This window comes from Primulina eburnea, chromosome 11 (genome assembly GCF_022965805.1).
Source record: "Primulina eburnea isolate SZY01 chromosome 11, ASM2296580v1, whole genome shotgun sequence".
Classification (NCBI taxonomy): domain Eukaryota; kingdom Viridiplantae; phylum Streptophyta; class Magnoliopsida; order Lamiales; family Gesneriaceae; genus Primulina; species Primulina eburnea.
This window is the reverse complement of record NC_133111.1, coordinates 1949861-2086933: the sequence shown is the minus strand read 5'-3', so window position 1 is coordinate 2086933 and position 137073 is coordinate 1949861. Positions and strand designations below refer to the sequence as shown.

Sequence of the window (137073 nt, the reverse complement as noted above, 5' to 3'; positions counted from 1 at the left end):
AGGTATGATGGAATAAACGGTGTGGAGAGGTCATTTTCGGAGTCTTGGGAGGAGTTGCATCAGAGAGGGAATGGGGAGGCCATGGGTGGATTCAACAGAAAGGCGTTCAGGAGCAATAGCAGTGTGAGCTGGAGAAACTCCAATCACTTTGGCGGATCATTTGGGAGCTTGAGAAAACCAAATCTTGAAATAAATGGAAGTGGGAATAAGAGGAGAGACGAGTTCGTACTGGAAAAGAATAGGAGTGCAAGATATTCTCCTAAGCATATTGATAATGGACCATTAAGGTTATACTTGACGCCCATGAGAAGTGGGCGAAGAGGTATAATCAAGCCTACTAACTCGCACTCGATCACAAGAAGCGTGCTTCGTTTGTACTGATTCAAGGTCTTCCCAGTTTAGTTCTTTTGATTTAGTGCTATATATCTTTGCTGCATTTGTTGTGTGACTACATGTACCAACTGGATTCTTGTTGTCCGAAGAGCATTGTCATCAGGATGGTATATTATAAGTATTTTAATAATAAGAAAAACCCACGTTTCTCTGTTTCTGAGTGATAGAATTCTTATTCTTTAATGCCTGCATATTATCTTCATGATTTATCCGTTACCATTCTGCCACTAGATGAAACTGATAAATATTCAATGTCCAGAAGCTCTCTCACGCTTTCTTGGATCTTGTCTTGCATGTTCTTTCCACTTGTAAACTGTTTCTAATTTAGTCACAGTTCTCTACTATCCCAGCTCTCTGACTTGTTAAAAAGGCAAAATTCATAGGATACGAACTAACACCATCATCACAGTGAGTACCACATCAGATCCAGTTCGAGCTCAAATTCTTTTAAACATGATACCCAGTATGGACACAACCTATAAGTTCAAAATTCTGAAGCCAGTAAATTTGAGTTTTTTAAACACAATTCACTCTATTCTTGTGAGTTCGACTTTTTTACTTGTATGTTAACAGTCTTTCCGAAAGTGATGATTGTTTATTTGTCAGCAATGATTGCTTGTATTGTTGTTAGTCTCTGTCAATGAAACAAAGCTAAGTGGATCATCCACCAATAAAGAGGAACTGGAGGACAATAATTTGGTCTTTGAAAAATACTGTAAATGGGCAGAGTTGTCTGTCACACTTTGATAACATGACTTGGCTCAAAGAGAATGTCCCCCTAACAGGTTGAGGTTTTGTTAGTGCGTACTTTCTGCGATACTCGAGCTTGATAAAGGTGCCACTTGAGAGCTTGAACTGAAACTCAAATAACAGCTCAAGTAGCTCGATTTGGCCCAAAACCAGGAATTGAGCTCTAATCTATCTTCGCTATCCTCGACTTTGGTTGCACCCATGGCTAAAGTCAGTTTGTTCATTTTAATGTTACATGAATATTACCTCAGTCACGCTAGATCAACAATGTAAAAACAATAGTAGACCACTATGTGCAAGAAGACTGGGTGTAAGATTAAATGTGGTAATTCAATAATGTAGAAGAGGAGAGTTTGCATTCTTAGAATGTGAATACAGAGAGAGAAAAGGAACCTGAGATATTTGACTAGGAAAAGTAAAATGAAGAAATTAAAGCTTGATAAAGTTATTTTCTTTGTCCATCAGTATATGGAGATTCCTGGATTAGTGCTTTAAGATGGAGTTTTATATTCCTGGTTATGAGATAGTACGTGTAAAAGCTCCAAAGTCGATGAAATAATTAGATTATAAGTCAAAAGGTAGCAAGAAAAACATCCCAACGTGCTTAAAAAGGGAAGAAGACAGGCTCGCTATCCAACGACATGCCAAGCAACATCAGTTCTCTAGATAACATTTGTCATTGTATGGTTGAGTATCTCTAGTCGAACTTAATCGACAACAGTTAGCAATATTGCATGCAAAATCTTTTCTATATAGGAAGAAATTCTCTAAGCAAAATCCATTCTCTAATGCTGAAAAGCTTTATCCCGAATAGCGGAAAGTCAGGATATCTTTGCAACAAAGGGTTACGATCCTCTTGTTATAAAGAACCAGCTCTATCTTATTTTAGTAATATGCCAGGCCGGAGTATTTTCTTTGACTTTTATAATTAGTAACTCCCAAGACCTACTATGTTGGTCGCTTGCTCGGCGATATGTGATGTCAGGATAGCCATGAGGAGGGGACCTTAAAACAGCTAGAGCCTAGAAGATAACTGGCATAGCTGACCAAAAACACGAGGATCGTTTACTTTAAAAAAAATAAGCAATGCGAAAACTATATTTCCATTCTGCACTTGACAATAAGTGCAATTATTGTTCACAATAATCAAACAATCTCCACAATTATTAATGTGATAGCAGCCGGAAATCCTTTGCATGGCTCGTATTATACCATTTATATGAATTATCTCTGCTGCTGTTTTTGCTTATAGATATACCTGCGTCATGTTAAATCAGGAGTCCAACCATTCGGCGGTATCTTGGGCTTCTATGTGCTTTTCTAAAGATGAAGGCAGTCTTCGTGATTCGAGGAGCTGGAATAAATCCCTACTCTCAAAAGTCCTATGACATTTTCAATCAGACAGACAATCATTATGGCGTCGGTGACTACACCATATTTACCCCTCTAGGGTGGATTTATGGACATGGAAAGTCAGGCGTTCGGACTCCTCTCTCATCAAGCGGGTTCTTTATATAAGAGATGAGCTTCTTGCCTCTGCAGACTCTCCCTCAGCTGCGAGGCTGGACTCCTGGTTTGGTCATAGCACCTTGGGTGCTAACAGAGTTTATCACTACTTTCGGCCTTGCAGACAAATGGTCTCCTGAGCATCAGTTGTTTGGGGTTCTTACATTTTGCCAAAGCATGCCTTTACACTTTGGCTTGGAGCTCAGAGGTGACTCCTACCCGGGATAGACTTCCTTTTGTCCTGGATAAGGGATGCTGCCTTTGCAGTTCGGAATAGACCGACTTCGAAAATCTCTAAAGCAAGAACATTGGCTTTCTCGGCTACCAATTATCATAATTGGACTGCTTGAAATATGAAGATGTTTGAAGGACTGGATGCAGATTTAGATAGGACTTTCTTTAAAGTTAAAGTGCATGTTTATCATTGTATTTACAACTTATATCCCCTAAATCTGTTAAGATGGTGATATGATTGTGGCCTAGTGAACTCTGCTCTTATTAGACTTTATCTGTATTTGGTCTGGGAATGCCCAGTATATTTGTTCTTGTATTGGTTGAGTAATATATTTATTTATGTACCAATAAAAAAGGAGATATACATCATAAGGATTAATAATCATAAGATATATTTGTTATTTATAGCCATACATGTTTTATTATCTCTCTGCACTGCTACAAAACTCAAAAGAGTCGCTTTTGTTAAAGAACGTTCCATATTAAATTAAAAGATAGAAGACTTTAGATTATTGATCCACGTATAGAATCCATGCAAGTTAATTTTCTTTTTTAAAACTATTTTTCTTTTGATGAAGATAAATGAATGTTCTGCTAGTCTACTTTGTCAAACTCATCAGGTACTAATAACTTATTACAGTAAACAAAATATCTTGTACTTACCATATTCCGACGGACGTGTACCTGCAGCGAGAGCTCGTAATATCCCCCTACCAGGAATTTCACAAGTTTCCCTTGAGTTCAACTTTCTCGAGCTCGAGAACCTGTTTGTTAAAATAACAGAAGGAAACGAGTTGTATTACATGTTTGTAGCGAATGGAGGTCGTATTTTAAATAAATGTGGTGAAAATGTTAGAAATTTAAATGCCTGTTAGATCAAAAAGGTGACAACTCTGATCTACATAAGTACATAACCTTCAGGAATCCATAGTAATAAGGAATTTTTTGTTGCAATTCTGGTAAGTGAAGCATCATAGGTAAGTCTTGAAAATAGTTCTTCAATAATAATTTATGCGTAGATAGTGTATTTGAAGTTGTCGTAGAATAATACCAAGTGGAGACGCCGATTACATGTTAGGAAAGAAAATAAGCGGACAACAATGATGCTACGAACATAAAATCGGAATAAAAACAATATTTCTGAATATAAGATCCGAATGGATTTGTTCGTCTCCTCCGGCAAGGTTTCCGGAGATTTCTTGAAACCGGAAAGTGGTCGTCCTGCTCCATTATCGCTTACAATTTTCTTGCAACTTTCTTGTAAGTGTACCAGTTTGCAATCAACAGGTAAACAAAGAAATTGATGGAGCTGAGAATGGCTAGGAGCCAGTAAAAGTAGTCGAGACGACCTCTATTCAAGTTATCAGGAATCCAGCCAAGCCTGCCATTGCTAGCCGTCAATTTTGTCACGATTATTACCAGCAACGTGCTTAGATAATTGCCCAATGCATTAGTTGTGAGTGATAGCGCGGAGCACAAGCTTCTCATGGCATCAGGCGCTTGGTCGTAAAAGAACTCGAGTTGTCCGATAAATGTGAAAACTTCTGCGCATCCAACAAGAAAGTACTGTGGGACTTGCCAAAAGATCGACATGGGAATGGTCTTGAGATCATAGTAATTGTTTCTTCTAACATAATCAAGCCGAGCAACCTCGAGTGCACCGGCAACAATCATAGCAAAAATCGAGATGACTAGCCCGATTCCCATTCTTTGGAGCTGTGTGAATCCCCTCTCATTTCCAGTGAATTTTCTTGCCTTTGGAATGATTACCAAGTCATACACAAGTGTCCAGAATATTACACTTAATGTATCAAAAAGCGACAGGGAAGCTGATGGAATCTTGAAGTTTGGTCCGATGCTTTGATCCATGGTGTTACCTTGTAGAACAAACATTGTGCTCATTTGACTGTAGACGGTAGAGAAAACGATTCCAGAAGCCCAAATTGGGAGTAGGCGGATTACAGATTTAAACTCTTCGACCTGAGTCACCGTACAGAGTTTCCATGGTTGCCCTTCCCCTTTCGAATCATCGGTTTCAGTCTCCACTGCTGCCTTATCAAAGAACCTAGTTTCAACATGCTACAATTAGTGCTACCATATTCAACGTGTTGCTAATGTACTAATATCAGAGGGTTCGGAATATTACCTGAACTTCTCGGTGTGCTCAAGTTTGCGGCTGCCCTGAATTTTAGATTCCATATCGACTGTCTCATAAAGAAGAGACCTGTCCAAGGGAACTTTTACGTGGGCTTTTCTCAAGGATGCAACCAAAACCTGAGCAATTCTTGTTAGGGGACTCCCTCCTGGTACTTGTATCCGATACAAATGGCTTCCAAAGAAAAAAAATGCAACTGCAATGGCCATAGAAACTGCTGGAATCCCGAACCCCCAACTCCAGCCCACGTTCATTTGTATCCAAACCAAGACGGATGCAGCTATAAGAGCACCAACGTTAATCGACATGTAAAACCAATTAAAGAAAGAACTCTTCTTCTTCTTTTCGTTTTCATCACTTTCATCAAATTGATCGGCACCAAAGGAGGAGACGCAGGGTTTGATTCCACCTGTTCCAAGAGCAATCAAGTATAGAGCCACAAAGAAGATGGCGGTTTGTGACGACGTAGGATGGCAAGCATTCTCATCACATTCTGGCTTTAGCCCATGAACCGAAGCAGATATCGTCAAAAGTGTCATTCCCTGTGACCAGAAAAAATCATAACCCATTGAATCTACATCAAATTTGTCCCTAGCAGTATCATGCTACTTTAGTAAAATTAAACCAGAACGAGTAGTTTACTATGATATAGAAAATATTAAAGGCACAATCACACAAATAACATACAAGAACGTAGATTGTAGAGAAAGTCGCAATGGTCCAATATCTTCCCAGGTATGAATCAGCCAAGAAAGCACCAATAAGTGGAGTTATGTAGCAGGTTCCTGACCAATTTGTGACAGTGTTCGATGCAGTTGCGTTCCCTTGGTTAAGACGTAGCTCTAGATAGTTTACCAAATTAGTGCCCATTCCATAGTATGCCAATCTCTCGCAACACTCAGTTACTGTGGGAAATATAAATTCACCAATTATCATGCAACAAAAAAATGCTGAAACTTTAAAGCACACGTAGAACAGAGACAAAAATCTCACAGAGGATGAAGCGGCATGCTTTCCAGTTTCCAGTTTTCTCCTTATTAGCTGGTCTTTTGTGGATATCCAAAGTCCCGTCATTTGTATGCATATACTCTTCTCCCATGGCTGCAATCTTTAACTCTTCCCCCCGTAATCCTGGTAATTAATTACATCATATAGAGTCGTTAAAATCAACCACCAAACCAATATAGAGCAGAATTCATCCACATAAGAAAGCAAGAAATTTAGTTAGTAACTATGTTCATATAGAACATCATTCAGTCTAGCAAGAGGATTCTAAAGGGAGCAACATAACACAAGTCTTAATCATAAATCATAATCTGAATTATAAACTAATTGTAAATTGATGCTTCTTAATTCATGGAAAATCTATGATTATATCCCCAGGACTATTTCAACGAAAAAAAGGCTTTTGAAAAGATTATAGAAATTGTTGTATTCTTTACAGGTAGGATCCACACGATCTGAAAGTAGGGCACCACAAAAAAGCTAAATAATGATATTAAATTATGTAGTACGAGAATGTTTGAGACAAAAGTTAAACCCAAAGCTCTTGATATGGCCTAGATCCATTAAAATATTCATGGAATCTCATAATTAATCACCCATTTATGAAGAAAGCAAAATCGGAAGAGAGAGAAACCAATTATAACAAGCTTTCTTGACAATAGAATCTGAAATTCCCAAAATCTAGTACTCGGAGCTTTTCACGGATTCAAACAAAAAAGTTTAAAAAAAACCTAAGATTATCAAAACCAGAAAGAACCCACAAAGATTCAGAAACAAACTTGAATCCTGATATCCCAAGAAGCGTATAAAAGCGTCGCATGCAGAAGACGACAAGCCAACGAAAAAAATCCCAGCTTTTACAAGAAAGTAACAAAACCAGGATTTATGCCTGTTGCATCTTGGTTATTATCAAGATTTGATCAAAACAGACGAACAACAAAGATCAAATCTTTAAGAAAATTTAAATGGGGGGGAGATAAGAGATTGCATGCGAGGAAAAGCAGCATAGATTGGGAACTGTGCTCGGTAATCGTATCATTATCATACAGTATTAATTGATATAGAACGTTGTATCGATATGAGCAATTCTTGCCATTCATCGAAGCCCTAGATATGCGGAGATAATATTTTTGGTGGCTAATAGTGGTCAAATAAACATAAAAATTCAAATGGTTTTATTATTCAATTTTGTAAGATGAATATGTTATTCGATTTTACAGATGAAAAATTATTACTTTTTATACCTAACATATTACTTTTTACTATATTTATAGACTAGATCGACTCGTTTCACGGACATAAATCCGTGAGACGTCTCACATTTGATATGCCTTTTTAATGAATCATTAATTTATTTCGATTATTTAGCAAAATGTGATAAATATGAAGTTTTCAAATTAATTCATATGCATATTTTGGTAAATATAAAGTTTTTAAATTAATTCATATGACGTCTTATGAGAACATGCATGGGGTTCAACCAATTTGAAATTTTAAATCATCTCCTTGATTAATTTTTTTTTAAAAAAAATCTCATCACCCTTAGACCTCACGAATTTTCATGGAATAAAAGACAAAGGACATTCCTTAAAAAAAAAAAGAAAAATGTCAAAAATAATAATAGAACATGACATGATTTTATGTACTAAAATCAGAATAATTTTTCTGAAATTAATAAGAAAAATATTTATCCTTCTTGTACGAAATAAATAATTTATCTATTCTGATTTTATTAAAATTGATGATATGATAGTAATACATTTAAAAAGACATCCAAATTTTTCGTCCCACTGTTTACATTAATATGATACTAATTATTACACTTTTGTTTTGTTTTTTTGTTTTTTGTTTTTTTTAAATTCAACACACATATTTATTTTGGCAAAAATTGTGTGTTAATATTCTGAGACGATACTATTGGGTCACCCTGAAAAAATATTACTTTTTATGCTAAGAGTATACTTTTATTGTGATATGGTAGGGTTACCTCTCACGGATTTCCTGAGACGGTCTCAATGAGACCACTCATATTTATTTCAACAATTCAAATATCACTTAGTCCCTTCATAATTTGTCAAATTTTACTTTAGGTCAATCGATAACGATAAAAAGACTATACACACACATCGCGTGTGCAGAATAACTAGTGTCCAATAAATTTGTTGCTAAAAATAATTAATGAAAATTTTAGTCTTTCAAAATTTTATTGTTTGAGTATTTGTGTTTAAAATATATATTTTTGAATTTTCACCACATCCATGTCTATTTTTGCATATAAATTGTTCAAACGTAACTAATATCTTATCACAATTGGACAAAATTGAAGATCATTTGTACGTCACAACTTTGATTTTTGCCTAAAAAAGAAAGTATTCAGCTCTACACAATATAAATTTATCACGGGTGAAACTATTATACCCGTAACAACACACATGCATGTTACGTATGCAATTGCCAACTGAATGTCTTAAATTTGAATTTAAGGTTGTATTTAACTATATGGATTTGAAATTCGTGGATTTCGATTATAATTTTATTGTTAACAACGAAACAATAGATCAAATGTTAAATTCATATCATATTTATTCACGGTAAATTATAAAATGTAGGATAGAATTTCAAACGAAATCTTTATTGAGTGAACTTGAAATTCATTATCATCAACACGAAATATTTTATATAATCACGTAAGAGGTGAATTTGAAGTTTATGATCTTATTTTTTTAATCTCATTTATTTGAACAACAAAAATATATTTGAAATCGATCGATCCAAAAACAATTTAATAATTTAAAGTATGTACTAATAAGTAATAAGCAATATAATATATATTGTTTCAGAGAATAATATATCTTTCCCTTTTATCAGACAACGAAGAGCTCTTCTTCAAGATTGCAGGCCACAAAATGACTGTAGTAGAAGTCGATGCCACTAACGTGAAACCCTTCAAAACAGACAATCTTGATCGCACCAGGTCAGACAGCCAATGTGCTCGTGACATGCAGCTGATCAAGGTGTACGTCGGAAAGTACTTGGTGGCGGCGACAACGTTATGGTCGCGCTGGACAACATGGCGGCCACCACACTATGCATTACTCCGGCACCCAGGCCATTTCTCCGACCACGTTTGCAACCCCGCCCGCCAGAAATGCTACACCTGTTGCTAACAGTTTCACGAACTCATTAAGGAGTCTCAATTCCATCAAATATCAGGCGAATGTCCTACAAAAATTCGACCATTCTCACTACAACCCCGCCCGCAAGAAATGCTATACCGGCACCCCACCTTCCAATCTAGGGACTACGAGTGGGACAATGGTTTATAGGGATTATTTCATCCTACCCCTGCAGGCACTGCCTTCAGGGGTACATCCAAGGGTCAGAATTTTTTCTGGCCCAATTTTATTTTTTTTTAATTTTTTTTTCCCCATGAGGTGGAATTTCAACCACTCATATGGGGTGTGGGCACTGCCCACACACCCATAATCGAACTGACCGGTTTATAGGGTTTCTTACAATGACACAGTTCATGTTGTGCTACAGGATACTGGAATTATTGCGCCGGAAAACCATCCTGTTCATCTGCACGGATTCAAGTTCTTTGCAGTGGGAAAAGTGTTAGGGAATTATAATCCAAATACAGATCCTAAGAACTTCAATCTTGTTGATCCTTTCGAAAGGATTAACACAATCGGTGTGCCAACTTGTGGATGGGTATAGCTTTCATATTCCGATCAGATAATCCAGGTAAAAATATATCGATCCATCTGGGACTCAGCATAAGCCAATGTAATGTATTTTGGAAGAAAAATCTAACAATCGTAGCGCGTAAAATTTTCAGGAGTTTGGTTCATGCATTGCCATTTGGAAGAGCACACAACATGGGGGCTGAAAATGGCGGCGTTGGTGGACAATGGAAATGGTCCAAATGAATCCCTATCCCACCTCCTAAAGATCTGCCAAAATGTTGAATCTAAATGCAGAATTTGTGTGAATTTCAACTTTTCGTTCGAGTGTGATTTTCATTTCAAGAAATACAGTGTATACAGGCCAAATTAAATAGTTTGAAGTAAACCAAGAATATAGGAGTTGGCGTACGTGAGTTGTGAGAGCTAAGGAAGCTATATTATATATTTCTTGAGTGAATTGAAGTTAAGTTTTCTCAAGTGGAAATCAATAACTACACATTAATAATATACGTGTTGAATTTTTGTCTAGCATTTTATACATGCAACATCATCTGTGTTATAGAAATCAAGCGTAATTTCGATATGTTTCATATTTTTTCAACTCTCGAGGAAAGTTTGGCATGATCCTATTTACACTCAACAAAATTTTTTTATTGTCAAGATTAATATTTGCACATATTTTTTTGGGGTGACATATATGATATATACATATATATTATGGGGGTGTTTGGTTGGGTAGATTAAATAAGGATAGATTAATAGTCAAATATTTATCGTTAAAATTTTAAGATGTTTTAATAATCATTTTGACCCGGTTTAAGATCCAATTTTATTAATCAAATAGTTATCAATAAAATTAGATCTTAAATCGGGTCAAAATGATTATTAAAACAACTTAAAATTTTAACGATAAATATTTGACTATTAATCTATCCTTATTTAATCCACTCAACAATGCCAAAACGGACTAGCGAGATGACTCGTCTTTCTTATGCATATATAATACATAAAAGCTTCCAAATCGACGGAAAAAAAAACAAAAAAAAAATTGAAAGAGAGCTAACTACTAGATATACATTTACAGCTGGAAAGTGTAAAATGGTCGTATAAGATTTTCTATATTTGTTATGCAATCATAAATCCCACGCCACTTGTTACGTTTAGATTAAAAAGTAATCGTATGTCTATTGTGATACGGTCTCAAGGATCTTTATCTGTAAGACGGGTCAATCCTACCGATATTTACAATAAAAAGTAATACTCGTAGCATAAAAAATAATCTTTTTTCATGGATGACCCAAATAAGAGATATGTCTCATAAAATACGATCCTGTGAGATCGTCTCACCCAAGTTTTTATCAAAAAGTAAATAAATTGTTTTTCCTAATACGTCTAAATATCTCATACAAGCTATTATAAGACCAATGATGTATTGATGAATGATGTGTATGCATAAGATGTTACGTGTGTAAATTGTAATTACTAATTAGTTAATAATATTAAGTCATGGAATAGTAGAATATAACAAGTAGGAATAAATCAACTTTGGAATTAAATGAGAAAATTGATTTAAAACTTAGGTCATGGTATCCTAGTGCTTTAAAACTTAATATATATATATATATATATATATATATATATATATATATATATATATATATATATATATATATATATATATATATATATATATGATATTAGAATTTTTTATTAACAATTGTGCATAGAAATTCAAGAAACACAGAGTCACAGAGAACCTTGAACGAAGACTAATTAACAATTTTTTTTTTTTCTTTTTTAGGTGATAAGCACATTGCGAAATCACTAATAATTGAAAACCATTTATTTAATTTGTTAATTGTAGTAATATAAGGGAAGTAACAATTGATATTTATATTTAAATTTCAGATTTATCAATTTAACATTTTTAAACGTATAAATCTTGATGTTTTTAATTTTTTCTGTACAAGACAAACCCCGGTTAAATCAAACTCGTGACATTGTCTATGATATCAATTGTATGACCAAGTATTTGTTGTTTTACAAAAAAAATTTATAGTCGTGATAATAATACAACTTTAATATTTTAAATCGTATAACGGTTCAAATGTCAAGTTTTGATTGCTCGCTTAACATTGCTAATTATCGTACTTAACATTTTTGTTAATAATTTAAGCTTGGGAATGAATACATATATAATTTATATTGATAGAAGCTAACTAAACTCGGTGATTATTTAATATTAATTTAAAAATGAACTCGGTTACGAGAAATGTATCCATCCACAAGTTTCACAGTCGAGACAAGGAAAGTATGGCACAATTTTAATGCACATTGATGAAGACCCGTTAAATAACCCGACCCGTTAAATATAATTTTTAAAATAAATCTATGCTTTCTAAGAAATTATAATTAAATTTTGGCAAACATTTGTGTAAGACGGTCTCACGGGTCGTACTTTGTGAAACAGATCTTTTATTTAGGTCATCTATGAAAAAATTATTACTTTTTATGCTAAGAACATTACTTTTTATTGTGAATATCGATATGGTTGACCCGTCTCACAAATAAAGATTCGTAAGACCGTCTCCAGAGCACACTTAAATTTTATTATTATTATTATTATTATTATTATTATTATTTGAGAGAATTCAAGAAAGTCAAAATAGACGACAACCATTAGTTTACCATGCGAAGCGTGGTGACGTGGTGATTCTTTGGACCAATGATAAGGAAATACCCCATCTCTTTATTGCATTCGGACAAATCTGCCAAATGCTCCGACTTGGAATTTCAATTAATCAAATTAAGATTATTATTATTTTTATATAACTTTTATCATAATTTATACTTTATATTTTCATGGTCTAAATAAGAACGTACACAATATGCAAATACAACAAGCATCTTGGAATAAAAATGACAGATTGTCCCCCATTTTCTTTATTAGGTTTCCTCAATTGGTGATTGGTATGAATTTTCCTCGTTATATATATATATATATATTGAAAAACATTATGCAGTTCTTGATTGACAAAAAAAATGTTTTTGTACTCTGTAAGCACATATGAGTTTTTTTAGATAAAGTTCGATACAAAACATAGAATATCTTTAAAGTTATATTCGAATACGATATTTATTTTGTATTTTCAAAGCTAAATATATAGAAATGCCATGTGTGTGTTTTCATTTTTTTGGAAGAAAGATGTTTTTTTGAATTAGATTATTTAATTCTTATCAAAAATTATATTTTACATTTTTTAAAATATAATGTTTCTGATCATCATAGTATAATGCAGTAATGTTTATATAGGGAAAAGAAAATAGAATTCTTAAATAGCGAACAGCCAGTTCAGATATTCACGACCAAGAAGGCGTTTACTACCCAATCATTGATAAACACCTTTCATATATTAGTCAGTCTTCATCTCCTCGTTTTTTACCACACATTTTGCTTGGTGTTCTGCTCTAAACACCGTTCCCTCTACTCTAAGAAACAAGAACGAATAAAATTTAGACATAAGATTCACTTCTCCGAACTCAGCAATCAGCTTCAGAATACTTTTAAACGAAAGAAACAACCATTTTTCATGATTCTGATTCTAAATCCCGAAGAATTTTTCCCTCTCTAATGGACTTTTAATCTGGGAATACTGTAGTATTGTCCATCACATGACGGCCGTGTTCTGTTTCCTGTCACAGGTTCACTGTATCTTTCTTCACTTTGTCCGCCTATTATACTTGTATCTGTATCTGTATCCACTTTTTTCTACAGTGTGTTGAAATTTTCCTCGGGCACACGAAAGTTGAGTGGCCTTCCAAGATTCCTCACCGTGTGTGAAAAAATAATAAAGTAGTATTCAGATTCCCATTTTTTGACTTAATGCTCTAGCAAATCTCCACTTATCTATATCTACTCTTGTATTGGCAGCAAATTCCTTTGCTTCAATTCCAGGTGGGTTTTTTGTTTTAGGAAATTTCACCTCACCAGGTGGTGAAAAATACAGGTGACAATGGACAGAGAAACGCTGCAGCCATGGATCAGGACGTCGGACTGGTTGTTCGGGGAAAATAAGGTGATGACGAAATGGACACCCGAGGAAAATAAGAGATTTGAGAATGCACTTGCGTTCTTCGACAAAGATACCCCAGACAGGTGGTACAATGTGGCGGCCATGATTCCTGGAAAGACGGTAAGTGATGTGATGAAACAGTATAAAGAATTGGTAGAAGATGTTAGTGACATAGAAGCAGGGCTAATCCCGATTCCAGGTTATGCGAACAACACTTTCACCTTGGAGTGGGTGAGTAGTCACCCCTGTCAGGGATTGAAACCATTGTATAATCCAGGCGGGAAACGGAGCTCTTCGATTCGGGGTCCCGATCACGAACGGAAAAAAGGGGTGCCCTGGACTGAGGAGGAACACAGGTGATTGAACTGACTTTCCTTTTCTTGTTTTTTAGTTTCTTCCGTAGGATCTTTTACTTATTTTCGAGGCGATCAGGCAATTTCTGCTGGGACTGAAAAAGTACGGAAAAGGGGATTGGAGGAACATTTCGCGAAACTTCGTAACAACGAGGACCCCCACACAGGTCGCGAGTCATGCTCAGAAGTACTTTATCAGGCAAGTTTCCGGGGGAAAAGACAAGAGAAGATCAAGCATACACGATATAACAACTGGGAATCTCGCCGAAACCGAATCTTCATCACCTGATAAAGATCTAAACTTGCCTAATTCGCTGCATAAATCAGCTTTAATCTTGAAATCCCAACAACATTCAGGCGAAATTGCAGGTTTGGTGCCGGAAATGTACGAATCTTGTACTGTTCTGCAAGATCCAGGGTCAATTATGGGTTTCGCTCCTGGAAACAACGGCTTCATCATCACTCATTTTCCAGGGAATTCTTCATTTGGTTTCGACCTTTACAATAGTGCGATTTTCCAGGTGCAACACGCGGAGCAACATTGATTTCCACTGCCCTGGAAAGCTGATTTTGCTAGGAGACTTGAAATAGTACTCCATACATCATACATGTCATATCAGCAAGATTTTAAGCTTGACTTATAAGTAAATTATGGTCTTAATTTTCAGCTGTTCATGATGAGGAATCTTCAACTTACAAATGTAAATATTGATAATACAAATCGCAACACAACTTCCCAGTCGAAATTCGCGTACTAAGGGCGAAACAAATGGAGATTCTTACTCTCACAAGTGTTACTCTTTGCTTGTCCTATGATTCCAACTTGACAGAATATAATTTTTTCCATGATTTGATGATTGAAACAAACATAAGCATCTCATGCTCAGATCCTACTATCATTTATTTTTCACATTTCTTCGAATTTCCTCTGTTTTCGTGCTTTTGCACGGGTTTTGAATCACATTAACAATAAAATTAACAAATGGGTCTCACCAGGGATCAAATCTTGTGTTTAATTTCTTTTGACGCTTTCGAAGCTTTATCCATACCATTGGTTCCTCCTGTTTATTCTCGTAACCTTATTCTTCTCTCTTTTTTTTCACCTTTAATTTTGAGAATTATAACTATATTCTTCTGAAATATCTTTCAAGATTGATCCTGATAAGTGATTCTCCAAGCATTTCGACCATATTTTTTCATATATTATTGAACTTGGGTATGCAGTTTATATTTAAAAACATTATTCTTGAAATTTAAACATTATTTGAACTTAAAAAACGATTACAAGTGGTCCCCGGAGGAAAGAGTTAACATCTCAAAAAGTTGGGAGAACTATTAGTCCTTTAACCTTTAGATATGAATCTAAGGAATTGAATCAAAAACCCATTATTTCTCTCCCAATAAATTAAAGGGGTCCCATTGTTAGACCCTTAAAGTTGGCTCGATTTCATGGCATGAATGCGGAGTGCCATGAAGCAAAGTGTTGATGCCTAACACTTAGTTATGGTCTACATAACTTAAGCATATTGAGTTGGCTAAGTGTATGAACAAGTTGGCACATTGTGGGGATGTGTTTGGTGCAGAAAATGTTTTGGCAATATTGAGCTTAGTTGCCATTTCGAGTTGGCTGATTGAATCAGTGCGTGATTCAAGCCGCACAAGGGTTAGAAACTCCAAAACTATTAGAGTGGGTCTCATGTGAGATCGTCTCACAGATCTTACTCTGTGAGTCGGGTCAACCTTACTGATATTCACAATAAAAAATAATACTCTTAGCATAAAAAGTAATACTTTTTCATGGATGATCCAAATAATATATCAGTCTTAAGAATACAACCCGTGAGATCGTCTCTCACAAGTTTTTGTCAAACTATTATTACATCATGTTGGTTTTCTTTATTTAAATGCAAGTCGACATCATATAATAACATTCAAATAACTAAAATTCCATCACATCATAAAAATGGAAACGTTCAAAGTAGAGAACAGAAAAATCCATAGAATACGTGCTCTATTTGCTATTTTCACTGCTCTCTTCTTGTTTACGATATTGTCTCTCTATGATTGATCCTAAAAAGAACCCATAAAATTTAATACGAATTTTCAAACAACATTAATCAAAAGATTTGAAATCTCTCTGTATTTGATCGGACAAAATCAAATCTAAATCTTGAAGTTCTTATATACCATTTTAGGTCCCATCTCAGCCACTAGCAAGCACAATAATTTTATGGCAACAAGAGCAAAATTCCCATCCAGACGAACTCTTTGGGGAAATGACAAACCAACCCCACTCTCCATTTTCCTTTTTCAAATGGAGCCCCCATTTTTTCGCAAGTTGCCCATTTAAAGAACTTTACTACTTTATTCTCAATGATCGTGATATTCCCCCTTGTGTATATTTAGACCGTATACCTTATCTTACAATCAAAAATAAATTTTATGTCTGTGTTCTTTATTCTTATTCTCACTAGATTCGCTTTTATTTTTTTTTCAAAACGATAAAATCGATACCAATCTTTTGTCACAACTCGCATTTTCATAATCCTATGAAGTCAGAATTATTTGATGGTATGCTAAGTTTGCTTGAAATAATCTGGAGAGAGAGAATTGAGGGATGGCCGACTAAATCCTTGGGGGGATAAAGTAATACTTCTCTGTGGTGCTTTGTTTGTATGCTCCACCAAAAGATGCACAGGAATAAATTTAGTGGAAGCTTGTGAAACAAATCTAAGGGAAGGTAGAAAGAACATGCAAAATCGTGTATTATCATTGACATGGAGATGATTCTTTATAGGTGATATCAGGATTCATACACGCAAGTGTCGAGCGTGGGAAGTTTGACTTGACGAGAACATGAAATACCAAGAGCAACACCATCTCGAGAGCTTATCAGGGATTTTAGCCGACAGCCCTCACTTTTTTCGTTTAAGTATCCGATGATTTCACCCATATGACTCAATCTATACCATGAGTCAACTCTCGTGGATTTGTTTTTGGACTTTACCGAAAATACCTCATATCCATTTGAGATATCATTTCTTTTTATTAACTCATAATGTTTTAATGTGAGATTTTGGTTTCATTCCCAATAATTTTTAAATTTTATCTTTGTATTTATAATAAATTCACAAATATTTGATAAAATTTATTGTTCAGATTACTGAAAAATTGAACATATATTTGACGTGTCAAATATACATTAAAAAATTATTAGACAATACTCAACACATATATCTATTTTTTCTATTAAATATGAGTGATGATAATTAGTAAATTTAATTTTTTTAAAAAAATGCAATATCTTTTTAATTTCCCCTCACCGATAATAGGATATAGTCTTTATTATATGCTTTGATTCTCAAATAATTTGCTATTTTATTTTTATTTTTTTCTTTTGAGCACTCTTACTTTCTTTTTGAAAAAAACTACATTTAACTTTTTCACACATAAATCTAACCATATACACATCACACTTACAAATTTCATAGAATAATTGTTTAATAACAAATAAAAAATTTAAATTTTTAAGATTATGATTAGCAACCCAACTCACATCAATTTTTGATTAGTTTGGGCTTGTCCCCTTTGACTCGACTTCAAACATATTGTTGAAATTGTAACTCAAGCCATGGGAAATTTTGAGAAATTATACTGGTCAAACTTTTTTAAAAACAAAAAATGGGAGGATTTTTTCAAAAAAATTGACCAAAGTTATTTTAAAAATCAAGAAATTATTATTATTGCGGGTAAATGGAAATTATTATTATGACGGCTTCACACAAACCAATAATGGATTAATTATCATTGGCCATGATGTGAAGTCGGCCCATTTTCCATAGATCATAAGAGGCCACCCCAAGCATTGGGTCCATTTGATTTTAATCTTGATATTCGTGAAAATAGTTATTTGTTCTTTTTAATTTTAATAATAAATATAAATTTGAGATCTTATCCACCAATTGAGCTCACATTTGTATTCATCAATATCATTTATGTGATATTCACCGATTAGAGATGAAGCTTATTAAATTTGTACATCCACTGGATGAGTGTCACTTCAACGATGATCATATAAACGTTCACAATTGATGAGCAACGTATGGAAACTCAGTGCAAAATTATTCATATGTATATCAATTTCGGAGAAGAATAAACGTTGGGATCATTTTGAAAATTTCAAAATGAAGTACTAAAGAAATTATCTGTATTTTCCAAAATTTGTTTTGTCGTAGGACGTGACAGAGAAATTGTGGATTTGAATAAACCCGTAGACTCGACAGTTGACAAGCCAGGTTCAATGTGCCTGACCACTAAGTTATCCCGAATGTGAATTATTTAAGATTACATCGACCATACTGTATAGGCATCCGGTCAAATTTGGTGCGTTTGCTTCACACTTCTCTTGACCTACGTTAGTACAATGTTTTTCATCAAACTTTCTGTCTTCTAAGACACTCTAAATTTGATGTTTGAGATCCGTCTTATGTCGTCTTATTTTAGAGTACGTCTCTTGTGAAACGGATCAATTATATCGTTATTTACAATAAAAAATAATACTCTTAGGCATAGTTTGGTACATGAGATAAGGGAGGGATTGATAAATAATCATCTTTATCCCATGTTTGGTACATTTTTAAAAAGCTCATGATAATATCATGATTCATGAGCCCTTGATAAATAATTTTTTAGAAGGATAAGATATCCCTTCTATTTGGTGTGATAATTTTTATTTAAGGATAAAATACACTACAAATGACTTAATTACCCTCAATTTATAAATGATTTTTATAAATCTATGCTATTAGGTAGAAATTAAAATCAAATAAATATTTTTATTTATTTTTATAAATTATATAATATGATAACTATATAAATGAATTCGAGATAATTATATAAATAATTTTTATAAATCTTAATAAATTTATTAGTATCATCCGATTAACATTAAAAATTGATATTTGACTTGACTCACAAAATCAAGGGCTCAATTATCATATTATATAATATATAAAATTAGGTAAAAATAAATAAATCATGCAAGCACTATCGGCGTATGAATAAATAAAAAATATGAACTCAAACAACAACTTTGAAATTATAAAATTTATTATGACAAGGCTAATTTTGTCATTATAATCTAATATATAAATTTAATCATTCTTATTAAAATCATACCAAACATTAAATATAATATCCTACATCTTATTTATCCTTAACTTATCCTTATATTATATATCACATGTCTATCCTATCATATGTACCAAACTATATCTTAGTATAAAAATTTATATTTTTTCATGGATAACCTAAATAAAAGATTTGTTGTTATCATGTCTGATGCACATCTACGGTTACGTGGCGTTACACCTCATTTTCTATAGAACAAAATGATGTAGTAAGAAATGTATTCATTGTATCTAAATCTTGGAGAATACATGAACTCGAAGACTACCTTATCCAGAAAGCATAGCCTTTTTCAACCACAACCAAACAAAGCACTGAACTAACTGTTTGTTATGCCCAAAATGCCTTGTTTTACATAATTGTTTGTAGGTAAAAATTTGTATGAAACTGTCTCACGGATCGTATTTTATGAGACAGATATCTTATTTGGCTCATCCATGAAAAAGTATTAATTTTTTATGCTAATGATATTACTTTTTATTGTGAATATCAGTATAGTTGACTCGTCTCATAGATAAAAATTAATGAGACCATCTCACAAGAGATTTATTCTTGTTTGTATATACATTGCCTGGCTTAGTTATTTTATAGATATATTGGGAATAGTTTTTTTTAAAAAAAAAAAGAAGAAGAAAATTTATCGAGATTTATATATTTATAAAATATTTTTAAAAAAATTATGTTTTAATATTCAAGCATAAGCTAGCTAGTAAGAGGTCATGGATAATTTGGAAGAAGTATGAATATACCATATCATCTTATTTCTTTAAATTCACACAATTTAATAATTATCCCTAAATTAATCCGACAGTTCTTTTTTTCTTTTCCTATTTGTTTTCTCCTCTCTATTCGCACTTGATTAATTAGTTATATTTTTACTTTCTCACATTTTAAAAAGAAAATATAAGAATTCATAGGCTATTAAACATGTTATAAATTTAATAAAATGGAATACAATTTTACGGAAGTTAATTATGACCTCGATCATTTGGAAACGATGAAGTTGGAGTTTGGATCAATGAAAATGAATATTGTCTCAATTTTTTTTAAAAAAAGAAGTCTATTTTCACATTTAATAACTTGAATTAATCATGTTTGATTAAAAGTTCACTCATTAACTAAACAAAAACGCTCTGAATCACATCAGATCCATTGTGAAATATATATACAAAAACTTTTGTGAGACGATATCACGAATATTTATCTGTGAGACGGGTCAACTCTACTGATATTCACAATAAAAAATAATATTCTTATCATAAAAAATAATAATTTTTCATGGATGACTCAAATAAGAGATCTGTCTCACAACTCACACAAGTTTTTTCGACTAACAATCCATATTTTAATAACAATCTCATACTCCAAAAACACCATTTGCTCTACCCAAAACAAAAAATAAATGTTGGGATTCTTAATTTATCGTATCCTGAAAATTCGTATAAAATTTAATACTATTTAATCATTATATATCATATTTATCTATCAATAATTTTTAAATTATTAATTTACTAATTATTCAATAATCTCGCTCTTCAAATAAGCAATAAATTTGGGTCGGAATCTCCTCGAGAATGTGACAGAGATTATTTCCGCAATCACATCATTAATTAATTTAATGTTGATTATGAAACTCTTTGTAATTAATATGTACATGAACAAAGACACTATTTTTCCTGGTGACGTCATCATACTTGTCACACTTCTATTGAGTATCGACTTTCATTGGCCTAGATTCGGCACTTGGATATATTTTGAGGAGATACACTACACCCTATTTATTATTATTATAATGCTGGACTGCTACCCGATAATATCTTGTAAATTTCATGGTCGACATTCTTATTACTAGTCGACTTACACAATCTTTCATTTGAACTAAATTTTAAGACTGAATTATGGTCAAATTTTAATCTTAAACGTATGTATAAAAAACATTATATACAATGGAGTCTTTCTAGGCTTACAGATCAATAATCCCGATAGATGGATCGTAGGTTGTGAAACTCGCTCTCTTGATATTATTGCGAAATGCATGATATCTTGATTTATTTAAGTTATATATTCTCTTTGATAACCCCATGCATATATTATACATAATTGAATTTAACTGAATTATTTGATATCGGCAATGTGGGGCAAGGGTTGCATAGAAGGAACCATGGTCAGCTGACAAGTGTCCTCCCTTCCATGTGAGAAGTACGCGAGTGATGTGATGATCCAAACAACCCCCAATCAATGGCTCCACTCTCTTAAACTATTGATTAAACTTACGTGTAGAGACATTATCTTATGATAGAGTCAAAAGTTCAAATTTAGACATACATATTTGAGGTTCATTAATTTTTTTAAAATCATATATGTGTGTCACGTGAAGACAATAGCCCCACGTATAACATGGAAACAACCCTCTTAAACTTAGCTACCAAAGGCAAGATGCATGAACATGAACATGGAACCCATCACTCACTCTATATATTTTCTGAGCTCTCGAATTCAATTTGTACACTTCTCGAAACCCAATAAAGAAACTAAGCATGCCATCTTCATCGGTGGTCATCGTCTCCAAACAGACTGTGTATCCTCAGCGCAAGTCAGCCATCAAATCTTTGAAGCTCTCCGTATCTGATCTTCCCATGCTTTCATGCCAGTATATTCAGAAAGGGGTTTTACTTCCAACTCCGCTGCTTTCCTCCGCTTCCCTTATCTCCCTTTTCAAGCTTTCACTCTCTAAAACCCTCTCTCAATTCCCGGCGCTCGCGGGCAGGCTCGGAACCAACGATGCTACTGGCCATGTGTATATTATTTGCAACGACGCTGGTGTAGATCTTTACCATGCCAAGGCGTCGCACCTCTATACTGCGGCATTGATTCCTCCATCCGATCAGGACATACCCGCCGCGTACCGGCGGTTCTTCCAGCTCGACAGCACCCTCAGTTACGCAGGCCATCACAAGACACTCGTTACTGTTCAGATCACTGAACTAGCCGACGCCGTTTTCGTCGGATGCAGCATGAATCACGCCGTGGTTGACGGCACGTCCTTCTGGAACTTCTTCAACACCTTTGCGGAAATCGCTCGAGGTGAGAGTAAGATCTCGAAGGCGCCGGACTTCTGCCGAGACACCGTTTTTGATTCCCCTGCTGTGCTGGCGTTTCCCCCAGGGGGACCGTCGGTTACCTTTTCCGGCGACGAGCCTCTCCGGGAGAAGATCTTCCATTTCAGCAGGGAAGCGATCCTAAGACTGAAATCTAGGGCTAACAATAATAAAAATAATAACCCAGTTGAAAAGGCTCGAATTTCCTCGGCGGAGATTATGAACAAACAAAGTAACGACAGTTGGGCGGTTACTAACGGTGAACATAACCGCAAAACTAACGGAAATATAACGGCTGTCATGGGAGCTAAACCGCCAACGGCTGAGATATCATCGTTTCAGTCCCTGTGTGCCCAGCTGTGGAGATCCGTGACACGTGCCAGAAAATTGCCCCCCACCAAAACGACGACATTCCGAATGGCGGTGAACTGCAGACATCGGCTCGAGCCGCGGCTCGCCCCGTTCTATTTCGGGAACGCAATCCAAAGCATACCAACCGTCGCCACAGCCGGCGAGCTGTTAGCCAACGATTTGAACTGGGGAGCTGATCAGCTGCACGACAACGTCGTTGCCCACGATGACGCTACGGTGCGGCGGGGCGTGAAGGACTGGGAGAGTAATCCCAAGCTGTTCCCTTTGGGCAATTTCGACGGTGCTATGATCACCATGGGAAGCTCCCCTAGGTTTCCGATGTACGACAATGATTTCGGATGGGGGCGGCCGCTGGTAGTGAGAAGCGGAAAGGCGAACAAATTCGACGGCAAGATCTCGGCGTTTCCAGGGAGAGAAGGAAATGGGAGCGTTGATCTTGAGGTAGTTCTTGCTCCGGAGACCATGATCGGTTTGGAGAATGATTTAGAATTTATGCAATATGTTTCCTAAATCAAACATTGATTTTGATTACGAATTGAAATCCAAATGCTTACTTTTTAGGGTCCATGATTTCATTTGACAAGATTCATAATTATGGAAGCATGATTTATTAGCAGCAAACATGAACTTGCTCTGTTCCTTCTTTCATGTACATAAAAGCATACAGAAATTAAATATACAGGCTTATAACGCAACAGACAATTCTTCAGGCCAAGCACTAAATACAACTTATCTTCAAATTCTACAAACAATTCAGCACTACATTTCGATTGCGGGTTCCTGTACATGAAAAATACATCGAAACAACCAAAAGAAGGGCCTCAAGAACTCAGCCCTCTTCTTCCTCCAAAACCAAATAGCAGCGTTATACTGTTCGTTACGTATCTTACGAGTCGCTGCCCTCCAATCATATTTCTCCATTTCTGCACGCGCAGCTTTTCCTATGGTTTCTCTAAGTTCTTGGTCGTGCAGAAGAGGTCTCACTTTGTTCAAACAGTCATCTAAATCTCCAGGATTAAAGAGATATCCAGTTTTCCCCTGTTGATCTTCAGAGATAATGTCTCGGATTCCTCCTGCACGAGCAGCAACAACAGGAAGTCCAGACGACATTGCCTCCATAACGACTTGTCCCAGTGTCTCAGATTCTGAAGGCATAACAAATATATCTCCACTGGCGTACGCCTGTGACAGCTCTTCTCCTTGTAACATACCAGTGAATACCGCTGGCATGCCGGAAAACATCTTCTCTAGTTCCTCCCTGCCCAAATAGAAAAAAACTCGTTCATAAGTTGGGGACAAAGGAATTTATGCATGTAATTGTAGGACCGATCGGCAATCACTTGATGTTTTAGTAAAATTTATAAGTGGCGGTAACAATGCAACTCAAATCTTTTAAACCGTGTCACAATTGATCTACTCAATAGAGACAACAACAATAATTCATATGTAAAGCACGCACATGTATACTGTTCGGAAACCATATTTTAGAAAAGTTGGAATGATACTTCAAAATATATATCATATCCTTCATCGCCCTCACACATAGACTAAAGTTTTCAGGATCCTCATTTAATAGATTATTAATTATGTGAAGCAAACAAAATGTCACCTGTATGGACCATCTCCGATGAAAGCTATTCGAGCCTCTGGAAGTTTTTCCATGACCCTGTTTACGAATCGCCATTTCACCAATAAGTGCTTGATAAACATTGCTCTCAAGTGTATATTTATGTCTATAAGGCAATCTACAATTATAGTTTCTCCAGTTAGATAAATGAAAAAAAAAACCTTTTGAGGAAATCTAAGCTCTTCTCAAGTCCAAGTCGTCCCACATGAACTATCAATGGTCTGTCCGGATCTCCATCACTGATGTGGAAATGGCCATTGTAATAAAAACTTGGGAAATCGAATTTGAGATGACTTGAAATAAGATTTTATTACCTTAAACGTTCTCTCATTTCATGAGAATGGAACCGGGGATTGAAGCTCTCGGAGTCAACACCCTTATTCCAGAGGCGTATCCTGTTAGCTGAAATTTTGCAAAATGGCTAAGATACAGTTTCAAGAACGTTCTGCTGGCATGAATGTTACAGTATTTAATTACCAAAATTAGGTGGACATATACAGAAAGTGGATGGATAAAGATTATACAAGTTTTGAAACTGCAGAAGACTAACCAACAAGATTCAAGAAGTAAAACTTCACCTGCTGTCACCTTTGCAGCTTCTAAATCCTTTCCAATGGCAGCAGAAGGGACAATGGTAAGATCAGCAGCTCTATGCAAAAATTCTGTCGAGATAACTCAATCTTTAATATTTTATCCTAAAAAGTAAAAATCCAAATTCAAGACTATGACTACAGATCACATACTTATAACTAACCACATTGGTTCAACAAGCCAACTGAATGTATATCTAGGTATGTATCTGCAAAATAACAATACAGTATCAGCACCATATCCAAACCTGATTTACTAGAGAAAAATGCGGAATCATAATGAATGAATTTGGGAGTTCAGACGTACAAAGGAACGTGAGTGTGATATGACATCACTAGCGGTACACTTAACATTTTTGCGATAAAGAGAGCTCCAAACACCTATGAGAGATGCAAAATATGTCAATGAAGAAATTCGAGCTAATACTTATTTCCCGTGTTATTTGAGATGGCAGCAGCTAAAGTAACAAGGACACAGATTAGTTAGATATACCATACCATGATACCAGGCGACGATGCATGTATAATGTCGGGCTTGAATTGTGCAACTGCAGAGATTATCCTGGGGCTGAGTGCTAGTGACAGGGGTACCTTTTCATAACAGGGACAAGGGAAGCTGTAAAGAGAATTCAAAACCAGAATTCCATCAGAACAAGACAGTGCATATTCACTGAAGCAAAAGGATACAGATTTTGTAACTTGAAACCATGGACTTTCTACGAGATTTTTTGGAGTTGAGAAAAAACACATGAAGTGCAATGTCTTTTATTCTACATTACACCAAAATATGATCACTAACCTTCTTGAACCAATCAATTGTGCCCCATAAAATTCCTGAGGCACTCCTTCATGAGTTGTTACAACCATGACCTGAACCCCACATACAGACACTAACTTTTCAGAGATAAAATGATTGGAATACAAAAAAAAAAAATAAAAATAGCTAATGCTTTCAATTTTATGCTCATAAGAAATAATTCTAAGTGAGGATCGTGTCATAACAAAGACTAGGACGAAATATGTTCTTTTCGGTTCAAGCGAGAAAAAGAGGCATTAGGAATCAACCCCAAGAAAGAAACGAAGATCCCAACAATATACTGAAGGCCCCTGCATAAATATTTTTAACATCTTACTCAAACACAATGGCCACAATACTATGCTCATATCACGGAAGCAATAATCAACCCAGGGTATCAATCATAGATCGGATTTAAACAAGATTTGAATTCTTTTGGACACTACTCCTTTGAACAACAAAGGCCAGAAAATCTAGATAAGTTTGAATATTTGCAAGACATAAAGAATAAATAATAAATATTCAGAGCAAAATTTGCAATTTTATTGATTAAGAGCAAAATCATGTAGCATAAACCTAGTATTACAGTGCAGTCTCACAAAGAAAAACATAACAGTTGTGAATATCTCTTATTTACAAGTGTAAACAACCATCAGTGTTAATAACATACCTCGTCCCCCATCTCTCGTAGATATTTGATAAAATTCTGGAACCTGTTTTTGTATCCAGAGACATAACTGCGTAAAATTCCAAAACATATGAAGTCATCAAATGAAGATTTATCTAACTATCAAAGAAGGACTAATCATGCAAATTGAGCACAAGCCAACTCGAACATCCGAAATAGAATAATTAATAAAACAAGAAACTAAAATTGAATAACTTAAATATTTGACGGTTCTTGAGTAGATTGACTCAAGGAGAGATTGAGCAATAGATCATCTTGATTGAGCTGATTGAAGCAAGTTGCAAATCTAGGTAACAACAGGGACAAATAAAACATAGAGCGATAAAATCATACAAAGAGTAAGTTAAAAAACTTCAAAACAGCATACATAAGGGACAATACACAAACAATTTTTATCCCTGTCCCAGATGACTGAAAACGATAGCACACCAATTTAAACCGGCTGCTTTTGAAGTCAAAGAAATTTCCCTGTTCATTTCTCATGAAAAAATTCATGATGATTTAAAATGACCAGCCATATTTCAAGAACAGATTATCAAATAGCATATCATGGAATCACAGTTATCAGCTAGTTTGATGGGTATAGATACCAAAAAAAAGAGAGAAGAAACAACAAAAAAACAAAAAGATCTTTTTGCACATGCATATGTCAGCTTGCAGCAAAACCCTGTCAAAGGTATGAAGCATGAACTATGAGCATTTAATTGCAAAAAGGAATAGAGAAAATATGAACAATGCTTCTCAGTTCTAAAAAGAATCATAAAGGAAACTCGTACTATATTATTTACAGACTATAACTTCATTGAATAATGATCTATTCAAACATAAATTTCAAATTCGTATACAAGCAAAATTCATCAACAACTTAGTCCAATTTAGTAGATCTCGTGATCTTATTATTCGCATCAAACTACTACATCTACAATTGTACGATACCATATACAAGAAGGCAAGATCATCAGTTTTAATTCTCCAACAAAGACAGATCAACTACCAGAAATCAATGCCAACAAAGCAGATCCCTTTCCAACGAAATACACATGAACAATGAAGTGGAACAGATGCTCAGAATTGAACACTCACGCAAACGGAGATGGCTCCACAAAAAGAGCAATACGCCTAGTCTTGGAAATCATCTCAGATTCAAACATTGGAGGAGGATTCTCCTCCTCATCTTCCCTTTGGTCTGTAACGATAGTCATTTTGATGCTGAGGTTCAACAGCAAAAGAACAAACTTCTTCCACTTTTCGCGCCTGCCAAACTGAAAAAAGATGGAGTCTTTAGCCAATTAAACTAATGGGTTTTCACATTCTTGATGCCCAAGAGCAAGAAATTAACCTTTAGACTCAAAATGACATGAGAGAGCTGCACGGGGATAACGAAAGGAGAGCAAAGAAGTGCAGCTAACTATTCATCGCTGTGATGCTTTTGATGAGTTGCTGTTATTTAGCGTGTAAAAAATGTGACCTGAAATAAAGAAAGAGAGCCTCTCATTTTCCCCGGTCTGGGTCCCTTTGGTGTGTTTGATTCTTTCGGAGTCAATGTCGTACAATTGCGGAGTTGGAAGAGAGAGAAGATGGGCCACGGAAGAGATGGATCTCCCCAACTGGATATTCTTCCTCCAGAACGGTTGCATTGGGGAATAATTGGTGATGACAAAGTATATGCCCTCTCAACATAAGAGTAGGTCTCATGTGAGACCGTCTCACGGATATCAATCTGTGAGACGGGTCAATCCTACCCATATTCACCACAAAAAGTAGTACTCTTAGCATAAAAAACAATACTATTTCATGAATTACCCAAATAAAGATCCGTCTCACAAAATTTGACCCGTGAGACCGTCTCACACAAGTTTTTGCCTCAACATAAATACATATTTCATTGCTGGAGGATTCTTTTAATACAAAAATCTGACAGTGGTTTGTATTTTGTGAGATAGATTTCTTATTTGGATCATTCATAAAAAAATATTATTTTTTATTGTAAATATCGGTAGGGTTGATCTGTCTCAGAGATAAAGATTCGTGAGATCATCTCACAAAGAGACCTACTCTTTTTTAAGGTGATTTTCTATGTAGATTTCTTTAATTTTTTTTTGAACGCCTCTATAATATTAAATCTTAGTCAAGTTTATTTCAATTCCTATAATTAAAGAAATTATAAGTTTTGGTACAAAGTAACAAAAAATACATTAGAGCGATATAAAAACTGGGCAGAAACAAAAAAACACGTGCAATCTACCAATTTAGTTTGCACTTAAAAGACATAATAATGGTAAGACAAGAGCCAACTAATTCCAAAACAAAATTCCTATCATCATGTGAAGGATCTTCGTCACGAATCCCGTTTGATCTCAGCCGTCCATTAATTAAACTAGCTTGCTTCTAAAGCAACTCATTTTCATTAGTTCAAATGACGAGACTTCGTAAATCTGAAACGAAAATCTAACGAGATTATAACAAACGTGCAAGTTTTCCAATTTTGGTCAACTCTCTTATCATAATGCACTTGTTGATTGAGAGACTTGTGATTCATTGACTTGGTACGGATGGTTTATTTCATAATGACTCAAATTGGGCCTGATTAGCTGGGTTGCCTCTCAGTCCATCTAATCTAGGCCCATAAATGCTGTTTTTTTGTACAAACCCATCCATAGTAACAAGGAAAGTAAAACTCGTCTTTCTTCAAGGGCATATGGGCCCTTTAAAAGCTTGAGCCCAAATTGGATGGTTTACCAAACAGTCTGGTCCAAATTTATTAACGACCACTTAGAACAGAAAGTCGTGTGTTAGGTGCGGTTTACTCGAATACAAAAATTCATTAGTTTTATAATTTTATTAAATAGTTCTCTTATTCCGATTAATTCATTTAAATATATTATTTTTTTATCAAAAATATTAATTTTCAATCAAATACGAAACCAACCACCATAAAAAAAAATATTATTTTAATCCTAAGCGGGTAAAAATATTATTTTTTATTATGAATACGATAGGATTTACTCTGTCTCTTGTATATAAGAGTTTTAGGCTGCGTTTGGTTCGGGTGATTAGCCGGGATAGATTATTTTATCCCGGCTAATCACCCGTTTGGTTGGATTTTTAGGAAATACGAGGGCCCGTGATAAAATTGAAAAGCCCGCACTGTAGCTACTATTTGTTGGACAAATAATACTGACAATTTAGGTGTGATAAATTATCCCACTCTTAATACCTCCTATTTTTCCAATTTTACCCTTCTCCTAAATTCAAACTCAAGTTAGCGACGGTTTGTAAAAATCCGTCCCAAATAGCGACGGTTTTCTCAAACACCGTCGCTAATAGCCACGGTTTTTTCAAAAAACCGTCGCTAATAGCAACGGTTTTTCAGAAATTGTCGCCGATCTAAACAAGATCGGCGACGGTAAATCCGTCGCAAGACCATTTCCGGCAGACCATTTCCGGCAAATCCGTCGCTAGTAGCGACGTTTCAGGCCCTCTCACCCGCCGACCTTTTCCGGCAGACCATTTCCGTCCGACCGCCGGCCACCACCGCCACTGTCGCCGTCGCGAAGGGGAAGGGCAAATTCGTCTTTTCATCAAAAAATTCAAAATAATCCTACACTTAAAAATCTTACCAAACATAATATTATTTTACACCATATATTACAATCCTATCACAATCATTTTCTTTATCATTTACATACTAATCATTAGTTTACTCTATACTTCAACCAAACGTAACCTTAGAGTTTTGCATGTGGGATAACAATATAATAAATAATAATAATAATAATAATAAGAGCAGAAAGCTGAGAGAGAGTACAAAGAAGAAGATAACAAACGATGTTGCTGAAGCAAGGGCCAGTGGCCTGGAGCCCTAATCAACCTAGAATTTTTTCTAGGTTTTCCTCATCTATTGGAACCCTAAATTCTCTCATTCCCAATTCTTCTTTCACTCGTGCAACAGTTAATGGCACGCTTTTCAATGCCACTGCTTGTACCAGTCATGTTAGATATGTATGTAAATGTGAGGGTTTTCTGCACGAAATGCCATCCGCTGTCGATTTCAAGGTAGTTTTTTATGAGATGCAGATTTTCCTTTTGAATTTCAGTGAATGGGCAGTCTTAGGTGAATCGTGAAGTTTGTGTTGTTTGTCTCCGGTTAATCTGGAAATATTCGAAATTTTGTTCGTTAAGTGGCTTAAGAGTTGTGATGCCTTTCCCTGTGAGTTTCATTTTGATTCACGGCCTGCTGAGAAATTCATTTTTGTCTGGGCCTCCTGTAGTTTTATTAGCTTTTGATTTGTGGTGTTCTTGAAATGGTCAGATTGTTAATTAGGCGAGGGCTACGTTGATTTTTTTTACTTTTAGTATCACTGTTGCGGTTTCCTATATTTTATTCTGAATCAAGTGCTAAACTAATTCTCTTTCATAGAAACTCATTATTCTGCTATCAATTGTGAATGTAAGCATGTTTTATTGCTTCAAATGCATTACGGAACCACTGAAGAACCTTTACAATTTCTGTTGCATTTAGTTTCTCGCGTATCTGTTTCATTGCGTGAAATGCATCAAGGAACCGCTTAAGAACCTTTACAATTTATGTTGCATGTAGTTTCTCGTGTATCTGTTTCGATTTTTGTTATGCTATCTCTGATGCTCGTCTACATCAATTATCCAATACAACCTAGACAGAGAGAGACTCGACATTGTGGCTTTCATTTGAATCAAAATTTTGGTATTTTATAATTAACATAGTTGTACCTAATGAGATATGCTTCAATGTCTAAATGTAGAATTTGGTTTCATTGTCCATTGAAGTGTATTTTTATTTTGGATTCTTTAATATATGCTTTATCTCGATTTTACCTAGGATGGATCACGTTTAGCTTGCATTTTTTATGCTCACTCTTGCAGGCAACTTTACGTTCAAGGCTCCCAGCTACGGCTCTCTTAGTCGTAAATGGATTAATGTTTGCCAAACCTTTTGACGCAATCGCAGAAACATGTGAAGCTAAGGATTCAGTTTTCAGTATGAATATGCCGTTGTTGCTTTTTGTTGCTCTTGTTGGTGCCACTGTCGGAGGTAATGCATAAGCACCTTCATGGTTCATTCACCTCTGCTGTCCATGGTTGTGAGTTGATGTTGCTAGTCATGAACTTCTAAGAGTATTCAGTTGGTTGTTGCTAAATCATCTTACCTTATGTGTACTTGCTATCATCTATTTCTCCGTCTTAATATTCTGATTTCGTTTGATTTTTCATTCATTCTTTTAGGGGATGCTCTTTGAATACCTTGAAATCAAGGTTTCAATTTTCCTGGTTGGATGTAGTTGATGATATTCTGTCACATTTTTAAGATACTAGAAGCCAATGCTAATTTATAGAATTCTTAGTTTGCAACTTATCAGCTGTTTGATTTCGGAAAACCTTAAGATTTTCTTCCATTCTTGTTCGTGTTTATTATTCTTGGTTCTAGTTTTAGTCAAATCAAGGATTTTGTTGCTTTTACCCATTCAAATTTTATGTTAATGTTCCATGATGCAGGGCTACGTGCACGAGAGAGGAAAGGAGAATTGAAGCGGCTTAACGAGCAGCTGCGCCAGATCAACACAGCTTTAAGAAGGCAAGCTAAGATTGAATCTTATGCTCCCAGTTTGAGTTATGCTCCAGTTGGTGGAAGAATATCAGAAAACGAAATAATTGTTGATGAGAGAAAGCAAGATCTAATTTCTCGTCTGAAAAATGGGAAAAATTTTCTTCGAAATCAAGATCTAGAGAACGCTTGTTTCGAGTTTAAATCGGCGCTCGAGCTTGCTCAGAAGTTAGAAGATCCTATCGAGGAAAAGAAAGCTGCAAGGGGCTTAGGTACTCTTGCTCTACTCATATAATTTTTGTATTCCTCAGTAATATTCCTATTGATACTCTGTGTAATTGAATGTCTTGTTTGGTTTGACTAATTAAATTAATACATGCCTCAGGAGCTTCACTTCAAAGGCAAGGCAAATATCGCGATGCCGTCAAATATCACTCGATGGTTCTTGAAATTTCACAGAGAGAAGGAGAGGAGTCTGGAAACACCGAAGCATATGGAGCTATAGCTGATTGTTATACTGAACTTGGGGATCTGGAACGAGCTGCTAAATACTATGACCAGTATATTGCAAGGTTACAATCTGACTGATCTTTCTGTTTCCAGAACTCCACCGTTACGGTTGTGAGGATGCCACGTTTTAGTGGAGTTCATTTAACATGGTATGCCGAGGATAAATTTAGGGCAGAGCTAAATCTTTTGTGTTTATATATTCATGATTGCAGGTTTCGAGGGAATTTTGAGTACAAGTAATCATGTGGATATTTTGAATCATTCTATGATTGTGGCGCCTGTTGAGCCACTTTGCGGCTTTGTAATATAGTCGCAATTTCATATTTTGGTATCTTTATACTGATAAATATACATAGGATCCACATCTATTTTACAATAGCGTACGTACAACTTTTTTTGTATCATGTAACCAGTGAATAAAGTATATTTGAATTCGTGTAGTAGTAAAGGATTGGTGTCAATGCCATTTAATTCAAAATTTACTCAGACGATCCAGACAAACCTTTTTCTGGTTCACACCAAACTTTTTGTCACAAAGGGAAAATATAAAGGTAAAGATTAGAAATTTTCATAAATGCTAAATATTTATGGTATGATTGCTATCCCCACCATGATTCAAAAAGAACTCTCAAAATTGTGGCTATTGGTAAGAAATTCTGATTCTTTAGAAGAAGAATTGTGGAGAGCAAAAGAAAGATGATGCGGTAGTGCACTACCATTTGAACACAACGGCAGTGGAATTGTTGATTGCCATAGATTATTTAAAATAAAACTTGTGGGATGTGCATGGTTTTAAAATAAAATAACTGTACTGGGTATAATTGTGAAATTTATAAAGACCTTTTTCTGAATCCAAACCTCTCCATATCAAACTCTAGTAACGTAAGCTGTGATTAATTAAAGATACCATAGTATTTACCAACTCTATTCCAATTCCTCCCCCCCCAAAACATTCTTTTCTTTTGACCAAATGTTTTTTTCCATGAGATTGTTTCACTCTTTTATGGCATATTTGTTCATTTAAATTTTATCACATTCATTTCTCACTGTTGCAAGTTTAAACAGAGGACCATTTTCTTCAAAGTAGGAGTTTGAAACCAGAATATCTTATTTTGCTATCAATCTTTAGCACAAGATGATATTTTTCGATCCCAATCTTTATTATGTCTTACACTGTCAAAAGTTTGTTAAACCGAAATAGATGCAAGGAAATAAGCGAAACATCATATAATCTAGTGGTTAAATCCAACACACATCGTGTAGCACAACCATTAAATCATCCGTTATTTGTATATATATAACACGATTTTGACCGTAGTCATGTAGCAATAATTACTAAGAAGCTTAAACCTGCTTTCATTTTTTTCAACACTATACTTTGCTTTTTTCTCTCTTTTTCCTTCCCTTCCAACTCTCATAATACCACTCTCAATTCCCACAACTACCACACTTCCATCTCTCTCTCTAAAACACACACATACATACAAACACTGGGCGATGCTGAGAAAGGAAAAATGAACGGAAGAGTGAGCTTCATCCCTATCCAAACCTTTAAGCCCAGACATGGGGTTGCTGCTGCAAAAGTTGGTGAAAACAAGAAAAGATTCTTCCAAATATGGACATTTAAACTTCCAAATGGCTCAAGATTTTCGCCGGCAAGATTCCTGAGACACATAGGAACAAAGGTGGAAGTAGCCTTGCAGTATGTATCGTCTCGGCATCGATGCTCACGGAAGGTATCTTCTGCTAGTTTTACAAGGTCGCGGTCATATGCTGACACTCTGGATTCTCAGAGGGCTGAAGCCATTGAGGATTGCATTGATTTCTTGAATTCCTCTTCCTCTTTACAAAGATCAAACTCAGTTGCAAGTTCTTGTTAGAAAAGTGTTGTGAATGAAATAGAAACTGCTGTTTTATGTAATACAAAGTTGTGTCCATTTTATGTTTCAGAACATGTACAAGGAATTGTCCAGTTTGCCTTGTGACTTGGTGCCCATTTTGTAATCCCACAAAGAATTTGAGTCTAATCCATGTACACAAACACGATTCAAGTTCAGACAAATGAAAATATTCGAATTGTGCCTACTAAATAACCATGCTCATGTATCAAGGGAGAGCTTTTCTAGAGCTCGGCTTCCATTATTCAAAGCTTTCTTCAATTCAAGAGCTCGCTTGTATGGTGGTGCAATAGGAGGTTGTACAGGATCTAAGCTCTTGTAAGTTCCACCTGCAACTTTAGGAAGTGGATATGAACGATCCGAGTCAAACCCGCTAAGGTCCCCACAGGCCAGAAATGGGATATAAACCTTATTAGCGCCTTCTAGCCACCCACTGCTGCAATCTGTCGCATGATATTATGTGTTATAATAATGCAGCAAAAACAACAAAAAACACATGTAAAACTGTTTTTTTGGGTTTCCATAAACAACAATTTCTTGACTACACAACATTTGAGATATGATGATTGGGCGTAGATGTTTAAAAAATGAGCTATATAAAATTGATTTTGGTGAAATGAGAAGTTTGAGGTGATATATTGTTAAAAAAATGAGAAACAGAATATAGGTTTTGGTATAGCAACTTGGAGAGAGATACTCGGTCGTAAAAATTTTCAACAGAGACGGACCAGCGTAAGGATATCATCTCCAGAATCCTCACCACATAAGTGATGCGTGAGTCCTTCAGAATAATTTCAACATAAAAATATAAATACTTGCAAATAACCAATATCTTTCTTTGAATGCATCTTTTTCCCTGAAGGATGGTGATGTGATGATGTCTAATGTGAGATCAGAATTCTCTGTGGTAGCAGAGAACGATATGATGAATGAAAATTAAATATTTCCGTGAATGCATGCAAAGATTGCTCGAATCAGAAGAGAACATAAATAAATATTCAGAAACAAGTACTGTTAGTATGAAAGGTACCTATGTCATCATCAGCACCAGAAGGGCTTCCAATTTTCTCCAGGAGACGGTGCAGATCTTTCTCATTAAAGCCTTCAGGGGGTGAGTAATTCTCACAGACCACAAATGCCTCTACATTTTCAGTAATGGTTTTGAGCAAAGAAAATAAAGGCTTCCGTATGTCAGATACGTTAAAATTCATTCATATGCATAAACACCAAATACATACATTATAATTTAACTATACTTCATTTATATTAAGCTTCCTTCATCCAGATTCAAACAAAATAGTGCTTTCACCGAGCATATGTTGAGTGTGGACTTCCCTTAGAAATAACTAGATGAAAGCTGTGTTTTTTTTTTTTTGAGAAAACAAATTGTTTATTTTGTTGCAATATTACCCTTCATACCTTTAGTTGCTTTCACCTCTATAGGGTTGTTCGATACAAAATATGTGTTCCTGATAACTGAGCAAAATAATTCCAAACTTCATAATTTTCAAACTGAGTGAGAAAGTAAGAATACTGCGAACTATTATGACATTTGGATGTTGTTGTCCACTCTACTAGTTTACAACTGTAGACCAACTTGGTCAATGGCCTTAAATATCACTGGTTCCAAGCCGTGAGATGATGCCAGTAAGGGTAAGCACGCATGTGGCGTCAATAAATTATAATGTAAAATAGTATCCTTACTATTTATGAAGTTACATGAGATGAATGAGGAATAAGTCAACTGGATGGGCTTCGTTATGATTTCATGATAGAGTTTTTGGATAAGTGGAAGATGTGAACGTATTACCACATTTACTGGAGAACGTGCAGAAAATATTAAACAAATTAATAATTTACCTATGCTTGAATTGCGACTGCTTTTTGGTTTAGCAAACGTCACTTCCGTGAAAAATAACTTAAGCTGCAAGCAAAACGTTAGTAATTCCATAAGTTCCAACCTAACCTTGCCATTATAGTTGATGATAATGCAAAAATCAACCGAACTTATTGATTATTAAAGGCATAATTGTATTGTAGACAGCAAACCAGAAAATTCATCGTTCAATGAATCACCTGAATGAAAACACACAGAGAGGAGATACCAACATTATAGATTATACTTAGCAAGCCATGATGTGTGGTAAAAGGAGAAGCCGACCAAATAACATAATCAGCATATACATGAGTCCAGTGGGTCCATAATGCCTTGCCCATTCCAATTATAACACTCTAATTTCAAAATATTTCAAGGAATGCGGTTATCTCAACTCCAACTATATAAAAAGTTCCCTAGGATTTTGCAATTGAGTAAATGTCTGTTCGAATTTACATTACTCTCGGTGTTTTATCATGCTTTGATCAACCCCAACCAAAGAAAACAATATAAGCATCAATCTGTGGTCAGTACTTCGAATTTATTTGCTGGTTTCACGAAGAAAAATGCAACAAAGTTGGGCCATATTTTTCTGGGAAAGGGGTGGTTTCAACAAAGTAGAAATTAAGCTGTGGCATGGCTATGTAAGATCAAAGTATTGCGTTGATATTGAGGTTTAAGAGCCAATAAAATTGATCACACATAATTTCAAGATAAGTCATCTACACATGGAAAATAAATCTCCACTTCTTGTTATCTAAAAATAGAGGGAATTTGGTTATGCGACTCAAACAAGACCATCATACCCTGCAAATCATATTAATTAAAGAAATATAAAAGGGAGCTACAGAAGTATGACAAACCTGACAGTAAAGGAGACTGGCATCTTTTCCTCGAAATATCTTTGCTATAAACTTTCCACCAACCTTTAGTATGTGCGTAACTATTGTTAAACCCTGAAAGAATGTTATCCATGTTTAAAATCAGACACACCCTAGGATATATAACACTTGAAATTCAAGCCTTTACAAAAGATACAAGGAATACAGCAGTCAGAATGAAATACTGGAAAACACAATGTAAATTAATCATATGTCACTGGTTCAGAGGCAACATGACACGTCAAAGTGAAAATAGACATCACAAGGAAAGAAACAAATTTTGCAAGTTAAAGGGGATTCAGAGCATGTAGTCACCACAGTTTCTGTATGAAAACATATGGATCGATTCAAATAACATAGCAGAGACGTCATGCACATATGTGAATGAGTAATGCCATCATAAGAATAACAATCATAGAAAAACATCACTGATATTCAACAAATGATTGTAAGTACTACTAACCGCCAAAATGAGTTGGGATTGAACAAATTCATCCATGTCATGTAAGCCAGTTACTGAAAAATGTGCAGAAATCAGGTTTTCACGTGGATATATAGTTGAATGTACTATAGAGATCATAGTCTAATTTAACATTTCTGTCACTCACCATCTGGTGCACCGTCACATACAACAAGATCAGCTTTGCCTCCATCAAAATGTCGAATGACCTAAAAAGCAAAAAATATTCGATATATAGATGGACAGACAAGGGGAACAGAAGGGAAGCTTCATACCACTTCAGCTGTCCGGGCATTTGTTATATCCCCTTGAATTTGAATAACGCCTTCAATAGGAGCCATGGGTTGCAAATCAATAGCCACAATATGAGGTAAATCACAATCCCTGCAAAATTATCATGAACACGTTGTACTCACGCTGATAAAGTCGTGCAGATGATTAAATAACATATGGATTTAACACGTTAATATATTGAGATAATTTCCGAAAAGGAACAAAAAACTATCCCAATTCCAATGCTTCACACAGTTATTCTTTGAAATTAAGTGGATCTATATGCAACTGACCCTTGTTTCAAATATTTCAAATTAATAATAATTAGAAACGGGCATTTTAGGGGAACTAAACAGTACATTATTATTAAAAGAACGATCGATGCACCAGGCAAACATACTTGGAATCAGAAGATAGCTTTGCTGGGAGATAAAGCTTCCGACTCAAAACCTACAAGAAAGATGGCACACATCAAACTCGGAGAAGTACAGTAATGAGACAACCTTGAAGAGTTATACTGAAATGCAAGTAAATTAGTAACTTGTGCACAAACAGTGAAAAAATATATTTCCTTAATCCAATCGATCTCTGTAGCAACTTCAACACTTTCAACAGTCTTCTGATGCAACATAGTTGCGATAAAAAAGAGAAGTAATTAAAAAAAGAAGCAAATTCCATTCGCAACACTACGAAATTCATAATCCACGTACATGTGCTTATATTTAACCAAGAAAGAATGAGCAAGCCATACAATTTCGGTTTGGTGAAATATGCAGTTAATTTGAAATATTCTTCTCAAGAAATAGTCAGCAAAAAAATTCTGCATCTCATAAAGCACCATGTTGGGTAGGCTTCATGATACATGAAGTTGATGCTAATAACTTGTAGTTGTTATAGTTTCTCAAAATATCAAAGCTAACACTGCAATGCGACTTTTCATGCAGAGATTTTCAAGATCCAGCAACAAAATATCTGATCGGTTCATTTTTTCTCCTCTAACAACTACAAGCGTGTGATAACAATGTATTTGCAACGTTTCCAAGAAGACAAATATCCTGAATTATCCACTAAATATTCCAATTTATAAGACTTCAAATACCTGACTCCAGCTACCAGGAGCTGCACATAAATCGACCACACGCTTAACACCTGCGTAAATCCGAACAACTCTATTACCAATAGTAGATAACATCTATGAACCCAAACTAACAAAAAACTAGGTTAAACAAACATAGTTGATAAACAGAAAAGAAAAACGTAAGCATCAATAAACATTTTGCAAGAGTTAAATATACATTAATAAAGATTAGTCGTCTCGCACCTTCAAATATGTTGAATTCCTCATCAATTTGAAGCAATTTGAAGGCACTTCGAGCGCGCCATCCTTCCTCTTTTGCTTTTCTATAGTAGATATCCTACGGTGTCAAACGAAAAATTTGAGATAGGCAATCCCAGATCGAAACAACAGAATATTCTGCAAAAGGCCAGAAGATGGATTACTCTTTTATCTCTTGATGCTTTTCCCATTGATCTTTGTTAAAGCCCCCGCAGTCTCACCCACTCTTCAATGATATATACTTCAAAAATTCAAGCTTTGTTTCCAGAAAAGACGAACATGCATCAACTCAGTAATTACTTCGAATAGCTCGCTTGCGCCCTCCGACCTTCGAATTTTTAGTACTTCTTGCACAAATGCTTGCGAGTTTATGCAAGGGAATCCGGGGGCGAAGCGGGTATTTTCTTATAGGCTGTAGCTGGTGGAGACGGCGGACTTAAGTTATGGGCAAGCGTGATAAGGCCGCAGCCCACGTGGAGTTTAATGGTCGAGATTTTGGGCTTCTTCGTGAGTCCAACTTTAACTTGGGCTTTTCCTTATTTTACTGGGCTTGTCATGATCTCATGGACCCCAGTTCAAATAAAAAATGTTTAGTCTCATTTTGGGTTCAAATTTGGGCTGAAAACATTAATTTATCACCGAAAAGCCCATTCCACTGTGGCACGTTGTTTTCAAAGTCGTTTTACAATTATTATCAAAACAACATATAAAACAAAGCCATTTCAACAAGCTCTAAAGTCTATAAAAAAAATAACACAAAAACTCATATGAGACATATTTTATTTAGATCACTGATAAAAAGCATTACTTTTTGTGCCGAAATTATTTCTTTTATTATAAATATAAGTATAGTTGATACGTCTCACAAATAAAGATTCGTGAGACCGTCTGACAAGATATCTATTCAAGAAATAAATATTTCCTTAACTAGCTAGAACAAGACAAAATAATGCCACATTTTTATTACTAGAAAAAAATTATCATTTGACAACCTAAATCTATGCTATGGTATTTATGTCTTGAAGCATGTGACCCAACTACTACAAACTTCTGTTGGCATTCATCTCAAATTTAGAAATTTCAAACGAATCCAATTTTTTTTCCATCACAAAAAATCGAATTTACAAAAAAAAAAAAAAAAAATTCGAACAATACAAAGTGTACGTACATAACGATATTGTATATATTGCGAGAAGAAAATTCCTGAAAAATTTAGTTAGAGCGAATTGAATTGAAGAACGTCGACATCTTGGTTAAGTTAGCTGGAAAAAATGAGAAGGAATGGAGGAAGCATATTATAATTATATGCATGCAGCTGTCAAACCACATGGGGCTCATCAATATATGTTGTGAATCCAATTTCAATTTTAGTGAGCTGGTTATGGTCCCCCAACTACTATAACCTTGACACTCCCCATTAATTTAAAACCCTACTCGTCAATTTTGGTAAGGTTGATCTTTCTCACAGATATAAATTCGTGAGACCGTCTCACAAAAGACTTATTCAAAATCTAAATTCATTGCTAAAATTAATAAAAATAAGAAAAAAAAATGTATAAGACTAAAAATATAATATTGTCGAATAGTATTCCTAACTCCAAAATAAAAGCAAATGTTAGATTTTCTATCTCAACATAATTATTACTTCAATTCCATTTATTATATTATAACAAAATATATTCCACTTTAAATTATGATCATAAAAAAAATTCCTTTTTTCTTTGAAAATTCAAATTTCAGTCTAGATTGGACAAGTGTGTGGTTCTATTTAACCAAACAGTAGGACTCTAAATTTGTTTGCTCCGCTTGTCAAATCGAAAACCTTGTGAACCTTACTCGCTAACCATGTGAAATGGTACTAAAACAACAGATTTGCCAAACATTTTTTGTCACCATTAATTACCCGTTTTTCCTGGCCATTGGTGCGAAGTATGCTTTCAAATGAAATTTGCAGCTACCATCAATTTTTGGTGACCACAATCATTTAATGCCATAAATATATAATATTTTTAGGAAGTATTACATTTAGAAATTCATAGAAATGAGCTTGTGATAGGATTCTCGAATTGGGAGGATATACATATATGTGTAGCACCGATTGTTCGAGTGGAATGGTACAAAATAATTACGTTATAGTTCATTTGACACCAAAGTTCGAGACGAATTATAAGATTTCTTCCTCCAACTAAAAAAAAGACACAAACACATATAGTGAGTAAGATTTACCTAAATTACATTGGCAATTTAAGCACCGTTTTGTAGTAATCAAAAAAACAATTAAGTCACTGTCGGCAAATAGGGGCTTTTATTTATGATTAATAAGAGAACATGGTGCCAATGCTCATGAATACTTTCACGAGGACAGGTTCTAATCTTGTGACTCATAATTATATCATTATATTTATAATTCTATATTTACTCTTAGATTAATTTTTTTTACGTGAATTATGAGATATTAATTGATTGTACTTCTTCGTTTAATCTAATTATTGGTAAGGGTGTTTTATAAACGGTTTACATCGAAAAAACCGACCGGACCACAAATTTCGGCTTTTTTGATTCGGTTTAAACGGTTTTCCGGTTGGTTATAGTTTTAATTTTTTGTACTTTCGGTTTTTCGATTCGGTTATCGGTTTTTGAAATTTTAAAACCGAAAAAACCGAACCGAACATTTAAAATATAATAAATAATAAAATAATTAATATAAATAATTTCATTATGTTTATTATTTTACTATCTTATTGATAATATATAGTTGTGACTTGCAATCAGGTTTGTTAAGTTATCTAATTTATATGAACTTATTCATTTTCATAATAGGTTGATATTTTAATTTCCCTACATATGAGATTTTTGTTGCAGGAGTTGATGGATTCAATGTTGGAATTATTCACTATCAACATATCCAAATTCTAAATTGTTTACAATTTTCGTAGCTATATTTTTTTTATTATTTTATTTTGATGTTTGTGATATACTTAACAAATTTAGAAGAATTATAAATATGTCTGTTTTTTATTATTTTATTTTGATTTTTGTAAGATAATCAAAACCAATTTGATTGTGGTTTTTTATTATATTTTTTTAAAATTTATAATATACAACTTCATCTATAACTATATTTATTACACAAACCGTAATAACCGATCGTAATAGCCAAACCGTAATACAAAAAAACCCAAACCGGACCAAATTAAAATGGTTTGGTTTAGGATTAGGCATTCGAAAAACCTTAAACCGAACCGAATTTTTTAAAACCGAACTAAACCAAACGTTGCACACCACTAATTATTGGATTAAGTTCTAGAAATGATCATAACTGTGAATTATTGTGTTGTCTATATATATTTATATATCATTTATCGTTTATCTCATCTCACGAGTCAAACGACGTATTTATGATTTGTTCAAAAAATGTTGTGGAATAACATATAAATAGATGCAAAAAGATCATAGAGGAAACAAACTTTACAAAACAATATTTATTCACTTGCCAAGTCTTACAATGATTTTTATAATTGGTTTAGATCAATTATCAAAGAAAAACAATTAATATACATGTCTTATATATCTCATTATTCTGCCATAATTTATACGTGACAAACCCATAACTTCCAAATATTCATTTCTAGCCCTTTTTATCTCCATTAATTCATTTCAATTTTGAACAAGCATGTGACATTTTAAAAGTTTTTTTTCTTTTTTTTAATTAAATCCAAAAAAAAAAATATTTCATTTATTTCCTTCGATGCCGTTGTCCTTGACACGACCATCTGTTCCGGCCATCACGGCATATTTGTCTTTCCGAGTCAAGTTTGTGCACTCGAAGCCCAACGTCCCCGCCAATACCCTCTGAACATAATTCGCGACTTCAATGGCGGATTTCCCTCCTCTCATCGTCAACTCAGGTGGGAGTTGATTCAAGAACGTGATTTCAAAAGTTGGCCTTGGGTTCATGTACCCAAAGTACGGGTCCATCGACTTATACCCTCGAGCTGTTGTCCCGTAAAACACGCTTTGTTTTGTGTTGACCGCCACCGGCACGATCCTGTCGCTTAATTCGGCAAAAAGCGCGCTGAACCGCAGCAAGAACGGCTCCCGGCAAGTGGTTCCCTCCGGGCATATCACTAGGTCGCCTTCTTCAAGCAACCGCTTTATGTTCGCCGCGTCTTTCTCCCTTTCTCTGCACAACGCAACAGCTTTGATCGGAGATATCAGTTCGGACAATCTGCTTATGCTGTAGGTGACACAACTTATCTTCCGGCCGAGTGCCACCGCCGTGACAACCGGGTCGAGGACGGCGCGGTGGTTGCAGACGAAGAGAACGCCTCCCTCGCCGGCCTTCGGCGGGGGCGGAGGTGTCCCCTTAACGATGAGTTTGATGCCCAGGGCAATGTAGAGGTAACGCACGATCTTTTCAGGCAAAGGGATTGTTCCATAGATTCTAACGAGCGATAAAATGAAGCCGATTGGCATCCATAGAAAGGTTACCAAAGCTACGAGGGGGGTTGGCCTTTGTACCAACCGGCCCTCGTGAAAAATGACGGGGGATGGAAGCTTGTTTCTTGGGAGTGGCTTGGTTCTTGTTCTAGGCACCATGCAACCCTCCTGCATTTAATTTTTTATTTTTTATTTTTAGAAAAGACACTGTTATTCAAATCAAGAATCAATATATTCATTCCTATGTTCAGAAAACAATGGCTTCCCATCGACTTTTTACGGGAAGATCGGGAAACTTACTCTGTAGATACGGGAGAAAGATACCTTCAAACATTCGACTTATGAGCATAATTATGACAGAGAAGCAACGATTTCTATTTTTCCGAGGTTTATTTATCTAATAATCGTATTTAAAATAGAGATAAACAATGTCATACCCTGATTGGTCCAAATTAGTTACTAAATACTTTTTAATTTGATTTAGAGAATGAGAGAGATCATTCAAAATCGACTCATCACGTGTATTTCATGATTAGTACTTTTGGTATTCCAAAATCTTCAATGTTACGGATCGGAGATACTAAAAGAACAAATTTGAAATATCAAACTTGGTCGAATTTAATAGTTTATTTAAAAAAAAACTAGCAAAAATGTTCATGAAGAAGGCACTGTTGCGCAGATATAAAGTTTTGCTCTCAACTACTAACATGAAATGCGCATGGGTGGTAGTTACATACACATGTAGGATCTGATTTTTTATTGGATAAATTATTCAAATAAACAAAATGACAATATCGATCGAACTCACCTTGCAGATGGACATGAAATCATGATCAGTCTCCCTATCTCCAAGACCCAAATCAGGCACATTCGTCCCGAATTCTTTCAAAATCGCCATTCTTTTGTGTTCTCCAACAAGTACACCAGGTTTCTTGACAAAGCCCGTGGCACGTCCCGATTTCGTCACCTCCAATTCCGTCCCAAGAACTTTGTCCACCCCCATGTAGTTCTTAGCAAAATGTTCCACCATAACCCTGGGGTTTGCAGTGACTATGTACCTCCTCCCGAAGGAATCGAACACTTTCCATGTCTCCGGATGCACGTCTTCGGAATAGAACTTAGGCAACACGGACCTAGACACGATCTCTATGTCACGGACCTTGAGCCCCGAGAAGGTGATGAAGATGAAAGTTTGTATAGCGAATGATTCCGACACGAATATGTAGATGAAGTACACGAAAGGAACAGACGCCAAAAGGATCAATGCACGAAGAATGTTCCCTGCCTCGAGGGCCATAAGCAGGAAATAAGGGAACGCACTCCTAGAAACTAAGAGTGTACCATCCAGGTCGGCTGCCACAGTCTGAGTGTATCGTCCCTCCCTGCTACATTTCGTTATTGGATCGAAATGCCGAAAAGCACCCATTTCTTGGAGGGGAGAAGGGTTGTGTTTGGAGATGAACAAATTAAAGTTATGTTACATAAAAAAAAATACAATGGGGTGTTGGGTTTAAAAAGGAATAAGCAGCATGGGGTTGAGGTTCAAAATGAAACAGTTGTGAGGAGAAAGGGGTCCAACTCTTTCCCAGGTAGTTGAATACTGATTAACATTGAATTAGCCTGCTTTATTAGGTTTGGATATTGCCGCCCCTAGGGACGCCCCATTATGCTCCCCCCCTTACCAATTTCTACGCTTCTCCAATATTTGTTAAGGGTCCGATTTAATATGATTAAAATCGATATCTGACACTACTATCTCAAATTTAGAACGATATCTTGAGTTTGATATCATCGGTCAAGGATAGTCAGCTAGGGCGACAGACATTATCATACACGAAACTGGAAAAATATATAATTTGTCGAAATCATGTATCAAATGAGTCGAAGTGGTAAATTAAGTGAGATTATCTTAGTTTAAAAGCAATAATTATCTTAGTATTATTGTTCTTGTTTTAAAAGGCTAGGTATATTTTAAAATAAAGTTATTTTACAAGCAATAAGTTTGAGTGCATGCTAGTTTAAAAATCAAAGCAATAAATAACTTGTAAATTATATTGAGTACAGATAAATAATATATGTAGGTGTAATAAATAATAAAATATAAGTACCATATTACATTATGATTGTGTTATGCAATTAAAAAAACCCATAGAAATAATAAATAATAATTTTGGGACATGGAAATAAATATTAACCGTACAGATTGTGGCAGTAAGTTCCATCGAACGACACGTTAATTTTAATAGGCAATTAAAGAAAAAGTTACAATAATTTGGACAGGAAAGCAATTTATGCGGTACAATATTGTTTCTGGTGATTAATTGTACGCCAGCTTGCCGCTGGTATGTGTGTACAATTTGAGGTTTCTGATATATAAATAATTGTTTTTTAATCATACAAATAATTGAATTTGACAGAGAAAAAGATATTAGAACAATTTTCATAATTATTTAATAACGGATTATGTTTATCGTTGTAAAAATTACGGGAATCGATTTCGTGGGGGTTTGGGGGCAACGTCTCCAAAATCTTTTCAGAACAACACAATCATACTTAAGGAGTAATGCAACTTTTTGGAAACAACACATTGTTTTATGATTAGTTTTCATGAAAAGCTGCAATGTATGATGAAGAGTCGTGTCTGTTCTGACTCGAATTTTCATATATATATATATATATATATATATATATATATAACATCATTAGATTAAGAAATTGTGATGTTTTTGTTGGATTTTGATTTGATTTAGTCACCTACAAATACAAAATATCTCCATTGTATCTTAAGAGATATTTTTCATATCACTGTAACTAAAGTGAGGGAGAAAACATTTCTTAAAAGAAAACGTTACAAACGTATCTTAGAGTTCGTTCATTCAGATATTTTTTATATTCAAAATATAATCACAACAGAAGACTTAAATACAAGATACATAATTTGAATAATTGTTCTCAGAATATGCAATAACATAAAATAATAATAATAATTGTACTTCAACAGTCACCTTGACTTTTAACATAATCGTTGTATAAAATAAAAAATATATAATAAGTTATTACATCATCATTTGCATCAAATGATTATTTGCTTTTGAAAAAATTGTCCCATTTTTTTTTATTTTAGATATCTTTTTCATTTATTAAATTCGGTATAGTATGTAAATGTGAATTTATATATATGATATGCGCTGTAATTTATTTCCTGAAAATAATGAATAGGAAATTAATTTGTGTGTTGCCCAAAAGAATGTCAATTATGACAAGAGGTCATTCGCACGATAGGTAGTAGTTTAGAGATATGGGCCCAAATTAATTTTGGGAACTTTATTAACTTCAAAAAAAGGAAAATAAATAAATATATAGAGTACAATATTCAATCACTTGAAATTTTTCCCAACTACCTCTCATGTGATTATTATTATTATTATTATTATTATTATTATTATTCATACATTTTAAAAAAAATTAAGCCATTGTAATTGAGTGCAATAAGCTAGTAATTTTAGCATGTCGCTATAGATTTACCCGGCAGTGCATTCTATCTGAATAACGTAATTTGTAAGTTATTATGCTAATTCAAACTTTTACCCGTTGTGCATTAAAGACCAGTGAATGAAGTTTCTATTGTCATAAAATAAAGAACTAAACTTTAAGTTTACAACATATTCACTTCGATCGAACATGAGGAAAGAAAAGAGGATTAAGTTTAAATAAATTTCAAATTTGGTGCATTATTTATGCAATTTCACTAAATATGCTAGCTTGATTTAGGGTTTACATCGTCGATATTTTTCTGTAATATTTATGGTAAAATATAGGCCCGTGAATTGGACTATGATAAATGCCATTAAAATGGGTCATCAAGGATATGGTAAGAAATATTAATTAAAGGTTGATAGAAGATGTAGATTTTGGTAAAAAAAAACAAAAAACAAAAAACAAAAAAAAAACAAAAACAAAAACCCTTTTCAAGCTATGACAATTCATATATACTTTCTAAAAATCAATTAATTTATTTTATATGCTACTTTTGAATAAATAACTATGAGTAGGTCTCTTGTGAGACGGTCTCACGAATCTTTATCTGTGAGACGGGTCAACCATACCGATATTCACAATAAAAGTAATATTATTACCATAAAAAAGTAATAACTTTTCATGGATGACCCAAATAAAAGATCTGTCTCACAAAATACTATTCGTGAGACCGTCTCACACAAATTTTTGTCAATAATTATATGTTATAAAAAAATAGTAATAATACTATTATTTATATATTTCACCTTATTAAAGTTGAGGACATGATAGTAATCACCTAAGAAGGACACCAACTTTTTTTCTTCCAACTTTATCATTACATGGAGTAGGTCTCTTGTGAGACGGTTTCACGAATCTTTATCAATCCTACCGATATTCAATCCTACCGATATTCACGATCTTCAATCCTACCGATATTCAATCCTACATGGAGTAGGTCTTTTGTGAGACGGTTTCACGAATCTTTATCAATCCTACCGATATTCAATCCTACCAACTGTCAATCCTACTGATATTCACGATAAAAAGTAATACTCTTAACATAAAAAGTAATATTTTTTCATGGATGACCCAAATAGAGATCCGTCTCACAAAATAAGACTCATGAGACCGTCTCACACAAGTTTTTGTCTCTTACATGATACTAATCTTAGACTTTTGTTTTTGGTTTTTATTTTTTAAAAATTGCAACATATTTTTATTTTTATTTTTTTATTTCAAAAATTCAAATATCAATTTAGTCCCTCCATAATTTATCAAATTTCATTTTTATTCCTCGATAATGATAAAAAAAGATTGTACACACACGTCGTCTGTGGAGAGTAACTAGTATATATGATATAAACACTTCAAATTTCTCATTTTACACACACTTGAGTGTGAAATATTATTAGAAAATATCATGTCCACAACATAGTGGGACATGTAGAGGATGACCGAGTCAAGCTTGGACATTAATTTCCTTTATTTTTTTTATTTATCATTCTTAATTACTTCCTAATATCAGTACAATAATAATTAATATGTGGATTTTCAAGTGAAATCTGATTTAGACAAGTGATTGAGAGGGGAACTACAACTAATTCTTAATATGAAACAAAATAGACCCCTACTTCATCAACATGTGCTTTGCGACTCAAAGAAATTTCGGATAATAAGATTTAGAAATTTCGGATAATAAGATTAAAATATAATTCCGATTCGGAAAATTTGATCCTTAAATATAATTTTATATTTTCATAAATAAAATAATTTCCTCAATAAAAAGTTCAAAATTCCATAATTTTTTTTTAGGAAAAAAAAATAAAATCTTGATTTTTGTGTGGAATAATTGTTAGATAGTCACCTCCATAGTGTTTTATTATTTTTGTTTCTTCTCAACGGTATAGACGGTTTCATATACCTAACAATAAAGAGTCACTAACTTTAATTAATCAGCCGGAATTTGTAGAAACATGACTAAATAACAAATATTGTGGATTTATTATTATTATACATATATATATATTTGGACTAAAGAATCGAGCTTTGTAAACTTGCATGGATTTGTCAACATCAATTTGTCTTGTTTCTACAAATTCCGGCCGTTTAATTGAGTTAGTAACGCATAACTGTACGTAATAGTCATTACTTTTTATGGATATATTGTATTAAAGAACATCAAAAATCAAAGTTATGGCTCTGCCGACATCAATATGTTTATTTGATTCGGCTTTTATACCTAACTTTTTTCTCTTTTGGTTCTGTTAGCAAAATTTAAAACAAAAAATATCTAACCTAGCTCGAGATCTAGTTAAAATTGCGCTAATACTATCTATATATGAATAGTCTCGTCAAGAAATGAACAACTTTATCGCAAGGTCGACATGAGTTTGGACGAACAGATGTAGACTATGGTTGAATGGTAGTTGGTCACGGGACGCTGGCGAGTACCATCATCTTCCTAGTGAAGGAGAGTAAACTTCGTCTTCTTTTTTCTTATTTTCATTGGAGATTATGAATAGATGGGCTTTCTTTAAGATCTATTTTAATGACGGGATCTATCACGGATTTCAACGATCATGGTGACAATGTACAAAAAAAAAAAAAAAAAACCAATAACGAAGGCCATTTTATGTAGATTATTCAATCCCTCAAGCTAAAAATCTTGAAATATTATCTCTAACCCGACCCAATTATGAATTTTAGACATGGTTACTCAGAGGGGGATTCACTGGGGTAAGAATTATGATTAAGCAGGCACACAGTAAAATAGTGTTCTAAGATCAAGTGGGCTTTCAGTTCAACTTCCTTTGTCTAGACCCAATATAAGAGCCCATGATTGAAACCACAGCTCACTGAAACTATAATAATGGGCCAACATAAGATGAGGCCCATAAACTTGACTATATTTTCAATATCTGTTTTATTTTATTACACGATAGTAAATATTTAAGAAGGACATCCACTTTTTCTTTCAATTTTATACTCATATGATACTAATATTACACTTTTATTTTTCGTTTTTTTAAAATTTCAACACACTTTTATTTTATTTTTTTTATTTCACAATTAAAATATCAATTAGTCCCTCAAGTCAAATTTCATTTTAGTTCATCGATAATAATAAAAAAGACTGCATACACACGCATCGCGTGTGCAAAATAACTAGTCTATACTATTTATACTATATTATTAGTAAAGTAACTAACTTTTTGATGTCCCAGTCTATTTTATAATTATATATATTAATAAGGGGTTCAAAATTTAAAATAATTTACATGTATATCAACAAGAGTGAGTTTCATGTGAGAGACGGGTCAACCTTACCCATATTTACAATAAAAAGTAATACTCTTAGCATAAAAAGTAATACTTTTCAAGGAATGACCCAAATAAGATATCCGTCTCACAAACATGACTCGTGAGACCGTCTCACACAAGTTTTTGCCTATCAACAAATAGATTCTTGGTTTTTTAAGCATCAAGGTTGTATGTTCAATTCCTACTTATATTTTATTTTATTTTTTCTTATTTGTTTTTTTAATTAATATATCAAAATTATAATGCAGTCTCTCAATATTTCTTATAATTATATTTTATTTATCATTTAATATAAAATCGAATGAATTATAAAAATATTTTACAAGTGCATCTAGTAAAAATGAAACTAGAAACATGAATATATATTACAATAGCACAAAGTTTATACGTTGGCTTCAATTCTATATTATATTACTAAGCAAAATTAATTTGTAACAACTAAAGTTGATATTTTAAACATATATTTAACACTTTGCTTGTGTTTACTGTATTTTATTTATATATACCATTGATAATATTTAATTTTTAATAATTTGTACAAACATACGTTGAACACAAGAATTCCCTGCGGTTACATCCATTGCATACATAAATGTAAAAAACTTTGGACGTGTGTGGCTCAAAACAAAAGAAAGAAAGAAAATATCTGCATCATAAAATAATCCCCAAGGAAGTCCCATGGAAGATTCGGGCACAATGTCCCACACTTGTTCAAGTTCAGGCCTGAATCCTGTGTTTCGGGCCCCTTTGTCTCCCATTTCTTCCACTCATTTCCAGCCAAGACATAGAGGAGTCACAAACGAGCACTAGTTTAGATTTTTAATATTACATCTTCTTGAAATCCATCATAAATTAGAGGCCAAGGTAATAGTTTATTATCTGAATCGAAGGACGAAATGGAAACCTTGACGGGATCGTGTTGGAAGACTTTCCCACCCAAATTTGGGGAGAAAGATGGACTGATTTGGCGGCCAGGCGATGTGTCGCTGAGTAGAAAAGAAAACGGGTTTCTTAGGAACCAAAAGCGTGATCTTTTTCCGGGCTTCTTTCATTGCAAGACTGCAGTTCGCCCTGTTTCGTCGGTTGCGCCAGAAAATCAGGTAATTCATGTTGGATGAGAAAGAGGTTTCCGTTTCTTTCGAGTGTCTTGTTCTTTATGAATGGCATGTGAAGTTTCATGGGCTCTTTTTTTTTTAATTGTGAGTTGATTCATCATGTGATTAATTTACTTTACTGAATCCTAATTCTAGAATTCAATATATAGAAAGATTCGAAGGTTCAAGTTTTAAAGCCGACAGGGCAACGCGAGTCCAAGAATTTGGGATTGAGAGTGTACTCTATTGGTTGTTTATTTGTTTTACATTGAGTTCGAAGCTAGTATATGCACAAAAGCCAAGCATTGTGTGCTAAATGAATGTAACAATGGGGCAAAAATTAGTAGGCACCAACTTAATAACATGGAATCTTGATTGATGGCAAACACTCACCACAAATAAATTTACCAATGTTTCAGACGCTCGTTGAGAGTGAAGAAACTGATCAGATACAAGTTGCTGGTAATGTTTTTCCCAAGGGGTTTCTGTACTTCTGCCTATTATACTCTGATTTCTTGTTGAAGCCTGGCTTCTTTTGCCATGCAGACCAGCCCAAAACAGCCCATGTCCAATTTAAATTAACTAAGGAATGTGCATTTGGTCAGCACTTTGTAATAGTAGGAGATGATCCATGCTTGGGGTTGTGGGATCCGTCCGATGGAGTGCGGTTTGATTGGTCAGATGGGCACATATGGACTGCAGAAATGGTAAGGAGAAAGAATCTACCTGCGATACATCTGGAATTGTTTATAAATTTTTATTGATGATTAGGTTAATCACAGCAATGGCTATTGCTGAGACACATTGATTTGGTCATCAATTGTGTACTTAATTTCTCTTTCTTTGTGAGTTAACAGGATGTACCCTGTGGCAAAGTGATCAAGTACAAATTCGTACTGAAAGTAGATGATAATACTATTTCGTGGCAACCGGGGCCTGATAGAATTCTGGAAACGTGGGAGACGGAAAAGACTATAATTGTTTATGAAGATTGGGATCATCCCGAATTCCAGGAGATCGTAGAGGAGGAAGAATTTATAGCTGATCTAAATGATGAGAAGTCTTTGATCAATTCAGAATTGCCCTCTGTTTCCGAAAATTTAAGCCAGACAACACAAGACGAAGGAAATGATGCGAAAAAGCAATTCGTTGGCACTGATGAGCATATGAGTCTTGATGATAAGGTGAAACAAGATTCAAATACGTGCATAAATTACTCGAAACATGAAGAAAGCTCAGTTTTAGAGCAAGAGGCTCCTGTTCTATTGCCGGGCTTGATTCCAATGTTGACAGATGAGACGGATGAAGAATCTCCGAATGAAGTGAAAGACAAGGAGGTAAATACTTAATATAAGTTGTAGAATTTTTGTTTCTTGCAACAATGGTTTGACAGAGTGTAGAAAACAAAGCTTGAAGAAACCATTTTCCACTGAAATTGTGGATATATTCTTTGAAAGAATTGATTTGGTCACTTCCCCATCTTAATTTTTCCGTACCACAACCCTATTATCTGTTGAGTTGCAGTCCATATAAACACAAGCTCTTCTATTCCGAAATTGGTACCCTTTTGCATATCTCATTTGTTTATGCATTACTACTATCATTCAGCTCAAAGAAGAACACAACTCAGCCTCCTTGCGTTCTACAGAAACTGGTAAGTTGATGATGGAGAACGAGAAAGGATTTCGTGGAAAAGAGCAGCTTGAATTCTTGGACTGTGGCATGCAATGGGGTAGAGGAATGGTTCGGAAATTTCTTTCTATTTTGGGATTCTAATTTGCTATTGGCTGTGTTTTCTACCAAAAACCAGCAATTTGAGGTGGACTTATTCAATTCTATGCTGTAAATAGTTTTAGATAACCATTTTTACCCAATGAATTTGTCTATTTGATTTCTGATTCCAATACCCAATGCTTAGAATCCACATTGTTTAGTCCGTGGGACGTTACAACATGAGAACATTTTATTAACCAAGCATACTGCACGAGCTTCGTGTCAATTTCCTGGTGTCAAGGGATCTACCAGTAATCTTTACAAGAACAAACTCCATCTTTAAAATGATGAAACCGGCTTCGATCTCTAACAACAATCTCCCGATAAAAAATCTTTGATATTGGATTTATTGCAAGGTGGCAATCTGCACAAATCCTCAAGTTCTTCAAGATTCTAATTGGAGTCCCTGGTGGAGTATTAATTAACACAAATGCAATTGCAATATTCTCGGTATGATACGACAATGCTGTCTCGTTCTCTTCTTCTTCTATGTCAGCAAGAATATTTGATGTATGAGTGCATAGCCTTCCATTTTCAGTAACCCGGTCATCTGGTCATCTCCAAAAGCATTGCAGAAATAACCTCGGTCTGAGGATGAGATCCATCCCCATGACGATTTCCTAACTCAACAAGACTAAAGCCAGGTACTTTACTTACACCTTCATTAAGCATTGTTGTTCTGACATTGTGAACCTCCGACCACAGTCTTTTTGATGCATGAAGGTTCGAAAGAAGCACGAAATCTCCACAGTGTTTAGGCTTCAATCTTTTGAGCTGATCTCTTGCAGCCTCCGCTGTTTCTAAATTCCCTTGTAATGCGCATGCACCTAGTACCGTTCTCCAGATTACAGCATCAGGTTCCACGGCATTTCGTGCATATATTTATAAGCTTGTTTCACTAATCCTGCCCGGACGAGTAAATAACCATAATGTTCAATTTTAGGAACAATTCCAAATTTGTTTTTCATCCTCTCAAAGTAAGCAAATCCCTCATCTACCATCTCGCAATGGCTACAGGCATATAATACTCCAACAAAAGTAATTTCACTAGGAAGAAACCCACGCATCTCCATTTCCTTGAAAATCTAACAAGTATTCATTACCAAATCCATTGACAGCCAATCTAACAATCAACGATGTCCACGACACCGCGATTCAGCTGGCGGCGGCGCGTCGGATCACTGAGAACCAGGAGGTGAGTGGCACAAAACCCCCCGTTTTGAAAGGTTTGAGAAAAAAAAAAACTTGCTAGAATAGTCTTTTAGTAAAAACTAAAAATGATAATAGTCTCAATACACTTCTGAAACATGAATCGGCACTTATTTTAAGACAAAGATGATTAGTCCTCAAATAAAAAGATTAATAAATTATCATGTCTAATTTCTCAGGAAATACAAGTTTTCTCATGAATATTACATTAAAGTCCCCCCTGTTCACTCCACTCGACCTGATTTCTCGGCCCGCCGCTAATTCTACCGATTCTTTGAGGCGGCCAGACAACACGATGATCCAGCCGTTCACAAATCAAACCGAGAGGAATCTGCCAATGACGGCATTTCTGAGTCAAGAAAGTTGCAAGTAAACACTAGTTTTTAACGACTTCATCAACATGCATGACCTCTGATGAATTTGAAATTTATGATATTTCTTATCTAAACAAAAAAAATACATTTCAAATTCATGAATCCTAGCACAACATTTGTTTAACCGAAATTTTGTAACACTGAATAGCTATCGATTCCCGTTCATTGTTCAAAATGTGAAAATCTAAGAAAGATTAAAAACGAAGAACGAATAGTTTAAAACCACCAACGTATATACAAATACAAGTTCATCGTTATCATTAGAAATAATAATCACGGCTTAATATTTGGAATTGGCCCCCTCCATCACGTAAAAGCAAGCCCCCGTGACAATGTAGCACAGCACAAGTACCAGTCCCTTCAAGTAATGAGACGTTCCATCCTGCAGTATTATTCAAATTCTTGGGCATCTTAGCATGCAGAAATATTTCACCAATAGTAATAGTAATAGAAGGAATTCGAACATATCGAATTCGGGTATCTGAATCGATCACTCGACCTGCAAGGTGAATGCTGTGACAAGTATCGATAGAGCAAGACAGCTAGTTTCCAGAGGATTGAGATCAAGGTCCATGTCCACACCCATTATCCACGATATGAGTACACTCAATGGTATCTATAAACATTTCGACAACGCAAAAGTAATATTCAATCGATCAAATATTTAATCAGAGAAAACTTTGAGATCCCAGAACTATTACCACGAACATGGCGATTTGAGTAGCTGAACCTACAGCAAGGCCTATAGAAATATCCTGCATCATCTCCCAGATTATAGGATAAATGCTTTAACATTTCCACATGAATTGCATTATTGAAAAATAGCTGACCAATTTGTTTCGGAAAGCAAAAATGATGGCTCCAGCATGTTCTGCTGCATTTCCAACTATTGGCAGTAAGATCACACTTATGAAGCTCACGGACAACCCCCACGCATCCGAAGCAACCTGTTCATCATCAACAATTCCTTCAATGGTACCGAATTGCGTCTATTGTAGGTGGGTTGCTGATACATATAGGGCAAGGGAGCCTTGTTCTCTTCGCACAAAACAAGAAAACCGGACTTTTATGTGTAATTTTTTGACATTTCAAGTTTTACTTATTTCTTCCATTGAGACCTCTGTTTCTTCATTTCACCCATCCCTTTAAATTAATCTTTGGTTGGATAAACGTCAGTTAAATGTAAATGTGCTTACTTCGATAGAGGCAACGATGTATTCGGACAAGGGAGCAATGATTCCGGTCATCAGAGCTAGCCAGAAACATGCACTCCAGAACCCAATTACGGGGCCCGGTTTCTCATTTGATATCAAGTCAACATCGTCATCTTCACCCTGCTTATCACACACAAGAGTTTGTAGATTTACAAGTACTGTATATCTATTTCTTGATTCTCAAACCTATCGAACACTCACCTGATCTCCATCTTCGAATAGTTGTCGATGGGTCCATAACTGGAAAAAAAGATAAACAATATACCCGACAAGCATCACAACGCAGCTCGCCCTCGACAACTGCAGCTTGCCTGCTGCTATCAACTCGGTGGGCGTTCCTGACAGATTTAGCATCAAAGGCAGTAAGTGACAGAGCAATCCCAACAACAGCAGCACGGAGTTCACGCCCGTTTGTCCCTATCACGATTGCAATATATTTACACAAGAAAGAAACCGATGTTGAGAATTGAATCAAAAGGTTGCAATTAGTATGCATATCTTGAATTCACTTATTTACCGTGTCGAATTTTTGTTCTTTCGAGGGGTTAGCGATTCCACCACAAAAGAGAGAAGTCCCGAGGACGAGCAGAAGATTAGACAGTATGGAACCCAATAGAGAGTACTTGACTACATCTACTTTGTGATGAATAAGAGCAACAATGGATATTATGAGCTCGGTCACATTTCCACATGTTGCATTTAGAAGCCCTCCCACTGCAGTGGCAAACGACCCAACTCTTTTCAACAAATAATTATTCTTTAATCTATTCATTTATTTATAAATCAGTATACTATTGAAGGTATCAATCAGAAGAATCTACCAACCTGTTGGATTTGTGTAGAAAGCGATTTGCCTGCAGTTTATCCATTAATGAACAGATTAAGGAATCCATCCTCAACATTCGATATTCATAAAAATTATAAATACGTACTCTGTCAGAAAGCTGACTCTCTCGGCTAGCGGAGTGAGTCCAATTAGGCTCAACGCGAACACCCACGCCTGTTCATATATATATTGTACCAAAAAAAATTTCATTAATGTAACAAGAAAATACTGGAAGAAATCTTCTCCAACATTGTCTATGCCGGTACACATACTGTTACTAAAAAATGTTGAAAAATTTCTTCCCAGAAAGTATTACCTTCCTTTGATTTAACCAAACAAATCAAAGAAAAAGAGAGCATTTTAATTTAAGTCGTTACATGATTGAGCATGCATATCGCTTGCATGCAATGCAAGAGCACTCACTCTTCCGTAATTACGCTGCTCAGCAACAATGGCGATCGGTAAAGCCGAGAACAGAATCGACAACTTCGTCCCAAGAAGAACCTCTTGAATATTCGCCCAGAACATTCTCAGCAGCCCGACCCCAACTCCCGAAACAAGCATCGGATCCGATCTTTTCAGTGGCGAAGGGGAATTGTATCTGCTCAAATCTTCCATAAGCCACGGTTCTGCTGACGCCGCTTCCATTTTTAATTAATCCTTTACGAATAGATATGAAAATTTGAACAAAAATACCCAGAATGGCAGGGTTAAGGTGGCAATAGAAGCACATAAAACTAAAGACTACGGGGCAACACGTAGCCTGGGAGGGTTCTTTGTTGGCATGTGGGCAAGAAGCTAGTAAGTAATCTGAGAAAAATAAAAGTTTGGGTATTTCACTGTGAATTAATGCTTCGATTTTCCACGAAGGTTAAAGGGTTTTGTTCTGTTACGAGAATCAATCCAACTGGCGCGCGGGGGTGGAGGAATACACATGGCTTTGTCCCATTAAATTTCTTTTTACAGTTAGTATTCCCCCGTTGTTCGTGGTTTTTACCCAGTATTCCACATAAATTTTGGTCAATACCTAGTAGTATTAAATACATGAAAATCGTCTGTCAAAAAAAAAAAAAAATACATGAAAATCAATAAATCATCTCTTTTGTAGTTTACATGGTTCGGACCTCATTTTATTATTGCAAAGACATTTTTAAAAGAAATCAACTCTTTTCTCCCTAAATCACGCATAAACTTTTCTTTAAACTAATCTAATATATTGAATATAAAGTTAACCTTCATATATTCCACAAGTCACGTGTCGATATAATATTATATACCTATCTTCTTAACATTTATGCGTAATATCACAAATTTATATTTATAAGATGAGACGATTCGATCTATATTTATAAAAAAAATATTTTTTATATAAAATTTTTTTTATGGACACAAATAAAACGACATCAGAATAATTTTCGTGTATGTATAACTTATTAATTAGAAGATTTCATCCTATTTGATAGGACATTGCTCCCAATGAAAAGATCAAAGGCTCGGATTTATACACACATACATGAGGTTCATCAATTTTTTTAAAATCAATAACCCAGATCTTATTGGGGCACTGCCTCCACAGTCTGCAGATAGTGTCGAACCTTCCCCTGTTAATTAGCAAGCTGCAGTGATATGACCTTCAATCAAATTACCATCACGTCACTTCATTTTTCGGTGATACGATTTTGTTAACCGCAGTTGGTTAATATCTCGATACAAGCTTTTTCTATGTATAAAATAGTTTGTACAGTAAGATTCCCGATTCTTGTACAATAAAATAAATGAAAGAATGAATTAATTGTCCAGTTGGACTTATAGCGGAAAACGTTGATTTGTATAATCATTGAAAAGACAGGCAACTCATTCACGAAGAATTTGACATAGTGGAGGGTGGTTTGGTAGATGTTATTTAATATTGGTAGTGTGTTCGTCTGTTTAGAATATGATATATGTATTGAATTATATGTATATTAAATCATTTGTGAAGTGAGTCTCATGTGAAACCGTCTCACAGATCTAAATTTTTGAGACATGTCAACCTTATCGATATTCATAATAAAAATTAATATTATTAGCATAAAAAATAATATTTTAATACGACCCGTGAGACCGTCTCACATAAATTTTGTCTGATTCCATGTAATATATTTGAACGAGTGAAAATATCTTGAGTATGTATCAACGTTAACATATAAATAATATGAATCATACCGTGGATGGCCATACGATGTTGAAAGTTTGTCTCTTTGTTCTACCCTTTTTCTTGAATACTGAATGCGAGCAATAATTGCAAGTTCATACATCAATGATTATTGCTCGTTCGAAACAGTTACCGCACAAAAGTTTGGTGGGGATGAATATGTAATTTTAACTTGCTCTTTCATGATTCAAACTCATATTCTGTCCCTCATAGTTCTCTAGCTCGTTCGACAATTTTTTGTTGGATAAATTTAAATTTTAATACATAAAAATTAAACTACTATGTGTATAAAATTCGGAACGTATTGTTTTATATGATTTTAGGTGTCTCAGTGCCTCATATGCAGCCTTGAACCATCTGAGCGATGGGAGTATCGCTTAGACGTCTTCTGTTTATGTATGACAATGAGATGCATTGAAGACGAGTTAAATCAAACTTGGAATCATCTTGCCAATGAAAATTAGGACACGAACCCACACCACCTCTTTTTAACTTGCTCCGTCCAAACTCGAGATTATTCATCCTGGACCCACCATTGGATCCATTGACTCGGATCCGCTCCATCTCGCAACCCGTTTGACCGAGTTTTAACTCAGCTCATTGTCATCCATACTCCTGAATTTTTCAAGACCGTGGTAGAGGCACCTAAGTGCGGGGAAGCACCTAGGCATCCGTTGATCGGCGTGTGACTGTGTTGTTTGATGAGAGTTTCGAGTTTTCATAATCTTTGTCACCAAAAAGTGTGTCTTGATCACATTTTCAATATTTGTGACTTAAATATCAATATATTTGAATGGATTAACATAATGAGAGACCACATAATATTAAATTTGATATCAATCAAAGAAAAAATATTTGTATTCATTTTGAACTTCTTCTTATTTTTTCTCAAAAGGCAGTTTCCTTCATTTTCTGATTTTTGAACGTGTGTTTGTAGTGTTACTATCACAAGTTATAAATCGTTATATCGTGAAAGATGGTTTTTATAACCCGTATACACCATATTGCAAATCTACCGAAGATGTTATTGGAGAATCTACATCAACAAATCATTTAGTTGAAATCAAGTATCTAGTCAATTTTTTATAATAATAATAAAAAAACAAATACTTATTATATTTGTGAATGTGAGCACGTCTTAACAATATACTAAAATCAATCCAAATAAAAAATATAGCCCCATTATATCGGTTTATCTGTCATTTTTATAACAAATTTTTTTGTAGAACAGTCTCAAATATCAATTTTTGTGAGATATACATTCTATTTGAGTGACTCACGAAAATATATTATTATTTTATATAAAATACGACTTGTTATTGTAAATATGAGCAAAATTGATCGGTTTCACAATTCACAAATAAAAATATGTGAAACTATTTAACAATAGACTTACTACATTTTTATTTATTATTTTCAATGATTTAAACTTTTTTTATTCTTTCAATTCAACCAATATTTCACCTTTTGTAATAAGCTTCGTTTGTTGTACATCAAATTCCCTTTGTTTGTCATGTTATTATATTTTCCCCACTTGGAATTTGGAAAGAGCAACGTTGAATCATTAGGTATACAGCCAATACTCATTGAACAAAAAAATGGGTGATATTTATCATCAAAATTTTAAACTGAATATAATATATAGACTATAATTTCCATGTGATATTTTTAATTCATCATTTCATATAATTATATCTCAATTTTAAATTTATTTTTATATAGGTTGATCTTCTTAAATTTTACATTTTTTTTTTATTTTGACCATTTTATCAATCAATTCAGACTATTAAATATATATATATATATATATATATATATATATTATATATTATATATATAATATTTTTTTAATTTGAGTAAGTCTCTTGCGATACGGTCTCACAAATCTTTATCTGTGAGACGGATCAACTCTACCGATATTCACAATAAAAGTAATATAATATATGTCAATAGTTCTGAAAATTCTTGTAAAAATTACTAAATTAAAAGGCAAAAACTTGTGTGAGACAGTCTCACGGGTCGTATGTTGTGAGACAGATCTCTTATTTGGGTCATCCATGAAAAATATTACTTTTTATTGTGAATATCAATAAGATTGATCCGTCTCATAGATAAAGATTCGTGAGATCGTCTCACGAGACACATTCTTCATTTTATTGTCCTTTCAACAATAAAAAATACGAAAAATTAAAAAAATGCAGCGATAATTGCAAGAGGGGAAATGAGGAATAAGAAATCCCAAAGGAACCCTTACAAATTATAGACAACCACCACGAGGTCCACCTACTCCTGATCCCGTTGCTGTTGTGTTTATTTATCAGCATCAGCTCTTGCACACACAGCCCACGAGAAGATCGAGGGGAGACGAAGATGGTGGGTCCGAATAGGCCGCAGTTCGTGTTGTTCGGATCTTCCATCGTGCAGATGTGCTACAACGTCGGGGGCTGGGGTGCTATGCTTGCCGATCTTTACGCGCGCAAGGTAATCTCATCTTCTTCCTGCTCTTTTCCGCGTGCAATTCATCGACGAGTTCCTTCTTCCTTCTGCTGCTTTGTTGTGTTGGAATCTAGAATCTTTCGAATGCTGTTTAATTTAAGTATATTGAATGTTCAGAGAATATCTGGTAAAAGTTTTTTTTAGATGGCTTCTGGTCTCTGCATCTTGTTGTTTGCGAATTTTAGATATATCACTCATCTCCGGTCATGCTAATTAGATCTTCTAGATTTGAGCAGATAAAAGGTTTAAATGATTGCGCTATCCTTTTCGTCTCTAATTATATTATTCTACTTCAGACAAATTTTGATTTATGTGCTAAACTTTAAAGGCGGATATACTACTTCGTGGATACTCTGGCTGGAATTCAAGGATGGCTCTTCAAATCCTTGATCAAGTTTTTCTGAAGGTAAATGTTTGATACCGAATCATGGTCGTGTAGCATGAGTATGTTAGATTCTTCGTTTCACTGTATAATCGAAGTTTTTTTCCTCTTATTCTTTGAATTCAGGATGCAGCTGTTCAGCCTTCACTTGTTATATTATATTTTGGTGGTAATGATGCAACAAATCCTCATCCAAGTGGCTTAGGTGGTCATGTACCTCTTGCCGAATATGTCGAAAACATGAAAAGGATGATTGTCCATATCAAGGTCCGTTACATTTTTATCATGCCTTGTACTTTTTCTTCACTATGTTGATGCAGCTGCCTGTTGTGAAGGAATGACCATATCTGAGTTCTATATGGTTTTTTCGAAAGTTAGAGGGAATTGCTCTAAAAAGGATTACATAAACCTGTTTTCTGTCATTTTTTTCTTGGGGAAGTACATCTGTCTACCCTGTGCACTGAGAGACAATGTTTTCAACCAAATCCAGGGTCTTTCTGATAAAACAAGGATAATATGTCTTAGCTCTCCTCCGGTGAATGAGGCAAAAATTAGTGAAATTTTTGGGTAAGCCAGATTTGGATAAATTTTCGTTACTACTAGTTTTCTACCCGCTACGAAGGTTTTTCATCTTGCTAATTCCAATCTTGATTATACCTTGTAAACAGGGCTTCATTTGATGATCAAGCTCGTACGAACGAAGGTTTATGTAAGTATAATAAGGCTTTGATAGAGTTATGCGAAGAAATGGATGTTAAGGCTATCGATCTGTTTACTGCAATTCGGGGAAAAGATGATTGGGCAGAATCTTGCTTTATGTGAGTAAACTTTTGATTCTTTTCTTCTTGTTTCCTAATTATCCGTTAAACAGCTTGAACCAACTCTGGAATGGAAAAGGAACAAAGGGAATAATGCATTTATCCACAATAATGATTCTTGCTGTGTGCTAATGTTAAGGATCTATAAAAAATTCGACACCTGTCTGTCATGCTCTTCCATTCCTGAATAATAAACTCAGGGTTTTATATACTCGCAGAGACGGAATCCACTTGTCTTCTGATGGGTCCAAAGTTGTATTGGAGGAGATACTCAAGGTCTTGAAAAGAGTCGATTGGGAACCGAGTCTATATTGGTTGGCAATGACGCCTGAATTTTCAGAGGATTCACCGTATTACGTTGTAGGTCCGGATGGCAAGAACACATTCAATGTTTCTGGTCATATTTGTACCTGGCAAAGGCAGTGGCTCAACATTGAGTAGTCGAAAGAACTCGGGCTGTCGTATTCTCCCAACTTCTTGCTGTATAATTTGTCGTTTCTTTCTAGTTATCGTCCCGTGAGTGTTTTATCTTGAAATTTTAGTTGCATTCTTTGCAGGTGGTTTTGTTTGACCAACCGAATATTTACATTTCAGACCAATATTGTTCGTTAATTTTTTGAGGTTCTGCTTCGGTTGAATGATTTGATTAACGAATTTAAAGACAAAATGACTCCATAAATTAAGTTTTTGAAATCAATTATCATGACTGAAAAAATCATCCAAACGTAGGGGTACATTTGGATCACGAATTTGGATCGCTCTCGTACATTGTGGACGTCCTTAAAACATTAAACCATAGAAGAGTGTGTTTTCTTGATATTTTAGTGACATGTCCCAAAAACAGTGCAATGAGAACCCAAACTTGAATTAAAAAAGATCAAACTATCAATGAACGCTTGACGACAATTGAAATTGAAATTATATTAACAGTTACAACTGAAAAATAAATAGAAGTACCAGACCCAAGCTTCAGGAAGTAAATATGCTAAATTGCAAAGAGGTGTCCAACAAGCATTTTTGTTATCACTGATTCTAATGTTACACCAAGGATAATTCTCAAACCAATCCTACACAGTACATATAAATACATGAATTGATGGTTCACAACTCAATTAAAAAGATATAACTTCATACACAAGAGAATGAAAGGCAATGACGCTATACCGGAGAAGCACACTACAAACATACGACTACAAATTCCACTGTCCCAGTGTAAATTCGTTCTTGATGGTGTTAGTCTATTACTCCAGGCAAGGAAGCCGCACAAAACCGGAACACAAATATCCGAGATTGAAATCGCTCGATAAGCGATAAATCAAGAAATACAGAAGATTCATGCGTTGAAATTTGGTCATAACACCATGTTCATGTGGAAAGCTGGAATCTGCCACTCGGCTTTTTTCTTCTCCATCCCTAGAAAGCAGGTTTTCACACATTTGAGCTTAGACTTCACATGAATAAAGAAAAAGGTAATAGGGATAGAGCGGGTTATGAAAACTTACAAAAGCTGCATAATATACAAATGTCAGCCCTGCTAGAATAATAAATGCAATTTGAAACACATTGTACCTGCAGCAGCAAATGAATTTTTAATACCATGAAATTTAAAGCACAAGAACTTACAAGAGCGTAAGATGCTAACTAACTTGTACAAATATTTGATTCCCCGAAGGGATTGCAGGGTATGACCGAATATTTCTTGAGCTGCTGTAGCCTGTGCATAATATGCGAATGCAGTAGCACAGAACTGAATCACACTGCAGTCCAGCGATTGCAGTAGAAGTTCACAATAAGCACAAGTGAAAGATAATACAAAATGCACCATCAGTAGATAATGATTAGTTGAAGCAGAGGTTACAGAGTTGCATTCAATAAATCCCTTGATAAAATGAGGGTTCTCATAATTTGGTTCATTGCAGCTTCTACAATAGTGTTAGTAACTTGGACATCTTAAAGAGTGGGGACTAATAAAACTTGGATCTTTTGATTAATGGATCTGCTAATGCTGTACAAAAAAGAAAATCACTGACATAACCATGTATCAAGTGACAAGAAATTGCTTAAAAGTAATGGTGTGAACTGTGCTATGTGACTGTATTTTGATCCAAAGAGACGATATGGTGCAACCTTTGGCGGAGTTCTTAAAAAATTCAATAAAAAATTTTCAAGATTGGCACGTGAAGGTGGGATGCCAATAATAAGGCATTCATTACCTGATTGAACAAAGAAGAATAAGACCCACATTAAAAAGAAACGAATTCATAAGTGTAGCTCCCCACCTGCAAATATCGGTACTAATGTCAAACAATAATCATTAAAACAAAAGTCATGAACACAAATAAGTGATAACAAAGCATGTAAAAGAAAGGAAAGAAAATTGACACTGCTAATACATACTTCATAGGATGGATCGTAATGAAAACCAATTTCATGCCAAGCATCATTTCCCCGGCAATCACAGCCACAAGGAGATAGAAGCAGAAGAATGCAAATGCTACAGTACCCAGCAGACCTAAAAGTAGAAGCAGCTGCCATTCCAATCAAATGTGTAAAATTTGAAGGAAGATCAAGACAAATGACAAACAAAAGTTTTTTGGTTACCCCAAACGTTATCCAACTTGATGAACACCTCATTAAGAAAAGAAGAAAGAGGGGGGTCAATCAGCAAATATATCACAATATGCGCAACCCAAGCCACTGAAACGATTAACCTGTACAAGGCAACATTACATTTTCAATATGTTAAAAGCTCAACTAAGCAAAAGCATCAAAACATTGGCAGAGAACCAAAACTAAATAAATAAAGCTATCTGAATGAGTCAATGCAAGCTGCAGCAATGGAAATTCAACACACCATCCAACAATAATATCTTGCCCCCAGAAAATCCGTGCAATCTGCATTTGAACACATAACCACCCTTCCCCAATTCTATTGCCCACAGCAAGGACAAATAGACTTCCACATGAATAAAACCAGCCATCAATTTATTTAATATTCAAGCAGCGATATTTTTATTACCAATATATGATCCACAGCCGATGAGTATCAGTTTTGCATGGATAATCAAAAAAGGAAATTCAAGAACGCATCAGAAAAGTCACAAGAAAGGACATACCCTATAACTCCAAACACCAGTTTCGCGAGGTAACCAAGCACGGTCATAGCCCAAGATGCCTCAGCCTGAATAGATTAGATTTAGACACCTTCATTAAGTTATTTTTTGGTATTACCTTCATTTTCTGTTCTTTTAATAATTTCACTTCAGGAAGGAAGGTGTAATTTATCTGTTTCATTTAATCACCTTTTCTCCTTGAGGGTACATTTCTTCCAAAGATTTCACGTCCTCCTCCAAAAGTAGTAGTTCCTGTGTAGTTATTGGATAGTAAAAATATGAAAATCACTTTTTCGAATTAAAATAAAGAAACTCTTGAAAGAATGTAAATGGATCGCGACCCCAAAAACCCGTCCTCAGACACAGACAAAAGATTAAAAGAACAGGAAAAAGACAAAACACTACACACAACCTTTTCTACACTTTTCACATTTTTGCGCCATTTTCTACCCTTGCTGCCACTTCTTTCTTCCTGGTGAAGAGCATCAGCTGCTTTTTTCAGTTCTCTTGCTTTTTTCCCCAGTTCAGTTGCTTCCTACAGATCATGAGATATAAGCCTCATATGAAAATTGTACACATTACTGAAACTTCTGAAAAATGAATTTTTTCCAAGGTCAATGCGGAAAAGAATGAAGTCCATTAGACAAATGAGTACCTTGATATACTGCGAACGTGTGATAACAGCCTTTGGGCGGTGGATAAATGAGAATATCATTCCCAGTGGAAGGCAGGCAATGCCGACACCACCAAAGATCTGAATTCCAGCACGTCAAAACTTGAAATGATGTATCGAATATGGAAGTGATGTACAAAGATATTATTTTTCCTTTTTATGAGACCTCAGCAATTTTTTTTTGTAAAAAGTGTTCAAAGATACTAAAGCATGCTAAAGATAACATCACATAGTTTGCACAAGTAAATACAACAGGAAGTCATAGGATTTGGAGATTTGTTACATCTAAGGACCTTTTTTCAGAAGAAATTTTGTAGCTGATCTTACAGTGAAAAGGACAGATCCAACAATTGTGGCTAGCGCAACTACATATTCTGGGAAGGTCGCGTGCATGGTCCATGTTGTCTCAGATGAAGCACTGGCAGAATATGCAGAACACTGAAAGAAGAAAAAATAATTATTGAAAGAATCAAGAAGTGAAACTGACGAGAAATTAGATTGATTGATGTGTTCCCTGACCTGTCTTTGCCCACTTCCAACACATTGTTGTCCACTGGAGAAGGTCAATGACTGTGAGAAAGGTTCAGTGGATGAGGATAGGTGCCTAACTGTGAAATCCACCTTCCCCAAAAGGCCTAGGACAATAAAAAAGAATGTGAACAAAAACAGGGTCCTGACGGTATTCGTCCATATTTCCAAAAAATCCTTCCCACTTCCAAGTTCATCCATTGCCGATTTTAATTTCGTTGCCTGAGCAAAATAACCTGTTCATTCTTAATCTTTGCAAAAATCCTAACTTACAGAACACATTCCCTCCCCAATTTCATGTGTCAGGCAAATATTTAAATGGTGTTTTGTTTGATGAAAATGAAATACTATCCAGCACATATAACCACCACTAAACTACTTAATATAAAACAAGCAGGCAGAGATTTTGATATGCAGGATGTATAGGATATTTTGCACAAATAATGAAATAAATCCTCGATGATCTATTTGCAATGTATTAATTCGTCCAGTCACTCAGTAACTAATAAGTTGGAACTGAAGGGTTTAAATTTCTGATACAAGTACGCCGCAAGCAAGATGGAAGAGATTAATGCAAATAGTGGTTAGATATGAAATAATGTACTTCTATCTATTTAGTGAATGAACAATTAACATGCAGTTACAAGAATTAGTTACATGGAGTTAGTAGAATAAAAGGATGGAATGAGAGTCAAAAGTGTATTATTGAACTTGCAGATTAAACAAAGCTTCTCTCTACAATTTTCTCTCTCTTATTCTTGATCTATTTTCTTAGGAGACCAGCAATCTTGAATTCGCTATCGTATCATTTGGTGCTCTGGTTCCAAATCGTGCTCTTGTTTCTTCGATTCATCCACCAGTACAATTGTTCTTTGTTAATTCTTTGAATTCTGGCACCGTTCAACAATGGTTGAAGGGCTAGGTTGGAAGAAATTTTCACCAAACTCACTACGCTTCAAGAGAACCAAGCGACCATGATCAAGCTCAATACGCTTCAAGAGAATCAAGCGACCACGAGAAACAAAACACTAGTATTGAAGCCCTAACCAATTCAAAGAAAGATTTTGCAGTCGGCCTGTGGAAATCGGATGCAGAAGTGGGGCAATACAACAGAGAATCAAAATCTTGCTGCTGAAAATCAGTCGCAATCACCGATCAATTTCGATTTTTTTACAACCATGGTACAAGAATTTTCCAGCAAACGACAATCAATTTAGCTCCATGAATCTTGAGGGGCCGTGCTGCTTTGGGGAAAATTTGTACGCTTCGAAATCAAGAAGCGAGAGGGTAAAAGCAGTGGCAACCAACAACACTCAAGATCATCCCCTTTCCCCCAAAGTGAAGATGGAATTGGTCCACCAAACAGCAAGGGATATAATGGCAATGTTGAAAGATTGTTTCAAAAAGGAAATGGAACCTGAAATGAAGGAGGCTTCAGCGTGGATTCCAGGAACCTAACCCAAGTGCAGAATCACATCCACACTGCTCATTCTAACAAAGAATACTTGGAGCAGAAAATAGAAGGGAACACAAATATGCTCCATGTGTCCATTGGATTGTGAGCTGAAAGGGAGGTAATTTTGAGGCGAAACATTCAATTTCCAGTGCATTTTCGAAAGCAAAATCCAAACTTAAGGTGGTCATGGTCGATCCAAAAGAAGAAGCCGGACAAGAAGGGTGGTTGTCCTACCATATAATTAATTGAATGATATAGCGGTCGTAGAGTGGTGAAATAAAAGGAAGACGATGAAAGTGGTTTCTCTGTCGAAGCGGTGAAAGCACTGGATGGGCTCGATGGTTCAAACTAAGGCAAATTTTCTACACTCGTAGTCGTGGCTTCCGCTTTTACACCACTTCACCTTGAGTACAAGGTGCTTCTTGACCGGGTGAATAGTGATATGCCAAAGGATAAGCGATTCACGCGAGTAGCAAGTTTTTCAGAAGATTAGCTTATTATATCATCAATGTTAGATACAAATAAATGTATTTTTAATCATGTAGTGAATAGACAATTAAAATTCAGTTGCAAAAATTGGTTACAGGAAGTTAGTAGAATAAAAAGGGTGAATAAGACTCAATGTGTATTATTAAACTTGCAGATTAAAACAAAGTTTCTCTAGAGATCTCAAATTCGCTATCATATCAGTTTCCCGGTATGATTTGATTAGTATGCAACTTCCTTAACTCAAAGCTCATTTACCATGCACCTTCAAACCCATAAAATCACAAAAGAGCAAGAAACTGCCAATAACTTACCGTACAAAATTCCAAGAGCGAGTGCACAGACAATAGCTGTCACAATCACCCACAGCAGTGCACTTTTCATCCTCTTCCACACACTCCTGAAGAAAAAAACACGAATGTCACAACAATTTAGGACCAAATTCACATATAAAATCAATAGATCAAATTTAAAACCACCAATCGAAAAACTCTAACTTGTCCTGATCTCCTTCGTAGTAGAACATAGCGAAGGGGATAACGAAGAAAACAAGGATAGCGTCCACGATATAAACAGCGAGCCACAAATCCTTCATCGGTAGAGTGAGATTGCAAGCGCCGTTGTAAATCGCGTGGCGACAGGCCTGACGATTTGCCACGTCAGCTGGAAGCATGAGAATTGAGATTGCGGCGACTGATAGCCCCAAAACGACGACGAATTTGGGGAAATATGCTTGGTTAACATCATCAGGGTGCTGATAATTAACGAGGAGGTACAAGTTGAACACAAAAACCAATACACAAACAACAATCGCCACAATCACCAGGGCCAGATTGAAATCCCCCATTTCTGGCGGGATATGAACAATGAGGCCTCTTCTCGATATCCGTGACCAATTTGCCTTCGACTAGGGTTTTGGATTTGGGACTTCACAGAAATTATTCAAATTTCCCACAAGTTTCTTCAAAATTTCGCTTGGAAGAAAGTGAGAAAGGCGACTCGCTCCGATGATTATGCTTAACGGGTGAAGGTGGGGTTATCGAACAAGATGAGTTTGACGTAATATATGAAAGTACTATTGTAGCCCTATAAGACAGTTGCTTTTGTGGATCTCGTTTGGTTTTTTAGGTATTTTATGTGATGAGCTGGAAAATACAATTGTCAATTGTTCCCTTTTCGCTTTTTGTTTTGTTTGAAAATTTACATTTTCATATTTAATAGTGTGCATAAAACCCGCACGATCCAATTTGGACTAGACCTGCAAAAGTCTAAGCATAGTAAATGTTTTAAATTTTAGTAATTACACAAGAATACAATAATAATAATAATATATGGGTTCATGTTTCAAAAAAAAAAATATATGTATTCATCAAAGTTAATTTACAACCATAACACTATAATAGTAAATTAGTAACCGAAAAGAAAGAAAAAAGATAATTATTGCAAGTCACACCCTGAAAATTTATATAAATAAAAATAAATTGTTGTTTATATATATCCGACCTGATTTATGAAAAGCTGCTATCGGCCCTGGACTCGCTTTTGGAGCTGTTGACTGGCTCAAGCCTCAAGGTGAGTTCAATATAATTTTTAGTCTAAACCCGACTCATTTCCATATTAATAAACATGGCTCAACAATTCAATAGCTAATTATTCGAGTACAAAACGAGTTGTATTTTGTGAGACAAATCTTTTATTTAGTTCATCTATGAAAATTTATTAATTTTTATGCTAAGAGTATTACTTTTTAGTGTGAATATAGATATGATTGACCCGTTTCACATATAAAGATTCGTGAGACCGTCTTACAAGAAACTTACTCTTACTCAAAAGCAATTTTTTTTTATGACGAAAGCTACTTTCTCACTATAAAATAGTATTATGATTAATAATAAAAATAAAATAAAATAATAATAAAGAAGTAGAATGTTAGATACTTTCTTCTTATTATCAGAAAATGATTGTATCATCTCCATTTACAAAGTTATTACAAAACTAGCATAAATTTTTAAACATTTTTTTAATCATCTGGTATAAAAAAATTTAAAACGTGTCACTATATTATTGGTTGACAGTGTGACCATAAATAATCTAAACATAACTAACCTAACCGTCTCGTTTACAACCAACCTTCAACGCTCAAGCAGTCTGTTTGGTAAATAATAATAATAATAAATATGAAAATACACGAAGAATTCGCAAACGGTCATCTTCAAACAAAATCTCCTCACACAACACGTAAAAATCTCCGTAATTGTATTCAAAGATTAATGCTCGTATCCGGTGAATTAATCTTGTTCTTTACTATTATTATGTGTTTTTTTTTGTTGTTGCAGGATTTGTCCGATCGAATTCTGAATGGAACACCATGAGGTGCAGAGATCGATAAGGGAAGACTATTTTGTTGATGGTACTGGATCGGCTTCAGGTTTGCAGGTGTTAGAAGATGGGGAGAATTTTGAAGAGTCACCGCCGCTGCCGTTTCCTCAAAGGAATCTCGAATATTCCGGAAACTCTCTGCACAGAGATCACTTGACTGCGACGGAAAATGAGGTTTTCCCGGCTACGCATAGCGATGCTTGGTCCTGCGTCATCGTCATGCTCACTTTCTGTTTTTTTGGTAAAATTTTTATCATTTTGTCGCGAAATTTTACGTTATTATAATATGAAATTTGATAATAGAACCTGCAGTTTTCGTTGTGATAATATAGGATTTTGCTACTATTAAAAATTATAGAAGTGAAACGATTTAGAATGGCAAGCAATGAGTCCATCTAATTTAGAATGGCAAGCAATGAGTCCATCTATGGTGAGTTTGTCTGCTCCGTTTCTGTTATCAGGCTGTATGATACTGATATATGGGGTGTATGCACCTGAAAATGTACTGCTTGGACCACATTCATCGATATTGTTCAATCCCAACCATCTATTTGTGGAGTCTATGAAGGTAAACTATAGTTAACTTGCAATTTTAGTTTGTCTTTCTATCTAGTTATATTTCACTATATGGAATGGAATGCCTTCACATTTGTATAAATAATCTCTATATTTTAGCACCCAAGATATCGAAATTAGAGTTAATATTGACTTGTGCCAGGTGCTGGAACTCAAAACTGGTAAAGGGCCGATGTTGTATGGATTCGATAAAATTCCTCCCCTTGATGTCATGATCACATGGTCAGAAAGCCACACAACTATTCTCCCTTCCAGAACCCACAAGGTGAGTTTTTTAAGAATCGATTTAATCCTGAATGTGATTTCAAGTAGTTCCGTTTTGATTTCTACTTGGTGACAGTGGACTTAAGGGATATACTTTTTACTTCTTTTTATCACAGGAATGGAATTTCTTTTTGAATAAAGGGTCTCAAATAAACATATCCTATTCAGTGAACTCCCTAAGTTCATCCTCTGTCGTTCTGATAATTGCTGAAGGTAATAGTTAATTTCTAACGCATAAGTTTACTTTTAGCAATCAGAGACCTGATACAAAGGAAGTAGATCATGGAAAAATATCTCAGTAGTTGGAGAATAGAAGTACACAGGAGGACGTGTGTATTGCTGATTGCTACAGATAGAAATTAGAACTCACAGAATGAGAATCTGACAGTTATGCAAAAGTTTTGTAGCCTGTGCAAGATTAGTTTATTTGCCTTTTGATGTTTGTCCTATTCAAATGCTATATTGTTGAGCTCAATAACTTTGGTAGGTGGTGAAAGGCACCAGTAATTGTGATGATGGAAAAAATCAAGGAGTTTCATGATAGCTTTTTGGGTGCATTTTAATTGCTCGTTTGACAGAATGACAGTACATTTCCAGGAACTTGGAATCTAAAGTGATACTGATCTTTGGGTTCTTCAAATACATTATCTTGGTTAAAGTTAAAGTGGAATAGTATTTTACCTACAACGGTGGAGAAGTATTTGCCTACGCCGGTACGGAAGTGTTTACCCTCGCCGGTAATGATTGATTAGACGCGGGTCATGCTAGGACAGTAATTTGTTAACGACACATGCTTAACACTTATCGTTATTAAATGACTTGTTTAAGACACACTTTTAAGTTGATTGATTTCTTTTACGTTAGCAACTCATACTAGTGGTGTATTTTTAGATTGTGGGTTTTCTTATTATTTGGGTACCCTGTGAGATTTCTCTGCATGCCGCTTCATTCCAGGAAAAGAAGGTCTAGACGTGTGGCTTGAGGATCCTTTGTATCCAAATGCAGCCTTATCTTGGAATATCATTCGCGGTGAGGTAAAATAAGGTCAAGTTTTGAGTGTTTGTTATATTAGTTGTTGAATCTCATCGGTTTATTGTCTACAGGAAATGGCTCAGTTCAGAAAAATATGTCCAAATCTTCTCCATACTACATAGCTTTGGGGAACTTGAATTCTGAAGTAGAAGAGGCAAGTGTTCTTGAATGGTTTGTAGAATAGTCACTCTTTAACGATTACAACTTAAATGAAAGTACGTTTTTTGTCACGTGCATGAAGAGCTTCAATGGATAATTTGATCTTGGTGATACTTATTTTCCTGAAGTTACCGGTCATGGAGTCCATCATTTTTAAGAATCGGACAAAAATTCTCACTTGGTATATCAAAATATCCACCAATTGAATTTTCATTGATGTGCTAATAGATTAAATTTTTCTTATTCTTCTTACTTTATTTGCGGTGTTTACTGAAATTGGATGCCTTGACAGGTGCAGCTTCAGATCCAAATAAAGGCTTTTCTCTACAATACGACGGAAGCAAGTTACCAGTGTGCGCTTGCGCCGGACCAATGTAGTTTCAAACTTTATATCCCAAGCGGAAGTGCTGCTCTTCTTACCACTCCTGGTCGAAAACCTGTGAGTTTTTCTTCGCTGATTGTTTTTGGCAACAAATACATTTTCGACCTGTTCCACTATAAAACTACCGAGTCATTCTCCTGTTCATCACCTTGCTCCTCATCAGAAAATGGTAAAAGCAATTCTCCATATGCGAACATGTGAATATCCGTGTTCCTGTGTTATGCTAAGAAGTCACATAAACTGAGGATTCTTCTCTATTACTGTAGGAGATGGCTAATGATGGCTGGTATGTTAAAATATCATATGAACCTCGATGGTTTACGTATATTGTTGGTCTAGGTACTTCTTTTCCCGCTAAATTTACTCTTATAGAATTTATATCAATGAAATATCTGTGATTTCTTCAATCTCTTTATAAATGCAGGTGGAATGACTGTTCTTGTGCTACTCATTTATCACACCTCCACCCATTGCAAGAGCACCGATCAGGAAAGGAGAAGAGAACAAGTGGGCGACACGGGACCTGAGAGAAGCCCTTTGCTCTCACAGAAAGATGATGATCTTTCGAGTTGGGGTTCCTCGTATGTGTCTGTCTCAGAGGAGGACGAGTCTCTTGAAGATGCACGGGATGGGAAGCATGTCAAAGATGGTGAGCACAACAGCTTGCGGCGTCTCTGTGCAATATGCTTTGACGCTCCCAGGGATTGTTTCTTCCTTCCATGTGCACATTGTGTCGCTTGCTTTAGATGTGCCACAAGGTAATTTCGACCACCATACTCGTCCTAATCTATTGTAGGGGGAAGAGTGACAGAAGCTCAATTGGAGCCATGTTTCGACTGAGTTTAGACTTCTTCACTTATGTGTCATACTAATTTAATTGGTGATTGAAAAATCAAGTATCTCGAGCTCGAGTAAATTGATGTCAGGTCAGCTGCACTTTTTTAAGAACCGATTCTTGGTCAGAAGTAACCATAAGTTGATCTTTACTTTACAGGATAGCCGAGGCTTCTGGAACCTGCCCTATTTGTCGTAAACGCATAAAGAAAGTAAGAAAGATATACACAGTTTGAGCCGCGCCTGCATCAATCATCACGAGTATGAAATTATTGAATTTGTATCGAGTTTAATTGACCTGAGAACGATCAAGTCCAGTGGTTGTACAGGTTCCAGTTACAAATGATCCTTGAAATTATCACCCATAAATGTAATAGTTTGCCTTACATGTTATACTGAATAGTTGAATAACATTTTCTTGAGTATCAATTTTATAAGAATGTTTACACTGAGAATATGACAGCTATAGGCAAACAAATGCAAAAATGACATTCCTATCTTTATGACCATGACAGAACAAAATGCATATTCAAAAGATCACTTAAAGTGAGTCCTATTTGAATCCTGCAACAAAACAGATCATAAACCGGCAATAGGTAGTACTCAATGTGACATAGCAGAACTTCCCATAGTATGATAAATTTGGAAGGTTCTTATATAATCATCACTTGAATTATGGCAGAACATTTCTTGTCAATATCTTCCATTTTAATATTGATTGCATGATGAATAGCCTTAGAATTAGCCAACTATAATCTTTGTATTTATTGTAATTATTTTCATTTCTTTGCAAATATATTGCACCGACACAAACTGTAATCAAATGATTTAATGAAATACAATAAAATATCCTACTCTACTTTTGTTGTCTTCTCGGCTTACGTGGTACCAGAGCCATTATAAGTTCTAACAAGCATCCAATATTTTTTTTACAATTCTCCATGGCCGACAGCCCGACACCAATAAAGAAAAAGCCAGCACCTCAAATTCTTCCACCACCCTCCACCTCCAATTTTTCAAATCTCATCACCATAAACCCAACCAACCAGATCATGATCAAACTTACGTCTAGTAATTATAGCTCTTGCCGTTTTCAGTTTCATGTCATTCTTCTGGGTGAAGGTCTCATGATATTTAATGATGGATCTCATCCTTTTCCGTCATCTATCTATCTTGAAAAGCAATGATGAGGAAATTCCAAATCCAGATTACATCTCGTGGGTTCAACAGGATCAACTTATTTTTTAAGTGCCATAGCACGCTCCATTACTCCTACTCTTGTTCCATTCATCGTTTCTTCAAAGACATCTCAGGAAGCATGGACAATCTTGTCTCACACCTATGCTAAGCCCACTCGCGGCCGACTCAATCAATTGAAGGAACGACCCCGCCTTCTCAATAAAGGCACAAAACAACCACTGAATACTTGCAGTATGCAAAGTCCATCAACGATGAACTCATTATGTGTAATACATCATTTGATCATGATGACTTTACTCTCAAAATTCTTGGAGGACTCATGATGATGATTACACCCTCATTCATGTTAGGGTTTTTCTCAAAATTCATGTTTCTACGTATAGATGAACATGATAAATAAATATGTGGATGTGGATCGAGGATTACCTCGAGTCATTTAATAATTCGTAAGTATTTTTCTGCCATATCTCGTCCCTTCAATTCATCAAGCTAACAATTGCAGATATCCAGAATTCCTATCAACTATGGTAGGATATATTATTTTTGTACAGAAATATATCCATTGATATATTTTAAGTTTTGGTTGTCCAAGATTTGATGAGTTTCTAGATCACAGCGAACAGTTAAATATAATATATTGCTTTTGTTCTCAGTTTATAAGACATCACTTTTAACTTTAAACGTTTATATTAGGATCACCAAACTATATGATATATCATGTTTCTCAGTAAATTGATGAACTCACCACACCCAAACAAGATGAAGTCGCCCAATTTCTAAAATACTTTTTGCACATTTATTTTAAGACCGGTGATGAACAGAAAGAACACATAGATAGACAGACATATATCACCCGAGTAGGCAAGCATTGCAAATCAGTGAGCTCACCACACCAAAACTAGATGCTGTCGACCAAAATTGTTTACTTTCATCCATTCATTTTAAGACTAATGAACATAAAAGATTCAAAAACTGACATGTAACTTCAGACGTCGGCTTGACAAGCATAGCAGATGAGACAATGACACACAGTACACTAACAAATTTATCATGGTCTAAGAGGCTTCCCAGTGACCAAGCTTCCCATCAATGAACCTGGTTTCGACAACTAACATGCAAAATAATAGCACAAATACAACATCATACACTTGTCCATCTGATCACATGAGATCAAGATCAATATGGAGAAATTTAACGGAAAGATAAAAACTTTTACCTCATAGGCTCATATGTTGCTAGGGTACATGAATACCCTGACTCTAGCACCCTGTTTCACAAACAAACAATGACAAACCATTAGTGAAAAGTAATTACCAACATTCTACTGAAGATGATCTCTTCTGACATTGGAAATTTTAGTTGAAAGAGCCAATATACCATGGATTTTGGGGGAAGATTAGATTTGAACTTAGCACGAACAACACCACTGTTGCCGTGAGGTCGGGTAACCTTGCCCCAAATGCAACGGTAGTGAGATCCGTTCTTCTTAACCTTAGCCTTGTAAATGTACGCCATCCGCTTACCCTGGTACCACGTAACCTCCTCTTGCGTGTTCACTCCTTCTATCTGTATCAAGGACGTGTTTGGGTACTGGTTCGACTTCGACCTATCGCCAGTATTGTCAATTTCCACCGATCCAACAGTAAACAACACGCAGCATACTCCAAGCTAACAAATAAATCAGGGTGGTTTTCCTTACCTTTTGTACCCAAGTACAGTTCCGCGGACATAAAGCCTGCAAAAATTCAAAGAAACAAGATCAAGACAATCGAGCTGTTATCGATTCAAACATCATTAAAATGCAAAAAAAAAAATCTAAAATGCAACATTCATATATGCCGGATGAAAAGGGGCATCATTGTTTAAGAATTGAATGTTTATCTGACCTAACGCGTTCTCCTTGACGGCCCTTCACCATTATTGACGTTCCAAAGCTTCAGTGGCGGAGAGCGTAAATGGAGGACTAAACCCTGGTTACAGTCGCAGCCCGCAAGAGGATGTATAAAGCATGCCCAACAAACTTTGGGCCAATGCTTCGATAGAAGCCCGATATAATTAGGCCTATTGAAATTTGATAAGCCCAATTACTATATCATCTTATTTTGTTATTGTACCGGAAAATTAAATGTATATCGACCTATTTTTGTGCAGGATAATTAACCTTGGAATGAGTCTCATGTGAGACCGTCTCACGGATTATAATCTGTGAGACGGGTCAACCCTACCCATATTCACAATAAAAAGTAATATTCTTTGCATAAAAAGTGATACTTTTTCATGGGTGATCCAAATAAGAGATCCGTCTCACAAATAATACCCGTGAGACCGTCTCACACAAGTTTTTGCCTTAACCTTGTTCAAAGTCTAGATTACAGTTAAGATTTTCGGTTAAGCCTCGAATTTTTATCACTGAATTGACGTGTTATCTAAGTAAAAATGCACATTTAACTGAGGAAGAGTAGGAAAAATTTAAAATTCAACCCGCGTATTAGACAAAAGAAGGGATTTGTTTGAGATCAGACAATTAACCTGATATTTCTAGACTGGAGATGGGTCCGGCCCACTCTCGGTAGCCCAGAAAAGTAGGAGCTCGGTATTCAGAAAGTCATGTGAGATCATCTTCATGATAGAGCCCCGACAAGAGGTCCTCTCAAATGCACGAAGTTGGTAGGAGAGCATGCAGGAGGTCATCTCGACCGACCTACCAGACGCTTGTAATCATGACACAGAAACTGATGGCCGACCTTGCAGCATGTCCCGAGCTGCCCTCCTAGATGATGGCATCTCGCCGATTGGAAAGCTTTTGGCCGACCTCCTACAGGATCCAGATTGTAGACGGGCTCCGGCCCACGAGAGCTCCTACCTAGACGCTAACGGAGTAGCCCACATACATCCAGCCAATAAAGGTTTGATCTAATTCCATCCGAGATTCTGAGAATCTAGATCAATCAAATCAGGACTTTAGTCTTCTCTTATAAATATCAGGTTATATTTATTGTTTATTCATTCATTTACTTACTCATTCTACAAGCATAGTATTCTTTTTGTTTTCTATTATCTGACTTGAACGCCGGAGGGACTAGACCGGAACAACCTTCTGACCTCCTTCTAACGTTCTTGTTTGTGCTTCCAGATTTCGAAGATCCGATCCAAACTCCACAAATGTAGATTCAACCTCCCAGCAACCATCCCGGATTTCAGCAACATCATAACCCGATAAAACAACCCGACAAAGCCAAGCCCTTTATAGAAAAAAAATATTTAACAAACCTGAAAACGAAGTTGTAGGATGAGACTTGGTCATGTATCACGAATGAATGAAATTTATTGGTGAGCCCTGTAATAATTTGACACTTTGCAGACACTTCTCAGATGATCAAACGTGCACCTTTGTTCGCAACATTAGTTTATAAAAAAGTCAACACACACACACACACACACACATATATATATATATATTATTATTATTATTATTATTATTATTATTATTATTATTATTATTATTAAGATTGAGAGCATACCCTCTCGGTTTATTTAAATTATGCTAAATTTTTATTTGTATTATAAAAATCTAATTTTGATAAATTTTTAACTTATCTATAATTAACATATGTTATTAACTTATCAAAATCATTTGAATTAGAAAAACACGAAAAAAATCATTATGTTGAAAATAACAAAATTACCATATTTCAATAATTATTCAAACTATACAAGCACGAAATGCAGGCAGATAGACTACACTAGTAAAACTTGTAGCAAACTAAATAAATACCACAAAATTCCAAAAAAAAAAAAAAGCTCTTGGGGTAACCATGACAATACTAGAGCCTGATATCATTTTGATACAATTCCCCTCTTCTTTTTTTTAAGTGACATTCTCTGATTTGCAGACAATAGGGGCAGGTTTGATTACATTAAACCTATATTATAATCATTTTAATACATAATTGGATGAATCCACAAAGTTTCCGAGGATACGCATCCCCAGATGTCAATTTAATAGAAAAAAAAAATTTAAACAACTGTATTACACTTATATACATGGGAATATATTTTGGTATATGTCTTATTTAAAAAATTTCGGGAATTCTTGAATTTCCGTCTACCTAACATAACAGGTTGGTGATGGAATGATACAAGTACGAGATATAGTTTATTTATCATAAATAATAAAAAAAATAGTGACAATTTATATATAAATTTTCTTACAAACATAATTAGTTTTATAAAAATTGAATGAACTACTCGTCATTTTTGTGGTTAGTTACTCTATATGTTCTGAGAGTAGGTCTTTTGTGAGACGGTCTCACGAATCTTTATCTGTGAAACGTGTCAACTCTACTGATATTCATAGTAAAGAATAATATTCTTAGCATAAAAAGTAATAATTTTTCGTAGACGACACAAATAAGAGATCTGTCTCACAAAATACGACTCGTTAGACTATTTTATACAAGTTTTTGTCATGTTCTAACCGGCGTGGTGGGATACATCAGCCTATTACTTTTCGAGGCTAAATGTTAACTAACAATTGCGTCAACGTGCATATATTTGTGTGCCAACAAGCTATACTCAATTTTTAATGAAAAAATTCCTTAAACTCATATTTGTTTTTGTATAAAAATTGGTTTTTATTATCTATAATTTTCAAAATTTAGTATTTTATGAGAATTATTAAACTTGTTGGTCTATTATATGTGGCCCTAACAATGGGACACAACACATAATGGCTATGGAAATCAAGAATCGATCATCTTTAATATCTTTTTCGAAGTCCAAGTCTATATAATTTGTCATAAAAAATTTGGTAAACTGTACTCTTCTTCGTTTTCATGACAAACCTAAAGAGTTTTATATCACTTTAATATGATTTTTATCAGGTTAAATCAGGTACAAGTTCTTGTAAGAAAATATCTATTTATTATTTGTTCATGTTCAAGTTGGAGTTATCTACGTTTATTTTGCTAATTTTTTTTTGTATTGAATAAATCCAACATTTTATGCATACGTAATGGATTAATTAGTTTAATACAATCGTTATATTTGTAATAAGAGTGGGTCTTATGTGAGACCGTCTCACGGATCATAATATGTGAGACGGGTAGACCCTGTCCATATTCACAACAAAAAGTAATACTCTTAGCATAAAAAGTAATATTTTTTCATCGCTGACCCAAATAAGAGATCCGTCTCACAAAACGACATGTGAGACCATCTCACACAAGTTTTTGCCTTGCAATAATGAATTCATTGACTTATTTTAGCAGCTAACCACATAAAAAAAAAAAAACTCCTAACACAATTGTATAATTGCAAAATCGTTTTTTTCGTCCACTTGTGCATTTTATTTTGAGTTTTGATCTACTAAGTTTTCAAATTTTCATTTTGATATAATAATTTTTAATTTCTGACTATTTTGGTCCAACTGAAGATATGACATAAAAAATTACTGAATTATGACATCTAAAAATAGAACAAAATAACCAAATTTAAAAGTTAAAATATCATAATCAAAATTTGAAAACTTAATTGACCAAAACCCAAAACTGAATAAGTTAATGGATTTAAAAAAACAAATTTTCATATATTTTATCAATTTTTAATTCAAAACATAATTTTAAAGCGAAATTTTATATTTAAATTTTTTGGGGATAAAGTATTATACCCGAGCACGTTATCACATATCATGAATCATGATATTTTTAAATTAAATTTAAAATGTAAAAAAAAAATCCAAAAAATTCTGAAAGATTTAAGAGATGAGAAAATTTTAATTTTAAAACAAGAAAATTCGGATATAGAGATCAAATAAAATCTTATCAATGATAAAGTGATATGCATAACCCTCAAAGATCCGAAACTATATAATCGAAAAGTACTACGAGTGAAAAACGATCACAGAGACTCACATGAATCCATCTCTTTAAACTTCCATGAATATCGGTCTCCTTCCAAAATCAAACTCCTTTTTGCATACTAGCGGTTAATAAACCTCCCCTCACCTTGTTTCACTCTCCCTTTCATTTTCTTGATCAACCCACCATCGTTATTTTTTGTTTGTTAAAGTTCAACCGGCAATGTCAAGCGGCAGTAGAATCAAAATCTTCACTCACCATCGCCGGAGAGTGGCGGAGTCGTTGACGAACGATGAGAAGTTTTCTGGTCAAGTGAAGATCTCTCTTGGTCATTCTAAAAACGATAAAGATTCAGAAACGGTGTTGAATTTGAAGTCCGTCAGCAGCAACATTGATGGAGTCGTGTGTCAGTATAACGGAGGCGGCTGCGGGGGAAACCAACACCATCACCACCTGGTCGTTCGGTACTTGTTGGTACGCAGGAGGCTTCCTGAGAAATGGGTTCTGTGGCTCGAAAAGTGCGTGCTATGTTTATGGGGTGCTTTGCTTTCTTTATTTTCAAGAAAGCATATAGTCCGTACGATTCTTGGGATGCTTTTGATGCTGGTGGCCGTGACTGCCTTTCTTAGATTCCCTATGTTGACGGGCGGCGGCGGGAGGGTGGCTGCGATCGCCGGAAGACTCGGGTGGCGAGGGGAAGAGAATTTGATTGTTCTGAATTACAGGAATGATCATTTGATTCATGCGGTGGCTGATTCAGAATCTTCTTCCCGTGATCTTGTGCAACCCCGGCTGATGCAGGAACTCCCGGTGGGTCTTTATATATTTCTATAATATGGAAGATTTAATACTGCTGCATTGGGCATTAAATCTTCGTTGTGAGAATAATGCCAAAATTAGTAGATAAAGGACATCAACTTTATATAGTAGAAGATGCATATCATTAAATTAAATATAACAAAAGTTCAAAAGTTGTATGAACAGATTCCTCCTTAGGTTTGAGTAATTAATATTGTTCATGAAATAGAAAATAGAAATTCCTATGTCTGCTCCACGAATAGTTAGTAGTGGGAAACAAACAAAACGAGCGTTGAAATTTTGATTTAATTTCCCTTTGACGCACATTCACCATTAATGGACAGTTATGTTCGTTCAGACATTATCTGAAAATATTCAATGATCACCAACAAAGTCCAGTTAAAATCTTGTCTTTCGAAATCTTTGCGGTAGGTCGAAGAAATATTTACAAAGCCAACCCGTGAAAGCTACTACAAATGCATTCATCGACCAAGGAATCGCATCAGTGCGTTGATTTTAGATCTCCTTTCCCATATCTTTGATTAGCGCGCGCATCATCTTCTGTTTGATAATGGAATGTTTTGAATCCTTTTCAGGGACGGGTAACACGACCGACGGATATATTCTAGTTAATGCCAATGGGGGTCTGAATCAAATGAGAATGGGAGTAAGTTCAAAATTATGTTTCCTTATAATATTGAAGTTGGCATAAATTTGGAAAAAAAAAAATTTATTTACCGATTTTGATTTTAAAATTTTGACAATAGATATGTGACATGGTAACGATAGCGAAGATGATGAATGCCACTCTCGTGCTTCCGTCCCTTGATCATAATAACTTTTGGACAGATCCTAGGTATGGCCTCCTAACGTTAGCAAAGTCGTAGATCTTGCTGAACTGATCGTCTGATATGATATGATGATTGATATACATGTGTTTTATTTGTTTCAGCGAATTTAAGGATATTTTCGACTGGAGAAATTTTATCGAAGTTTTGAGAGATGATATCGAGATTCTTGAAGCTTTGCCACCGAAGTATGCAAGAGTGAAGCCCTTTCTAAAAGCTCCCATTTCTTGGTCCAAGGTTTGTAACTTACAAACAACTGTAATATGCTAGCGTGGTAAATATCTGGTTCTTGTTGAATAATGATTTCTACACAGGGTGGCTACTACAAAGAAGAGATGCATCGTTTGCTAACGAGACGAAAGGTTATAATGTTCACGCATACCGACACAAGATTGGTAAATAATGGCCTCGCCTCCTCTCTACAGAAACTCAGGTGTCGTGCAAATTATGAAGCTCTTCGTTACACGCCTGAGATTGAGTCCCTCGGAAAGAAATTGGTGGATAGGCTAAGAGACAATGGAAAACCGTTTATTGCGCTTCACTTGAGGTAATTGTCGTTCATTTTCTTGGCCATTTAGACTCCATGATGTTTATGTACTGAAGCCCCAATGGTTTATTCAGGTACGAGAAAGATATGCTTGCGTTTACAGGCTGCAGCAATAACTTGACTGCGGCAGAAGCTGAGGAATTGCGGGAAATGAGGTACAGTGTGAAGCATTGGAAAGAGAAAGAAATCGACAGCCGACTAAAGAGACTACAAGGGGGCTGCCCTTTGTCTCCGAGGGAAGCGGCATTGTTTCTCAAGGCTATGGGGTATCCTTCTTCAACAAGGATATACATCGTGGCTGGTGAAATTTACGGTAAAAATAGCATGGACGCTTTTCGGGAAGAATATCCCAACGTTTTCACGCACTCCACACTCGCAACCGAAGAAGAGTTGGAGCCTTTCAAGCTATACCAGAACCGTTTAGCCGCATTAGACTATATTATAGCTGTGGAAAGTGACGTGTTCGTTTATACGTATGATGGGAATATGGCGAAGGCCGTGCAGGGGCATAGGGTGTATGAAGGGTTCAGAAGGACGATTAATCCCAACAGGTTTTTGTTCAGATATTGATACTTCTTCTTTTGGTCATCTGTTCTGTTTTTTATGGGTTCTGTTGTTTTTTCAGGTTGAAACTTGTTAGACTGATAAATTCCTTGGATAATGGCGGGTTGTCTTGGGACGATTTCGTGGTTAGAGTAAAGAGATTACATTCAAACAGAGTAGGAAAGCCATATCTTAGGCAACAAGGAGATGTACCAAGAGCAGAAGAAAATTTCTATGCAAATCCTTATCCGGATTGTGTGTGTAACAGCACGACTTATTGGAAAATGAAGCATGCAGAACTGGATCAAAAACTTGGCCTGAAAGCCCCTCGGAGAAGATAGCGTCGTGTTTGGTAGAACATGGTGACTGGTTGATGTAAATATATATTGGATGATCCAGATATAACTATCTGGACTCATGGGGTGTTTGAGGAAATGAATTTTCTCCACCCTCTAGAATTAGCTGAAGGAAAACAATTGAATGTGAAGAAAATGACAGGAGAACGAGTTCAAAACAAGATTGGAAGCAATCGGTGTGACCCAGTGTTCATTCAATCTTTTATTCATTTGTTCTTTATTTTCTGCTTCTTGTCACGGATCAGGTTTTCGAGATTGAAAAGTTTTTGACATATTTCTTTTCAAATCCCAATTATTGTTCATTAATCTGGAATTGGTACAACATAGCTTAGTTCAAAACAAGTTTTCGTGAATTCCCCAGAGATTTACTTGCATTATGGTCAATAGCAGCAGCAGCCTAGTAGTCGATCTTGTGCAACAATTGGATTCACCTTCACCGCCCTGATTTGGTGCGCACATCCGTCATTTCCGGGGATATTAGTGCATTTTCTCCTTTATTAAATCTCAGTGATTATACAGTTTTACATAACAAACCAACAAGATTGGGGTGAGAGACTTGCAATTAAGTCGGTGTTTAAGTGTTAATTTGCCGAACCAACGTTCTAACGAATCTGTCAATAAATAAAGTAATGATAAACTTTTGTTTTTTTCCTGTCCAAATATCAAACTGATAAATTTACATTCTTGCAAGAATAATAATAAAAGGGAAATTCAGAAATCAAAGGCCAAACTTATGCTCCGATTCCTCTCCACCTTCCCCAAATTAAAATTTGCTTAAATAGATCATCACCTTATATAAAGGCCATTCTCAAATGCATAAACTTGGAACAAAAATCAAACCCCAAAAACCAACCCAACAAATCATAATCCAATAAAGACATGTATTCCTCCATGAAGTTGCCATTGGTTATCTTCTTGGCTTGCTCTCTCTTCCTCCACGGGATAATAGGTATACGTCGAGGCTTTTTTTTCCACAAAATTTCCGAATTTTTCTCCTAATTCAGCATGTATCTATCCAATTTTGTGTACATGCAGTTAAAGCAAAAACTTAATAGAGATGATATCACAGATCGTATTTGTTCTTATTTGGGTTATTCATGAAAAAGTATTAATTTTTATGCTAAGAGTATTACTTTTTACTGCGAATATGGGTAGAGTTAACCCGTCTCACAGATTAAGATTCGTGAGAAGGTATTCGTGAGAAGGTCTGACAGTGATACTCGCTCTGCAGTTAAACAATAATAATACTATGTGCTGTTTTGTGTATTATATATACAGCTGAGTTGATCTGCGAGAACTTGCCGACGGAGCTGTGTGCCTTGTCGATCGCATCTTCAGGGAAGAGATGCGTGCTGGAAACCTACATCAACGAAGCAAGTAACAAGAAATACACGTGCAAGACATCGGAAGTGTTGGCCGATAAATTGTCTGGCTACATAGAGAATGATCAGTGTGTGGCAGCGTGTGGCGTTGACCGGGAATCCGTCGGTATATCTTCCGACGCCTTCCTGAAGCCGGGATTCGCCGCTAGCCTCTGCTCACCGGAATGTTACGAGAATTGCCAGAACATTGTCGACCTGTATTACAATCTAGCCGTAGGCGAAGGTAATGAAGATACCATTTTAGAACTTCATTGATGATTTCGGTGATTTATACATTATGAGTTATTCAGTATTTGTTCATGATTTAATTGGCAGACGAATTTTTACCGGAGATATGCGCGAAACAGAAGAGCAGCTCGCACCGTGGCATGTATGGGATTTTGAGCGACGGTTACGCCGGCGTTGATGCCCCTGCTCCCACCCCTTTCTAATTAATTTTGAAGCATGGCCAATTGGGGATGTCGGGCTCATATTTTTTCGGGCTGATTGGGATTTGTTCTCTGTTATTTTAGTTGAGTTAACAAGAATAAATGTGTTGGGTTTGCTGTATTTAAAATGTTAATGGTATGCTTTAAATATAAATCACTTGGTTTCTAATTCGTAAATATGTGTTTATATATATTACAAATAAAAATACCCGTGAGCCCAAATCCTTGTGTTTAGTTTCATTTCTTGTCAGAAATCAAAATGTCACTATTGCAAGAATCAACGAAAAAATTTGGCTTTGGGGAAATAAACATTTATAAACTGTCAAGAATATAGGAAAGGCATGCAAACTAATTATTCAGGTTAAAAAACAATACAATGTGACTACAAATAATAATTAAATTCCAACCAAAAATAAGGTAAAATCATGTTCCCAGTGACAATTAGCATCTGGGAAAATCTGGTGGCGGCGGGGGAAGCCTACTCGAAAGCGTCGGCCCGTTTTCGACCACGAAAGCTGTCGCTAAACCCCAAGGTAAGTGCACATCCAAGTGACAATGAATCAACCAAACACCTGGATTATTCGCTTGGAACCTTATCACTGCCCATCCTCCCACCGGGACCGCGATGGTGTTACGCTCTTGTGGATTGACGAAATTGAACTTTTCGCTATCGTTTGTACGGTTGAAGTTCCCAAACCCTTGAGCCAACACCAAGAAATTGAACCCGTGTAGGTGGATAGGGTGATTCTCTATCCCGATCAAGGCAGTATTTTGAAGCACAATCTCTACAGGTTGCGTTGTATTTCACTTTCTTGACCTTTGTTGATTTTGTAGTCATCACGAGCGCTCGATTCAAGCTGTTATTCGGGTTCGTGTAGTCGAATCGCAACGGCGGATTGTCGGGAAAATCAGTGGTGTATATTCCCCCGACGTTTCTGAAAAATGCCTCAAGCATCGACAACTTGGCGGGGAATTGGAAGGATGCGTTGTTCATGCTTGCAGCCAATCTTTGGCCCAATGGGCCCGAGCATGACGTGTTTCCAGGGGCCCCACAAGCGGACAGGCCCAACCCAAATGTTATGAACATGTGTTCGTCTATATCGCGCGGGACCGGGTTCCAAAAGGGTCCAGTAACAAGCCCAGTTAAGTTGGTGAAAAATTTGTGTGCTGTGGGGGTGTCGTTAAATGCAGGAAGAATGGGCATGATGGGTTTAGACCGTGTGGATCCTTTGTACTCTATGATACCGGTTGTGGTGGTGTTGGGGAAGGGAACACCTGCCGCGCTAGCGTAAGGACTTGCGGCCATGTAGTATCGTCCCAGCGTCTGATCCGCGGTTACAATTACATCTGTGGTTTGTCCTGGTGCTAGCACGACGACATCGGTGTTGTAGGGGTTCGTGTATGAAGCATCAACCGCCACCACTTCCATCTTGTGATTGGCAATCTTGAAGAATAGTTGGTTATTGAGTGCAGCATTGATTATTCGGAGGAGATATCTTTTTCCTTGCTGCACTTGTAACTTAAAGGTGTCTACATTTAAGATCACAATGATATCACAGCCCATTAAATTTGTATATGAAACATTAGTACGAAAAGGCAAATTTTGTGTAAGACTTACGGTTGGAGGAGCATGGATAAAGATCACCGGGCCGGCCATTTATAGTATAGGCATCAGACAGATTCGGTGCAGCTCCGGTGGCTAGCGCCTGATTTTCCACGTCGATCACATTAGCATTCCACCACTCTCCTGCAGTCATTATTATTAATAACTGAGAGTATTGTGATTTAATATTTTTGGATGGCAAAAATATTTCATAAAATTGAGTTGAAATGTTTTCTTCGAATACGATTGAGTTGATTCACACAGAAAGTCTTGACTTACCAAGAACTATTGGGACTTCTCTGTGTGGCTTAGGGAATGGATATGATCGACCGGATTTAGGCCTGATGATCAGGGCACCATGAACGGTGGCTCGAAGCCATTGAACATGTGCGTGCCACCATAGGGTACCCTCTTGACGGGTGATGGTGAATCGGTAAGTGTAACTCTGGCCTGGCCGGATTGGGCATTGGGTGGCGAATTCCGGTCCATCGGCCCATCCACTGAGCAACTGGAAAATCCCATGCCTGCACATCAAACGAATACCAGTTACTAATTTTAACTTATTTCACCTTTGACAAAAAAATATTAATATGTTTCCCAAGAAAGTCAAAAACTATTTGATTATTTTGTCACATAGAATGGCCTTAATTTGAAACAGGGTACTTGCGTGCTAATCAATCCAAACTGAATAATATATATATATATATATATATATATATATATATATATATATATATATATATATATCCCAAATGCGTGTATTGTTACGGCTTAATTAATTACCAATGAATGGTTAGGTTATAGGGCGACTTATTGAAAACGTGGACGAGCAGAGTGTCGCCCTCTTTGACGCGGAGGGTTGGCCCCGGAAGGCTGCCATTTACTGCAGTGATCACTTGGTTTCTGCAGAGTCGATTGACGGTTAAATTTTTCACCTGCGCAAGCATGCGTTCACGTAACTAAAAGTTAGCAATATCAAAATTAATCTTGGGGAAATATATATTCACAAGTTTTTCCATTTCCCCTCCTATTTATTATTGAAAATTTACACAAATAAATAAATGGATATGGCCGGTCAACCACACTAACCCACTCTCCTTCAACATTCTCATGGAATGAAAACTCTTATACGTACTAAAAAAATTTAATCGAGCAACATATTTAATGCTAAAATAAAGTTAATAGAATCAGACTCGTATATCCATGTGCTGCAAAAACTGTAGTAAATAGACATGCAGAAGATTAAATATATTTTTCTGCATGCATGAATGGTTAACTATATATCCAAGAAAACAGATATAATTAGAAAGTTTACATGAAAAGAATGTTCGACGATCGCAGCCGAAGCAAATGAAGAAGACGAATAAGCCAATAAAGCCAAAGCGCATGCGAACAATAGAACAAGATGATTCGCCATGAATATTTTTACTCGTAAATCCTCACTTTTCTTCAAGACAAGCACTCCCTTTTCGGAGAATATTATTAATTTAAGAATGTTGTGTAGTACGTGAAATTGGTTTGCATTTGGAGTATATTTATACATGCGCTTTCTGCAGATTTTCCTGCGATTGCGTGAAAGGATACTCCGAATAAATGATCCACGGAAAACTGGAAGCTGGTGGTAGAGGAAATCTCGTTACCTAACTGTTTGGAGTTGGCCATCAAATTTTTAATTAAAATATATATTTAGTTTGAATTTTTTTTTGCCTACGTACGTTCTCAGATAAGTATGTTTTGACATTTTCTTAAAAGGATCGGAGCAGGTAATATAATTTTTGAAGTTCCACAGTTTCCAGATGTGAATAAACCAAATTTAACTTTCTTTTTATTTTTTAAAATAATTTTATATTTAGTTCAATTTGTAAAAGTTAATCCTTTTAAGTCTATGATTACTAGAACATATATACATGACTTGTTCAAAGCAGACATTTAGTACTATGATTCATGTTTTAAACTTGAGGGAGAAGTTGAATTATAGTTGAGAGCACGTCTTTTTTGAGACGGTCTCACGAATCTTTATATGTGAGATGGGTTAACCCTACTGATATTCATAGTAAAAAGTAGTACTCATAGTATAAAAAGTAATACTTTTTTATGGATGACCCAAATAAGATATATGTCTCACAAAATACGATCCGTGAGACCGTCTCACACAAGTGTTTGTCTATAGTTGAAGCTTGATCAATAACACTTCCTCCCTTCCTTATTTTGTTAACCACTAACACTAAATTTAAACAAAAGCAGAAAATAGAAGAAGATTAGCTTGATAATTAGATAGATTAAATTGATTGTCTAGTCAACTTCTGCACCTTGTGCAAGTAAAACACCGCCATCACTTAATATTATTTTTTATTTATGTAAAAAAAAAAATCAAAATTCCATAGTCCTCAAGTATATGCAGAAAAAATATATTTTTGGTCATTTAACTTGTATATTTTTTTATTTTTGATCTTGTTATCGAACAAATCCACTAATTCATATTTTTTCAATTTCCTGAAATTGTTCATCAAAATAGAAAATGATGACGCGACATCAGAAAATATGATGTGCCACCGATGATGTTGATGTCCCCAATATCACATTAACATTTCAGTGTAAAGTGACGAAATTAGAAAAAAATATGGACAATTTTTTTTATAAAAAAAACATGTTAATTATATGACCAAAAATGTAGTTGCCCTTTACGATGAGAATTTTTATGATATATAGTATGTAATTTGATAATTTTCTAAAAAGTTCTCTAACCAGTTTTTATATATAGAACATTTCTAATTAATTTCTTAGACATATTCATCGGTCGTGTTAAAATTACCGAAATTAATCGAGCTAAGCCGGTGTATCTCAATACGGGAGGCGGTTCGAGTGCTTTTTTTCTACAATTATTTGGTATATTACTTGTCAATTATTATATTAAAGCTAAACTTGTGTATGATGTAAGAAAATATTGAGTTCCTTGGTATTCAAGATGATGTCTTAAAAAGCAATTTTTTGTGCTATGGGGCTTGTCTGTCTGTCTTCCTTAAAAAAGTTGCTTAACATTGTTCATTTAGTAAGGGGGAAAGTTTTACTATTTAATTAGAGAAGACTAACTGAATATTAAAATTTGAAAAGTCTTCAGTTAGTTTTCAACATTTTTGAAACCGAATTCAGATCATTAATCTATGGGCTCACTGATTTGCACGTTGAATGTCGAATCACACGGGTTAGTATATGTTATATCGGGAGTGTTTCTCTTCATATTTCAATATCGTCAGGATAAAAACAGCAATCAACCGCTCCTCTTCTATTTTATATGATGAAAATTTTTCGTATAATTTTAAGATCAAATAAATTTCTTGTTCTCTTTAAAAAAATGGAGTGGCCGTGCCTATGTAACAGCACCATCCAAATTGGAGAATAAATATAATGCATACCTTCTGTGAAGAATGAGACAGCTAAATGCATTTTGGGCAAAAATCAAAATTACCCACAAAAGTTTGATTAGTTTTCATGGCATTGATGATGAAAAAGAACGAAGTAACTTGAGAATAATTTTTGAAAAATGACTGAAAACACGAAATTTCCCAATACAAAATGACTGAACAGACTCTACAGTCTACCCTCTAAATTACAGTTAAAGTTTACCAGTCATGACGAATTGCTGGAAATCCAGTCGTCAGTTCCAAACACTCGTCTTTCGGTTATCTATGCACTGTTAATAACTGTTTCCGCATGTCCTCCCTCCATAACCTTGCCGTTGGTCTGAGTTCTTGGCTTCTAAACAAAAATTAAGCAATTTTGATGACTCGATCAAATGAATGGGATGAACTTGAGTTTGAGATAAATTACACAGAAAAATGAATACACCTAAATACCAGAAGGAGGGGTTGTTAATGTTACATACCCAGTCAGCAGCATCTCCAAAATTTCCATTCAAAAGTTTGTGAGTCTCTTCCTTAGCCTTGGTTAAGGGAAGCAACGATGATGTTCCTCCATTAGAACGATCGAGCAGTTCTGCACAAATTGAATAAGAACCGAGCTCGAAAATCAAATATGCAGCAGTCGACAAGGAGAAAAATATAAATAAAATCAAACCTGGCAATTTTTTGTCGAGAAAGAACACAACCAAATTCACAGAATACCTGCAACGAAATCAAGTGTGCGTAAATCCGACCAGACCACTGTTAAAATCCACGAGCTCTAACTGTAAAAGCAATATAGACAATACTAGAGGTTACCATGCCACGACGATATCAACTGTGTAGTGTTTACGAGATGCAATTATCAACAAACTCTGAGCCACAACAGTCAGCCATGCAAATTGCTTCACTAATCTGGCACAAGATTCCAAGAAATACGTCACAACTTAAGAACTATGGACGGATGGAGTCGCAATTAGGTCTCGTGTGACGTGTCTGAATCACAAAGGTGGAGTGTCTTAACATTTATATTACATGGATAACCCATGGTATTATTACCTCCGAGTGCCATACTTATGGTATGTTCGCACAAAGACGAGAGAGAATATCATGTGAGACGAAAATATCAAATCGCCACAGCCATAAAGCATTCCCTGAGGAACTGCAAACCCATAAAGATTAGGAATGGACAATAAAAAAAATGCAAGTAGAAGTGCAGATCAAGAAGATATTATCCATTTGTCACCTATTAACAGAACTTCTAAAAAGTTGTCAGGATGAGGCAGCCTGGCAAACTTCGATCCCTGCATCATATAGTACAACTTTTCCAATATCACGATTAAAACTCACTTAGAAAAACATGGATACCAGAATCTTACAAATGAAGGGTCATCGCGCCACCAATATTACCTCACGACAGTGATAGTTTGGACCAGGCAGTTGGGTAGAATAAAAAGTAATGATTCGAAGAATTTGACAAGCCTGCAGTAAGTAGAAAGCCGAATTAATCCTAAAATTAATCCAAGTATCAGGAGAACAAATTTAAAAGGCAGGTCGACTTAGACTTACAACTAAAAAAGCTAACACCCTGCACCATATCAAGACCGTGGAAATCTTCTTCCTCTTTAAAATAAATGGGTGGAAAGTCCACTGCATGCATAGCCACAATAAATATTAAAGTATCTTCAATCCTGTAGACCATAATTTCAAGAGAACAAAGTAATAAAGTGAAAGCTTACCAGGACAAAGGATAGAAAAATGAAGGTAAATACGGTTTCACTAATGTAAGCTTTGTCTTGCCCAAGTTCCTACAGCTCAAGTTCAAGTTTATAGCTTAAGAAAATTTTCCAGATGTAAGCAGGCAGCTCACTTGTGCCTTAACGAATGAAATAACGAGAAATTATTCGAACAAACCGGAAGAAGGAAGAAACCAACGTCCTGAAGTATTGGTCCTGGACGATGGAAATAATGAACTCCTCGAGCAGCCAATCCATGAATGTACTATTGAAAGATCATATAGATATTAGAGACCTAAATCAAGATAAGGCTGCATGAAATTCAATGAAAATAAGCAAGATATAACAAGACAATTACAACGCTCATCTGAAACAAATTAATAACTATAAAAAAATGAACACGCTGGAAACTAATGTGATCGATCCAAAAAAAATAAATAGAAACATTTGAAGCACCAACTGCAATAAGTTCCTTCTACTTATTCATTCCCACTTATTTATCCCCATTCCATGAAAAGTAATGCGGGAGTTCGAAGTACAAGTTCTTGGAAAAGCATAGATTCATTACCATTAAGATGCAATGTCTACCGATAAATGAGCTCCACCAATCAAAATACAGCAGAACATAATTAAACTTGGAAAACTAGAAACTAAAAAATAACGCTTCTCACCAAGGTAGGGAAAAGCAGAGTGAATGCCTAGCGCCAGCCGCCAGGCTACATCCCGCTAAAAATTCTAAAAACTAGATAATGTCTCGATGGCATTCATTTTTCCCAGCAATTTTACGAAACCAAGTTCCTGAACCTTTCAAACTATTCAGATTCCATGTATTACTGGACCCAGAAATTGTTTTGGCATTAACACCAGATATGCAAGCAAGAAGAAATTGATCAAGCGATGAATGTATAGATAAATGTAGAGACGAACCTGACAGATGAGACCCCCTAAAATATACTTCCAATTTTCTGCAAGAAGATTGATTTCTGTGGTCGTCTCCGCACAAAATCTTTTCCAGAACTTCTCGTCACCCAGAAATAACGCAGGAAATAAATTGGACAAGAAAGAACAAAAACACATCAAGACAAGTACTCCCGCAAAAATAGCATTACTAGCAAAAAAGAAACAAAAACAAAAGCAGTTTCTTGAAACGAGAAAACGAAAGCCATAAAGAGAGGTAGAGGAAGTGGGGAAATGGTGAACCTTTGAAGCCTCGCGACCAATGTAAAACGACATCCTATGAATTTCACAGACAATAACCAAACTGCCATACTAATCAACATTCATCATCCTTGTAGCCAGAAGAGAGAGCACACCTCGAAATTCACGATATAAATTATTTCAAGAATCCACCAAGAAACCAACGAATTCCGGCTCCAAGATCCGATAAACTGAAAGCCCAGTCTCCAAATCAATTATCTTAATGACGCCAAAATATTCGAAATTAAAGAGGATGATTAAGATTAGAAATCTTTCACCTCCAGAAAAGGCAACCTCTCTCTCTCTCTTGAATCAAGCGGGGGGTGTGGGCTGTTCTCTTTCCTTTTTTATCTCTCTAAATTTCTCCAAACTTTCCTCTCTTTTCACATTTAACTGTGCGAAAGTGGGTTAGTTTAGGATTCCTGCCTAACGTCTATTTAAACGGGAGTAGAACACGGAGGGACAGTTGAAACTTGAGAGCAGAGGGCCGGGCCCCGCCTAAGGGGAAGAAGAGTAACAATATATTAAAAATATTATATTTTTAGAAAAAGTAAGTAAGAAACATTACATATACCCACTCCTCTCTCATATATATATATATATATATATATATAGATATATATATATAACATATTTGTGTTTTCAGGCAAGAAAATTATTGAAAAAACAAATTTCAAAAAAAATTAATTTTACCTTATTCAATTAGTATTTTAATATGGGCAAAAACTTGTGTAAAACGATCTCACGGATCGTATTTTGGAGACATATCTCTTATTTGGGTCATCCATGAAAAAGTATTACTTTTTATACTAGAGTAATATTTTTTATTGTGAATATCGGTAAGGTTGACATGTCTCACAGATAAAAATTCGTAAAACCGACCCACAAAAAACTTACTCTTTAATAAGATAAAAATTGTTTCTCCATGGTTTGTAGCCTATTTGATACTGAATTTGGGACGTGAAACCTAATTGAAACAAGCCATCCTAACTCAATTTTTTGTTTATATTGAAATAGTCTATATTTTATGAGTAAAGGTAGATTGATGAAAAAATAAAAATAGATAATATTTCATGTACATTATCATTTGGCAGTGGGAATACATAATAGGGAATATGTCTATTCTATTTATGTCTCTATTCTTTGGCGACACATAGAAGGTGGCATTTTGAATGCGACAATGCATGAAGGAAATTGATAACAAATTTAGTGATGGTTTCAGAGGCCATGACTTGTCCTGACCGGACACATTGTTATCACAATCTGGTCCTCCCTGTTGGCAACGACTGTTGTTCACAAAATCAAGAACCAAGTCATTTCATAACTATCAATCATAAAACTATCTTGTAGACATGTTTTATGATATGTTATAAAACAAAAAGATTGGGTCGAACCCAATGAGTTTTTGTTTAAAACAAATAATAACTCTGAACTATTCTTGTAAATATTATTATTGAAAAATTTTGGTGTGGTGCAGTATGAAACATGTCAGCTGTCATCACCACACCCTTTCATGCACTGGACTCTGGGGGGACAGGATTTTCTCAATCAGAATCCCCCCTGCCTGCCATCAATACATGGTCCACACTCCACATATCCTGAGTTTCAGGTTAACATTTATAAATAGTATATAAATTGATGATAATTATTTCAATGATGATCATAATAATACATACATATATATATATATATATATATATATATATATATATATATATTGCAATGAGCGGGGTCAATAGATAGACCCAAAATATGACAATCTTAAAATAGGAAATGAAGTTAAAAAAACAAGGGTCGTTATATCCAAGTTTCGGAATGTTGGGTGGCCAAAACCCTTCTTGTAAAATACGCACTGCACAAGCATAGTTCTTATAAAAACAACACTGAATCTTATTGTAACCATAATGCACACAATATGCTGTCAAACTACAGATAAAACATGTTTAATCCTCAACAACACAAGAAATCCATAACTATCATTGTAAAGGGCCTCATGTGTGCCGGGGTACGGACCTAGCGACGGGTTAACAAGATGGTCATCCACGTTGTTTTTATCAAAAGAGACTAGTTTTGTCCTATAAATACATTGAGTTGCACATCTTTAAAATACATCGAGTAGCATACAAAAGGAATCAGGAATCTTTACAAACAGAGAATACGATTCAAGATAAGAGGAAAGACTTGTACGAGTTCTCCAGTGTTAGATTTCCTACAAGGTGTTATTATGTTAATATCAAAACATGAACTGGTACCCGTGATTTTTGTTAGTTCCAGCAAATATATGCTCTCTATGAGAGATTGACATGGTGACAGTTGCTCGTTACACATATATCTAGATAACTATAGCTTGCTTCAGCATTCAAATCCTTCCGACTGGTGAAGGGGGTGGACATGAGACATATTTTGCTGGAATTTGCCCTTGGTACATGGTAGCAGTTTTCAACTGTTTCGTTCCAATAATGGCCTCTAGAACTTTTTCCTGGCTACTGTTGTCTAAAATTTCAGAAAATTTCTGACTAGTTATAAATGCTACACATGTTGCAAATGCCTCTAGAAAGGGAATTGATGGATCCAAACCAAGTGAGTAAAGTCCATTGTCAAATGATTCCAAGTTAAGAACAGGCTTGCTCTTTCTTGCACCACCCTGTAATTGCAAAGATCCCAATATTATGGATAATGATTCGAAGTAAAAGAGGTTACTAGCAACATGAACCATTAAAAACAGTACCTGGACAAAAAGATTAACACAACCAATGGCACAGGTAGACATCGTTTCTTTACTAATCATGCCATTTTTGTCAATGTTGGTAAGAACCCGTATCTTGCAACCAACATCCCACCCTCCACAATCACATGATCCACCAGATCTCCACCGGCTAACTAATGACGAAGGTGCACCTTTACATGGGTTACCATGGACACCGCCAGGAAGGATTACTGCTGCGCTGATAGAGTTTTCATATTCTCCTACATCAAATGTAGGTTCCAATACACACTGTGGAAGCCCCCTTTCTCGGTATGGTTTTTGGTCATCATTTAAGTTTCCAGCGTTAAGATTTTGACACGAACTTTTCAAAACAACAGCTGCAATCTCCATGTCAGATAAAAGTTCATGTGCTTGTTTGTCCTCCTGCTCTCGATCAACACCGTACAAGACACATTCTCTAATGGCGCAGTGACTAGAATCCTTAGCATGAAATGTTGGAACATAAAAGCTTGAAATTTTCATCTGGCCTACAATCTTGTAGTCAAGGCCACAGCTTTTATTTTTCGACCCCTGAGTCCAGGTCATGTTCTTTTTCCTCGTCTCATGAGCAGAGTAGAACGCATATATCATGCAGCGACTGTTTTTTTCATTTGATGGCAGATGCTTCACAACAGCTACTAGCATGTGGCTGCTGCTATTTTCAACCAAAAGTTTAAAGAAAGGAAGCCCATTCCTCAACGTGAGCTGCAGAAGACCCTGACCGGCTACCCCCTCAGGCTCTCTACCTTGATACGGTTCCATGGTTTCCGGGGTTCCAGACGTCAAGGAATATAAGGGTCCATTAGTTGGCTGAACAACCTTGGTAGATTGAGATCCCTTGTACTTTAACAATGGGTCTAGCAACCTCTTTAAAGGGCTTGACCTACCCCTGTTACTAGCATTTGCCTTGTCTCGATCAAATTTGTTCATACCAGAAGAACTCTCTGTTACTGGGCCAGATTTGGCAGTAGTATATGTAGAACTCAATTGTGGAACCGTGGACACTTCCTTAAAACTAGAACTCCTGTTCATCTTTCCAAAACCAAAACTAAACCAACGAGTAGGGGATGGGTGTCTCCCTTTCATAGTGGGCTGCTCCGCAATTTCAGCTTCGGATCTCTTTGGGACTTTAACTGACAATGTAGACCTCGTGGTTTTTTCATTTGTATTCTTGCAGCGACCTTCAGATAATACTGAGGCAACAGGATTCAGCTCAGGGCATGCAACTTTGTAAATATCTACTTCATTGGCCGTAGAAGTTACCATGTTATGTGGCTCTATAGAAGACTCAGCATGAACATCCGCATCAACAGGAAGGGAACAGGAGCTTGGAAATTCAACTGAGAGCCTTCCAAACTCCTGAGGAGAAGATAAATCAGAGAACCTCTTCCCTTCTGTAAATTGAGAACTCGCTGAGCAACTCTTCATCTGAAGATGTTTAGGCATTAAGAGCACATTATGCGGCAGAGGTTCTACATGGAAATATTGAGGACTAGATTCCACTCCAATTAAGCTAGTTGTACTCTTCTTAACCCCACCATTGACCATATCATTTTTAGGGAGCGACAACTTGTGTTCCAGCTCTATGGACAGAGCTTTCTTTTCTGGTGCATTTTTTTTCTTTGTATCCTTCCTAGGGCAGTTGTTCACAGTTGTTTCAGAACTTCTACAGTTGTTCTCAACTCTCTGGTGACAATTTTTATGCCTATCAATACTGCCACTTCGGGTAAACTGATATTCTTTATCACACAATTCAGTTTTTCCACACTCAAAGAAATTTTCTTTTCTCCAGTGAGTTTCATTTCTCACTTTTTTTGTTGCACTAGAGGATGAAATATGTGCCGTAGGAGGTTTTTTACGAGGTGAACTAAAACGAGAACATGGAATGGGATGTTTTCCCATAGATACTACACTGGGATTCAAACCATTTGAGGAGTTCTGTTTTTTCAGATAGGAACCCATTTTAGGAGCTCCAGTTGCCATACAAACATAACCACTGCTAGATGAAGGTTTTTTATGGTGACATTTTAAAGGCACACCTTCGTTGTACTTCCATTTTTCCAATTGCTTCCAATCGAAAACTCCAAAATTTAAAGCCTTTTCTTGAACATTTTTTTCTTTCTCTTCTTTCTGGAGAAAACCGGGTAAATTTGACATGTGTCTAACTAGCTCAGCATCAATGCTCACCTTACTCCCATGGGGCAACTTTCGGTTTTTCTCCAACGATCTAATCTGGGCATGCTCGGTACTTGCATTCTGTCTAAATTCACAATTTGGAACGAGTAACGGCTGAACAATAGGACTCTCAACTTTGTGCTTGTCCAGAAACCATGAACCTTTTCCTGTTTTGGGACATGGAATCTTGTTTTTAGCCACGTTCGAAGTTTTCTCTCTCATTTAACTTCTTCGCTCTAAGTTGTCCAAAAAATCGAGTTTTATCTACCCTTTAAGGACAAAGTTATACAGAAGATGGCACTGTATTACATCATCACTAATATGCTCACAGCTGACCCATCAGAAACTACAAAAAAACTTGTAATCTTATCAGTGCCCGTTGGAATATGTCCTCCTGCACCTGATAATAAAAACAAAGTCAATTTATAATAAAAATCATCCATGAAATTATTCACATTTTTAAGATACAAGGTTATAGATATCCTGAGGTCATTCATATAAAATTCCACAGGGGGATTTATGTAGATTCACTCAAATTTTGGAAGTCTGATATTCAAATGATCTGGCAGCTATATCCATTGCAACCAAAACATGGAAACAAATAAGTGAAGTAGGCAGTGGAATCATAACAATGGACATGTATAAATATATATCAACTGCAAGCATCACGAAAGTGGGAGTAATATAGAATGTAAAGGTGATAAAAATCAGTAGTAACAACAGCAACATAAGGAAAAGAATGCTAACGTTCAAGCTTTGGTTGTCAATACATTGGAAGTTGGAACCATACAGTTTAAACTTGCACCCAAGGTGGGTTTTGCTATGATGTCCAGCCAGCCCGCCAATCTAATCGGTAGAATACTCAGGGTAATACGAAGCTATCCAGCCTTTTGCTATGTGCCTACATGATTTTTTTAATAGAAACAATATTCATCAATGGCAGTGTAAAATTGACATGTATAAGACATATTTTTCAATCGTGTGATTCAAATCTGAAAAGCAAGAAAATTAGAGAGCAGATGTACTTTTCTTAGCAAACAAAGAGTATCCAGATGTATTATCAAACAAATAAAAAAGTATCCAGATGAATAAATCAAACGCCACAATAGCCTCTTGGATGTTAAGACCAGAGAGGCAAATCAGAAAGCCCAAAGTATTCCACAAGCATACAAAAAGCAAAACCCGAAAGAACGTAGAAATTCACAGATTTTTTAATTTTCTTTATAGGCTGCAGATTCCGAGTTCCACATTATGTATTTCAGATCGAAATTTATGTTCACCGATAATCGACACAATGTTAACATAAAGAACAAAATTTTTGTTAAAGTTGAATTCCAAATTATAAGTCGAACAATCGAATAAATTACTCGGGCAAGATCCATAAATCGTCAGCTAAAAAAGGTTACCAACAAGCATTAAAGTATTTTACTGGAATTTCCAAATCATATAACAGCGGTCACAAGAAACGTACACGAAAAACACAGATCCGAACAAACTAAAGCCGAATCACAGGCGAAAACACCCAATATAAATCCCAGAAAATCAAGTGCTAGCACCAATTTACAAGTGCCGCAAGAAAATGCCGACCCGCATCCATATGCAACATGTCCATCAAGCTAAGAAGTACAAGGGCAAAAAAAACGAAAAGAGGAAAACAAATCAGAATAAGCAAACGAACGAACTTACACTGAACGCAAAGAAAGGAATTGCAGAGTCCCTGAAGCAAGAAATCTCCTACGAACTGCACGCACCGTATTCTACGATCTGCATGGACAGAAATCTCACAGTCACACACACACGAGAGAGCAAAATATTTTTTTTTTGCCGCGAATTAGATGTGCAACTGCAGCTAGCAAGAGAGTAAAGAATAATAAACGGCGAATCGGACGGTTAAAAAATAAAGCTTGCAAGAGATGTGCGGTCAAAATCACTCAGGATTTCCTTGTTTATTTTTTCCTGCTTTAAAGGGCCATGGGCTCTATTTGGGTCCAAGTGGGCCCATAGTGATTGGGAGCCTAATTGGATATAGGATCTCTTTGTTTGTATTAGGGCAGCAGCGGATGCTTTGTTCACGTTCACACCCACTTCTTCTTTTTTTGAGATGATATACTCAAATTGAACATACTACAGTTGGCGAAGAGCCGACATCGAGGTGCCAAACCTTTTCGTCGATGTGAGCTCTTGGGGAAGATCAGCCTGTTATCCCTAGAGTAACTTTTATTCAGTTGAGCGACGGCCCTTCCATTCGGCACCGTCGGATCACTAAAGCCGACTTTCGTCCCTACTCGACGGGTGGGTCTTGCAGTCAAGCTCCCTTCTGTCTTTGCACTTGAGGGCCAATCTTTTTTACTAAAAAATTTATTTAATTTTGAAAAACTATAATGTCACACAACCTAGCTTTACTTTTATCGTTATTTTTGTATTATATAGTATAAATGCGACATTTTTTTTTTTGTAATTTTCGGAAATATCCTAAAATCCAACTGTAAATTGCAAGAATAATGGTGTCACTGATGATATATCCTCTCCGGCGAAAAACTTGGACCTGGGCTGTCACAAAATGGATTTACACTCTTATTGTGAAATTTTAGATGTTGGTTCATCAACATATGATATAAATTTTTATTAAAACATGAAAAACTCGTAGATGTTATTATGATATGATAACAATGACTAGCAGATCATAGAAGAGTATGTAAAATGCGAAGAACTCACATGTTCACGGATCTTTATTCGTTGTGAGTCAACACTGCTCGTATTTACAATAAAAAGTAGGATTTTTGGTATAAAAAGTTAGAATTTTTGATGAGTAATATAAATAAAAGATCGGTCTTATAAAATTAATTTATAAAACTGTATCACATGACTTCTTGTGACGACGGAGAAAGACAAGACTAGTGCCAAATGCCATCAATTCATTAATTGCTAACAGTTGATTTACAGCCGAGAAAACAAAATTACAATGTCATTATTCCAGTACCTCGACAAGATTTAACGAATTCAACATCATAGAAGCATGAGAGAATATTTGTACTTAATGGAGGTGGCTTTTGGACTTTTGGTCGCCAATTATTGGAATAATTTGATCGGACATGCACGTTCTTTTTTATCCCATATTTATTTATATATTAATTATTGTTTATGATGTGGATGGTTTCAATATTTATTCGAGAATATATATAATTTTTAAAAAAAATTATTAGAGAATATATATAATTTTCAAGAGACTCTAGAATCATTGCTATATGCAAGCAATTTTGTCCTAAAACCCAACGTAATAATTTTAATGCCAAAAAACCCGGAGCGTGAAAATATATTGTTCTTGTCCCTAAAATACCATTTATTAAATTTTAACATAAAATTTTGTATTGACTTATATATTTTTAAAATAATCAAATAAATCGCAAGTCACGTATAAAACAAGTTGATTTAGTCTTTGTTAAGTTAACATAAAGTAATTAAGTGTGAAAATATACCAATATTTTATTAATGTTTCAGAAAATCTTAAACTAATATTTGCAAAGCAACTTATTTTATTTAAAAATATATTTCTATAAAATCGAAATTTCAATTCAGATAATTATTTTCACTAATATTAAATCCTATCGTTTTTTTCTATCAATTGTAGGCAAAATAAGTTGCGCTCACACATGTTACTCATAAATAAAGGAATAAAAAGATATCTGCTTATAAAAATCTTAATTTTGGAAATTTTGAATTTTTTGGAAAGAAAAATTGCGAAATAGATTCAGGAGGGAAATACCAGAACCCCGAGGATTTCTTTGGAGGCAGCATTTTATATTTGAAATTTTCTGTAGAAAAGATCATAATTACTCTAGCAAAGTGGACCATACGACAGGAATATCGTATGATTTAATAAAAGGGCTAAATCCCCACTTTAATCATCTTTACCTTTTGTTATTATTGTATTTTTTTAGGAAGCTTTTGTTTTTATTGTGCTTTGCTCCTTTATTCCAAACTTCTAACGCATCGACGCTTGATAGTTGATATACTCTACAAGAAATGCTTGTGGGTGATTTCTCTACCGTATTCTTGCTAAAAGATTCGTCAGTAAATTATGGGTTACACTCAACAAAAAACTATATATATATGTGTAGAAACCACGAGGGAAAACTTCCATGAAAGTGGTATTCTGCTGTTCCTAGGTTCAGTCAACTGAGCGCATGCATATAAAAGGAACAAAGATCAAGAAACCAACTCACAATATGGTGCATCGATCCAATCCAAGAGCTGTAAAAAGCCTTCTGCTGGTAGGCCACAATCTGGACCACATGTTCGCACGGGGTGGAGGAGCATGGACCGGAAGAAGATGCTCGCTATCACCATCTAAAACATCCTGATTATCGATCTCAGGCATTTCAGAAGAAATTTGTTGTGTATCAATGTCACCCGCCTCAGAAATCAAGCCAGGTTTCTTGTCAAACAATCCCTTGAATTGTCTACGAGCCCTTATGTGAACCTCCTGCTCAAATAGGGATAGAAATTAGTTAAACTAGATCACTCTCACACAGAATTAGAAGTTTTTCTCGTGGCCAACCTGCTCCTCTTTGTTAAGTTTGAGAAGGGCCGCCTTTGCAGTTGATTCTGATGATTTATCGATGGTGGTCATCTAGAAGGGTGGGTCGTGAAATGTAATTTAGAAAAAGAATGTTAACAAAAATGAGGGTAAAAATTTGAGTAAGTTAAGAATGAAACATCTTTCTTACACAACTGAAATATGAAATTCGACCAATAAAATACATGCAGCAGCATTACCTTATTAAAATCAGCTCTAGCTTCTTCAAAATCTCCAGCTGACATGTATGCCATTCCTCGGCGGTAGAGAGCTTTGACATGAACAGGATTTGCATCCAACACCTGTATAACATGATTGAAATGAAGATCAAGATCGGTGGAACCGTTTTTAAAGTGGCTAATGTTCAAAGGGTCTCTCATATGGATGAAATAGTCTTGAAGAAGAAAGTTCACAAAGAGAACAATACGTGATCAGCAACATCACTACAGCTAAGATAAGGGTATTCATTCCCTACAAAATGCAAACTAGAAAAGATATGAAAACAAAGTTAATTTGCATGCATGGAGAAAAAATATTTCCAATCATCCAAAACAATTGTAAAGCAATCAACGTGAAAACTACCTAACTCAAAGCTCAAAATGGAATACATGACATGGTTGCGCATGATGAATACAAAAACATAAATTAGAAACACATTATTCTTGAGAATCTAAACTTTTGGACAATGTGGATTATGGCTGTAATAATGCCAATCTAGAATAAGTTATTAGCATGCGGCATAAGAACATACATCTTTTCCCACAAAATAAATTGAAGGAATTTAAGCATAAAGACTTTAATATTACCTTATTGCATGCTTCAAGTGACTTCCTGGATTCACCCGTTTTCAGATAGCATGCAGCCACATTGAGATTCAACAAATTCTTCAAGAAATATTAAATGAGAGAATCAATCACCAAGGAACCAATACATCTAAATAAGCAAATTAACTTCCCGAAACTAGAGATAATCTTCACAAATTTTAATTTTAAAAATACAACGGAATACAGAATAATTAGTCAGAAATCTAAAACATACTCTTGTCTCAGAAAATTCTTTCCCCTCATCATCATCTTGAGGATTTACGTGATTAAACTCCCGAAGCACCTGTAACAGTAATGGCGTGATTTTCATGAAAAAGAATAAAGAAAACAGAAATAAAATATGCATATCCAAACAAAAAAACTCATAAAATGTTTGTTACGAGTTATAACCAGGGGGTTATATGTGTGACTAAGGACTCTCACAAACAGTACATCTTGCCCAAATCAAATTTCTGATATCTTTAGTGCAAACAGAGAATAAAATTGCTGATGATAGAAAGTAGGGCACTCTCAATACGAAAATTAAACTGAATAGCATTATGAGAGACTCCGAATGATGAAGTACTGAGATACTAATAATGGGTCCTGACAAGTAATGATAGGAGTTCAGCACATGCTACACTACAAATGGTCATTACAAAGTGGAACGGACGATAAAATTTAAGCTACAAGCTGTGGGAAACGCCAAATTGACCTCAGCTAAATTGAATATTGTAATGAAAACTGAAAGTAACAAAAAGAACATGCTCATATTGCGTCACCCGAACCACCAAAGTAATCAGTTGGATGAGGAGATGGGAAATTTTTGGTGGTGCCAAAAGAAACTCAATTAAGACGAACATAAATTACAATCAGCATAGAACAAATAGCAGAAAAGAATTTTTTCAATAATGTTCAACATATTTCATCAACTGAAGTTAAGAGATTGAAAAAATACATGGTCATATTTTGCCTTGGCAAGTTCATATTTGCCTTCTTTGAATAGCCTGTTACCCTGGAAATATCAGAGGCCAATCAATACTATATTTCAGCTGTAAGAAAGCACCAATATAAAACCATTTTATTCCAAAATAAAATTAAAAAATTCAATAAGTAAGGTTTATGTCTTAAAGCACAATATCAAAGGAACATGGATGCAGTAAATGACAAAGGCAGAAACCATTCATCCGAGCATGTACTTAACTAGGGAATATACCATGGAGGCACTCAATTAACAAATGCACTATCTCAAAGGCTATAAATTCACCAGAAATTTGTATGCTATGACTGACTAGTTCTCAAACTCATTTTACATGAAACTTCTGCTTGAACAGTTTAGTGAATCTAACTGTTTGCTATAAAGTGTGTAGACATAATAAGCTTTGTCAATTAGAAAATGCTAGACAGTTGCTTGTATGCTTAGTGCTTCAGTTCTGTCCAAATATTAGCCGAACAGTCTTTTTAAAAAAAATAAAACAACAGCTTTCCTAAAGGATACCTTTATAAACTAGGGTTCCTGAATTGATAAATTACTTGAAGGATAAATTTTACTCAAGGTGTAAGTGAAATGCTCATAGCTATACACGGAAGACTTTCTCCCATTCTTTCTTTGTAAGATAAAAAACCTGAAGACTTATGAAAGACGTAACCAGAAATATTTACCGTGCTTTTAATCTTCTCAACTTCGTCCATTATTTGTCTAAAGTTCATACCAGTCCAGTCCTGCAGCAAAGATTTAATTAAATACAAGGTATAATAGGAGGCAACTTCAGCCAAAAGCGTAAAATGACAGCATAATGAGCCAGACAGGTTATTCCTCAATCAAGAGATATACTTTTAGTTCAATTAATTCTCCAAGTAAATTCTAAGAATTTGTAGTTACAATTTTTCTATGTGTAACTTCATGAGGTCATCGTGATCCCTCGTTACTAAAATGCTTCTGTCCCAGCGATGGTGAAGACGCAAAAGTTGGTAGAGGAACACATGCACAGTCATGTTCAGGCAAATCTAGGCTCATGACATGACGGAATTGTATAAGAGATTCTGATCGATTGCAGCACAGAGGAGATAATTGCTGGCAAAAAGCTATGTGCACAGAAGAAGTCATCTCTTGAACTTGTAAGAGCCACCTACCTTTACATTCTTAGTATTTGTGGATCGACGAGTGAACGAAGACGATAACGTCATGTTCCAAAGAAAAGGTGATTGTATTATTCTTATCTTATCTTGTTAAATGGATATCTGAAATGATTTACAAGAGGTTATAATAACTCTTATAACAACTTGTATTAATATTTTTGTAAATCAAAACAGGTATAGAGTAGTTGCTAGACAAGTCACAATGCAACCACGCTGTGGCAAGCCGGGTTCAAGGCATGACATTTGCTGACACTTGAATGCACTATGTGCTTCTATCATAAAAATCTATGACATTTTTTACCAGTGTATGCCATTGTATTCATATCAACCAATTTATACTTAAATCACACATGTAAATAAATAAAAACCATTCAAAATTTTATACTGTTTGATTCAATATTAGTCACATTGGCATAGAATCCTAGTTCACTTCATAACTTTCTTTCTATGGAGTTAAATTTCCACACCTTCAGCTTCTCATAATCAAGAAGCTCAATCTCCCATTGAACATAGGATCCCTCAGGTACTTTATCTGGCCTGTTAATGTAAAAAGGAAAAGAGATTAAAAAAACCCAGGTTAGTTTACAAAATAAAAAGAAAAAACTAATATGAGAAGTTGAAAATAAACCTGCTATGTTTTAGTCACTATTTCCAAACATATTATTATATAAAAAAGTCGGTACTGTGATGCTAAGAGTTAACCTATGAAACTTGTCATAAGCATAATCAGGGGGGCATGTCACTAGCGCCATCTCTCCAGGTAACATTAGTCGGGTGCACATTTCAAACCCTTCTGGTACCTAGCATTCAAAGCCCGCCATGAGTCACCCGAATAATTAAAAAGACCATAAGAAAGAAGCAATCAAGGGCTTTAGACAGCATATTTGGCCTCTCTTTATGACAACGAAAAAAATAATTTGGAAAGAACGAGAAGAGGCATTAATATACACATAGGCCAAGTTATGATACTAGATCTTAAAAGTGGCTTACAAGCCCTTCTCCTGATCTGAATTCCAAAGGATGGCCATCATTATGAACTCTTGTATCATAGAAAACAGTTTTTTCCTCATTTAGAAGCATTCCTTTGTAGTGAACATGTAGCAGACTGTCTTGAAGTGGACAATCCATAGGAAATTCACCTGATCAATAAAAATGGAAAGTAGATTCCAATTAATTATAGAGAAATCAAGAATCAATCTAAATGGCTCCCAAAACACACACAGAGGATAGAAGCAAAGAGAATAAATGGAACAAATAGATGAATCAAACAACCCCAAAGGCACAGCGCGCTGGAATATTTTAATTGTTAGCATGAGCTTTAAGGGCTAAAATTGCGTGAAAAAAGCTTTAGGGATGACGTCTTTGTGTGCACTTTTCTGCAGTAACTAAAAGTCCCTAATGGAATCACAGAAACAAGCACTTGGACCATTCTAGTTCTAGAATTTCAGAAAATTTTGAAGCAGCACCTCTTCCATCACGAATCCGGCGTTTTATTAAGCGTCCATCACCAAGCACATCCCGCACCTATAAATCCAAACTCAATCATCTCAAAGTAACTTAAAACTATAAGGGATCTATGAACTTTCCAAAGTTAATAACAAAATTAAATGGGGAAATGTGCTAAATCTTTGAAATGTAACGATCTCAATATTCATCGACACAAACAAATTGTTCATTGAAATTTTTGCGGTATCATGCTAATCTCGAATCAATAATCTCTCTTCCCACATTAATGAATGAACGGAAGATAACTACAATTTCATAAAGTTTCATGTGTTTACCTGCACAAAGTGTACCAGCTCCACCTCAAAGTGGACTTCTGCAATACCTTCTACCAAGGGAATCAGAGGGCCTTGAGTGATATACTGCTTATTGACATATATTACTGCCTTTTCGCCCCTTGACATTGTTCCAATTCCCATCTCAAGACCTTTTGTGACCTAGCTAAGAAACAACAATGAACATGACAGTTTGAATTTTGAATTCATATTCTTATCTCAAAATTCAAACATAACATCATAATATACCAAAACTTTCCTAGAAACTTGGGAAACTTGGGAGTATCAAAAATAGAATTCACCGAGATCAAAGCCATAGAAAAATTTAAGGTATTACCAGTCAGATTTCACGAAAGACAGAATACAGAGAAAGGATACCAGAAGTACAAGTACTGTCAAAATCTACAGCAAATGGAATCATTTAGAAGTACAGCATAGGGAATGTACCTCGGATTTTCCATATGTAAAGAAAAATGGTTGTCCTTCAGTATGACTATAAATCAAGTTTCCATCTCCCGACTTCGCTGAAATCCTATTATTATGTCCCATAAGTTTAATCATGTGAAGTGTAAAAACAAAGATAAAAGTGCATTGTAGCCTTCATAAAGAACATTAACTAGAACCCTCCACCATATTCTCCATGGGAATACAAAATGAATGCAAACGAGAAAGAGAAAGAAAGAGGAAGAGAAATTCCATACCAAGCTTTAACTTCATAGGGCTCTCTAGGTTGTTCCCAACCTTGTCCTTCCTCTATTACCTATTGAAAGAAATGCAATAAATCAAATTTATGTTTCAATTCATATCCAGAACAACCGTTTGTATATCGAATGCCATAATCTTACAAAGCACTAACTTGACAAAAGAGCATCCATTACATCTTACAAATTAGGGTAGTATCCTTTATTTATGCGGTCGGTATTTTCTTGTAGAAGAAATGAGAAATCAAATTGAAACTGCTCAGGTGCAGAGTTATAAGTGTTTCATATTGCATTTAGGTCTTAAAGAAAGAATAAAGTAACAAAAAATAATTTAGTATTTCGCCACACGTTAGATGAAAGTAAACACCATACCATAGCACATTCAATTCAGTTAATCAAAGGAACATGCATTATAAAGTAAAAAAAAAATACCTTCTTTAAGACACCTAAATCTTCGGTGATAACCTGAAAAAAATGAAGGCACGAAATAATATACAATAAATATAAGATAGAACTTTCAAATTTTCAAAAAAAAATGGCCAAACATTGTGTTTCGGAAAATCATAAGAAGCAACATTGGGATCAGACGCCTGAGAGGATAAACTTAACAGGTTACATAGAGTTGAAAAGAAAGAGTGCTACAATACAAAAATTTATTAACATGAACACATTGTAAGATATCACACTTCATAAACCTTAGAACGAAATTTAGCCAATACTGGAGAGGAAATTATTAAGTCTTGCCTTGACTTTACAGAAATCAATCAGCTCAATCTCAAAATGAAGATCAGCATCCATTGGAAAGCCATCAGCAGCTGAAACTGGACAATCCTCCTCGCCATAATGCAGCTCAGGTTTAACCTTGAACTGACATCAGAGATTAAATAATGTCAAAATGAAATAGGACATACACATATCACGATTTATAAGAGTACAAATGACCATAACCCAATGCATAGGATTCCTTTAATTTGAGAGCCGCTCTCTGTTTCATCCAACGACCTAATAAATACTTATAACTTTTTATGGCCATTGTGTTTATTATTACAGAAAATAAGAGGTGGAAGATAAAACAGCTTTCAAAAGACAGAAGAACTAGTACAAACCTGTGAACATCAGCAAAACAACAGTAAGATGCTAAGAAAAACGATTTCACCAAGACAAAATTACATAGAAAACATGTTATTTAAAAAGTGAAAAAAGGATTTTTAGTAAAAGCACCTAAAAAACCTATCGACAAGTCAGGCTGAAAACTATTAGATTATCATGGACGTCGTCAATTGTCTTTTTAATCTTGCAAACCCCCCAAATTATATGAATTTCTTTTCGATTCACATTATTTAAATTTGTAACTACTGTAAATGAGAGAGGTGTCTTTATCAATATGGACAAGTGTAAAAAGACAAAAAGAACGTGAGGGTATCCAAAACCACAAATACGCAAGAGTGAGCTCATTCATCTCAAACATGGCGATGCACGATTGCACGGTATAAACACCAACATAAGTCTCGTTACCAGGCAGCACACTCACTATTAATTTCATTGACAAGAAAAAGCTTCAGAGCATACCATCGCAACTTCACCATGCAACATTGTTGGAATCCCTTCTAACAATCCCAGTATCATCTTACTTTTACCCAACACCTGCCTCTTTGGTGTACCATTGCCTGAAATACAATACACGTGACTACGAGGTGATTTCATTCCATATAGGTCTACAGTTTGAAATTTGAAGCACCATACAAATTTACTAAAGCAACAGAAATTGATAGATAAAGGGAAAAAAATGCAGTAGCATGAACTCGCCTCCGATCTCTGCACGTGTTGACTCGACAACCTACCCCATCTAAAGTCCGAACTGTGCAATGATATATAACCTGCAAAATATAGAACAAGGCCGTAATTATTTACGAGATCTCTTTCTTATATACCTCAAGAAATCGATTCCCCAAGAACTTTGATACTGGGAACTTGTCGAAATCCCAAATTCCCAATATCATTAGGTAAAACTAACAGATACTATCTCAGAAATTTGTCGTTTACTATCAAATACCAGCATCAAAGACAAAGAATGGCACAAACCAAACCTGATCACCATCGGTAGGATGTCTTTCCCCGCTTCCAGGCCTTATCAAAGCTTTCATCAAACTTCCAGGCGTAATTTTCTTCTTCCTACACAACATAACTCAGGCGTTAGAACCCGAGGAACTTACGAAAATGAAAAAATTGAGAGAAAAGGAAAAGGGTAGGGCGAGCCTTTTGTCATCTTCAGAATCTATCTTTTTCTTCTGGGGTTTAAATTCTTGCTCTGATTCATCAGCAACAGCCATTTTCTCCTGGAATTCCAAGAACTAGCAACTTGCTCCGGAACTCCAGTTTAATAGCCAAATCACGAGTATATGCAGAAGCCGTCTAGGGTGAAACTAGAGCACATATAATGGCGAACAACCCAAGGCAATAATCTAAGTGGTGTAAGATAATGCCAATCGATGAATTAAGTGAAAGACGTTGGGAGGTACGCTCCAGGCAACGGTGACTGCTCTCTAACACCGTGTTTGGATAGCCTGATTTGATTCAATAAATAAATTCCATTTTGGATCTTAAATATATCTATAAGAAATATTCCGATAATAAAAATCTATTAGAAAGAATCTGAAAGAAAGATTTCTTATTTTCTTTTTCTTTTTTTACTTGAGAACTAGAGTTTATTATGGGTATAATTAGGTTCATGTTGGTCATAAAATATCTACAAAAAATATTATTTTTGAGGGTTTATTATGTGTTTTTTAGTCAACTTTCAGATATGTTTTAACACATAATCAAACACACTCTAATCCTGAAAACCCGAAATAAATCAAGAGGAAATTTTAACTTAATTAGTATGGTTTACTTAGTTGACTTAGTTCATAAGCTATTATATTCAGTCCGATGGTTTATCTAGTACGAACTCGTGAGTACCAACTACGAATTCTCATTTAAAAAAAAAATTAAAACTCATAACAAAAGGAGGGATTATATATTTTCAGCAAAATAAATACATTATGTAATTTTAAAAAATGAAATGAGATTTCTATGATATTTTCAAATTCGACCCCAGCCTAACAAAGGGTAGCTCCAGCCTCCACACTTTGAAAATCAATTGCCTGACAATTATTATTAAATTAAATTAAAAGAAAATATATGATGACTATATGATAACATTAAAGAGCATAAAAAAAGAATTATCGAAATTATTTTAAATGAATAAAATTCTTTAAATTGGTAATTAAAAGAAAATATATGATGACTATATGATAACATTAAAGAGCATAAAAAAAGAATTATCGAAATTATTTTAAAATGAATAAAATTCTTTAAATTGGTATAAATTTTGTGTACACCTAATGAGTGTGCCCGATCGCTACATAGAAACGACATATCTAAGTTGATTTATGTGCATTTTATTAGTAGTTAGTCGTAATTCGTTATTTGATGGTTAAGAATGCGTTTGGTTGGATAATAAAGACATGGCCTAAAAGCATTTTTTTATTAAAAAAATAGATTTTTTATTTACAAAAATATATATATATATACACTTTTTTTTAGAATTTTTAATTTTTTTGTTTTTTGTATTTTTCACATTATTCAAACGTCAAAACTGTTTGTTTAAAAGTGATTTAAGCAACATATTATATATCTAAATTTATCTTAAATTTTATTGATTGATTATAATTGGTTGAACAACAATAAGTCAAAGATCATAAAATAAAATAAAAACTAAATAATTTAATTCAAATGAAAAAAAATAATGAGTTGATCAAACCATAAATGATGGAAAATTATGACAGTTTTAAAATTTCAATTTTATTGGCATAACCACCTTAAAGAATAGTTAATAATTTCCTATGGTCGTTGAGCAACCTTCACAGTCCTACTTTTTTTCCTTTTAAAATATAGGGTTTGACGTAAATATACATCACTTTAGAAAAATCGAAAACCACTTGGCCAGATGGAAAATTATCATCACCAGAATATCGAACCATGAACGAAGACTAATAAAAAATTATTAAAAAATTAGTAAAATATATGTGTGCTTTTGAGTCAATTTTAATAATATTTGCAATTAAAAAATAAAATTTTTAAAATAAAATTAATATTTTTTTATGAATAATCTAAATATATCTCACAATTAAAAATAATTGTAATGATGTCTCTGTCTTTAATTATGAGCAATATCCAAAAGTTAGCGATTTCCATTAATTCACATCTTTTTCGAAAAGAGAAGTAATGAAGAATAAAAGAGAGGAAGCAAGGTTCTTTCATTACACTCGAAGGACCACTATTTTAACTTCTATTTATAATATAAAATGTTAACAGTAACTTTACCCAAAAGAACAATTGTTAATAATCGTAACATTTGATATTATTTATGTTAAGCTTTAATCTATTTGTACTTACTTGTGGATTAATGAACTATAATGTGTACAATTATAGTAATCTTCTATTCTTTACCAAGATAAAATATTAAGAACAATATCGTACATCATTATGCAAGCTAAATAAAATTTTAATATATGGTTTCTTCAAAAATTAAAATAAAATTAAACTAAAAACCTGAAATATGCGATAATAGTTTTTTCAAAATATGAAATCAACTCAATAGTTTCTTCAAAAGTATAACTCGTGCCTCATCATGCAAGATAAAGAAAAGCTCCAATTCATTTGTATTGTTCACCAATATCTTTGTTACATCAACTCTTTCATCCAAACTGAATCCTGGAATATTCTTCAGAGATTCAAAATCATTTTTCTTGCATTTGACGCGTCATGTACCTAACCAATCTTTTGTGCAATTTGCTCCAATCAAGAATCATCCTAAAATAATCTCAAGATCGACATAAAAAGATTTACACTTTTTAGAATCGATCTTTTTCTCATTTTCATTACGACCCGCACTACTTCTAGACATCAATCACTTCCAACTAATAGCTAGTAACTTCGTCGTTGACCTTTCCTCTTCCCAGCTGGTTGCTCAGCTTGGTCGGCCGCTAAGCTCAATTGATTTGGAACGCACGCACTATGTTGATCATCTCCCTCTAAACTCTAAAGGAAGCTGATTCTACTCCGTAAAGGTAAAGGAAGCGGATGCCCAATCACTAACCATGGGTATGCGTCCATAACAATGTCAACATCATTTTCGTATTGATAATAATAATATATATATATATATATATATATATATATATTAATAATGTTAATTTTTTTTAAATATAATTCAGTACAAGTTAATTTTATAAGAAAAATCTACATCATATTCATGAAAAATTATTTCTTTTAATTTTAAACATATTATTATTCATTTTCGTTTATTTAATTATGAAACTGTTTCATACTGCCATATGTATTTAAAGATGTAGACGAGAAAGAATTTATACGAAATATAAAACTTGCAGGTAATATTGCAACAAAATACAATAATAATCATCACTTGCCCTTCCTTGGGACTCGGCGATAATAAACAACAATTAATAAAAGTTATATAAACGAACACACCGCATTACTGGACGGAGACAGGAAAAGTAACGTAAATTCAGAACAAAGTAGTAGAAGATTTTAACCGCAACTGGAAATCTTATTTACCCTTCCAAAAAACCATCATCACCTAAAGGCTAAAATGGCTATTCTTTTCGAATCATCTACTTGTCGCTAATCAAAGTTATACTTCATGTATCACACCTTCTAATGAAGTTTCAAATTCCGTAAAAGGATATTCAAAATGGTAAAATATTTGGTGGGTTACGGTTGGTTAGTAGGTCCAATCTCGAGGGAGCTTGGGCTCTTGATCCATCCTTGCTGGTGGTACTGGTCGCAGAGTTCTCCTCTGTTCAGCCGTGGAAACTCTATTTCCATGCTTAAAAGCTGCATTTGTTTCCAAGAAATCTGATAAAAATACTCAGATTCAGTGTAAGTTGAAGATTTCACGCGCTGAAAAACCTTTTTTGCTCAAAAGTTAATGAAGGGTCATTTCACATTACCACTTCTTATAGTAAGGCTCTGTAGATCCATGGATTTTAGATTTAAGTTCAACGCTTGCACCACTCTGTCTGGAAGTAAAACAGGGCATCCTACAAATTAAAAATTTCGAAGTTAAATAAGAACGAGAATATTTTAATAGAAATCGAGAAACAACTGATAAATGACCGGAAGACGGGCGATACGAGATATTTAAACGTATAACCAACAGATGGAAGGATTTTGCCTAATCCAAGAACTAATTGCCACCCAAAATTTCGGCCCCCAAAAATTTAATACTTCAGCAAATATTGTGCACAGGTACGACGACTCTGGAATTTATTGGCGGGTATGTTTGGTGGAAACGATAAAGACCTGTTTTCTTGCGAGTTTCGACCGGGGTGGCTCCCAAGTTTTTGGGCAAGAAAACACCAGTTCCAGTTCTTTTACTTTTGGTTTCGGTTTTTCCAAGAAAAACTGCCTTCATGTCAGAACTACGCTGCCTTCGAGGTTGACAAAGCTGTATATCCGGCCAAGACTCCATGGACACGCTCTGATTTCCTGAACCTTCATTCTTCTTCACATTCCGAACCATCTGTTGGCGAGCTATTTTCTCTTGCTCCCAGTAACTACCCGCTTGTAGCTGCTGTTTCAACTGCTGAAACTATTGCCCGCGAAAAACAATACAAAACAGTAAATAAAATTACGACTTCAAGTTAAAAGGCTGTTTCATGAAAGGGGAAATCTCTTACTTTTGCTGCTTGCAATTGTTGATAGGGAACATGGGATTGATTCGGGTAAAACCCAGAACCCTGACTCAGGTCAGTAGTATCAGGTTTTCTTGAACGAGCAAAGGTCGGTTTTCCAGAACAAAAGGTAGCGTTTTCTTCGATTAATCTCATCCTCGCACGCCTCTCTACACACGCCAACAACGCATGCCATGCAGCAGCATTTGCGCCATCCGGTGGAACAGAAACACGCGAAACGCAGCTCTGCCCGGGCATGCACTCGCAGCCAGTCACGTTACTGCAGAGAGTCGATTGAGGTGAACCAAACAACTTCCAACCCTTCCAAAAACAAAAGATAAAAAAATCAAAATCGAACACAGTTTACAAAAAAAAATACAGATACGAAGTACTCAATCCCACCATGGTGTTTTCAGCAGAGAGGCTTGAGTCTCCAAGAGTAGCGTAAGCAAGTTTATGGGCCAACCCTGTGAGATAGTCATCGTCATCGCTCGCAGTCTCTGCTGAGCCGAAGACTGATTCAGAAGGTGAACTTAGTTCCGAGCTAAAACCAAACGAGTGGACATATCCGTCACGAAAATCATTTAATCTTCTATCAGTTTTGAAACCCATTAAGAGCTCATCGTCGGTCAGAAACTCCGACGGCAGCCAGAAATTCCCTTCGCCAACATGTAGAGCCATGAGAAACGCTACAGTTGGGAATAACAAGAGCCCTAGTTTATTACCTGGTTCTCGGTATTAAAGAAACAGTATAAAGAGAGAGATGCAGTTCAAAATAAGGCTTGCGCAGGTTCCCAACCGGGAGAAAAACCCCAGGGACCCAGCAAGAGGAAAGACCAGAAAAGACGATAGCTTGTGAGAGGTAAAGATAACCGTGGTAGCTTGTAGCGGCCTTTATAATGTAACTTTCTGTGTGATTGAGGCAACTAGGGGGTGGATCGAACCCCTAGGGGTGTATGCTATGCCAAGTGCGGAGGTGGCGCGTGGCTTCCACGCCCAACCGAAGGCGTCGGCGTGGCGCATTCGCCGGGGTGGTGTGAAGCAGTGATGGGCCAGTGTACGAATGAACCGGGGTAAAGCAAAGCCGAAGGGCCTGAAAACTAAGATATCTTTTCTGCAGATAAGCACGGAAAGGGTAATCCCACCTTTTAAAGTTGGTCTACTCCCATCTTTTGTTTTTTTCCTTTTTTTCTTTTTTCACAACCCTAAATCTTTTTTTTTTTTGGTTTTTTAAGTATCTCTTATTGATCATTTCAATTTAATATTAAGTTAATTATACTAAATAAATATTAAAATATATACATCAATATTAATTAAAAAGTTAAAATAAAATTAAGTTAACTAAAAATAAACTTAAAAAGTATAAATATTTTTATTAAATAAAAAATTAAATGAAGATTGATAAAAAGGAGTCTCATAAATATTTAGAAGTATGTCTCTTGTAAGACGGTTTCACGAATCTTTATTTGTGAGACGGGTCAATCTTGCTCATATTTATAATAAAAAGTAATACTTTTGGCGTATAAATAATATTTATTCATTGATCATTTAAATAGAATATATGTCTCAAAAAATTGATATGTAAGACTATCTTGCATGATATAAGTTTTTGTGAATATTTGGTTGATAAGATATTTGACGGATGAGAATTTTGATTGACGATTTAGACAAGTAGACCAACAAATGTCCATGTGACTAGGGGTGGGTACGGTACGGTATACCATACCGAACTACGGTACCGTATACCGTACCGAAAATACCGGTATGAAATTTTTTCATACCGATATCGATACCGAAAATTCGGTATACCGCACATGCGGTATACCGAATTTTCGGTATGAAAAAAACTCATACCGGTACCGTACCGACACCGAAAATTTTGTCGGTATACCGAAAAAATGTCGGTATACCGAAAATATTTTCGGTATACCCACATTTTTTTGGTATACCGAACTTAAATTTAAAAAATAATAATAATAAAAAATTATTTTCGGTATTTCGGTATATACCGAAATACCGAAAAAAAAATTATTTCATACCGATACCGATACCGAAAATTTCGGTACGGTATGATACCGTACCGAAATTTTCGGTATACCGATTTTTTCGGTAAGTTCGATATTTTTTTCGGCACGATTTTTCGGTATTTCGGTATTTCGATATTTTTTCCCACCCCTACATGTGACTACGAAAGCTTGTATAATATTTCAGTAGAGTGTGGGATTTATATTTTAGGGTGTAATTATTGAATATAAGTTATAAAACAAGTAGATGAACTACTGATAATTAATCATTTTATAGCTTTTGTAACATTTTTTTTAAAACTCGGATTATTATATATGGAATATATTGCTTTTAAGTACTCTCCCAGCTCTATTATTGTCTCCTGACTCCTTTCAGCCTATTATATTCCTAATTCCTATTCTAATCAGTCTATCTGTAAATGACTATACAATGGAGACTGTCCACAAATTGTAATTTATAAAAAAAATAGTGGAGTTTTATATAACTTTTAGGGCAACTCCAACCCTTCGGTGCAAAATTTTTATTTTTTTTATTTTATTTAATTTTTAATTTTTTTATAAATAATTAAAAAAATTAAATTTTTTTATAAATAATTAAAAAAATTAAAATTTAATAATATCTAATTCATTATTTTAATGACAACACCATAACTATCAACAACTATTATAAAAGACAAAAACTTGTGTGAGATGGTCTCACGAATTGTGAGATAGATATCTTATTTGGGTCATCCATGAAAAAATATTATTTTTTATGCTAAGATTATTACTTTTTATTGTGAATATTAGTAGGGTTGATCTATCTCGTTGATAAAAATTCGTGAGACTATCTCTCACAAGAGATCATCTACTTTTATAATTTTGTATGAAAATAATAAAAATAAATTATATAGCCCGTATGAGCTTAGCTCAGTTGGTCAGCAGCAGTGAATCTTGGAGCAATGACCAGGGATCGAGTCTCGCAAGCGGCAGTGTGGGAGTTAAATTCCCTCCAATGAGGGGGAGCTTCTTGTGCGCGGCGTAGCATAATGTCTAGCTGCTGTTGATTGGTTGAGTCACCATGATTTACTTCCTCTCATAATCCTGTCGAACCATGGATGAGAGACGTTTAAGGTGAACGAGCTCACCTTTTGAGCAATAAAATACATTATATAAACACCTGAAATCGAAAGCAAACCAAAAAATTTTAATAATAAAATAATGCGAAATGCACAAGAAATCGAAATCAAGTGTGGGAAGTGTGCTCCGGATTTTTTTTTTCAGAATTGAACAGAGAGAATCTTGAGGTGATAGTACAGTCCAACGTGGCGACGGAGAGGTTAACGCAGACACGGTAGCTCAACTGCCTGCCTGTCTTCGGGGAACGATTTGTCCGTTTGTTTTAACGGCCGTCCTTTTCAACCCCGTCATTTTCACTGCCGGCGCTCGCTTCCTACCTTTTCTCGTGGACCCGAATCACCTTATTAAGCTGGATTGAATTTATCAGGTCATTTATAGTTGGGTTATATGAATAACGACTTTTAAAAAAAATAAAAAACAAAATATAATCTCAATTCCATTTTTTCAATTTATCGACAAAAATAGTAAACTTATAATCAAGTTTGGTTACTGAAATGCTATTCTTGGAACATTATCTCAAGATTGTAACTAAATATCAACATTTATCAATAGGTAAAAATTTGTGTGAGGCGATTTTACGGGTCGTATTTTTTTATACGGATCTCTTATTTGGGTTATCAATGAAAAAATATTATTTTTTATGCTAAGAGTATTACTTTTTATCGTGAATATCGGTAGGGTTGATCCGTCTCACAGATAAAAATCCGTGAGATCGTCTCACAAAATACCTATTCTAGAATATATGGAATTCATTGATTATTCATTAGACTATGTATTAACAAATATTGTCGTTAAATGGACTGTTAGAATTAATGGTGGGGCAAAATTATTAACCTACTCGGACTAAAAATTATTGAAATTGAGTCACTTAAATTAATATTAAATTAATCTAAAAAGTAAAAAACCCTACATTATTTTTGGGCAAGTATTATAATTAGAGAATTTCCACTTGCAATTATTAAACGTGATTCCACCTGATGTCAACCGGGCAAATCGGGTGGTAGCCGGGTGGGCGATTTGCCAAGTCGAGTGTTTAGATATATATGCGAACGTTAATACGAGCTACTGATGGCCCAGGGTGGTTGAGCTCCCTGTCACCTGAATGACAACGCCCGGGATGATTTGAGTAGTAACCCTGAAACCACAGAATGTTAGGGGAGCGCCGGAAGTTGTTCCGGCGCATCCACTCCGACGCTCAAGTCAGTGATGTACGCAAAGGAAAACTTCGAAAGTAAGACTATTTGTGAGTGCTTGTGAGTATTCAGAGAAGAGTCGATACCTCTGTGAAACACCAACGGAGGGTACTTATAGATGAAGCTGGTGGATAACTTGCCCGTAAAGTTCGGATGGTGGTCCATGACTTGAGATCATGGGCCACGTTGCAAAGTGGTGGGCCATGTACTGGGAGTGGACTTGGTCATGGAGTGTGGGAGGATGGGCTCAGTGATGTCCGGAAGACGTGGTAGTCAGAACGTGTCTCTTCCCCGGATATCTTCCACCCGGGTGCTTCGGAGGTACTTTTCGGACCGGGAAGTTTTTACCCCGGGTATTGGCTAATTATTCACTGGGCGGTGGCTCGCCAAGTAGTTCATTGGGAATTCTTCAGATTACTGAGTGCACAACTTGCCGGGCGTCTGAAGATCCGGAATCCCGTTTTTCACCCCGGTTTAATGAAAGTAATTGCATTTTGATATTTTCTCCCTGCTCTAATCTTGCCCAAGTTTGAGGACCTCTCGGGTCAGGGTCTGTATCCGGGGCCCGGGTTCCCTTGGGGCATCACCACTCCCTCCTAAAAAAGTCGGGCTAGAGTCTGTCTCGCTGTCCCGATTGGTACAAAGCAGTTCTCTTGGTGATAGCGGAGTCTTCTAGAATCCTACAAATGTGGATATCATCGCTAATGCTGTCGTAAGCCCTAAGATTCAAACTTATCCGCAATGTTTCGCGTTTCGAAGACTGTTATGATATCTCGATATTTACGCCTGTCTTTTCGCCTGCTCGGTGCAACTTCCAATACTCATCTCAACCGTTGATATATTCGGGAATTGATGATCGTGATACACTCCTCCTTCCTATATATATACATATGGTGTCCTCCCACCCTTCCACTATCCCTTGCCGATTACTTCCATAGATATGGCCGGTGCCAGCAACTCCAGAACTCCAGGGATGCTTGAAGCCCTTAGGGAGCCCAACCTGGAAGTCCAAAAATCCCTCATAGAGGACGAAGTGCTTAACGAAGTTCTCAGATATTGGGAAAAGCTTCAAGAACTGAAACTTTTCTACGATTCTGGGGGAGCCGTCACCCCGGCCCTGGTATCCAAACTAAGGAAAGTGCGCCAACAACTACACATAGCTGAGTGGGTGGACATCTTCACTGATGGCCGTGTATATCAACTAATGCTTCGGAAGGAATTGAAGCTCCTGAAGAACATTCTTGGTTCTCCTATCTTCATGCAAGGCTCCCCTCCCCCGCTGTCTGCTTGGTTGAAGATACGAATAATTGTAATAGAAGAGAAATATGACGATGTAATGCGTGCCAATGTATATGGTTAAATACAGCTTTATCTCGGTTTCTTTCTCTGTCACTGTTCGAATATGACCATTTATGAATCTCTCAACTGATATATCACAAACTGTATACCATTATCTAATGAGATGACTCACTGGAATTACCACACCTAATACCTCCCGAGACATTAACACAAACGCCGGGGCCACGTGTCTCCCGGGCTTCACAAAATGCCGGTAACCTAAGACTCCCGACCCCTGGTATGGTGTCACCACCACACCCTTCTGATTTTTAACCTTAAAATCTCATGGAGAGACGTTTCATTTTCCGAGGCAATGATGACACCGCGACATTGATATTTGTTCACATCCCTCCCCCTGATCGTAACAACTTACGAGGCGTTTACTGACCATATACGTATTCTTAGACCAACGGCGGCGCTTAACTTTTTCGCTACATAAATGCGCAGTCGTTTGGTAAAGACGGGAACTCTTCGGCTTCCCCGTATTCAGTACCCTTTGCCTATAAATAAGCAGATGCAGGTGAGGTGAACAACATTTCAAGATGCCGAGTTCAAGCGAATCCACTGTCTGCAGCCGCCCTTACGGCCCTTTGCCCCCCTCAACGCGCGCTCGCCTGAACTCGTTGAAGAGGACTATCGAGGAGTTCATCCATTTGAAAGTCATGTCCACTCGGCGTAAGATTCATGATCTTGTACGCTCCCACCAGGAGGGCCTGGCCTTCACCCGGCCGCAGAGAGCACTGGCGAGGAGATACAAGCGGGAATTTCACGTGGCGCGCGTGGCAGAGCTAGCCACTGATCAGGTCCTGCTGCAGGCAATGCTGCGGAAGGAAAGGAATCAACTGAACAAGCTTGCTGCGACCGAGTCCCTTGCCAATCTCCCACTCCCTGAATTGCACCACTGGATGTCTGCGTGGCAATCTCGTGTAGACTCTAGGATGTCAGCTGTAATACGGCGCCGGTTCCATTAATAATATTCTATTTCGCGTATGTTTGTATTTTCTTCAAACTTCACTGGCTTTTAAGATAAAATACTGAGGTCTAAACCTCCTGAACTTAAAGTTATATGCCAGGGCCTTAAACCTCCTGGGCTTAAGATAATAACACGCCGGGGCCTTAAACCTCCCGGGCTTAAGATAATAACATGCCGGGGCCTTAAACCTCCCGGGCTTAACATAATAACATGCCGGGGCCTTAAACCTCCCGGGCTTAACATAATAACATGCCGGGGCCTTAAACCTCCCGGGCTTAATATAATAAGATGCCGGGGCCTTAAACCTCCCGGGCTTGAGATAATAACATGCCGGGGCCTTAAACCTCCCGGGCTTAACATAATAACATGCCGGGGCCTTAAACCTCCCGGGCTTAATATAATAACATGCCAGGGCCTTAAACCTCCCGGGCTTTAATATGGTAAGATGCCGAGGCCTTAAACCTCCCGGGCTTGAGATAATAACACGTTGGCTCTCTTCTCGGAATGTTACTCAGACCGCCCTGATGACACGTGCCCCTCTCTCTCATCCGAACGGTCGGAGATGTTCCATATTCCGAGGAGCCGATCAGTCTGACACCCTCATGATTACACGTCCTTTCACCTGCCCTGCACAGCTGACAAGGTGCATCCCGTTCGTCCGTATCCATTCAGATCAATGGCGGAGATCCACGATCCAGGTGTATTCTTCTGAACCCATGCGGGCCTTTGGATTACGGCTAGATCTACGGCCCAGATCGTTTCCCCGTTCCTATATATATGTCTCCTTCTCCATCACTCCTTACTCTTTAGCAAACTCAAGCTCTCGCGTCTCGAAACTCTGCACAACCTCCGCTGCATCCTCGACGTCCCGACCACTATTTTTCTTCAACAACAATCCTTGTAAGTCCCTTTCTTTGTCATGTCTTCTTCTCATACTTCTTCTACATCGGGTAGGATCTACCACGGCTCCTCGGAATTTGAGGAAGAGGCCCTGCTTGATAGCCCATCAGTTTCTGCTTCTCCCATTTCTACTTTCCGCCCCCAAAATCCAATTTCCTCTCCTCCTCCCAAAAAACTAAAATTTTCCCATGGGGCTGGGTCTTCAAGCTTCCAGAAGAAAGAGAAGAAGGCAACTTCTTCAAAACCCTCAGCCCGGGTTGCTTCTTCTCCAGCCCAGGCTGCTGCTACTGGCCCCTTGCCGTGGTTTTCCACCATGGCCAGCTCCCTTCGAGCCAAATCAGCCGAGGAGATCCGTCTTCTTGGCTCCATCCCTCCTAATTTTGACATCATCATCCCGGGCCCTAGCAACCGGGCTGACCAACCACCAGAAGGGTGTCTAACCTTCTTCCGAGACCAGGTGGCTAATGGTCTCCGGTTTCCCCTCCACCCCTTCTTTGTCGGGATATCCTCCCTGCTGGGTATTTCCCTTAACCAATTCCATCCTAATGCTATCAGGATGATGACTTGCTTTTTTACTCTTATTTCTATGTACCCTGACATATCCCTTGAGCCTTCCCTTTTCAATTTTTTCTTTATCTGTTATATTGGCGATTACGCCTTTTCCTTCAAGACCCGGTCTCACCACAAACTTTTCGGAGATATCCCTTCCTCCGTCAAGGATTGGAAACGCCGGTTCTTTTATATCCGTCTTCCCCGTCTTCCCGAGTGCCCGGCTGGGTTTATTTCTGCCCTCCCCGCTCAGCCCGGTCTCCCAGAAAATTACCGCACCCTAGACTCTTACACCCTGAGCGAGGAGGTGGTGGGAGGAAAAGTGTATAGCTCCTCCGCCCTCCTTAGTGAAAAGCTCCTGATGGCCTTCGGGCTGAGTCCCAGGATAGAGGACCCTACCGATCGCATCATCGAGGAGTTTGACCCCTCCCGCTCCGGTAGGTTTCCTCTGCTTGCCATTTATATTTCCTTACTTACCTTACGCTTTACCTGTTTTTAATGGGTTGTTCCCTGGTATAATTTCTTTTGCAGAAACCGAGATGAAAGAGGCCTTCATCCAAAAAATAGCTGAGGAAAAGGCCGCTAAAAAGGCTGCCCGGAAAGCTGCTGCTGCTGAGAAAAGGGCCCGAGAGCATCAGGGGTCTTCATCCCGGGTGGCCACTGAAGGCCCGGTCGAGGAGAGGCCGGTACTCCAAGTGCCTGCTACAAAGGAGACCCCAGCTCCTGCCGAGGTTACCGGGCCCTCGGAACACGGGGTTATTATAATTGAGGAGGGGGACAAGTCTCCGGACCAGCCCCTTCTGACTGTCAGGAAAAGGAAAGCTGCCCGGGAGCTGGTTCGTGTTGAGTCCCGGGTGATTACCCATATGGTTCAGGGGTCTGGGCCCGTCCCCCCGGTGTCCCCCGATGGGTCCTCTCAGGTCCTTCCTGCCACCACTACTCCTCCTGCAATGCCCGGGACTATATTTTCGGCCGGGAGCTCGAAGATGGGCTTCCAAATACTGAAGCGGGTGGTGACTCCTGCCGAGGAGACTATCCTACAGGCTTCGAAGGCCGGGGATCTCATGCTGGAGAGCTTTAACCTCGCGCTGGCTGTATGCTCTCTCCCCTTACTTCTGCTTCTTTGCTTTACTGGTAATACTTTTCCTTATGTGATTTTTGCTTATTCACAGAGCGGGCAGCTGGCCAGGGTGGCTTTTGAGAAGATGAGTGCCCTGCAAGAGAGCACAGAGGCCCGGGTCACCTCTGCCACCGCTCTTCATGAAGGTTCCCTGGCCCGCATTGCTGAACTTAAAAACCTCCATGCGGGGGAACTACGGGGCCAGGAAGATACAATCAATGTCTTGCAGGGCCAGATCGGAGAAGCCCGGGCAGAGATCTTTTCGCTGAAGGCTTTACTGGAGAAGACGGAGGCCCGAGCTGAAAAGCTAGATTTGGATGCCCGGGACGCTCTGGATAATTTCGTGCTGGCCACCGAGAGGGTGAGTGAACTGGAGGCGAATCTTGCAGCTCGGGCCACCTTAGAAGAGGAGTGGCGGGTTGCTTTTCTTGCTACTGCGGAATTCCAGCAGCTGGTGACTAATAAAGCCTTTCCGTATTTCAAGGCGGGCTTTAATAAATGTAAGGGGCAAGTGAAAGAAGCAGGTCTACTGCCTCCGGAGAAGAAGAGCCTCCTAGACTTAGTCCGGGCTGCTAGCTCCCTGCCGGAGGACGGTGCAGAGATCCCGGATGAGGAAGAGTCCGAGGTGGAGGAGGACTCAGAGCCTGAGACTGCCCCTTAGATTTTTGTTTATTTTTCTTCTTACGGTAGTTGTAATAATTTCTCTTTTAATGGATTTTCTCATTCATCCGTGTGTCTTTGTTTTATCTCTGTTAATAATAAGAATTGCAGGGAAACTAGGGCATGGTATCACCCGGGCCTTTAATAATAAACTGAAGGGAAAGCCGGGGCGTGGTGCCACCCGGGCCCTCAATAATAAATTGGAGGGAAGCCGGGGCATGGTACCACCCGGGCCCTTAATAATAAACTGAAGGGAAAGCCGGGGCGTGGTGCCACCCGGGCCCTTAATAATAAATTGAAGGGAAGCCGGGGCATGGTACCACCCGGGCCCTTAATAATAAACTTGAAGGGAAAGCCGGGGCGTGGTGCCACCCGGGCCCTTTAATAATAAACTGAAGGGAAAGCCGGGGCGTGGTGCCACCCGGGCCCTTAATAATAAATTGAAGGGAAGCCGGGGCATGGTACCACCCGGGCCCTTAATAATAAACTGAAGGGAAAGCCGGGGCGTGGTACCACCCGGGCCCTTTATAAATTGTTTGAGGGGAAGCCGGGGCATGGTACCACCCGGGCCCTTTATAATAAATTGAAGGGAGGCCGGGGCATGGTACCACCCGGGCCCTTTAAAATAAACTTTCCTGAAGCTTGCTTTTTATTGCCAAGTATTTACAAGGGATTTACAAAAACTTCTAAGGAAAATATTTCTTAAGATGGAAAGCATTCCAGGGCCTTTTGAGAGGACGGCTGTAAGGCTCGAGAATTGTCAATTGGCATTGATGTGAGACTTGAAACCATGAGAATGCATGACATATAGAGTGGAATTTTTGAAGCATGGCCGAAGCCACACCGCACCCGCGGTGTTAGAGATACAGCATCCGCGGTGCATTGAGAGGAAATTGAGGGAAATGTGCGAACAGACACCGCACCCGCGGTGCTAGCACGACCGCACCCGCGGTGTGAGACCGCACCCGCGGTCATGTAAGGACCGCACCCGCGGTCTAAGTGCTACATTTTTGGATGAACTCGCCGTGAGCATAGTGCACCCGCGCTCTTGAGACACCGCACCCGCGGTCTGCATGCGAAATTGCCACCTTCGATTTTGGTCTTGACACATGGCATGAGGTATATATATGTTATGTTGACACATCACTCCTTCATTCTTCAGAATTCAGAACCGAGAGCTCCCAAGAAATCCTTCAAGTTTCTTCATGCTAAAAAGTAGAATTATGCAAGAGTTGTTCATCCGATTTTAATTCTGAGGTAAGATTTGTGTTCCTTGCATTGAAGGCTACAAAGTGACGTAAGTTTGATATAATTCCAGCATGATTCAGATTGTGGATGTTGGGGAACTTATGATTTTGTTGCGAATATGTGTTCTTGATATGCTAAGCATCGTAGAAACGTAAACGGATTGAATTACGGATGTCGTATGCTATAGGTTCAATTTTCCAGCATGTATTATGTGAAGATTATGCAGAATTTGGTATACATGTTTGTATTGGATGAGATTATGAGTTATTGAGATTGATTATGATATTGTTATGTTGAGATTGAGTTGGCCGGTATTGAGAAATAAGTCGTTACGCCGTTGAATTGTATTGAAATCAGTTACAGATTTGTACATTGAGTTAGTTGAGATGCTTGTTGATAGAGTGTGTCTACACATTTCCATTTCAGATTATATTGGTTATTGTGAACTCGAGTCGTCGACTGCGACACCGACGATTCGACAAGAAAGGTATAATTCATGTGGTCACGGGATTGCACAACTCGATTCAGATTTGATACGAGTTTCCCTAAATCACATACTAGATAGTTATTACATTGATTATGTAATGTTTCGTTTATTGATTTATATTCGAGTCTTGAGATAGGAGAGATTGGCAGACTTGCCAAAACTAGACGTTTCGGTGTATCGACGCATAGAAACAGATTTGTTATATGTGTAGACCCTCGATACAGAGTTGACCGAAGTCTAGGAATAAGACGTACCGTTGCCCCGAGTGGCTGGGTAGGTGACAGACCGTCTTATTCACACCGGGATCCCTAGATTAGAAAAGAGTCGAGTCAAGATTTGAATTGTGGAATACAGATTTGTATTCTTCTACATGTTTAGATTTATATTCATGTTACTTGTTACATATGCTATGCTTTTGTACATGATTATTACATTGCATGCATACATGTTTTATACTGGGATATGTTCTCACCGGAGTTATCCGGCTGTTGTCGTGTCTGTATGTGTGCATGGCAACAGGTGGGGCAGGATCAGGGTCACGACGAGGATGAGAGAGTTGAGTTGATAGCGTGGTGATGCCGGGTGTAGTAGCAGATTACCAGTAGTTTCTGTTTAGATTTGAACTACTTGTATTTGAGATTCGAACACTAGTGTATGATTGTACCAGACAGATATGTATGTACATTATGTTGTTTATTTCAGTTAACGACATGTTATGCTTTATCTATACATTTGAATTAATGTTAAAAGCAAATTTTTGACCCACATTTTCGAACAAAGATCCAATTAAATCCCAAAAGAATTGAGTTAGAGCCCGGGTCCCCACAACGGCCTTGCCCATCTTCAAGATAATAAGTGCTTGAGCTAACTTTGCGCACCACCTTGTAAGGACCTTCCCATCGGGCCTCAAGCTTGCCAACATCTCCAGCCGGATTTGCTTTTTTCAGGACCATATCTCCTATCTGGAATTCCCGATGTCGGACCCTTTGGTTATAAGTTTTCATCACCCGACGCCGATAAGCCTCCATTTTGATTGCCGCTCTTTCTCTCCTTTCTTCAATGAGATCGAGTTCATTGGCCCGGGCCTTATCATTATCCTCCGGATATGCGTGCACCCGGGTTGAGGTTTGCCCGATCTCGGCCGGGAGCACTGCTTCAGAACCATACACCAGGCTGAATGGTGTTTCCCCAGTAGCCGTTCGAGGTGTGGTACGGTATGCCCAAAGAACACTGGGCAACTCTTCTACCCAGTCTTTTCCAACTCCGTATAATCGAGCTCTGAGTGCCTGGACAATAGTGCGGTTGGTTACCTCAGTCTGCCCATTGGCTTGTGGGTAAGCAACTGAGGTAAAAGCCTGAGTAATCTTCATCTCCTCGCACCAAGCCCTGACTTTATTCCCCTGGAATTGCCTGCCGTTGTCAGATATAAGCTTTCGGGGAATCCCGAACCTGCAGACAATATTTTTCCATAGGAATTTAAGAACCTCTCCCTCCGTGATTTTAGCCAGGGGCTCTGCTTCCACCCATTTAGAGAAGTAATCAATCCCTACGAGCAAAAATTTTTTTTGAGCTCGGGCCACAGGGAAGGATCCCACGATATCCAGGCCCCACTGATCAAAAGGGCAAGAGGCCCGGATAGGCTTCATCAGGGCAGTTGGGTGGTGATTAATGTTGCTATACCTTTGGCATCCCTCACATGAGCGGACCACCCGGGCAGAATCTTGATGCATAGTAGGCCACCAGAATCCAGCGAGCAAAGCCTTCCTAGCCAGGGAGGTTGCTCCAAGATGATCTCCGCAGCAGCCCTCATGAATCTCCCTTAGAACATAAATGGACTCGTCCCCGGAGATACACTTGAGAAGGGGACCTTGGAAAGACCGCCGGTATAGGATGTCATTGATCACAACAAAACGAGATGCTCTCTTTTTGATTTGACTGGCCTCCTTGGCATCCTCGGGTAGATGGGACCGGGAGATGTAGTCAAGGATGGGGGTGGCCCAATCATCTTCCCGGGTTTTAGGAGGCTCGGTATCCACTGAGGATACCAGGCTAGTGTGGTAAGATATACCCGGTTCCCGATAGTCAGTAAGTGAAGCCGCCATTTTTGCCAGGGCATCGGCTTCAGTATTTTTCTCTCGGGGAATCTGCTCTACGCTCCAATCTATGAAATATGCTGATAACTCCCTGATGATAGTCAAGTATTTTACAAACTTCTCCTCCCGGACCTCATACGCTCCCTTTACTTGTTGGGCTACCAACTGCGAATCTGTATAAATAATGACCCGAGTAGCTCCAGCATTCCGGGCTGCTTTTATCCCGATGATAACGGCCTCATACTCTGCTTCATTGTTGGAGGCCCGGAAGTCCAACTTAACTGCCAACTGTATTTTTTCCTCGGTGGGTGATATCAATAGTACTCCCACCCCGCTGCCATCTTTGCCGGAAGCCCCGTCTACAAATATCCTCCAAATTCCCTCGATATCGGGGACAATCATCTCAGTGATAAAATCTGACAAGGCCTGGGCTTTAATCGCCTTCCGGGGTTGGTACTCGATGTCATACTCTCCCAATTCTACAGTCCACTTTACCAGCCTTCCCGAGATCTCTGGCTGAGTCATGATTCTCCCGAGAGGGGTATTGGTCAGCACCGTGATAGGATGAGACAAGAAGTACGGGCGAAGTTTTCGTGCTGTAATTATCAGGGCCAGAGCCACCTTCTCTACTTCGGTATATCTAACCTCGGGCCCTTTGAGTGCGTGACTCACATAATAGACCGGCCTTTGATCAGTACCTTCTTCTCGGATCAGTACAGAGCTGACAGCATATTCGGTAGCCGAAAGGTACACCCAAAGTTTCTCTCCGGGTCCAGGCTTCTCAAGGACAGGGAGCCCGGCTAGGTGATTCTTCAATTCTTTGAAAGCCTTCTCACATTTTTCATCTCAGCCAAACTCTTTGGCTCTCCTTAGGGCTTGGAAGAAAGGGTAACTCCGGTGTGCAGATCGAGAAATAAAGCGTGATAAGGCGGCGATTCTCCCTGTGAGCCTCTGTACATCCTTGACTGATTTTGGGGATGCCATTTCAGTAATAGACCTGACTTTCTCCGGATTGACCTCAATTCCTCTCTCGGTGACCATGAACCCAAGGAACTTGCCACTCTTAACTCCAAATGTGCATTTGGCTGGGTTTAACCTCACCCCATACTCTCGGAGAGTAGAAAAAGTCTCTTCGAGGTCTGGGATGAGCTCATTGTGTGCCCGAGATTTCACCAAGATATCGTCTACGTAAACCTCGATATTCCGCCCGGCTTGCTTGGTGAATATCTTGTCCATCAATCTTTGATATGTAGCCCCGGCATTTTTTAACCCAAAGGGCATGACCACATAGCAAAAGGTTCCTCCCGAGGTAATGAAGCTAACCTTCTCCTGATCTTCCCGGGCCAAGGGGATCTGATGGTACCCCTGGTAGGCATCCATGAAGCACAGCAATTCATACCCCGATGTCGAATCCACCAGTTGATCAATCCGGGGTAGGGGATAGCAGTCTTTTGGGCAGGCTTTGTTTAGATCCCTGAAGTCAACACACATCCTCCATTTGCCAGCTGATTTGGGTACCAAGACTACATTGGATAGCCAGGTGGGAAACTGGATTTCTCTAATCAGCCCGGCCCTCAATAGTTCCCCCACTTGATCGGTAATTACTTTATCCTTCTCGGGACCGAAGTGTCTCTTCCTCTGCTTTACTGCCCGAGAACCCGGGATGATATTTAACTTGTGCTCTGCTACGTGGGGGGAGATTCCTATCAATTCTGATGAGGACCATGCGAAGATATCCGCATTCTTTGCTAGGCACTGTAGTAATTGAGCCCGGGTCACTGGCTCAAGATCCCGGGCTATCTTTGTTGTTTTCAAGGGCTGCCCGGGTAAGATGCTTACTTCCTCCTGCTCCTCCCCTTCCACCATGTATACCTGTTGGATAGAGTGCACCTCCTCCTTCCCTGGTCTCCTACTCTCTCCACTTCGTCGGGCTCTTTTATTTTCAACTTTGACGGTTTCCGCATAGCACTTGCGGGAAGAGGGCTGATCTCCCCTTACTTCTCCAACTCTGTTCCCCACCGGGAACTTTAACTTCTGATGGTAAGCCGAGGCTATAGCTCGGAGAGCGTTCATAGCCGGCCTGCCTAAAATGATATTGTAAGAGGTAGGAGCACTTACCACCGTGAAAACCGTCATCACCGTCTTCCTGAGCTCCTCAGCTCCTATTGTGAGGGGCAAGGTGATTTCCCCCCGGGGGTAAACTGTGTGGCCAGCAAATCCGAATAATGCCGTTTCCACTGGCTGCAACTGGTAGCCCTCCAAGTCCATCTGATCCAAGACCTCCTGGAAAATAATGTTCACCGAGCTTCCTGAATCGATGAAAATCCGGCGGATGTCATAATTTGCCACCTTCGCTTGGATGACCAGGGCATCATTGTGTGGGAGGCTGACTCCCTGCAGATCCCAGGGACCAAAACTGATCACCGGCCCCTCATCCCTCCCTACATCCTCCACTCCAAAACTCTCTTGTCGGGAATGTGCTTTCCTGGCCCGGTTGGAATCTCCATCCGTTGATCCCCCCGAGATCATTTTAATCACCCCAAGGGTGGGCGACCCTCCTCCGTCCCTGTTTTCCCGACCACGAGACGTTTGACCGATATTATCTTTTTTTTCTTGTCTGACCTGGCCTTTATCCCCCGGTTTGTACCCTGCATCTTTATTTACCCACGGGAGCCCCCGGGGCTTCTTTGTTAACTGTGTCTGCTCCCCGGGGCCCGACTGGGAAGGGGCCCGTTTCAGTCGTCGGCACTCACTTGTGCTGTGAGCACATTCTCCATGATAGGAGCACATCTTGGGAGCGTGTGGCAGGGTTGGAGGTGACCGATATAATTTGGGTCCCTGATCACCGCTGCAAAGATGGACTCCTTCATCCCTGCGCGGCTTCATGGGGGCGTATCTAGAGAAACGCCTGAGATTATTTCCCCGGGCGTTGTCCTCAGCTTTCCCGACTCGATCATTTCTTTCTCGACGGGTGGACTCCCTCTTCTGCCGTTGCGCTTCCTCCATGTTTATGTACTTTTCTGCTCGGGACAGCAGATCCTCAAAATTCCCGGGCTGCTTTTTCACCAAAGACCTGAAAAAATCTCCCTCCTTGAGTCCCTGAGTGAACGCTGTAGTTTTGGTTTCAGGAGCACAAGCCGGCACCTCCAGGGATGCTTTATTGAACCGGCGAATGTACGCCCGAAGAGATTCATCACCTGATTGCTTTACCTCGAATAAGCTAAAGGCAGTCTTCTTATACCTCTTGCTGCTGCTAAAATGGTGCAAGAAAGTGTCTCTGAAACCTGCAAAAGATTGTATGCTCCGGGGTTTCAACTTTTCAAACCACCTCTGGGCAGAGTCCACTAAGGTGGTGAGGAACACCTTGCACTTGATTTTGTCAGAGTAGCAATGTAACATGGCCATATTCTCAAACCGGGTGAGATGCTCGTTAGGGTCTGAGTTTCCATCATACTCCCGTATTTTGGTAGCTTTGAAATGAGCTGGGAGGGGCTCACTCACAATCTCCAGGGAGAAAGGGCATCCCTGGGAAGCATCCGGGGCTGAAACCTGAGATGACCCTGCTTTAGCTTCCAACTCTTTCACTTTCTTCTTTAAATCTTCTAGCTCCTGGACCATAGAAAAGGTAGGAGCTTTGGAAAATGCCTGGGAATTCTCTTCTCGGTCTCTTTCTTTTTCAAGAGGAGACTCTCCCATTGCCTCATTTTCCTTTGAATGACTGGGTTCAGGTAGGCCCCTTTCGGCGAGGGCTTTTTGGACCGCAGCAGCTATCAACTGAGCCAACTCCTCTGGGAGGTGACTGGGCAACGAATTTTCTTGACCTCCTTCCGGATTTTGAGGACCAGAGTGGTTCCCCGTAGTTTTACGAGTGGTAACCATATCTACGTCTTCAGCTACAGTTTCCCACAGACGGCGCCAATGATGTCAACCGGGCAAATCGGGTGGTAGCCGGGTGGGCGATTTGCCAAGTCGAGTGTTTAGATATATATGCGAACGTTAATACGAGCTACTGATGGCCCAGGGTGGTTGAGCTCCCTGTCACCTGAATGACAACGCCCGGGATGATTTGAGTAGTAACCCTGAAACCACAGAATGTTAGGGGAGCGCCGGAAGTTGTTCCGGCGCATCCACTCCGACGCTCAAGTCAGTGATGTACGCAAAGGAAAACTTCGAAAGTAAGACTATTTGTGAGTGCTTGTGAGTATTCAGAGAAGAGTCGATACCTCTGTGAAACACCAACGGAGGGTACTTATAGATGAAGCTGGTGGATAACTTGCCCGTAAAGTTCGGATGGTGGTCCATGACTTGAGATCATGGGCCACGTTGCAAAGTGGTGGGCCATGTACTGGGAGTGGACTTGGTCATGGAGTGTGGGAGGATGGGCTCCGTGATGTCCGGAAGACGTGGTAGTCAGAACGTGTCTCTTCCCCGGATATCTTCCACCCGGGTGCTTCGGAGGTACTTTTCGGACCGGGAAGTTTTTACCCCGGGTATTGGCTAATTATTCACTGGGCGGTGGCTCGCCAAGTAGTTCATTGGGAATTCTTCAGATAACTGAGTGCAAAACTTGCCGGGCGTCTGAAGATCCGGAATCCCGTTTTTCACCCCGGTTTAATGAAAGTAATTGCATTTTGATATTTTCTCCCTGCTCTAATCTTGCCCAAGTTTGAGGACCTCTCGGGTCAGGGTCTGTATCCGGGGCCCGGGTTCCCTTGGGGCATCACCACCACCCGTCCCTAATTAAATTTATTAATCATTTTTGTTAAAAGTGAGGATTTAACACAACTTTAAACGCTAGCTTCAAGCAGAGGGTTGTCCAAGTCTATATATAATATATCGAGTTAATTCAATCAATGTGAGACATCTAACATTTTTCACAAAATATAATTACTTTTCTAAAACCCACATTTGTATCACATTATTTATATGATGACATGATGATGAACCAAGTTAAACTCAAAGATCATCTGTATCACTGAAATAAAAATATCAGAACCGAGGCATAATATATTTATTAGAACCAATCAAACAAAATTGAATTTTATTTTGATTTTTATTTTGATTGAGTAATTTCAAACGATAGTTTTTGTCAAAATATAATCCCGATCATTTCTCATATCAAATTCATTCTATTCCAATCAACCAGACTTTGGAGATTGACACAACTTGATCTGAATGCTTGGACATGCCGTCCACCCACGTAAAGTAGATAATCGATACAGGCAACAATATTGAATGCCAGGCTTTCCAAAACTCTCGAGTAGCTCTCCAATATGGACTTTCCAACATCCTGTTAGGACAATCACAGATTGAAACACAACGAAAATCTGTGAGGTTTTAAGGTACGGTTGTATATCCACCTAACATCTAGTTGTTAGGTTAGTTGATCCTAATATAAAGTCAAAAGAAGAAAGAAAAAGCCACGTTCTTAAGAGGGACAGTGAGACATGAAATCCAATCTTGTTAAACTGGAATTTTTATTAAATAAGGTAAAAAAAAGAGTACATGTACAACTACACTGAGTATCCCCAAGAACAAACCAACATACAACCCCCTGAAGTGAACATTACCTGCTACATACCATCCATTACATTAAAATCGCCGTCGAAATATATCGAAAAATTAAAATCTTTATCTTCTTGATTATAGCCACAACATCCGGCTTCTCATCTTCAAATATTGTCATATTCCTGGCATTCCAAACCTGATATATCGTACCTACAAGAGCCATACACCTCAGACAAAGGAGCAGACTCTCAGATCTATCTGGAAGAATATGATAATTTCATTGTCATTTTATATTAAAAAAATAGGTCATTTTATCCATTGTTAGTGAAAATTTTTAAAAATATAAAATCTTTAATATAAATTTATTTTTGAAAAATCCAATACATTTCACTCATATGTTATAAAAATCTCAGTCATACTTACTATTTATGTAGGGTTTTTTTGTCTAATTTTTAAAAACAAGAGATAAATATTACATAAGACGTTTTTATTTTATTTTTTACGAGAGCTGTTGATGCGATGAACTTTTATCACCCTAGGAAATGAAGATAAGGTTATCCTCGCTTTATTATGTTACACCAATTAAATATTCACCATTTACTTAAGCAATTAGGTCTATATATTATGCAAATAAAATCAAATCGAGAAACGAAGTCGAGCTCCGATGCCGTCACACCTTATCAAAGTATACATTCCCACACAACAATATTTGTGCATCAGAAATACTTTGTTACTTAAAAGACAAAAACTTATGTGAGACGATCTAACGTGTCATATTTGTGAGACGGATCTCTTATTTGAGTCATCCATGAAAGAATATTACTTTTTATGCTAAGAGTATTACTTTTTATTGTGAATATGGGTAGCGTTGACCCGTCTCACAGATTAATATCAATGAGACGGTCTCATATGAGACTCACTCTACTTGAAAAGTGTGTCCGATAAAATGTTGGTATGAAATAGAATATATGACAAATAGGTTACAAGTATACATATTCGACGAACTTGAATAACATGTTAAAAGGACGATTGGTAGCAGCATTTCTTGGATCCTTGATCATGTTGAACCCCACAATCATTAAATGTGTTCTTAAGACGTGATGGATCTTATACCTAGAAAGATCACGTGGGGACCATTCTCCACATGCCCTTGCGTCAACAGATCAGCCATTATTGATCTTAGATGCAAAATTATATCAAGGTTACCTATCGGTTAATGTAAGGAAGAACGCCAAAAATTTACGTGAGTCGGTCTTACGAGCTGTGTTTTTTGAGACGAGTATCTTATTTGGGTCATCCATAAAATTAAAATATTATTTTTTATGCTAAGAATATTACTTTTTATTGTGAATATCGGTAGGGTTGACATGTCTCTTAGCATACTCTTAATATAAAAAGTAATATTTTTTTCATGAATGACCCAAATAAGATATTCGTCA

The 137073-nt window shown here is 36.7% G+C and overlaps 23 protein-coding genes and 1 pseudogene across 41 annotated transcripts in view; 10 read left to right on the top strand and 14 right to left on the bottom strand.

The window, feature by feature from the left end:
• LOC140804830 (protein OCTOPUS-like) overlaps window positions 1-3187 on the top strand; it is a 4967-nt gene extending 1780 nt beyond the window's left edge. Inside the window, exons 1-2 of one of the 2 annotated variants that reach the window (XM_073160980.1) lie at window positions 1-387; window positions 2421-3187. The exon at window positions 1-387 is cut by the window's left edge and continues 1780 nt beyond it. In XM_073160980.1, the coding sequence (XP_073017081.1) occupies window positions 1-381 (381 nt within the window). In that variant the 3' untranslated portion in view covers window positions 382-387; window positions 2421-3187. Of the gene's footprint in view, window positions 388-2395 lie in introns of both variants that reach the window. The other variant, XM_073160979.1, reaches the window with a different exon arrangement.
• Window positions 3188-3837: 650 nt separating this feature from the next.
• LOC140806150 (protein NRT1/ PTR FAMILY 8.1-like) lies at window positions 3838-7066 on the bottom strand. Of its 2 annotated transcripts, none has more exons than XM_073162650.1 (5): window positions 6805-7066; window positions 6032-6169; window positions 5726-5943; window positions 5030-5580; window positions 3838-4948 (listed from the first exon to the last, which is right to left on the bottom strand). In XM_073162650.1, exons 2-5 carry the CDS (start codon window positions 6135-6137, stop codon window positions 4120-4122), a joined length of 1704 nt encoding a protein of 567 aa, XP_073018751.1. In that variant the 5' UTR covers window positions 6138-6169; window positions 6805-7066; the 3' UTR covers window positions 3838-4119. The 2 variants fall into 2 exon arrangements, with proteins under 2 accessions (XP_073018751.1, XP_073018752.1); XM_073162651.1 differs by having other exon boundaries at window positions 6823-7066.
• A 6066-nt stretch (window positions 7067-13132) lies between these two features.
• Window positions 13133-15157, top strand: LOC140805321 (transcription factor DIVARICATA-like). 3 transcript variants are annotated; one of them, XM_073161587.1, is made up of 3 exons: window positions 13133-13434; window positions 13706-14161; window positions 14238-15074. In XM_073161587.1, the coding sequence occupies exons 2-3, from the start codon at window positions 13746-13748 to the stop codon at window positions 14701-14703; spliced, it is 882 nt and encodes a 293-aa protein (XP_073017688.1). In that variant the 5' UTR covers window positions 13133-13434; window positions 13706-13745; the 3' UTR covers window positions 14704-15074. The 3 variants fall into 3 exon arrangements, with proteins under 3 accessions (XP_073017688.1, XP_073017689.1, XP_073017687.1); XM_073161588.1 differs by lacking the exon at window positions 13133-13434 and having other exon boundaries at window positions 13452-13925; window positions 14209-15157; XM_073161586.1 differs by lacking the exon at window positions 13133-13434 and having other exon boundaries at window positions 13452-14161; window positions 14238-15072.
• Window positions 15158-21787: 6630 nt separating this feature from the next.
• LOC140804409 (BAHD acyltransferase DCR) lies at window positions 21788-23346 on the top strand. Its single transcript, XM_073160419.1, has one exon. It carries the CDS (start codon window positions 21883-21885, stop codon window positions 23323-23325), a length of 1443 nt encoding a protein of 480 aa, XP_073016520.1. The 5' UTR covers window positions 21788-21882; the 3' UTR covers window positions 23326-23346.
• Window positions 23347-23433: 87 nt separating this feature from the next.
• Window positions 23434-27995, bottom strand: LOC140804410 (sulfoquinovosyl transferase SQD2). 2 transcript variants are annotated; one of them, XM_073160420.1, is made up of 12 exons: window positions 27856-27995; window positions 27600-27778; window positions 26499-26565; window positions 25832-25902; window positions 25531-25648; window positions 25340-25413; window positions 25186-25241; window positions 25021-25104; window positions 24757-24844; window positions 24604-24681; window positions 24425-24481; window positions 23434-24073 (listed from the first exon to the last, which is right to left on the bottom strand). In XM_073160420.1, exons 2-12 carry the CDS (start codon window positions 27716-27718, stop codon window positions 23575-23577), a joined length of 1311 nt encoding a protein of 436 aa, XP_073016521.1. In that variant the 5' UTR covers window positions 27719-27778; window positions 27856-27995; the 3' UTR covers window positions 23434-23574. The 2 variants fall into 2 exon arrangements, with proteins under 2 accessions (XP_073016521.1, XP_073016522.1); XM_073160421.1 differs by having other exon boundaries at window positions 27600-27770; window positions 27856-27976.
• Window positions 27996-30290: 2295 nt separating this feature from the next.
• On the top strand, window positions 30291-33089 carry LOC140805171 (protein FLUORESCENT IN BLUE LIGHT, chloroplastic-like). Of its 2 annotated transcripts, XM_073161395.1 has the most exons (5): window positions 30291-30572; window positions 31419-31587; window positions 32049-32369; window positions 32483-32669; window positions 32820-33089. In XM_073161395.1, the coding sequence occupies exons 1-5, from the start codon at window positions 30345-30347 to the stop codon at window positions 32845-32847; spliced, it is 933 nt and encodes a 310-aa protein (XP_073017496.1). In that variant the 5' UTR covers window positions 30291-30344; the 3' UTR covers window positions 32848-33089. The 2 variants fall into 2 exon arrangements, with proteins under 2 accessions (XP_073017496.1, XP_073017497.1); XM_073161396.1 differs by having other exon boundaries at window positions 30292-30572; window positions 32483-33089.
• A 1032-nt stretch (window positions 33090-34121) lies between these two features.
• On the top strand, window positions 34122-34487 carry LOC140804489 (uncharacterized). Its single transcript, XM_073160528.1, has one exon. The coding sequence runs from the start codon at window positions 34122-34124 to the stop codon at window positions 34485-34487; it is 366 nt and encodes a 121-aa protein (XP_073016629.1).
• Window positions 34488-34501: 14 nt separating this feature from the next.
• On the bottom strand, window positions 34502-39759 carry LOC140804569 (tRNA (cytidine(32)/guanosine(34)-2'-O)-methyltransferase). The gene is made up of 11 exons (XM_073160619.1): window positions 39496-39759; window positions 39317-39410; window positions 39095-39144; window positions 38396-38445; window positions 37998-38106; window positions 37871-37931; window positions 37726-37778; window positions 37245-37337; window positions 36366-36429; window positions 35536-35646; window positions 34502-34948 (listed from the first exon to the last, which is right to left on the bottom strand). Exons 1-11 carry the CDS (start codon window positions 39520-39522, stop codon window positions 34707-34709), a joined length of 954 nt encoding a protein of 317 aa, XP_073016720.1. The 5' UTR covers window positions 39523-39759; the 3' UTR covers window positions 34502-34706.
• A 3039-nt stretch (window positions 39760-42798) lies between these two features.
• On the bottom strand, window positions 42799-45296 carry LOC140804540 (glycerol-3-phosphate 2-O-acyltransferase 6-like). The gene is made up of 2 exons (XM_073160583.1): window positions 44580-45296; window positions 42799-43939 (listed from the first exon to the last, which is right to left on the bottom strand). The coding sequence occupies exons 1-2, from the start codon at window positions 45195-45197 to the stop codon at window positions 43064-43066; spliced, it is 1494 nt and encodes a 497-aa protein (XP_073016684.1). The 5' UTR covers window positions 45198-45296; the 3' UTR covers window positions 42799-43063.
• A 5939-nt stretch (window positions 45297-51235) lies between these two features.
• On the top strand, window positions 51236-53611 carry LOC140804280 (uncharacterized). Its single transcript, XM_073160172.1, has 5 exons — window positions 51236-51711; window positions 52125-52167; window positions 52252-52412; window positions 52563-53042; window positions 53314-53611. Exons 1-5 carry the CDS (start codon window positions 51508-51510, stop codon window positions 53479-53481), a joined length of 1056 nt encoding a protein of 351 aa, XP_073016273.1. The 5' UTR covers window positions 51236-51507; the 3' UTR covers window positions 53482-53611.
• Window positions 53612-53723: 112 nt separating this feature from the next.
• Window positions 53724-54633, bottom strand: LOC140804488 (pentatricopeptide repeat-containing protein At4g21065-like; annotated as a pseudogene).
• A 519-nt stretch (window positions 54634-55152) lies between these two features.
• LOC140804659 (vacuolar cation/proton exchanger 3-like) lies at window positions 55153-57994 on the bottom strand. Its single transcript, XM_073160744.1, has 10 exons — window positions 57525-57994; window positions 57208-57275; window positions 57101-57129; window positions 56793-56989; window positions 56477-56692; window positions 56258-56395; window positions 55892-56008; window positions 55763-55816; window positions 55561-55677; window positions 55153-55443 (listed from the first exon to the last, which is right to left on the bottom strand). Exons 1-10 carry the CDS (start codon window positions 57747-57749, stop codon window positions 55342-55344), a joined length of 1263 nt encoding a protein of 420 aa, XP_073016845.1. The 5' UTR covers window positions 57750-57994; the 3' UTR covers window positions 55153-55341.
• A 3566-nt stretch (window positions 57995-61560) lies between these two features.
• LOC140804281 (GDSL esterase/lipase CPRD49-like) lies at window positions 61561-63603 on the top strand. The gene is made up of 6 exons (XM_073160173.1): window positions 61561-61776; window positions 62120-62197; window positions 62300-62440; window positions 62664-62740; window positions 62842-62991; window positions 63210-63603. Exons 1-6 carry the CDS (start codon window positions 61666-61668, stop codon window positions 63430-63432), a joined length of 780 nt encoding a protein of 259 aa, XP_073016274.1. The 5' UTR covers window positions 61561-61665; the 3' UTR covers window positions 63433-63603.
• Window positions 63604-63959: 356 nt separating this feature from the next.
• Window positions 63960-70300, bottom strand: LOC140804400 (LIMR family protein At5g01460-like). The gene is made up of 14 exons (XM_073160402.1): window positions 69745-70300; window positions 69562-69647; window positions 67297-67412; window positions 67105-67215; window positions 66760-66858; window positions 66517-66639; window positions 66294-66356; window positions 66108-66172; window positions 65593-65702; window positions 65389-65503; window positions 65205-65270; window positions 64638-64748; window positions 64494-64560; window positions 63960-64404 (listed from the first exon to the last, which is right to left on the bottom strand). Exons 1-14 carry the CDS (start codon window positions 70092-70094, stop codon window positions 64357-64359), a joined length of 1530 nt encoding a protein of 509 aa, XP_073016503.1. The 5' UTR covers window positions 70095-70300; the 3' UTR covers window positions 63960-64356.
• Window positions 70301-71380: 1080 nt separating this feature from the next.
• On the top strand, window positions 71381-75158 carry LOC140804448 (E3 ubiquitin-protein ligase APD2-like). Of its 2 annotated transcripts, none has more exons than XM_073160484.1 (11): window positions 71381-71485; window positions 71584-71867; window positions 72088-72194; window positions 72345-72467; window positions 72583-72679; window positions 73421-73495; window positions 73570-73652; window positions 73950-74096; window positions 74306-74378; window positions 74464-74797; window positions 75034-75158. In XM_073160484.1, the coding sequence occupies exons 2-11, from the start codon at window positions 71606-71608 to the stop codon at window positions 75107-75109; spliced, it is 1377 nt and encodes a 458-aa protein (XP_073016585.1). In that variant the 5' UTR covers window positions 71381-71485; window positions 71584-71605; the 3' UTR covers window positions 75110-75158. The 2 variants fall into 2 exon arrangements, with proteins under 2 accessions (XP_073016585.1, XP_073016586.1); XM_073160485.1 differs by having other exon boundaries at window positions 73570-73658; window positions 73956-74096.
• Window positions 75138-78080, bottom strand: LOC140804450 (large ribosomal subunit protein eL33y). 4 transcript variants are annotated; one of them, XM_073160490.1, is made up of 5 exons: window positions 77960-78080; window positions 77773-77808; window positions 77451-77679; window positions 77290-77340; window positions 75138-75437 (listed from the first exon to the last, which is right to left on the bottom strand). In XM_073160490.1, the coding sequence occupies exons 1-4, from the start codon at window positions 77989-77991 to the stop codon at window positions 77299-77301; spliced, it is 339 nt and encodes a 112-aa protein (XP_073016591.1). In that variant the 5' UTR covers window positions 77992-78080; the 3' UTR covers window positions 75138-75437; window positions 77290-77298. The 4 variants fall into 4 exon arrangements, with proteins under 4 accessions (XP_073016591.1, XP_073016588.1, XP_073016589.1 ...); XM_073160487.1 differs by lacking the exon at window positions 75138-75437 and adding an exon at window positions 75698-77181; XM_073160488.1 differs by lacking the exon at window positions 75138-75437 and adding an exon at window positions 75698-77168.
• A 3832-nt stretch (window positions 78081-81912) lies between these two features.
• LOC140805976 (O-fucosyltransferase 19-like) lies at window positions 81913-85308 on the top strand. The gene is made up of 8 exons (XM_073162373.1): window positions 81913-82741; window positions 83162-83234; window positions 83326-83396; window positions 83497-83585; window positions 83682-83814; window positions 83892-84124; window positions 84199-84675; window positions 84750-85308. Exons 1-8 carry the CDS (start codon window positions 82154-82156, stop codon window positions 85006-85008), a joined length of 1923 nt encoding a protein of 640 aa, XP_073018474.1. The 5' UTR covers window positions 81913-82153; the 3' UTR covers window positions 85009-85308.
• Window positions 85309-85839: 531 nt separating this feature from the next.
• On the top strand, window positions 85840-86931 carry LOC140804145 (uncharacterized). Its single transcript, XM_073159974.1, has 3 exons — window positions 85840-85972; window positions 86302-86628; window positions 86721-86931. The coding sequence occupies exons 1-3, from the start codon at window positions 85903-85905 to the stop codon at window positions 86834-86836; spliced, it is 513 nt and encodes a 170-aa protein (XP_073016075.1). The 5' UTR covers window positions 85840-85902; the 3' UTR covers window positions 86837-86931.
• A 202-nt stretch (window positions 86932-87133) lies between these two features.
• On the bottom strand, window positions 87134-89929 carry LOC140804643 (laccase-7-like). The gene is given in 6 exon segments (XM_073160718.1): window positions 87134-87622; window positions 87624-88363; window positions 88452-88580; window positions 88716-88960; window positions 89220-89371; window positions 89752-89929. Coding segments are annotated over 6 exon segments (1716 nt in total). The 5' UTR covers window positions 89854-89929; the 3' UTR covers window positions 87134-87274.
• A 1976-nt stretch (window positions 89930-91905) lies between these two features.
• LOC140804644 (phosphatidylinositol:ceramide inositolphosphotransferase 2-like) lies at window positions 91906-95217 on the bottom strand. Of its 3 annotated transcripts, XM_073160720.1 has the most exons (13): window positions 95046-95208; window positions 94771-94958; window positions 94498-94587; window positions 93749-93835; window positions 93574-93642; window positions 93404-93484; window positions 93245-93316; window positions 93081-93138; window positions 92894-92996; window positions 92654-92749; window positions 92511-92557; window positions 92320-92429; window positions 91906-92192 (listed from the first exon to the last, which is right to left on the bottom strand). In XM_073160720.1, exons 2-13 carry the CDS (start codon window positions 94801-94803, stop codon window positions 92121-92123), a joined length of 918 nt encoding a protein of 305 aa, XP_073016821.1. In that variant the 5' UTR covers window positions 94804-94958; window positions 95046-95208; the 3' UTR covers window positions 91906-92120. The 3 variants fall into 3 exon arrangements, with proteins under 3 accessions (XP_073016821.1, XP_073016822.1, XP_073016820.1); XM_073160721.1 differs by having other exon boundaries at window positions 91906-92189; window positions 94771-95217; XM_073160719.1 differs by having other exon boundaries at window positions 94771-95209.
• A 1641-nt stretch (window positions 95218-96858) lies between these two features.
• LOC140804589 (uncharacterized) lies at window positions 96859-101669 on the bottom strand. 6 transcript variants are annotated; one of them, XM_073160644.1, is made up of 4 exons: window positions 101375-101669; window positions 100436-100589; window positions 97496-100088; window positions 96859-97411 (listed from the first exon to the last, which is right to left on the bottom strand). In XM_073160644.1, exons 3-4 carry the CDS (start codon window positions 99908-99910, stop codon window positions 97127-97129), a joined length of 2700 nt encoding a protein of 899 aa, XP_073016745.1. In that variant the 5' UTR covers window positions 99911-100088; window positions 100436-100589; window positions 101375-101669; the 3' UTR covers window positions 96859-97126. The 6 variants fall into 6 exon arrangements, with proteins under 6 accessions (XP_073016745.1, XP_073016748.1, XP_073016751.1 ...); XM_073160647.1 differs by having other exon boundaries at window positions 100479-100589; XM_073160650.1 differs by lacking the exon at window positions 100436-100589 and having other exon boundaries at window positions 97496-100079; window positions 101367-101669.
• Window positions 101670-103712: 2043 nt separating this feature from the next.
• Window positions 103713-112271, bottom strand: LOC140804368 (peptidyl-prolyl cis-trans isomerase PASTICCINO1-like). Its single transcript, XM_073160344.1, is given in 21 exon segments — window positions 103713-104171; window positions 104247-104318; window positions 104465-104566; window positions 105071-105148; window positions 105303-105371; window positions 106026-106082; window positions 106730-106789; window positions 107674-107743; window positions 107909-108006; window positions 108197-108345; window positions 108673-108730; window positions 108988-109146; window positions 109432-109516; window positions 109686-109744; window positions 110118-110150; window positions 110430-110552; window positions 111255-111352; window positions 111492-111522; window positions 111524-111562; window positions 111773-111857; window positions 111942-112271. Coding segments are annotated over 21 exon segments (1863 nt in total). The 5' UTR covers window positions 112016-112271; the 3' UTR covers window positions 103713-103907.
• Window positions 112272-115223: 2952 nt separating this feature from the next.
• On the bottom strand, window positions 115224-117551 carry LOC140805221 (uncharacterized). 2 transcript variants are annotated; one of them, XM_073161456.1, is made up of 5 exons: window positions 116825-117551; window positions 116438-116743; window positions 116052-116340; window positions 115700-115789; window positions 115224-115604 (listed from the first exon to the last, which is right to left on the bottom strand). In XM_073161456.1, the coding sequence occupies exons 1-5, from the start codon at window positions 117101-117103 to the stop codon at window positions 115471-115473; spliced, it is 1098 nt and encodes a 365-aa protein (XP_073017557.1). In that variant the 5' UTR covers window positions 117104-117551; the 3' UTR covers window positions 115224-115470. The 2 variants fall into 2 exon arrangements, with proteins under 2 accessions (XP_073017557.1, XP_073017556.1); XM_073161455.1 differs by having other exon boundaries at window positions 115234-115604; window positions 116429-116743; window positions 116825-117549.
• A 13421-nt stretch (window positions 117552-130972) lies between these two features.
• LOC140804486 (uncharacterized) lies at window positions 130973-134005 on the bottom strand. The gene has a single exon (XM_073160526.1). It carries the CDS (start codon window positions 134003-134005, stop codon window positions 130973-130975), a length of 3033 nt encoding a protein of 1010 aa, XP_073016627.1.
• Between the last annotated feature and the right edge of the window lie 3068 nt (window positions 134006-137073).

Coding starts and splice junctions, on each gene's coding strand:
- LOC140804400 (XM_073160402.1), bottom strand. CDS start 70,094: ATGGGGGATTTCAATCTGGCCCTGGTGATTGTGGCGATTGTTGTTTGT. Junction 69,648..69,744: donor TACGAAGGAGATCAGGACAA/GTTAGAGTTTTT, acceptor TTTTTTCTTCAG/GAGTGTGTGGAAGAGGATGA. Junction 66,357..66,516: donor ATGTGAAAAGTGTAGAAAAG/GTTGTGTGTAGT, acceptor ATAACTACACAG/GAACTACTACTTTTGGAGGA.
- LOC140804486 (XM_073160526.1), bottom strand. CDS start 134,005: ATGGTTACCACTCGTAAAACTACGGGGAACCACTCTGGTCCTCAAAAT.
- LOC140804281 (XM_073160173.1), top strand. CDS start 61,666: ATGGTGGGTCCGAATAGGCCGCAGTTCGTGTTGTTCGGATCTTCCATC. Junction 62,198..62,299: donor TTGATCAAGTTTTTCTGAAG/GTAAATGTTTGA, acceptor CTTTGAATTCAG/GATGCAGCTGTTCAGCCTTC. Junction 62,441..62,663: donor GGATGATTGTCCATATCAAG/GTCCGTTACATT, acceptor AACCAAATCCAG/GGTCTTTCTGATAAAACAAG.
- LOC140805221 (XM_073161455.1), bottom strand. CDS start 117,103: ATGGCTCTACATGTTGGCGAAGGGAATTTCTGGCTGCCGTCGGAGTTT. Junction 116,744..116,824: donor TCTCTGCTGAAAACACCATG/GTGGGATTGAGT, acceptor TGTTTTTGGAAG/GGTTGGAAGTTGTTTGGTTC. Junction 115,605..115,699: donor GAGCCTTACTATAAGAAGTG/GTAATGTGAAAT, acceptor TATTTTTATCAG/ATTTCTTGGAAACAAATGCA.
- LOC140804644 (XM_073160719.1), bottom strand. CDS start 94,803: ATGTCGTTTTACATTGGTCGCGAGGCTTCAAAG. Junction 93,317..93,403: donor GGGTGTTAGCTTTTTTAGTT/GTAAGTCTAAGT, acceptor TACTTACTGCAG/GCTTGTCAAATTCTTCGAAT. Junction 92,558..92,653: donor GTTGATATCGTCGTGGCATG/GTAACCTCTAGT, acceptor ATTTCGTTGCAG/GTATTCTGTGAATTTGGTTG.
- LOC140804540 (XM_073160583.1), bottom strand. CDS start 45,197: ATGGGTGCTTTTCGGCATTTCGATCCAATAACGAAATGTAGCAGGGAG. Junction 43,940..44,579: donor ATTTCATGTCCATCTGCAAG/GTGAGTTCGATC, acceptor AATTAAATGCAG/GAGGGTTGCATGGTGCCTAG.
- LOC140806150 (XM_073162650.1), bottom strand. CDS start 6,137: ATGGGAGAAGAGTATATGCATACAAATGACGGGACTTTGGATATCCAC. Junction 5,581..5,725: donor TCTCTACAATCTACGTTCTT/GTATGTTATTTG, acceptor TTCTGGTCACAG/GGAATGACACTTTTGACGAT. Junction 4,949..5,029: donor GAGCACACCGAGAAGTTCAG/GTAATATTCCGA, acceptor TGTTGAAACTAG/GTTCTTTGATAAGGCAGCAG.
- LOC140804489 (XM_073160528.1), top strand. CDS start 34,122: ATGAACGGAAGAGTGAGCTTCATCCCTATCCAAACCTTTAAGCCCAGA.
- LOC140804409 (XM_073160419.1), top strand. CDS start 21,883: ATGCCATCTTCATCGGTGGTCATCGTCTCCAAACAGACTGTGTATCCT.
- LOC140805976 (XM_073162373.1), top strand. CDS start 82,154: ATGTCAAGCGGCAGTAGAATCAAAATCTTCACTCACCATCGCCGGAGA. Junction 83,397..83,496: donor TGAATCAAATGAGAATGGGA/GTAAGTTCAAAA, acceptor TTTTGACAATAG/ATATGTGACATGGTAACGAT. Junction 84,125..84,198: donor TTTATTGCGCTTCACTTGAG/GTAATTGTCGTT, acceptor TGGTTTATTCAG/GTACGAGAAAGATATGCTTG.
- LOC140804450 (XM_073160490.1), bottom strand. CDS start 77,991: ATGGTGAAGGGCCGTCAAGGAGAACGCGTTAG. Junction 77,680..77,772: donor ACTGTACTTGGGTACAAAAG/GTAAGGAAAACC, acceptor TACTGGCGATAG/GTCGAAGTCGAACCAGTACC. Junction 77,341..77,450: donor ATCTTCCCCCAAAATCCATG/GTATATTGGCTC, acceptor TTTGTGAAACAG/GGTGCTAGAGTCAGGGTATT.
- LOC140804589 (XM_073160650.1), bottom strand. CDS start 99,910: ATGAGAGAGAAAACTTCGAACGTGGCTAAAAACAAGATTCCATGTCCC. Junction 97,412..97,495: donor GTGTTAATCTTTTTGTCCAG/GTACTGTTTTTA, acceptor TTGCAATTACAG/GGTGGTGCAAGAAAGAGCAA.
- LOC140804145 (XM_073159974.1), top strand. CDS start 85,903: ATGTATTCCTCCATGAAGTTGCCATTGGTTATCTTCTTGGCTTGCTCT. Junction 85,973..86,301: donor CTTCCTCCACGGGATAATAG/GTATACGTCGAG, acceptor TTATATATACAG/CTGAGTTGATCTGCGAGAAC. Junction 86,629..86,720: donor CAATCTAGCCGTAGGCGAAG/GTAATGAAGATA, acceptor TTTAATTGGCAG/ACGAATTTTTACCGGAGATA.
- LOC140804448 (XM_073160484.1), top strand. CDS start 71,606: ATGGAACACCATGAGGTGCAGAGATCGATAAGGGAAGACTATTTTGTT. Junction 72,195..72,344: donor TATTTGTGGAGTCTATGAAG/GTAAACTATAGT, acceptor GACTTGTGCCAG/GTGCTGGAACTCAAAACTGG. Junction 74,379..74,463: donor TACGTATATTGTTGGTCTAG/GTACTTCTTTTC, acceptor TTATAAATGCAG/GTGGAATGACTGTTCTTGTG.
- LOC140804280 (XM_073160172.1), top strand. CDS start 51,508: ATGGAAACCTTGACGGGATCGTGTTGGAAGACTTTCCCACCCAAATTT. Junction 51,712..52,124: donor CGGTTGCGCCAGAAAATCAG/GTAATTCATGTT, acceptor CCAATGTTTCAG/ACGCTCGTTGAGAGTGAAGA. Junction 52,168..52,251: donor TGATCAGATACAAGTTGCTG/GTAATGTTTTTC, acceptor TTTGCCATGCAG/ACCAGCCCAAAACAGCCCAT.
- LOC140805171 (XM_073161395.1), top strand. CDS start 30,345: ATGTTGCTGAAGCAAGGGCCAGTGGCCTGGAGCCCTAATCAACCTAGA. Junction 30,573..31,418: donor CATCCGCTGTCGATTTCAAG/GTAGTTTTTTAT, acceptor TCACTCTTGCAG/GCAACTTTACGTTCAAGGCT. Junction 32,670..32,819: donor TATGACCAGTATATTGCAAG/GTTACAATCTGA, acceptor TCATGATTGCAG/GTTTCGAGGGAATTTTGAGT.
- LOC140804569 (XM_073160619.1), bottom strand. CDS start 39,522: ATGGGAAAAGCATCAAGAGATAAAAGA. Junction 37,779..37,870: donor ATGTGACGGTGCACCAGATG/GTGAGTGACAGA, acceptor CACATTTTTCAG/TAACTGGCTTACATGACATG. Junction 34,949..35,535: donor TGGTGCTGATGATGACATAG/GTACCTTTCATA, acceptor ATCATGCGACAG/ATTGCAGCAGTGGGTGGCTA.
- LOC140804659 (XM_073160744.1), bottom strand. CDS start 57,749: ATGGAAGCGGCGTCAGCAGAACCGTGGCTTATGGAAGATTTGAGCAGA. Junction 57,276..57,524: donor AGCAGCGTAATTACGGAAGA/GTGAGTGCTCTT, acceptor ATATATGAACAG/GCGTGGGTGTTCGCGTTGAG. Junction 56,693..56,792: donor AAGAACAAAAATTCGACACG/GTAAATAAGTGA, acceptor CAATCGTGATAG/GGACAAACGGGCGTGAACTC.
- LOC140805321 (XM_073161587.1), top strand. CDS start 13,746: ATGGACAGAGAAACGCTGCAGCCATGGATCAGGACGTCGGACTGGTTG. Junction 14,162..14,237: donor TGGACTGAGGAGGAACACAG/GTGATTGAACTG, acceptor CGAGGCGATCAG/GCAATTTCTGCTGGGACTGA.
- LOC140804410 (XM_073160420.1), bottom strand. CDS start 27,718: ATGACTATCGTTACAGACCAAAGGGAAGATGAGGAGGAGAATCCTCCT. Junction 25,414..25,530: donor CATCGTCGCCTGGTATCATG/GTATGGTATATC, acceptor CATCTCTCATAG/GTGTTTGGAGCTCTCTTTAT. Junction 25,242..25,339: donor TATCACACTCACGTTCCTTT/GTACGTCTGAAC, acceptor GTTATTTTGCAG/ATACATACCTAGATATACAT.